The 138,300-nt window shown below is 40.0% G+C and overlaps 4 protein-coding genes across 5 annotated transcripts; 1 reads left to right on the forward strand and 3 right to left on the reverse strand.

Annotated features, from left to right (window-relative positions):
* Nucleotides 1-564: 564 nt before the first annotated feature.
* Nucleotides 565-21,868, reverse strand: mphosph8 (M-phase phosphoprotein 8). Of its 2 annotated transcripts, XM_080038369.1 has the most exons (14): nt 21,678-21,868; nt 20,544-20,705; nt 19,051-20,082; nt 18,675-18,780; nt 18,302-18,565; nt 17,644-17,766; nt 16,680-16,768; nt 6,769-6,909; nt 6,275-6,361; nt 5,486-5,640; nt 4,838-4,989; nt 4,305-4,429; nt 4,106-4,189; nt 565-2,996 (listed from the first exon to the last, which is right to left on the reverse strand). In XM_080038369.1, exons 1-14 carry the CDS (start codon nt 21,780-21,782, stop codon nt 2,955-2,957), a joined length of 2,667 nt encoding a protein of 888 aa, XP_079894495.1. In that variant the 5' UTR covers nt 21,783-21,868; the 3' UTR covers nt 565-2,954. The 2 variants fall into 2 exon arrangements, with proteins under 2 accessions (XP_079894495.1, XP_079894494.1); XM_080038368.1 differs by lacking the exons at nt 565-2,996; nt 4,106-4,189; nt 4,305-4,429; ... (2 more) ...; nt 6,275-6,361; nt 6,769-6,909 and adding exons at nt 7,212-10,904; nt 11,726-14,138.
* Nucleotides 21,869-22,786: 918 nt separating this feature from the next.
* ttf2 (transcription termination factor, RNA polymerase II) lies at nt 22,787-35,641 on the reverse strand. Its single transcript, XM_080038150.1, has 23 exons — nt 35,545-35,641; nt 35,204-35,309; nt 34,517-34,603; nt 34,281-34,350; nt 33,234-34,145; nt 32,849-32,969; nt 32,510-32,692; nt 32,098-32,255; nt 30,854-30,935; nt 30,518-30,628; nt 30,263-30,413; nt 30,012-30,117; nt 28,387-28,571; nt 28,078-28,231; nt 27,783-27,874; nt 27,363-27,448; nt 26,804-26,946; nt 25,694-25,873; nt 25,113-25,171; nt 24,490-24,643; nt 24,149-24,231; nt 23,821-23,895; nt 22,787-23,395 (listed from the first exon to the last, which is right to left on the reverse strand). Exons 1-23 carry the CDS (start codon nt 35,570-35,572, stop codon nt 23,251-23,253), a joined length of 3,471 nt encoding a protein of 1,156 aa, XP_079894276.1. The 5' UTR covers nt 35,573-35,641; the 3' UTR covers nt 22,787-23,250.
* A 1,136-nt stretch (nt 35,642-36,777) lies between these two features.
* Nucleotides 36,778-47,981, forward strand: cpap (centrosome assembly and centriole elongation protein; the record flags this gene model as incomplete). Its single annotated transcript, XM_080038501.1, has 18 exons — nt 36,778-37,167; nt 37,965-38,091; nt 38,539-38,766; nt 38,944-39,079; nt 39,266-39,371; nt 39,842-40,654; nt 41,184-42,015; nt 42,208-42,340; nt 42,632-42,797; nt 43,015-43,146; nt 45,083-45,214; nt 45,566-45,665; nt 45,871-46,022; nt 46,136-46,225; nt 46,635-46,775; nt 46,960-47,044; nt 47,449-47,569; nt 47,789-47,981. 18 exons carry the CDS (start codon nt 36,778-36,780, stop codon nt 47,979-47,981), a joined length of 4,077 nt encoding a protein of 1,358 aa, XP_079894627.1.
* Nucleotides 47,982-49,106: 1,125 nt separating this feature from the next.
* rnf17 (ring finger protein 17) lies at nt 49,107-77,783 on the reverse strand (the record flags this gene model as incomplete). Its single annotated transcript, XM_080038502.1, has 37 exons — nt 49,107-49,202; nt 49,301-49,487; nt 49,705-49,840; nt 55,962-56,085; nt 56,379-56,489; nt 56,713-56,769; nt 56,852-56,974; nt 57,239-57,319; nt 57,663-57,782; nt 59,775-59,938; nt 60,104-60,215; nt 60,654-60,834; nt 61,755-61,876; nt 62,112-62,202; nt 62,373-62,485; nt 64,079-64,229; nt 64,714-64,947; nt 69,639-69,756; nt 69,970-70,087; nt 70,459-70,574; nt 71,083-71,245; nt 71,499-71,628; nt 72,015-72,202; nt 72,359-72,500; nt 72,925-73,096; nt 73,302-73,460; nt 73,968-74,060; nt 74,186-74,475; nt 74,766-74,840; nt 75,011-75,087; nt 75,249-75,417; nt 75,592-75,695; nt 75,847-75,936; nt 76,187-76,274; nt 76,438-76,535; nt 76,934-77,046; nt 77,717-77,783. The coding sequence occupies 37 exons, from the start codon at nt 77,781-77,783 to the stop codon at nt 49,107-49,109; spliced, it is 4,773 nt and encodes a 1,590-aa protein (XP_079894628.1).
* Between the last annotated feature and the right edge of the window lie 60,517 nt (nt 77,784-138,300).

The raw sequence follows: 138,300 nt of genomic DNA on the forward strand, positions 1-138,300 counted from the left end.
GAGTTTAAATCACTAGAAATTATTTTCAAATACAATATGGTTATGGTGGTTGAATGTAACTAAATACATTTTTTAAAAGTAGGCCTAGTTGTAGAAGTTTGTATGAAAGTCAGACTGTTTGATATCTGTTGATTATTACTAAGCATTCTTCTGTTATGATAGCCACTAAAAGATTGTTAGGAAAAAACAAAGCTGAAATAACATCATAAATATTTAATGCCATAATAAAGAACACACATTGCAATCGTCCACACAGATCAGTAAGGAGGATATTAAAATAAGGAATGGGACAATGTTTATAAGTAAAAGTACTGCCAAAGATTGGTCTCATTAAATATAAATGTTTGTTATACCAGCTTTCTTGTTTTTTCTTAACAATTTTTTGGATTGGTGAAGGGTTAGAACATAACATCCAAATCTGTTCAGTACAACACAACTAAATAAATTAGCTATTTTTATGTATACCAACCCCAACTTGATACAAAAAAAAAAAAAAAAAACCTTCCCATGTGACAAACAAATACAGTCAGAGAAACCATTGTGGAAATATATGTACACTTTTTATTTTGACAGAGAAACAGCCTCAGAGTTAGCAGTAACTGGATTTTGTACAAACCACATTGGGATCACGCTTTCTCACACGTATTGCTTACGTCCAACTGCAGGAACATTCAATAGTTGTCAACAACCAAAAAGTCAAAGGTGAATATGGCGTGACAGGAGTAATAGGAGATTGGCAAAGATGTCAGAGAAACTATGAGGGTTTAAACTATCAGCACAAAAAAAAAAAAAAGACACGTCTTTATGAAACAGCTCCATCATATTGCTCTTAACGGACCACATTTTTCTCAAATTCACGGCCTATATATTGTGTATTACTGTTGGCAATCTTTGAATGCAGGCTTGAAAGTTAAAGATGTAGTCGATAGATCTTTCCTTAGTCCATATCTTCCACGTAGCCACTGACTTCTAATCATTTCCATGGATTGTGAAAATCATATCGCACCCTTTGGAATTGTTTGTGTAATCAATAAAAGTACACACCAGGTTAAATAATGGAGTGTTTTGTTAACATTTCTGTTATATTAGTTTTAGTATAGTTTTTACATTTTTCTTCAAGCATAAAAATGTAGTTGGTCTAAAGCTATTTTAAGCCCAGATCCATTTGAAAAGTCTCAATCATAATGACGGTTTAAAAAGAAACAGGAGTCAGATTTACAGGTGGGCTGGTTATGTTTTCTAACAGTCCAAAAAATAGTACAATTAGGTAAATTCCTCCTGTACTTTTTAGATTAGACAAAAATATGAAAGCGTGGATATTAAGGCAGTGCGGAAAGGACAAATCAATGTAACGGTTCCGACAGCAACAGTGGTTCATTACACACATTTACCCAGCATTGCTCCAACCTTTACAGACCTGAGCTGAGTTCATTGGCGATATCACACAGCTTCAACTATGTAGGGCGTGTTCTCACAAAATTTTTCTGGTAATAGAGGGGCTCCTTTATCTTTAACTACACTTTTTAAAATCCAGATAATAAGATTGCCAGAGAGTTTTGAAGTTTCTGCGAAACATATTGTCTGAATTCTACAGAGATCAGTAGGTGACTAACTCGAAACTTTTCAAATTAAAAGCCCTAAATCTTCTGCCCAAGCAGGGCAGCCAACCTATTGTGAGACATTTGAGCCCTTAAAAAGTAATTTAACAGAGCTGTTTATTGTACACACTTAATAATTTAACACACTCCTAGTGGCAAAAAAAAAGAAAACAACCAAACATTATCTTCCATCAGATGACTTTTTATAGCTCTATATGCATATTTATATAGCATGTGAATATGTACAGACCAGAAAATATAAACAGAAACTCTTATGAATGCAAAAATTACCTTTTCTTCATTCATTAAAAAGCTCAACATATTTGTTTTTAAATCACCTCATTCTCGAGTATTAACTTGTGGAAAAGTATTGTAAGGATGCACATATGTTGCCAAAAGAGTTGGGTCTTGCTTACCTTTCTTTCTCTCTTTCCGAAGTGCTGGGACTGACAAGTGAAATAAGTGACCAAATGAAAAAAACACAAAAAAATGGCTGATTGGAGTTTGTGAAAGCAGAAGATTCTATTAATCTAGGTGAACAAGCAAACACAATTTAAATCTCACACTGGGTGTAGAAATACACAATTTTTCCCCACCTCATTTGCTTTCAATGCCAGGTTCAAAACAAACTTTAATAACATATCCTTCATTTATGAGAGAGATTTCACTGACTTTTCCTACATGAGGACGACAATACAAATCTTGATGGGGTACCGGTACACATGTTAATACACTGAAGTAAGTCTTTTATAATGTGATCAGTTATCAGAAAAAAACAACTTCAGTGGGGTAGCATTTGTCCAAGAAAAATGCTAAAAAGAAGAGAAAGGTGATTGAAATTCCTTGTGTTCTTCAAATGCACCCTAAATTTGTCAATCTACACACACGCACACACAGGCTACGCATAACACACGTTTCTATCATATCCTCGGAGAAAGGCACAATAAACTAGGAGGGATTCTGTCTCAGAAGTTAGTAAGAGAGGAGGGAGTTTCTGACTGCCATATTCTACAAAGAAGCTTGTGTAGTGACTGTATCACCAGCGAATGGACGGGTTACTAAAAGTTTTAAATCGACCTCATAAAATCAACTGATTTCTGCTGAATATGTAGGCCAATGCGAGGCTTAGGTCATATTTCATCAATGAGCTTCAGTCTTTTGAGAATTTGCTATGACGTCATAGGGAGCCGGCTTTTTATTTTTGATTTACGACGTCGAGGATCCAACAAACTCTTCTCTTCTTAGAAGACAACGAGCTTGGCCAAGCGTTTCAGCTGCTGTTGCTTGGTATGTGTGGTTGTGTGTTTATTGGTGTGTTTTACTTTGTGGCCAGGCTCGGTATGACCTTTGACATGATCACTGCAGCTGGACTCTGTACGCACAGATGAGGAGCTTGACCTGGGGAAAAAAAGACAGAAAGGAGTTAGCACACCGTACATTTGTTATGTTATTAACGATCGGCCCAAGACGTTAAAATTGTTTTGCATTTGTTGAAAATGTTGCTATGTAAACGGTTCCTTAGGGATCAGTGCAACAGAAATGAAGGAGTAGGAAAGTAGGCGGGATAAAATACTTTGGGTTGAGTAATTTTTGTCTTTTCATGGGATTTTTTGACACAAAAGAGTATTTCTAAACTGGTGTATTGCTACTTTTACTTAAACTTTTACTTAAGATTTTAAGGACATTTCTTTTCAGACTGGAAGAGCTAGTCATAGCTCAACTGTTTTTTTCTATTTTAGGACACGTTTTATCACCGGAAGAAGGCTGTGAAACTGTGGCTTTAAAAGCAACTTGCAAGGTATGTTCAGGGTTCCCTACCCTTAAAAGGCCAAATTCCCTCAAATTCAAGGACCCTACACCGCATAGTTTGAGACACAGACCAAGGTTAATTACTGTTACGACACTGAGAATTCACATAATGAGATCTAACACCTTTACATAAACTCACGGTCACCATCATTCAACTTCACTACCTCATAGCTGCACAATACTTTCTCAATACAGGTGGCACCGTGAAACAAGGACGCAAAGATGGCGGGGGACATTATAATATTTGGTTTTCAAGCTAGCTGTCAGGATTGTAACTGTTACAACATTCGTTGTTATGGTAGTTTCAGAGTGGAAAAAGTCAGTGAATCAGTTTACCCCCTTGATTTCTCTGGTCTGTCTCAGTTTACCCCACAGCTGGGGTAAACTGAGACACAAGACAACTTTTTTTAAAACAATCATATTTTCACTGCCCTTTGTCATGAAAAAATTCTGCTAATGCCCTTTTCTAGGAAACATCCTGAATGAATGGGAAATGTGTAAATTTGACTGATAAATCATTTTAGCTCCCATAGAGGGAAGCAAAGTGTCTCACATTACCCCGTTCTCCCCTATATATAATATCACCATAACCCGACAAGATTTTCTCTAAACCTGCTGTCTGACAGATTTATTCTTCCTTTGAATGGCTCAATATTCTCAAATCCAAAAACATGTGTGTGTTACTGTGTTTGAGTGACCTTGGCTGTTGGTGCCTCTGCTAACCGAATGAAGAGTCTGTTGATGCCTGGAACCGGGCTGAAGGAGTAGATGAAGTGACTATCCTGAACATTTGAAAGACAAAGATACATTAAATGAATTAAGTGCTGTGTGATGAGAAGGTCTGTCTGCATTTCTTCAATTTATAATAATAATAAATAAATAAAATAAAGAACCAACCAGAAAGATGGGCAGCTGGAACTTGTCGTTGAGCACCACGGCGTGAACGCTGCAGGGGCCGCACAGTCTGGCTGTGATTTCATTCAGGAAGTTGGCGTGGAAGATGAAGAGGAGGATTCCAGAGCCTGCAATGGAAGGGAGGGACAGAGGTTTTGTGTGAGAGGAAGACGAAGATAAAAAGTTTTGATAGTGTTACAAGTCTTCTACCAAGTTGACTACATGTCGACAAAAGGAGCGATGACAACAGACAAACAAACCACATCTCTGAAGTTCTGTTGAATAAAGAAGTAGAACTTTATATATCAACAATTTCTGATTATCAGAACAGAAAGGCCATTAAGACTTCTTGAGTTTTTTTCAACAGTGCTAGCCATTCTTTGCTCACGGTTTTGGTATTTTCTTTATTATCCTGTTTAACTGTATTTCTCTTAAAAAAATATTTGAAGTTGTATGGGATGATTTAGCTCGGTATTTAGATAAGCAATGAGCTGTTAACAGAGTTGATGACCTCGACATTGAGAGTCTGTGTTTACCCTCTGGCTGTGGTTGTGCCTTGAAGCCAAACTCCATGGAGAAGTCCGGTCCCTCACAAAGCCTGTGGCAGGCAAGAGGGAAGACAGGCTCCAGCAGCACCAGACGAGACTCAAAGTACGCTCGGATGGTGTCCTCCGCCACACTGGAAAGCCTGAGAGACGGAGAGATGGGCAGAGAAAAACAATTACTTTATGAGCACAACGCATGTGAATACAAAACCAACACCAAAAAGCAGGGAGTTGATTTGTAGCCTCTGGAAATCTGGTCTAAAATAGTAAAAATATATATACAATGTCAAAGTTGGGTGTCTCAAAAACCTTTCTCAAAAATGTGATTAAAAACAAATGTCCATAAATATGATAAAACCAAGTTAAAAAAGCAGCTTTTTTACTAGAACGTTTGACAGGACTGTGTGGGCGTGGTTGTATTAAACGAGCTCCATGGCAATATTAATTAATTTGGATTGATAAATATGCTCTATCTCTTCAGATGCTTGCTATCATGCAACCAACTCCCCAAAGTACATAGAAGCATTTTGTGGATTTGGGTTTACCGGGTCTTTAAGACTCCAACCCAATGTACCTGTTGTTTACTAGTGTCTACTAGAAATACAGTGTTGTACAATAGTTGCAGTGGTTAGCACTCACATGCTGATGTGGTCCTTGATGAGGTCGCAAACCATCAGGTTGTTGCTGAGCTTGGCGAAGTATATGGCGGTGTTCTTGTGTTTGGACAGAGTGTTGCAGTCAGCTCCATACTCCAGCAGGAGGCGCACTACGTCAGTGTTCCCTCTTTTGCATGCCTGGAATGAGGGACAGGAGAGACATTAGCTACCAAAACAGCCTGTGTCTCAATATGTACAGATCCTATGACTGAAAATCACTCTAAATAAGAAGCCTGAAGGAAGATTGAGACAATGCCGTGATCTAGGATAATTATGTTTGCCATCAGAATAAATGTTTGCCATGAGGCCATTTACGAGGTCTTGTACCATGGATAACATTTAAACAAAAAACCCATCGAAATCAACTGAGCAATTGAACAAACACATGCTTTTTTGTGGATTAACAAATGTAATGAATACGTTTTCCTTCCTCATATAACATTTGCAAAAACTGATTTTCTTACAAGTTGGAATCCTCCGTTGTTCACATCTACATTTACTTGCAGTCTATATTTCTATGCCACATTTGCACAATATCAGTGGAATAGTGTGACTATTGGCAGGAAAGCGCATTGAATTTCCCGCATACGGTATAATGAAACTGACAACTATGAAAAATAGCCTTCATATAATGTGATATCATTTTATGGTTTCATGGAACTGCAGTTGAAAGAACAGATGAAGGGGTTAACCCATGTCTTGTATAAATGGTCAAACTCGATTCATTGTTCTGTGTCAAAACAAAGGGTTTGTGTGTGAAATGTGGACATACCTTCATCAGTGCCGTCTCTCCACCCATTGTCTGGGCATTGACATAAGAACCAGCCTCCAGCAGGATAGCAACAGTCGTTAAGAAATTCTGATGGATGCAAATTAAATTAAAAGGGGCTTAGAAAATACACACAAGTGGTGACTGTATGGATTTGAGCCTGAAACTGGAATAAAATGTATGTGTCCTGCAATTTGCGCGTATTTGTTAAAACTGCATGAGAATATGAAATGATCAGCTTATTCTGGAAATTAAATTATGGTGCACCTGCAGTGTTTTTAACTTTAAACCTGCATCAATTGACACAAGCATCTGTAAAAAAAAAAAAAAAACACAAAAAAAAATACACAAAAAAAACCGAATAAACTATTTTAAGTGCAACTACAGTACTTCGGAAGGAGATATCCTAGCTATTTATCCTAAATAAAATACAATGTACTGTATGTCATAGTAAAATCAAAGCCCCTGGTCTCATCTTGGGGGAGGGGCTGCATTACCTTTTCAGCAGCGTGCATTAGGGCTGTGGTGCCGTTCTTCTGTCGCCCGTTCATCTTAACCCCTTTCTTTATCAGCAACCTGAGAATGTCATCCTGCCCCCCTGCTGCTGCCAGCATGCTCAGGGACATACCACTGACATCCTGTGGACGGGACAGAGAGATACAAAGCTACAATGTCACACACATTAAAATAAGCAACTCCTCTCTGACCTCCTTAAAAATGAACAAAAAACTAAATGGTTTGCTGAAGATATCAATGTCTTTTACATTTGAAATTTTTAAAAGCCTGCAGGATATTTTGATCAAGTGTGTGTGTGTGTGTGTGTGTGTGTGTTAGTATTGATTATCAAATAAGAAAGCAAAAACAATTCAAATGTAAGCGTGTTAAAACAAATCCACAACCTCTTCAACATAATTAAAAGTTTTAAGCCAAGAAGCATTTATTGTACAAGCAGAAGTTACATGTTTCTTACAATACTTGATATGAAGCATTGACTGAAGGCAACTTAACAGGATGAAGAGTAACACGCACTGTGTGCATTTACAACAGCAATGAGAGAAAGCTATCTAATATACAGGAAATTTTTTTGTTCTGCAACACCAAAGAGCAATGGTAGTGTCTGAACGAGCATTAATCACTTGTAGACCTTTGAACATACCGTACTCATTTTCCAAACAACTGTGACTGGGGCGCAATTCCAACAACTGATTATACTGCTACAAAGATATACCTCCTTTCTGAAAGGAAAATCTGTATGCCGTTAAGAATGAATGAGTTAACATGAGTTGGATCACCAGGGTCTGCAACCCTGCTCACAGTCAGGGTTTTACATGTCTGACACTACTGGCTTTGGTATTAAAGGTAGAACAACACACCTCCACCCTTCATAGGATAACACAAAAGCCTTTTACTGTTACAAATAACAGGAGTGCTATCTGGAGCTTTGACCATAACTTCTGCTCCTTTTAAACAAAACAAAAAATAAACATGAAAATGACTGCAAATGCTAATAGACATGTACAGGTGTCTACTGACGCATCCAAGCGATAGATGGTCCAGACTCTTTGTTGAATATACAGTGTAAAATAAACAGTGCAGTCTTCTGAAAATAAAATCTGACACCTCACAAACACAAATAACACCCTGTGACAAGCAGTCTGCTATTAGTAATAAATGCAGTTAAGACCTTTGTTAAAATGTTTTTCAGTTTAAAAGCTAAAACAAGGTTTATGTGCAACAGAAACAAACCAAATACATAAAATGAAGTGTGTAATGTTCTAGTTATTACCTAAATGCTTTTCAGTTAAAAGCGATATAAGGAAAAATCTCAATTTAGTTACCTTCTTATCCACAAGGAAGTTAAGTAACATTTTCATTTTGTGAAGCTAACTGAGTCTATTGTGATATTGGGCTGTATAAATAAAAACTGATTTGATCCACTGTAATGTCTGGTACACTGCCAAATCTATGTAGCCTGGAAATCCAGACCCTGATACAGGCGCAGCAAATTTAATTTGCAAGTGCCTAGTGGCAGGTCTGGGAATGCCAGGCTAAAATCTATGCCCATCCCTTTAGATTAAATATATACATTTCTTATCAATTCTTGTCATGTATTCAACTTTTGTAGTTACATTTAACTTCCAACCTACTATTTTACTGGCCAAGGTGGTTATTCATGAATAACAGCTCACAAAATGTATCATGATTGTACTTACTATGCTGTGTGTTAGATGCAAACAAAATGAATATAAAAACAATGTTATCAAGCAAATAATCAGCATTATAAGGCAATCTGATACTGGCAACTGGATATTTATGTCACAAACATCCAAACGAGACCAATGCGGTGTTCTATACCTCAAATTTGAGTACACCAACTACAATTAAGTAATAAAAGCGTCTACACAGTTGCTGTAGAGTTTGACAAATACAACCAAACATTTCAGAGGAGTTTTAACTTGCATGATCAAACAAAGAAAAAAAAAAAAATTTAGATGAGGTATACATATCAAGCTCTTAATTCTCATCAGCAAGGAAGGTATACCAATACTGCATCAGGCTATCAGGGGCCATCTACAATATAGGCTACTGGATAAAGCAGAAATATAGCACACTTGGGCGAGGCATTTGGGAATTACGTAAGGCAAAACAAAACACATCTATCATGTACGAGGGACAGGCTGCGAAGATTTGTTGGTAGGTTTTGCTTTTTTTTAAATCATCAAAATACATAAAAATGCTACTGAAAACCATTCACTATAGACAGAAAGTTAGGTGTGAGTAAGTTTTGAAATAAAGAAAGGTAAACATCCCTCTAGAAATGTAGTCACTGAGGCTACCTTTGCTCAGTCTACAGTGGGAAACAACCCGTTTATAGTGGCTGGATATTGTGTTTGAAATTGTGAAAGCGTGTTTGGTGCCACAGTGGGTAAGCCAATGACTAGTGGCAGGTTGCAAATCCTGAAAAAAAAGGAGGTTCACATTTACGACATGATCATCCATCTAAATTAGAACACTGAAGATAACCTGTGATAACCAGACAATTTGACAGTGTTACATACATATATGCAATTAAACCATACTAAACATTAATATCAGCTTTTGATCCAAAGCTACAGCAAAAAACGTCCTTAGTTTCACCCTTTTTAGTGTATGTTCATGCAACAGTACAACAATAGCTTTGTCGCAGTAGACTTGACTCTGAATACTCCAGGAACTCCTTAAAAAGTGTGACTGACTGAAGTTCATTGACAGGACATTTAACAACAATTTCTGCTGATTTCTCAAGTCCGATAGAATGAGGTCAAAGCCACAACTCTCACACACATCTAAAATGTCAATAATCACTTATTGTTTGATAGCAAGTCCGTTGCAAATATTTACAGGGACAGATACACAGGGCCTTCCGACTCAATGTTTTGATTATGAGTCTCTGGTTCCTGTTCACCACTTTGTTTTGCTGCAACTGGATGCCCTCTTCTTTTCAGTGACTGAATTGAATTATGTACAAAATATTTGACTTCCCTCCATGTTCTGCTGTTCAAGGAAGGTTCAGCAGCTAAACATGCATCACATTCCTTTTTGCCTGGCACTTTCACCAGTTTACAGAAGTCTCCAAACTGTCGCCTCACTGCTGCCTGTTCCACCTCACTCCACAACCTCTTGTGTCTCTTTTGAGGCTTGTCAGCTGAAGTGCCTTGTTTTCCTGCAGTGGACATTGGAGTACTTCCCTGCACCATTGTTCTGTCAGCAACACTCTGTCTATGGATTGTTGGGACAACCTGTGCAGTTGTAGGTGGGTTTGTGGGGTAAACTGGTGTACTTGAATGGTTCAGAGGTGTGAAAGAAGAAACAATAGGCCTACTTCTGTCATTTAGTGGTTCGAATGCACTTGCTGTATTCAGAGGCGTGAATGAGGGGATCATTGAAGTACATGGTGAATTAAGGGTGCTAAAATTAGGAATCATTTGTGAGCTTGAAGTGTTCTGTGGCATATACACAGAAGGAGGTTGCATACTTGTGGCAGTCTGTGTATAGGTGGGAGACATTGGCATATTTAGGTTCTCTGATGTGTATGCAGGAGGCATTAGTGCATTTGTAGTGTTGTGTGGAGTAAATGTAGGAACCACTTGTGTATCAGTAGCATTCAATGGTGTGAAAGAAGAAATCAGTGGTTGACTCGTATGGACCAAGTTTGTACTAGTCGAACACAAGGACGCATAACTGGTTATCTCTTGGGAGAATGTTGTTGAGGATTCTCTCAAGTTGGTTGGTGATGCTATTGTCATACAACTTTCTCTCAGGTCATCTGTATTCACTGTTGTCAAACCACAGATAACAGTTGCATTTTCCAAATCTTCCTTTTTTATTTCGACTTCAGTTTTTGGACTCATAATCCCATCAGACCTTGGCTGGTTATTTCTCCTCCGCATTGTCTGTATTGTGTTGTGCACATAGTTTTTGACATCTGTCCAAGATCTTCCACTAAGATCTGGTTCGGCAGCTATGCAAGCATTACACTCCTTTTTGCCTGGAACCTTCAGCATTGTGATAAAATCACTCAAGTAACGTTTCACTGCAGTCTGCTCCCTTTCACTCCAGGGTTTTCTCTTCAAAGCAGGCTTCTCAGCAGTTCCTAAAGGAAATGAGTAGATAATCATGATTATTTAAGAGAAAAAAATCTTCACCCAATCAACAATGAAGTGATTTAACTTTGATCTGCTACTGTGATACAGTTGAAAATTAAGGAACAACTAAAGGCCAGGACACACCGGCCCGATAATCGCCGTCGGAGAGTCTGGAAGGGGCGGGGACACGAATCTGTTTGGTGTGTGCCGTGACGTCGGTCGTCGTCTGGCTTCTTTCAGTTGGAACAATTTGATTGGTGGAGGGCTAGCGAATCAGTGAAGCCCGAAAGTGAGGCGGTAGCACAAACAGCTAACAACAGTTAGCCATTGTTTTAATGTGTTTGTTTGTTTCGTTCATCAAGTACTCACATGCATCAACCCTTGTTGACTGCTCGACATCATGCTCAACACTCTCTGCTAAAAATGGTGCTCTTTATGGTCCATAAATATAAATACGTATTTCTATCTATGTTTATGGTCTAGAGAGCTGTCACATCATTTCCGGCTTCTGTATTTTTTTGGGCCACAATACAGATTAGCGCCGCATGCTGTTATGGAGACATTACGTCCCGCGCAAGCGCAGAGCGTACGGAAAGTCAGTAGTCGGCTCGGTGTGTTCTTGGCACTTTTTTGGCCGCGACGGGCAGACTGGAGCTGCCTGAAACGGCAGACTTCATTTTCGGGTAGTCGGACAAGTGTGTCCTGGCCTTAAGTGAACTTGGGAGTTGGGATTGTTTTGTAAAATTTGAACTATACTTTGAGGTCTTTGCTGTCTAACCTTTACAATCAAAGAACACATTGATGCAAAAAGGATACAAAGGGTACTCACCATCGTTTTCAGTGCTTGGTGGAGTGGATGGCACTGTTCGATTTATTTTAAGAAGCTGCTTGCTTACTTCCTCGAGCTCTGATGCATTTTTTGAGAGCATGCAACACTCCTGGCTGCTCCTTCCCACCAACATGGCCACTTGATCCAATTCTTGTTCACTGAGGCTCATAAGCTGCCAGCAGCTTGCAATTTGCTCTCTTAGTGATGAGTCCAGAAGTGCCTCTGGGTTTTTAACTCCACATTCCACTGCAGCCCTTCGTAAACAATCCAATCCTCTGATGAAGGATGGACCTTCAGTCCGTGCAAACAGGTATGGGTTAGCTTTTGAAACACCTGCTTGTTCTCGATTTTGAACGAGTAGGTCGATAGACAAAACCATCCTGTCCGTAAGCAGAACCAGCATGTTCCTTCCATATTGACCTTCTAGTTCCAATCTGGTGAAACTGGCACCAATGTCAAGCTCCAATTTTGTGCATCTTCTTAACTGATCTGGAGCAGGCATAAATGATGCCCTACTCTTTCGGTTGGTGTACGTTTCCAAGAGCAATCTACCAATATTTCCTATCCTTCCTCGGTTAAACAGACACACATCTGCTAGAGTTGCCTCACCAAGCTTTTTCCATGTTGACAAACTTGGACTTTCCTTCAGCTCCTTCCTGGCTTCATTTTCTTCCTCTGTGATAAACCTGTGGAGTTTGATCAAATCTTCTGTCACAGTTGATTTGTCTACTTCCACTTTCTTGACTTCTTGCTTCAGAGATAACGCAAGGGCTTTGCGAGAAAAGCACTGACTCCATTTTGTATCCATCAGTTGTATGAACTTTTTCACTTCAGTTTCAGTTTCCCTGTCCTCCGTCATGCGACTTTCCCCAAAAGCTATTTCAGCAGCTCGTTTCAAAGAGTAACCGACCTTTGAGACAAGGGAAACGGTTTTAAACTTAGTTGAACTGGGATCGAATCCACTAACCTTTTTGGCTCCTTCAACAGCCAATGCAAATTTGGAAGGTAGACATATTTCATGCAAGTACTTCACACTGTTGTCGACCTCATTAACAGCTAGAACAAATCTACCGAGTTCCCTCATCTTTTGTGCAATATAAGCAAACTGAGACTTGTCATGGTCATACTTGGCAGACAACGCAGTGCCGTATTTACAAATAAGTGGGTCATTTCTGATATGCTTTGAGATGTCATCTTGGTGCATGATGTTCATAATTTCCTCACACCCTCCTGTTAACAACTCTGACATTGGAGGCAGTTGGGAGGCAGCACTGTGGACTTTGCTTTTTGGGGTCTTTAGATAGAAATGCTGTTCGCCCTTTCTGGCCTTACATGACCTCTCATGTCTCCATAATTCAGTTTTGCGAAAAAAAGCAAAGCAGTGCTGGCAAGGCAGGAAGTCACGGACAGATGCGCTGGGATTATTGACCTGCGTCTTCGTCACAATTTCCCCCTGGCCACTTTTAAGAACTTGGCAGTTATGTTCATAATCACCTTTATATCGAATTTGGTCAAGCATAGACTGTCTGACTTTCGAACCTTTGGGAAAGTGTATGGCATGGGCAACATCTGTTTCCTCAGCATGTCTCCTTTCCAAGTGTTTTACAAGATGGGTAAACGCAAGTTTGCAATATAAACAGAAGTGTTTGTTGGATGGCTCTTTTATCTCATCATCTGATGTGCTAGGTATTGTTTCAAGGACTTTCTTACAGGTCCTTAAACTGGATCGTGTTGGTAGATTGTTTTCCATAGTTTTCCTGCGGCCCCGTGATTGCACTTTGGCAATCTCCTTTGTGCCTGCCTCAAGCAGAACTTTATCCGGACTGTCCGAGTGACCTGCCACCACATCGTCCGAGTGACCTGCCACCACATCGTCCGAGTGACCTGCTACCACATCCTCTTTCTCATCATTTGAGTCCTTGAGCAAACTTTGATCGTGATTCATGCACTTTTGTTCCGTTTCATCATCGACCCTTGTCAGGGTGCCTTCTGCATTACTGTTTGGATTTGAATGATCAAAGTTGAAACTTATTTTACTTGATAAATCACCTTCTTCTGACATTTTATCTTCCTGTGCCTGCTTTTGGTCTTCCTTTCCTTGACTTTCCTGCTTGGTAGCTGAATCACAACCAGTGTTTATGGGTTCAGTTATATCATTCCCACCTTCCTGAATATTTTCATGATCCTTTGCTGTCACTTGCTCAGAGTTTGTACTGGTATCGTAGCTTGGCATTTTTTCGCCATCTTTTGGATCAACCAAATCTTGTAGGATATTGTCTTTTAATCTTGGAGTACCCTCTTCATTTTCTCCACTGTCAAGGTAAGAAGTCAACCTAACAGCATTCCTCGAACTTCTCTCTTCAATCAAGCTCCCCTCTGCTTCAAATGACCTCGTCTCACCAATAGTACAACCCTGCAAAAGAACAAGTATATGTAAGTCTCATTGCCAAATAAGACCTTATGAATTATTTGATTGAATTTACTCAAAACAGAGACCTATTAGGGAAATTAATATAGGGGAGAGGGGCGATGCTACATTCCGGTTTGAATTTTGGTTGTTAGGTGGTGGTGATGATAAGTCCAGTAAAAGTTGTTGGGTATTTTTAAAATCCTATGCACATTTTTCAATTTCTATTTAATGCATCAGCACCTTGGCAATGCCCCACCAAGATCCAGGCTCATTCAAACAGAAGGCGATGTGATGGCCCAGATAACTTTTTTAGCCCAAAGTCAGTGTCAAAATCAGTTTGGCACCTCTCAAATCTCCAGTACAAAAACCACATGTGACCCATTCGAGAACAGTTAATGGCTTTATTGGATCAAGCAGCGTTTTGACATAGTAAATGTCTAACCAAGAATATGTAGTCATGGGTTGTTGGATGAAATGCTACATTGAGAGAACAGCACATGCAAAGACACCAAACCTAGATGATTCATGTCTTGCAATCAAAATAAATAAATGGTTACTTTCGAGGTGATTTACAAAATGTTATGGGTTAGCTTAACAGCGTTTTCACAGTAAAATCTGCTACCAAAACAAAAAACCTAACAGGAACAGGCCAGGTACAGATGCAAAACATGGAAAACTATCTGACATAAGGATTTTCTATTAAGATGTCATCTATGATTATAAAATGTTTAATTGCAAAACAATTAATAAATAAAAAGGTCCTGAATGCATGATATTTACTGCCGCATGTCGTCTGCACATGTTGTGGATGTGGATGTCATGGATGAGGATACATGTTCTAAAACCATATACAGTATGTACCTGCTTCTTAGGGTTCATCTTGATGTATTACTTCATGTTTTCAGTGTCTTCTTCCCGTCTTGTTCACTGCGAAAAAAAGATGACACCAAAGTCTCTAATGTGCACACATTATAAATATTTTATGGAGAATGAATATTATTACATACAAGTTAACAATAATCAAATACTAATTAATCAAAGGAAACATTAAAACAATTTATGGTTGATACAATAAACTACCTTAAGGTGAGATGCCAATAGCGATTAATTATTAGAGCAAAGAGCATTTTTTTTTTAACATATTCTGCCCACATAAGATCAATACATTTCCCTTTAATCGTAGGTATGATTTAACTTTAAAACCTACCAATTATCAAACAGTTGGTCCCTTAAAATAAAATACAACTGAATAAACGTTTTGATCAAACTTTATTAGTAAAATATAAAAAAATATCTACACTATTACAACATAGCTTTAAAATAAATATTTTACATTCCACAAAAAGAATAAGCCATTGAGGACACACTCTTACCTGAGTTTGTTGTAGAAGAAAAGGTGCTTTGGAGTTGAGGAAATGTCTTGAGGCGTTGAATTATTAGTAGACATGAAACAGTAATGTCTGAGGATGTACAGATCTTGAAGAGAGTTCCTTGGTGCACAGTTTTGAAAAAACTTAATATCTTTCATCTATGAGCGCTATATGGCTTAATTACTAAGATCCTTTTAATGTCAAGGATGGGAGTCATCTCTGCTGCATGTAGCCATCGGTAGCTATTGCCCTAATGTTTACGATTATGTATTTTCCATTGCTACTTTAACTTGTGTAACATGAAAATGTATCAGATATTGCAAAAAGGTTCCATAAGTCGCAAATAGGATCATGTCACAAAATTATTGTATCTGAGATAGAGCGTTTTTCTATAAACACCTATATGTCATCATTTGCACATTCCCTTAAAACATGGATTACAAACAATTAAACCTGCCATCATACTAAGTCATTGCATGCTGGCCCTGTGTGTTCTCATTTGCTTGGCTCTTTTCCTGTAATGTGACTTTAGGTTGCATGTTTGAACTGGATGTGTCGATTGTCTGCGGAACATTGCTATTTAATCGCCATTATATTCCAAGCTTTTTATACTGTTAATCCATTCATGTTTTGCATTTTTTATGTTTTCTTGTCTAATTTGACATCAGGCCAAAGGACAACGGTTGAAAATGAGTCTTTTGGCCAACACTGGCATATTTACAGTGATGTTTATCAATGAGCATTGTCCCCGAGAATTAAGTGATAAGCTTAACTAAATGCAAATATTTCCAACTATGTTGCTCCTTATTCCACAAAATTAAAGTGTACATTTACAAATGTCAGTTCATGCATTTGTAATGCAGTGGACCTAAATGAGTATACGGTATTCAACCATATTAGTGTCATTTCTGACCCCCACATCAATGTGTTATACTGCTCATCCACATAAATATAAGACTGCAAACCAACTCCAACACATATGGGACAACCAAGGTGCGAGCATTAAACTTGCAAAATGTGCTTTTGTCTTAAAATTAAGGGCTCTAAAAAATATTAACATTTATTATGTAAAACCCAAAATAAAATAAGGCACAACCCAGTTCACAAGAAACACATGGGTTGAATGAATGGTTTTAGAAATGTACCAAAACACTTCATAGTGGATAGAACATACCTCTTGGTCCAGATTGTAGTCCTCTTTGGAATTGAGTGCCAATTTTACAGCCATGTAATCTCCACTTTTCACCGCATCCCGCAACTCGCCTGATGGGAAGAGAGTAGAGCCAAATTAGGTTTAAAGAAAGATCTCACAATCAAATTTACTTTATAAAATATTGAAAAATTACCCCTCTTTACACAAACGATACAAACTTCCTTCCTTTGATACAAAATATTTAAAAAACTAAATACAAAACTAAACATTTTATTTAGAATGGACTGATCTGGTCTAAGGTTTCCAAGTAAAAAACCACCCAATAGATGACATTAGAACTTCTCATTATATTAACCACTCGCAAAATATATGTGAACTGAATGGCAGTGAGCTGACAGCAAGAGGGCCCTCCCAGTGGGACAACAATTCTTGATGGTAATTTGTCTATGCGTCTACATAAACAATCTGGGGTGTTAGCCTGTGTGGTGAAAGACAGGAACATTATGGATCTCTTTTGTTGTACCATTATAAATATATGTTTACACATTTTTATCCTGCATCCATTTGTTAATTGTTTAGTTGACTCAAATGTAGGTTAAACTAAAATCATTTCAGTTTCCATTTTAAAATATTTTCTTTATGCCATATTTTTGATGATTGTTGTTGCAGTATGATGCGAATATATACATTTTTCAAACCAAATACTAATTTATAATCCTGCCTATCATATAAAACCCGCATTGGATGGTTAGCTCATGCCGTCATGTTGCTAGTGAAGTAATATCATGGGTCAGTCCTATGTGTTTGGGTATGAGTATGTAACTAAACATTTGTATAAATTCAGAAAACAGCAGGGTTGTACTTTAATTTATCCATTCATCCGTGGTTTCCTCCAACACCTAGATTGCTTCTAGATAGCAGTGGTAGTCAGTCGGAGTTAAAAAGAGAAAGACAGCTGCTGTAAGGCGTAAATGGAAATACTTACTGGGTGATAACGGTGGACCTGACAGGATCTCATCCTCCCCGTTTAGATGTTTCTGGAAGTCGTCAAGAGTCATCCAGTCCAAGTTGAGGTCCATTCCTAGACTCAAAGTGGCCTGGCCCTTGTCTGTATAACACACAATGCAAATGGATACCTTATTAGTCGTCAGGCTGAAACCTTGCATACCAAATTTCAAATAACCTCTTAATTGCATGCAGGAATACAAAATATGACTGCTAGTAAAAATATCCATCTTGAAAAATTTGACAAGAGGACAGCTTTCCCTTTGCACTATGTAACTACAATTAATCTAGAAATTATTTAATAAATTGCCATTCACATGTGTACTAAAAACACACACACAAACATATTTATTAATTGATTCATGTGTGGAGGACCATGGCAACGTGTGAGCATAGCCCCAAAATCTTTTTAAATCAGGCCGCTACGTATCGATATCCTGCTCAAAGCAGTATAGAGGACAGCTCATCACATATTGCATTTTGCCTTGCCCGAATGTATTTCAGCTAATCTCAATGCATTTAATCGTTCACGTGTCTTGAAAACGATGACATTCTCACATTGCAGACTCTTATTGGCCAATCAAGTAGCCTGTCATAAACTTCTACTGGCCATTTGTTATGTCAAACCCTGAACATACCAGATTTGTCAGCAGCCTCTGTTGGGTCCTGGTTATCCTGGCTGTCGTCACAGGCCATGAAGAGTCTGGGTTCACTGTCGTCTCTCCTCTTCCTCCGCTCGTCTGTGGAGGTTCTCCTCTCCCAGCTGGGACCCCGAGGCTCCTCTGGTCTCTCCCTCCGGTCCCGGGCCTCCTCTCCGGGCCGGGCCTTCGCTGATGAATCCTCTCCTTCCCCCCTTTCCTCACTGTCCAGACTGAAGCCGTAACTCTGGCTCGGTCTCGCTGCTAAAGAGGGGAGCAGATAAGTCATTAATAATATCAAAGAATATTGATTATTAAATGTTGTTTATTTATTTATTTTTAAAACACTGGTCTGTCTGTGTTTTGTGCGTACCATCCGATTGCTTGGTCTGCTTTGTCTTCTCCGACTTCTCAGGATCTGATTTCTGAGCTGGAGACTCTCTGTTTGTCTTGGGGATCTTCTCAATCTTACCAATTAGCTAATGTTTGGAGAAAAAAAATACAATGTTAATAACACATTATAGTTTTGTGGGCAAACCACTTCACACAGGCTAATGTGTATCATAATATTTAATACAATTTCAAAACAATATGGATCAAATTTTGTGAACTTCAATTAGACAAACCAGAGACACATTTTACTTTTGGCAAGCTAAGTCAACATGTATGCCATTTACAACTTTAACGTTTTATGTCACATGATGTAAAACAGAAAAAAACTGTAAATATAGATACAAATAGAACTGTACCTTTGTTGGTTTGCTAATGGTCCTTTCTGGGGTGGGCTGATGCACCGGCTGCCTGCGGGGGGCGCGGTCTTTCGCCTCGCAGTTTAACAGGAACTTCTCAAACAGGTTAGTGGAACCCGGGGCGTCTTTTTGCCCCAACACTTCCTCCTTAGCCACATTCTCCTCCTCCTTCCCCTTGGTGCTGCTAGCGGCCGTGACAGACGACGAGGAAGACGAAGAGGACACAGATGAAGACGGGACTTTTGGTGCAACTGGTGGCGTGCTCTCCTGAGTTTTACTCTTTGCTTTCCTATGTAAGGTGGAGCTATCACTTGAGTCCGAGTGTCGAGCAGCGTCGTCCTTGCTTTTAGAGGTGAGGCTCTTTAGTTTTTGAAAGCTGCTTTCTTTCAGGGCGACTTCTGGCTTTTTGCTCTTTTTGTCAACGATAAGGTCCTTAATCCCCTGGAGCTTTACCTCCCATTTGCCCTTCTTTTGAATGGCCTTGTCGTCCAAAAGTGCCTTTTCCGCAGATTTGACCACATTATCTGTTGATGCAGTATCGTCCATCTGAGACTCTGACGGACTGTCGCTCATGTTGTCTTCCAGAGGAGCAGCCGCCTCATCTTCGGAGGTCTCAATCTTTCGTTCCTTCTTCCCTTTCTTTTTCTTCCCCTCTTCCGCCCATTCTTTCTTATGCTTCCCGCCATCTTTGCCCTTTTCCTTCTTGTGTTTTTTGATGGGAACAGGCTCATTGTCCTCCTCTTCAGAGTCAACCACACGCTTTTTGGAATCGGCCTTTTTCTCCTTGGCTGGAGAGGGAGATGGGAAAGGCGGAGGTCTCTCCTCTTCTTCGTCTGTTTCCGGTGCCGGTAGAGGCTTGAACTCCTCCTTCCGTTTGTCTTTCTTCTTCTTCTTTTTCTCCTTTGAAGGAGGTTCCTCCTCCTCTTCCCGGACCTTTAACTTTTTCTTCTTCTTGATAGGCGCCTCGTTGGGACGGTCTTTGTCGCTGTCGCTCGTTGATTCGGCATCAAACAGATCACTCTTTGTAGGAAGCTTCTGACAGGAAGGGAAACAACACTTTACCACAACATCTACAAACTTTCATTCTCAAAGCATTTACAGTAGTAGCCAAGAAAACTATTTTACTCAACTGGAAACTTAACTCACTAATTGGCTCTATCTATTATCTGACCATGCAAACCTACAACAGCTCACATCATCAATAAGAGATAACATGACTAAGGATGTGAACGACCCATTATATTGCATGTAGACATGTTGGAGGCATGAATCAACAAATGGACTGACTTACTTAATGTGCCTTTAAAAAAATGTTGCAGTTGTAATGCTGAAAAGAAAGTGCCAACTGCGCTTTCCTTCAAGCAACACATTTTTCGCTGTAATGTTCAGACTTCAGAATTTGCATCAAAGTCTTAATGATAATACAAATGAGATGCTTTATCTAAACTGCCGTCCATGCGTCAGTGGTGATCATAACTGTGACTTAGACGTACCACACTCTTTTTGGCCTCTGCCTCTTTCTTGGCCTTTGCTTCGAGTTTGGCCTTCTTATAAGCCAACAAGACCTCTCGACAGTCTTCCAAATGGGCCTCTGGTTCCCAAGTGTCATCATCGGAGCAGTAATTCTTCCAACGGACTCTGTAAAGGATTTCGCCCTGAAAACAGAGAAAAAAAATAATGAAATCCAGCTGAGCACAATCATGGCTTTAAAACAATGTTTCTCAAACATCTATTCGCCTATGTTAACTTCACATGATTCACTCACATGACGGGCAAGTTAATATTTAAATGTGGAACACACACCGACTCTGTAAACAGTACTGCCAAAAGATAAACACACCATTCAAAATAATTCACTGTGTACGTCAACTTACAATCAACCATGGAGGTGTACATTTGACCTCAAATGTTGAAAAGTATGTTTATTTGGTTTGTCATTTTAAAATCCTACCATATATCTATACTATTGCTAGATTGATTTAAGACATGTTATCACCATTTAATAAGGCCTTATTTTTTTCTAAATGAACAAATTTAATGCATTTTAAGACTTCTTATGCCTGTAGGAACCATGTAATTTTCATTAAGTGTGGCATTAATGCACAGAAAAGGTAAGAAAACACAAATTTACGTAACGTTAACAGGCGTTTCTGAATTCGAGTGGGAATTGCGCTAACCACCAATCTCATTTTCCGATCAGTTTTGTTTATTTCTACACATATATTTGTGCTCCCCCAGGATTTGATTATAAAGTGGCTATAATGCCAATGTGCTAGAGCTCCCATGTTGAAAAATATCTGCAAGCTTGCAAAGGGTCCGTCCTTGGCCCCAGCATGGGAGAGGCGAGCGGACATCATGGGAGAAGTTGTACCAAAAAAAACAACAACAGAAAGAAACACGATACTTTGTACGAGCCCCGAACATAAAGAGTAATTTCATATGACTTCAGTGACAGAATAAGAGTTCAATGCATCAAAATGCACTTGAAAATACATAGTAGATAAAAGGAGAGTGGCAGGGCATCGTTCTAGGAGGGCTATGCGTCGTGAGAGTAGAGTGAAAGCAGTGTCAGCCATGTTTGCCAACCTAGCCAGGCGGCTACGTTAGCAGTTAGCTTCTAGGTTTACCTCTTCCATTCGCATGTCTATGATCCTCTCCACTTCGTAAACAGCTTCGACATCGTCCTCCTGTTCGCTGTCCGCCGGCTCTACCTTGTCGGTTTCAGTCGCCATTGCTACGAGTTTGGTTACAAAAACGTAGCTTTTTCTCAATTTAGCAGCCGTGAAGGCCGCGCTAGCTGTGCGTTCACGGAGATGGGACGCCGACGATCGCGCACCTGGCTGCAAGAGCTCTGCAGACAGTTACCGCCCGCTCTCACAGCGCTGCGTTCAAATGCCGCTCATAATCTCGGAATTTACAGGGTTACTCCAAGTCGACTCGCAAATGGACTTTTTGGATGCCACTCAGAATTTCACAAAACCAAAAACGAAATCAGTTACTTTGGGATTAGGTTATTGTTTTGGTCTAGTAAAAAGGTAATGTGATCTAACCTTTGTTTGTGGTTAAGCTTGCAGCATTGATCATTTAGACTTTAGAGTATACGGCATAAGCGGTACAATCATTTACAGAAAAATAAAACATTGATAGATTGTTTTTTAGTTTTTATATCTTGGGCAGAATTATAACGTGTTCCCTGATGTGGATTCAAGCTGTAAAAAAAATCTGTGTGGAATCTTTCACTACTCTCTCAGACTGCGAAGCCCAAAATTCCGAGGTTTCCTAAATGCAGCATGGAGATAAAGCGACCCTCTGAATATACAGGAAGTGAATGAGCAATGAAAAAATGGCCGGCTGCACAAAGTAGCCTACACCATGGAGATAGCAGTAAATCTGTAAGACAAAAATATGACATATTTATAAATAAATGTAAACAATATGTTTTCATCACCCACACAGTCACCTCAAAATCAACAGTGTTTTGCTAAGTGACAATATATTAAACGATTTTATATTGCCAGAAAACCTTCAAATCCAAACCAAACATTATACATCTGGATTTATCTTCATAACATTTTGAATTGATATTTCATTTCAAATGACTTTGTACTTTATACAGAAAGTAGTCACATAAAGTTCCATAATCCGTATTTATTAAAACATCATTCAAAAAATACAAGAATAAAAACGTAAAATATAGAGAACAAAACTCCACTAGGAATACAGATAAATGCTTTAGGACAAACAAAAGAAAGGGAAGCCTCATTTGCACCAAAAAACAAGTAGTACCTGACCTTTTGGTCACATACAGCATTTGCACTCGGACACAGCCAATAAATACCACCGTGTTGTTGCATGATAGTGTGCATATTAAATTACTCAAATTGAGGATTTTGATTTCCAGCTTCAGCTCAAAAGCAGCATTTATAAGGTAACAGAAGTTATACATATTCTGAGTGAGCTGAACAGAGGTTTTCACTTTAATTAAGTTAAACTATATGTTGTGTAGCAGTTGTAGTTGTAGATAAGGCCCCACAAATAAATCATAACATGGAAAATAAACTCTAAAAATGTAGGTAATTTTTTCTTATTAGGCTTTTCATTCATCTCTGAATTTTGAATGTGTATGAATGAACAGCTCTCTGTTGTTACAGCTGTGGGTTTCATAATGTGGCACACAGCGTCCTTCAGTTCTCTCCGGTCTCAGACACCAAATATGATCCTGAGATCTGCCAGGGAGAGTTTGGTGAAGGTGCTTCCTGTTCCTGACAGCACGTTCTGGGCCAGCTCCTTCTTCTTCACCTGCAGGGTGGAAATCTTCTCCTCCACTGTGCCTTCACACACAAACCTAGAAATACATACAAGCAAAATACTGTTTATTAATAGACATAGGCAAAATTACAATATATTAACAAGGCACTTCAACAGCCTTCAGAAAAATGAACTAATAATGAAGATGCATGTAAATTAAAGTCTAGTTAAGATCCAGATGTCCATGAACGTTTTTATTCCGAACCACCACAGGAAAACATTACTAATGAATCCGTAAGTTAGATCTTTTGCTTATTTGTTGATCTGTTTTATGCAATTTTAACTGTATTTTTATGTAGCATTCTGTCACTTTGTAGCCATAGTTTGGTTCCATTTTTATTTCTTCTCTAGGATTCGCTGCATCTGTGGTATTTTGTAAGGCAACTTGTAACTCTGCTTCTGGCGCTATATTGAAAAAGTGTATTATAAAAAAAATAAAAATATATTATTATGCATACACACCGGTGAATGGTAACATCTTTAGTTTGTCCAACTCTGTAGATTCGGTCACAGGCCTGATCCTCCAAAGCTGGGTTCCTGTCAGAGAATACAGGGGTCTGGTCAGTGATTTGAAAACTTTCCTTTACTTATACTACTGAACATGTCAAATATTTTCTCACTTCATAAGTAGCATTACACATCCATCCATTTGTGATGATTAAAAACACCACAATAAATGGAATTAAAAAAAAGACTGTCATAAATAAATAAAAGACATACTGTATATCTGTATTTACAAACATCAGTAATGACACTCTTTTGTTTTTGTGCATGTCAGTGTGCATCTCACCAGTGCATGTCAATGAGAAAGAGGTGATTCCCACCAATGAGATTGAGTCCAACCCCTCCAGCACAAAGAGAAACTAGCATCACCTTTGGAAGGAAAACAGAAATATAAGTCAATGTTTTTTTTGTGTGTGTAACCCATTATTTTTTTTAAATGGAAACCTACTTTGACTTTAATTAAAGTTGTGTGAAACAATGCACTTAATTGCATATTTAATTTTTATAACCATACAAGTTAAAAAGTAATTTACTTTTAATTTGTTTAAATTGTTAAATAGTGTTCATACTTGTATAAGAAACACCTGCCGATTAATCTAAAAGTAGTAGTAGTAAGTTGAGCTGTACCTGTGGGCCTTTAGGGTTAGTGTTGAATTCTTCCACCAGGTCCATGCGGCGTTTGGGGTTGACTGTCCCGTCTATAACAGCGTACCTGAGGCCCATCTCCTTCAGGTGAACCGCAACAATCTGGAGCATGCTGGTCCACTGGGACACGATCACACTACACATTACAAGAGGACATACCATGTGGATTAAAATATGATGATATATATATTTTTTTAAGTTTTCAACAACCATTTAGCACACACAAATGGAAAAATAGCCATAACATACAACTAGACAACCTGGTTACTGCTGTGGTTAAGGATAATCTAAAGTGGGTCAGTTGCAGTGAACATTTACAGTTTAAGAAATATAAGTAGTTAATATGTTATTGAATGTATAATGCGTTCAAAAGATCCTATAGCTACAGGTACGTTTTAGAGAGGACTTCAACAAACAAACCACAAAGCTTCTGAGTGGAACTTGATTGAATTGTCAACTACAATACAACTATATTCACCCGATGTGTCTGTCTGCCAAAATAACTTTTTTTTTTGCTGAAAGGATGAATAAATAATTCAAAAGTCAGGCAGATTTTCAAGTAAAAGTGGATGAAAGCAGAGTCTGAGATGAGTGAAATGTTTTACCTTTTCTGATCATCACTCTTCTGTCTGATTGCCTTCAGCTCAGAGATAACGGCAGAAATCTGCAAGATTGAGGTGGAATTTAATTTGTTGTTAAATTTTGATAAAAAACAGCAACAAAAGTTACACAGGAAAAGTTGATAAAAAAGAGACCTATACCTAAATAACTAATATATGATCAGTCATTAACCTTTCAGGATGGGGCCATGGTTGAGAGAGTACATTGCACATATCCGACCAAGCAATAGAGATTCAAGATTCACAAACTTTATTTGTCACGTACACATGATGCAGGATGTGAATTGAACGAAAAAGTGGCTATTCTTCTAGGGTTGTGCAATAAAACAACACAATGAAATAGAGTAAATAAAGTAGACAGCAACTATAGAGGGACTGAGAAACTAAAATGGAAATAAAAAAAGAGGAACATCCCGATTTGCCACAATGCTGTAACAACACCTCTTGTTATTTTAATCCCTTGGCCTCCGGTGAACAAAAACAATTGTTATATTCTGAAAAGAGGGCGTGGTCTATGTTAATCCATCCATTAAGGACTCATTATCACCTAATCTAGGGTCACCTACCTTGGTGCTCTCACTGGTGTTCTCAAACAGCTGTGAGGCAAAGCGGGTGCCGTTCAGGGCCACAGTGTCTTTGAGGTCGGGGCCCGATGGTGAGGGGCTGGAGGAGAGGCACAGAGCGTTGAGCTGCTCCTCCAGAGACAGGACGATCCCGTCCCCCTGCAGCTCTGTGGAGTCCAGAGTCTGGCAAGAAGAAAATCCAACAAACAAGGTTATTTCATGCAGTTTGTCTTTGTGTATCAAATGCCAGAAACAATTCTAATTCTTGTGGTTTACTTATACATATTACTATGGACATTTATTTATTTAGTCATGAGCAAATATTATTTGACTCTCAACCCTCATTTCCAGACATTCTCCTTTGTAGGAGGGCTATGCATCATGAGAGTAGAGTGAAAGCAGTGTCAGCCATGTTTCCATTGTGGAATTTAAAGGTGCAGTGTGTAATATGACCTCATCAAGAAAGTTCTACAAAGTTCTAGAATGCAACGCTCCCTGGGTAACCCCACCCCTTTAGAATAATAACAGAAGCTACAGTGGCCTTCAAGGACAAGAAAAATTCTAAATTTTAAACAATGCACCTGATGACATTCCAACTATGACACTTTCAAGATGGCGGCACTAGGCCTTGGTCCAAAATATGCAGAAATATGGACATATATGAGACCCTTTCTAAGGGAACAAAAAATTATTAAATTAATTGTTTCAGCTATTATGCACTAAATTAAATGTACTTATGGATATTATAATTACTTTCTACAAAATCTGCTAGGAAATAAAACCCAAAATTCTACACACTGCAGGTTTAAGTAACTTAAAAGTAAACTCAAATCCTTTAGTCTGATTAATCATTTTAAAAAGCAAGATATTTAAAAACTGTTTTTGTGAATGTAATTGATGAGCTTCCTTGATCAGTTACTTTACTTTATCCTCTAGTTATTCTTATTCTATAATGAATTGACCCCTTTTGTAGTGTGATTTACTGTGTATCTGAGCATGTCTTTTTGATTGAGGACACAACTGTTAGTTCAAATAGTATGTATGTGTGTGTGTGTGTGTGTGTGTGTGTGTGTGTGTGTGTGTGTGTGTGTGTGTGTGTGTGTGTGTGTGTACCTTCTTAAGAAGTGACAGGTGACAGCAGCACTGTCGGAGGCGCAGCAGCAGAGACAGGATGTGGACAGTGCTGGACGCCTGTTGGGGCTGCTGGGAACTGGACATAGCCGGGTCTGACTGGGACATACCAAACTCTTGGGCCACTGAGGAGGGAAGAATGATTATTACTATCCAGGTTTGACTTAAAAGACTAGTCAGATTTTATTCACCCGAATGGAAAATTCATAAAATTCATAAAAAAAAAAAGCAGACAAACTTTGGGTTAAACAGATAAGTAAAACTAAGAAATGTGGGTAATAGCAAACAAATAATTTTAAAATTTGTATTTCATTGAGAACATAATAGATTTCTTCTTGATGAATTTTTTGTTCCGGCAATATCATCACACAAAGAATAATTTATGTGCCTTAAGAAAATATTTTTAAAAAGGGTAAGTAATCCTTGGACTGAGGCACAAACATACACAGGTAAATCCAACAATCACAATATCACAATTGGGGTGGTATTCCCAACCCACTCTGCTTCGCCACAATTATCAAACAAGCAGCTGACCGTTCACCTTTGTCAAAGGGATTGGATGTGGGAGTGCTTCCTTTGTTCACTTCCTTTCCTTCATGTCTCTTCAGGTAGTTCTGCAGAGTAGATCTATAGGCATAGAGTGGATAGACTAGTAAAATTAACATCCTACAGTCATATATTTATTTTTATTGATTTAACATTTTAAGCCCCAGTTATCTTGAGGATGGTAATTTTTTCTTCTCTACTTCTAAAAGTATTCCTGTGGTTGCTACGCCAAAATAGATACCAAAACAAGCAGTATCCTACAATTCCTTAGCATTTTCAGACTTAGGCTAGTTCATCTTAGCTGCTCAGTTTGAAACCTTCCTAACCGTAAAACGAAAGAGTGACTACTACACTGTAAAAGACTACAGAAGATGGGAGATGTTTACTCATATCATATCATTCCCAATCATGTTACCTGGACTGGGCAAAGACCACGTCATACACAGCCTGTTCGTCCTGGGACAGTTTGAGTTGATGCACCTCGCAGGTCCGATCAGGAAGAGACACCTGAAACATGTCAACATTTCACTGCAGTCAAGAGTGAGTGTTTCAATCAATCCACACCTCAGTTGTATCTTTCAAAGAGTCTGACCTGTTTGAGCAAACAAACCGGCAGCACTACCATTGCAGGACAATATAAAAGAGCAGGTTTGTGGACTTCATAATGAGTTTCCAGAACACAAGAATAGCAGTTGTGCGTCAGTCCGTACCAGAGGTTTTCCTGCGCTATCCTGCTGGTTTTTGGTTCGTCGGAGCAGCAGAGTCCTGGTCAGGATGTTGAGTCTCTCTCTGCCTCTATTGGAGCCGTTGTCCACCTGAGCTTTCCACAGTTTGTACTCGTCAAACGGAGAACAACGCAGGAACCTGAAAGGTAGACAGACACAGGGTGAGTGAGCTGAATCACATTCCGATTAAGTGTGGAAGAAACAATCGAAAAAAAGAAAAAAAATCTAATATACCTTGATTTCAAGCAGAAACACAAACATAGGAAGTAACTCTTGTATTTATTGTTGTCTTACTTCAGCAGTGAGTACATATCCAGCAGGTTGTTCTGGATGGGTGTACCAGTGACAGCCCAGCGAGCCCGAGCCCTCAGCTGACACACGGCCATGGAGGTCTGCACTTTGGGGTTTTTGATGTTGTGTCCTTCGTCCAGAACCACCCGGGCCCAGGTCACTCGCATGAGAGGAGCTGAGCCTGAAGGCTTGGTAAAAAAAGACAAGGGAATGACTTGCAAAAGTGTAAGTACTTGTCCGCTTTCACATCTTAGAGGCAGAATCTTAAGTTACATCATTGAAGCTTTTAAATAAATATACATACAGTATAAACACTCACCGGCCACTTTATTAGGTACACCTGTTCAATTGCTTATAAAAACAAAAAGCTAATCTTCCAATCACATGGCTGCAACTCAATGCATTTAGGCATGTAGACGTGGTCAAGACAACATGCTGAAGTTAAAACAGAGCATCAGAATGGAGAAGAAAGGGGATTTAAGCTACTTTTAACATGGCATGGTTGATGGTCCACGGCAGGATGGAGCCATGCTTTCATGTTGTTTACACCTAATTCTGACCCTACCATCTGACTTTCACAACTGAAATCGAGACTCATCAAACCAGGCAATACTTTTCCAATCTTTTATTGCCCAATTTTGGTGAGCATGTGCATATTGTAGCCTCAGTTTCCTGTTTTTAGCTGACAGGAGTAGCACCCAATGGGGACTTCTGCTGCTGTAGCCCATCTGCTTCAAGGTTGGTCGTGTTTTGCGTTCAGAGATGGTATTCTGCATACCCTGGTTGTAACGAGTGGTTATTTGAGTTACTCAGTGCGTTTCCATGGCACAACTAGATTGGATTAAGACATGTATCGAACTAGACACTCGAACGGACCGTGTCACTTGTCTGAGTATACATGGCCTTTCAGTAATCGGATAAATGTCCGATGCATGGCTGTCTCCACTATGCTTTCAACAGTCACGTCCGGTTCCTTTCCGGCCATAACCCATGGTGTAGCCTATAACGCGCAGGCACACAAGCACAGAACGAGAAGTCCGATATGCGATATCCGATCCCTGTATACATGCAGAGAGAATGACGACTATGAACGAGTTATCTAGGTGTTCTTATCCGACTTCTCTTGTCCGTTATTGTGCCGATTTGTGTGCGAAGTAGATCGGATAAATGTGTTTACATGCAGTTTGAAAGTCCTGTTGAAGTCTTATTCGTTTAGTTACCCGATTATGAGTCTGCATGTAAACGCACTGACTGTTGCCTTTCTATCATCTTGAACCAGTATGCCCATCCTCCTCTGACATCAACAAGGCATTTTCATCCACACAACTGCCGCTCACTGGATATTTTTTCTTTTTCGGGCCATTCTCTGTAAACCCTAAAGATGGTTTAGAGTGAAAATCCCAGTAGATCAGCAGTTTCTGAAATACTCAAGACCAGCCCTATTGGCACCATCAACATTGTCATGTATAAAGTCACTTAATCCCCCTTTCTTCCCCATTCTGTTGCTCGGTTTCAACCTCAATAAATTGTCCTGTCCATGTCTACATGCATTGAGTTGCTTTCATGTGATTGGCTGATAAGTTAACTGATGTACCTAATAAAGTGGCCGGTGAGTGTATATTACTTACCACAGAATCAGCATCTTTACTGGGTTTCTCAGCATCCTCCTTCTGGACTGGGATCTCCTTGGAGACCAGACTGTATGTGGTCACCACCACGTCATGACCTGCCAACCTGAGGGACAGAGACTGAAATCAGTCTGACTGTATGTTTTAACAGTCCAGTTCAATCCCTTAACATAGGAGCGTCAAGCTGGAGCTTCATTAATTAAACCAATTAGATCCTACAAGTGGTATGTATGTGTGCATGATTCTCTTACACTTTTGCACTTCTCTCGCGGTTGGGGCCGTGGTACACATAAACAGTCAGCTTCCCAGGCTTTATATGTCTCGCAATCTCCCTCTCCCAATGGTGGATGAGAGAGGCAGGACAGATGATCAGGGTGCCATTAGAAACCACCACGCTTGAGTCTAAATGAACAAACCAACAAAGACAGGATTCAAAACTGGCACACTTCAATGATTACATTTCTGTATTCTAACAGAACTGAAAGAGTGAAAAAAATTAGAATTACCAGTTTTGGAGATCCAGCCATCCTTCTTTTTATCTTCGTCTTTTGCCTTTTTCTTCTGGGCCAGAATGAGAGCAATCACAGTGAGGGTTTTCCCCAGACCCATGTCATCCGCTGAGAGACGATACAGACAATTACTATGTGAAAAAGTTACTTAAGAAATTACTTTTTGTTGTTAACAAAAACAAAGAAATGTCCATAATTAATGTCATTGTGCCCCATAGAGGGTTTGAGAAAAAATAGATTACTCACCGACTTGCTTTTACCTCTGACAAATTATTCTACCATCACCATTGTAACGTCTTTAATTAAGATCATGTCAAATTACAGTGAACATACCCAAAATTCCTCCACAGGGATTCTGGTTTTCCCTCCAAAGCAGCCAGGCCAACGCTCTCCTCTGATGGGCCAGGAGCGTCACCTGATCAACCAATCACAGAAGGACAAGGTTATTACTTACCAATCAAAAGAGAACATGGGGGCTCTGTGTCCTTACGGCCCCCACACACATCCTACCTCTACTGCGCGTCTACCTCGCGTCTGCGTCTGACTTTTTGTCACAGACTGTGAAATCAACGTAGAGCGAGCACACATCCAACCTCAGACGCACTGCTGAGGCGCGTCGGAGGCACGTCTGCAGCGACGCTCCCCTTCACCTCAGGAGGCTCGCCTATTTTTTTTCTGAGAGCAGCGCGTCTCTCTCGCGTCTCTGTGCTAACTGATAGAGAAATACTCTGCTGACAGTCATACCAGCAGCATTCACTCTAGTTACACGTTTACCCGGTGTGTTTATTTCAAAATAAAACATCCCTCAGTCGAATAATCCCTTTATTTCACGATTTAATTGTGCAATCAAAATCCGAGGGATTTAAAACCTAATTTTCAATTAGTTCCGGCATTTCATTTTTGAATAAATGACACATATAGAGATCCAATATAGTGAAGAAATAAAAAAGATCATGATGAGCGCAACAGTTTTCCGTTGCTCTATCTGTGTCTACGGCCTTCTTCTTCCCCGACCACACCCCCCCTCTCTCTCCCGTATAAATCAGTAAAGTGATTTTTGAAATACTCTGCTGAGAGTCACATTGACTTCATACTGGCAGCTTTCGCTGTAGTTTCACCATTTCCTGGTGTGTCCCCTTCAAAATAAAACTTCCAACAAGCGAAAATATGGCAAAAAAAAAGAAAAAAAATGGCAATGGGGCGCACGGATTACTGTCCAGACTCAATATAAATCATATGCATCATAGATGGCATGAAAGAACTTCATTTTAAATGGGAATTATCTATGAAAACTCTATGTAGAAAGATAGGGCTTTTAGAAGCAGCGCTGCAGCAGCAGCAGCTGCTGAGACGTTGCATGTGTGTCCGAGAAAAGTCAGAGAGAGGCAGCAGTAAGGTAAGGCGACGCGCTCCAGAGGTAGACGCAGGATGTGTGTGGGGCGCGTTAGCCAACAGGTGAACCATTTTTGTATTTTTAAACACGTAGGAACATATCAATAAATGCATCATTCTCTGAAGTCTTGACAAATCTCATGACTAGTGTCAGAAATTCTGAGTGAAGGAAAATGGTGTGTAACCTTGATGCCTTTTGGGTCTGGAACCTCTTCTTCAGGGCCGGGGCAGGACTCCAGGGATTTGTGGAGATGGTCGATGGCCTCAGAGGTGGCATTTTTCACCGCCAGCATACGGTTGTCAGTCATCCTGCCACCGTAAAAGGCCTGGGCCTGTGGGTTACCTGGACACAAGAAGGAATGAGAGTTAGGGGGTTTGCATGACTGTTAAACAGAAACCAACAAAGAAAAAATTAATTATGAGAGAAACAAAAATAGGGGACGGAGAAAGACCTGATGCTACAAATTGTTGTTGTAAGATAGATTGAAATACACAAGTTTTATTTCTTCAAATAAACAAGAGATGATAGTGGGCTGACAGAATTGTCTAAAAAAAGAAACCAAACAATCACAGACATTTTTTATCTGTTTATCTTACCTCCATATGTCTGGGTGTGTCCCTGGCTCATTTGGAGTCCAAGCGAGTTACCAGAGGCCTGGTGTTGGGACATGCCCGGGGCTGGGGGGGCGGGGAGCAGGATGGTGCCACCCTGCCGGCTGAATGGGTTAACATGGATGCTACCCGGACCACCATTACTGCTACTACTTCCATCCTGGGACTCTGAAAAGTGATACGTATAACGTACATTAATGATGCAATGGTGCTTAATCTCCTTTTCTTTACGAAATGGCAGTCATTATTCATCTATATTTAAAACATCATACATTTTTACATAGTAGACTATTCAAACATCATTTTGTACAGTGAGTGAGTTACCAGGCAGAGAAGCAGCAGTGAGGCTCAGAGAATCCAGCGCATCCTCCAGCTCTTTGACCTGAGTCTTCAACCTCTCTCCTTTATCTGGCAGAGCTGCTATGTTCACCACAGACAGAGTGGCCTTAACGAGAGAGGATAGACATACTGAGATAAATATGGACACATGGAAAAGATAACCGAACCCTACGGAGAACCTGGTTTGGTTTGCCAAGTCACACAACATATTTACCTAAATAAAAGTTCTTTACCTAAATTCTTTATTGATATTAGCCCTTAAAAACAGTATTGGTCCAACTCTTACACTTTATTATTAAAAGAGAATGTATGACATGGTTTGCTTTCAAAATCTGTCAACTGGACAATAAAGGCGTGCAAACTAACTCACCTTTTTCTGTTGGAGTTGAGCAGTGAGCAGGCTATGCAGCCCTCTGGGATCTTGCTGCAGACCGTTGACCTTAGAAGCTGGGTTGAACCCGGGGAAGGCCGTCAGGGTCTTTTGTACGGCAGACACAGGAGGAGTTTTCTGAGTGGCAGGTTTCACCGACACCACCACTACATCATCATCATCATCATCATCATCGTCATCATCATCATCATCACTATCGTCATCTTGGTGCTTTTTAGTTTGACTTGATTGTGTTGGTTTGCTAGATGTGGGGCTCCTTTTCTTATCACTGTTGTCTCTGTAAGAATGAGTGCTACTACTGGGTGCAGATTTAGAGACACTCTCTTTTACAGAAGGTTCAGTTTGCTTAACCAGACGAGGTTCGGCATCGGCTGGTGTCTTGGGCGAGTTCTTGTGAGGATCCCTTGAGCCTTGAATAGTTTTGTCAGGATGAACATCTTTGGTGATAGTGGTAGAAATAGTTTTTCTTGCTTCTCCTCGCTCTGTGTGGACCTCTTCAGTCTTTTCTTGCACCTTTTCAGAGATTTTTTCCGCACTGTTCGCTTTGGGACCGTTCTTCTCCTCATCTGAAAGTCTCTTCTTTACCTTCATCCCCGGTGGAAGTTGTTTACCTCGGTAAGAATCCGATGAATCCTCTTTGTCTTTTTCTACCACTCCTGCACCGCCGCTCTCCACATTTTCTTTCTGATAACTTTCTCTTCCCTTGGCCTTGGAACTTGCCTCACTGCCTCTCTCCTTGCCCCTGTTCTCGTCACCTTGAGCACACTGTTTGTTTCTCCACTCAGAATCCTTGTCCGTCTTGATGGGGGCCTTGAAGGGATTGCGGACAGGCGGCAGGCAGGACGGTGGACGCTGCGTGTCCGCGAGAGGGTTTCTATTTTCTTTCTCTGGCTGAAATGATGGAAAACAACAAGACATTTTTAAATGGTTCAAAGACCGTTTTTTTAGGAATGTGATTAAAGACACTCTCTCAGAGCTGGAGGTTACATAAAAAGGCGCAAATGGGGAAATCTGTGTCAGTCTTACTGCAGTCCAAGGCACGTTTCCACACCACCTCTGGCCTGCTTTTTTACCCATAATACACCGGTAAAACAACCTGGAAAAATAAAAACAAGACTTGAGTCAGGGGTCTATTGCAACCAACCTGAGACTTTGTAGTAGCAGTTGCAACAGGTCTAATCTTTTATTACTTCTATTCTAAGTTGTATAAGAAAATCATTCCTTTTTTGGACCAGAAAACCATCCAGCAGCAGCACACCCACCTGTGGCTCTGCTGTTGTAGATTGTAGGTGAGAGCTTGGAGTTCCACCATCGAATCTTCATGATTGAGACAGTGGGACGGTGGGATGCTGGAAGAGATGATAATGATAATGCAGATCAAAGAACAGGAACATAAATCTTACTTATATGATAATAGTTGACAAGGACAATGGTCAGACTCCGACCAAGTATGTATAAGGTCATGGCTGATATGAATGGGTATGTATACCAAAATAGAACGTTCCTAAAAAGGAAAATTAAATAATTGCCAAACAAAATGTATGAAACTGTATCTAATTAATTGTATTTACAGATGATTCAGATGTTTAGGTATAGGATAGTGAACTCATGCATCTCTGCCTGGATGTACTTGAATTTGGGACACTTGTGCACTTTTTAATGAACATTTGATCATGTTATCATTTTGCTTCTGGAACTATAGAATTTCCCTGATGCGATTAATAAATTAAAGAAAAGTATTTAGATCTGACCACAGTATTATTTACTAGAGCTACTTTATTGAGGGACTTGTAGATTTTCTCCTACAATATTATTGCAGGTTTATAATCCATGTAACTGCTGTAGAGGGAGCTAGCATACACCTTATCCTTTGCCATCCTTTTAAAATTGATCTGTCTTAGATAGAGGGGATCGTTGAGGAAATATCTGCCCCACGGTGATGTAAATACCTGGCCAACTGAGTGAAAGGACAGCCTTGCTTATCAACGCAGACGTAAAAGCTTTTGCCTTTACTTGGTCCATCTTTTACGCCCGTTTTTAGCATACACAGGCAGCCTGTGTGGAGACATAAAAAACAAATGATATACTTTCAACTCACTGCAAGTAAACGAGGGAAATGGTTGAGAAAAAAAACATAAAGGTTAGGAAATTTAGACAGACCATCGAAAGGAACTGCCTTGTCATGCACATTGTAAATGTAACAAAAACAAAACTTCTGGAAACACAACAAAATGTCTACCTTTCCATTTTATAACTAACAATTCACTATTGTTAACTAATTGCGACTTACCGTGGACATTACATAAAATCTTTTCCATTGTCCTGGCACGTTTAGGTTTAGTTCAGTCCAGTCTGGAAGTGGAACGATATAACGTGACAGACATTCAATATTTTCGTATGAACCAATCACAGCTGTCAGGAAACACTTCCGGTGTGTAACTATCAGTATAGAAGTTTACGCACAATAAAGTTAAACAAATTTCGCATATTTACAATATAAATGGAGATATAGTATTATATATAGTGATATTGCGTATCCTAAATAATAACACCGGTCTGAAAAATAAAACAATTAAGGATACTCCGGTTTGTATTGGCTCGATGACCTTTATTGTGAAATAGTTACATGCAGTGAGACCGGATATAGTTCGTCACTATTTTGCCCCAAACATTTTCTTTTTTCAAAACTTGTACACATTTTAACAACTATATTTGATTTACTTGTACACATTTTAACAGCTATATTTGATTTATAGGAAACCAAAAACAGATGTTATTAAAAATTGTGAATTCAAAATAACTTGCGTTTGTTAATACAGGTACACTACATTACCCACAATGCAACAACTGATTTGTAGTCATTTCTTACTCTCGCGGGCTTTGTTTTGTTATGGCGGCAGGCTTTGAAACTTCTGTTTATGTTTCTACAACGAACGCTTTAACTCTATTAACACCGCTTTTCGTCCATGTAACAGGTAAAACACATTTGTACTTAAACTTTTTTTAGTGTTGCGTTTTTCTCTGGCTTGTCAAAACAGTGTCAAACATGTTAAAAATAAACGTTTTGTATCTCACGTCAAACGTCGCCTTCTACAGTCGATTATCACCAAGCCTTTTAAAATAATGAATGTACATGTCAGTGCACCATTACACTTTTGGGACATAACCTACATGTTATGCATGTTGTCACGCTGTCAATGATTTAGCCATGTTGTCTTCATGAACAGCTGTGATTTAGTTCGCTGTTGCTAACCAAACAAACGCTAATTTAAACTGACACTGTGCTGTCGTCACGTGCGATGATGTACATTTTAACCTGGAAGCCAGACACTTATTAATATAGCGCATTACCTGTAATATAGCTAATTACCGGTTACTATTTATAGCTTTCTTGGATCTATGCGTCATCTAGCTAGAGCGAATTAAACGGTGTTCATTGATGTGATTAACCCCCTAACTTGTCACCGTAATCTGTTTTTCAAATCCAGGATTAGCGAGCCCTGTCTAAGACAGCGCCGTCATCATGTCATCTCCAGCCGGGCTCCAGTTCTCGCAGGCAGACTTCCTGGCCCGGTGGATGCCAAGTAGCACAAGAGCTGGGGTCATCCTCAACCCGTTCCCTGAGTTGGCTGGCACGATGCGAGGGATCTCTGCCACGGGATCCCCGCCGCCCCCTGGACCAGACGATTCATTCGCCTCTGATTTCGCACCTCTGCCCGAATCCGCAGATAGCAGCTGCCTGGGTGTGGATTCATTTGCCCGGTCAACTGGAGGAGAAAGGCATGTTACCGACAGGCCTGTGACTGGACTATCCTCTGTGCCTCAGAGAAACTCAAATGGAGAGTTGGACAGTTCGGATGAAATGGCAAGAACATCATCACAGGATCTGCCCCTAACGATTAAGTTGGAACAGGTAAATACAATACTGCATTTCAGGATCTGGTGTCTCATACAATTGATCAAGGGTTGAGAGACAAATATAACCTACCTGTCACTGATAATTTTGTGAGCTTTTTTAATATCCCCAATCTGGGTGTCAAAATGAACACTACAACACATTTTAGATAACATATTATCTGAAGTACCTGACCATGCTCTTACCACAACCATGTTATATTATTTATATGATTTAGGTTCCCCATTAGTTATTACTGTAGTAACAACTATTCTTCCTGGGATCCACACAAAACAAGACAAGACATTACATAAATGCTTCCACAATGTCAATAAAACAAAGAAATATGTGAAAGATATGGTATGTATTACTACTGTAACCTTCACATTTCCTTCTTAACAAATATTTGCGACAAGCAAACCATGGGCACGTCGTACCAGTGCAAATTAGTGTCCCTACTTAGGTAAACACCACACACACGCTATTATAAGGCTATTCATATTAAAAGGGCTCAGAGTTGGGGACGGTGTGGACCCATGTACGTCAGTTTTAATTTGTGAACTTCTCAGTATGTCTAGCCAAGTGTACAACTATGGAGAGAAGCCCAAAGTTTGCATTTCTCGAAATCTCTAAGGTGGGATAAGTGATTGCATAAGCTCACAGGTTAAATACAGTCACAGTGTGACTGGTGGGTTAATTACAAGTCGAGTTTCGTTGAAATGCCCCTAAGCCATCTGTAAAACCTTTGTGAGACACTGTGGATAAGAGCGTTAGCTAAAAAGCTTATTGGAATATAACATTGCGTGTTTGTGCAGTTGAGGAAATGGCAGCAGCACATGCAGGAGCAGCTAAAGGCCCATCAGCTGGAGGAACTGCTTCGCCTCCAGCAGGAGCAGCAGAAGCTTCTGGGAATGATTGACGGACCCCAGGACTGCACCGGAGGTAAAATGGACGCAAATGTGATCATGAGTGTTACTTGAGATATTAAATATGTAGTTTGGAAAATGATGTGTGTGCCTTGTATTCCCCTTTGCTTCCTCAACGCTGAGTCATAGCTTCTTCCTCTATGTATTTTCGATAGGCTTAATCAACTTTGTGTCAACAGTTTGGCGATGGCTTGAACGTAACCGACACTCGTTTGAAAAAGTTACACACTATGGCTTTAAAACTATGCGTTTGGAATTTAACACATTTCTCTGTTATTTTATCCTTATTCTTTTATCCTTATTTTTTTTCTATCTAGTTAAAATGCGTTATCATTGTTTATTTTCCTTGTTTATTTTGTTTATTGTGTGTTACCTATGTGTGTGTCTCCTTGACACACACACAGTTGAAATATAAGTTACTATTATTACACACTGAGTGACGTGATTATAATGTATCCTACAGATGACACAGAGAACTCAGGGCTGTGGGTAGCAGAACGGGGAGAGAACCTACGCCAGGGAGCCCAACAACATTATGCAGAGGCCCAATACACCACTACCGTAAACTGCCGTAGGGCCCCACAGAGCGCCACCTGTGGCCTCCGACAGGAACAAGAGCTCTCACCTGTAGGGAGACAGCAGCGGCTACCAACAGGTCAAGATCATGAGGAGGTGGATGATGAGGAAGAGGGTGAGACAAATGTTTTTTTAAGCTTAAGGTGGATACAGAATTTGTAAACTTAATTTACATCTGGGGTACAGTAGCCAGCACAGGCCTACCCCTGACTTTTGTTTTTCTAAATATTTGACATGATTGTGGAGATAAATCACTTCTGTGTGAAATTCTAACGGTGTGTGTTTTCTGCAGCTAAGTGGAAGTCCAGAGAAGACGATCAAGAACTGAATGACGACACTAGCATTTTTCAGGAGAATGATGACACGTTAGAAACAACTAATGGTGCGGATTTATCAAAAGACAACAGCGAAAAAGTCTTCCATGACAGGTAAATTTATATTCCAACGCTGTATTATTCAGTGTTAAAATGAGACTCTCGTGAAGAGATAAGCCAAGCCAGTCATGCAGCATATCAGTGTTTGTGGCTTGTGGTTTACTTTTGTATAATGTTGAGTGCATTGTTTGACAATCTTGTCTGTATTCATACCTGTGTCTGTGTGTGTGTTCTCTCCAGACCTATAAAGTCAGGAATCGGGAGTCAGAAGAAAACATTTGAGGAGATGTTGGAGGAGCAACTGCGGCTGGAGGAGCAGAGGCTGAAGTCTGCCCGGCAACAGCAGGTCAGAGAATATAACAAGGGTCTCCTTACGCATAGTCAAACGTAAATCGGCAGTCTGTCCTAGAACACAGAGGACTGTGTTTGTAAAAGCAGGAGAATGGAGAAAGTTCATTTAACTATAATCAATTGACATATAGCACACTGACAATCTCAGTCCAACCTGAATGTTCGACATATTTGTTACAAGTTTGATTTCATCCACATTGACTATGATTTTACAGCATATCCCGATTAAGGCCCATACCCTGGTTAAGACCATATTCCAAAAAAGGTTTTTACATGTGCATCAGCTACGGGATATTCACGTTTACATGTAAATCACCGAAGTACGCTAGTAGTAGAAGCATCATCAGTCATGGCGATGGCTTGTTCTTTTCCGGCAATAATTCCTGTCCCATCCAAGGAAAACATGTTCTGTTTTCATGGCAGTGTCTTAGTTGGTGTACTGATTGTGTCTCCTCATCCTTACAGAGTGAAGATCTAGCTGATGCTGGTCATGCGCCTCCTAAGAGAGCTTTTCTGAGGCGAGGCGAGGGCCTCTCAAGATTCACCAACACTCGCAATTCCTCGTTACCAAACATGGCGGTGCAGAAGGACCCCAAACCAATACTCCAGGCCAGAGCAATCACACGCAGCAACTCAGAGCCTACAGCTTTCCAGAGAGGCGGCACAAACGCCGTCCAGCGGGTTCCAGTCCAGCGAAAAACCGCCACGCTCAACAAGGAAAACAAACTCAGAGGAAACGGTTCTTCATCTCAGGAAATCAGAGGTGAAAGAGTTGAGAGCAAGGCGGCACGGACAAAGGTTTTGGGAAGTCATCAAAGACAGAACACAGCCGGACTGGAGTCTAATCAAACTGAACCAGTGGGTAGACAAACCAAACAACATCAACCGGGGCCAGTAAATAATAATAATAACAGGAGAGTGGGTCTGTCAGCTCAGTCCGCAAGGAGACATAGTCACAACAACCTGCTGCCAAACCCTGTAACCAAACAGGTGGGGACGTTAAGAGGGACGGAGAAGGCTGGGCACAATGTAGCGAGAGAGAATAGTAGCGGTGCAAAGGTGGAATCAGCAGAAGGAACATCTAAAGTAGTGGTAGTAGGAGGAAGAGGAGGGGGAGACGGACTTCCACAGGAGTCCTTTGAGGTGTCGTTCCAGGAGAAGCTCCAGCGGTGGGACTGTGACCTGCGGATGGAGAACATGGAGCTGGGAGAGTTTGAGCTGCTGGAGGAAGCGGCCGAGGAGCTTTCCTTCTCATCCAACTCCTCCTTTGTCATGAAGGTGCTTTCATTCACTCATCACTAGCGGTGCTGTGTTTAAAATAAGGAATATATTCTCAGTTTTATCCTGTTCGTACACTTTTTTGTTAATTCCAAATGTAGCCTGTTTGACACTATTCAAACGATATAAAATTCTTAGTTTCGAATGTGGGGATTGCAGAAAACAAGCACTTGGCTGCAAGAATGAATGCACATCTTCCAGTAGTTACAGACTTGATTGTGTGGACCTGCAACATACTATTACATTGGGTCTGTTGACTTTAAAGTTGTGTGATTTTAAAGACAATACATGATTATTAATTATTGGGTGTGGAGTAGGGATAGTATTAAATAAGTTTATAGTGTGAACTACTCCTTTTCAGACATTGTTAAATTGGTTTAGTATTTTCTTGATATTGTTTATCTATTTTGTCGATTCATTTACTTTGTTTTTATTTTTATCTTTATATAAAGATATATTTTATATAAATATTTGTTTCTATCACGTTTGGAAAAAAATTTAAAATAAATATTTTGTTCTGTATTTGCAGGTTCTTCAGCTGGACCAGCTGCGGATCTCCCGGGGGCTCAAGCCGAGACGTCTTTCCTCTACCCCGATCAAGTCCCCTCCCAAAGGGGCGCTGAGGAGGTGCAGTAGCGCTGGTGGTGGTTTGACTTGTACAAGCAGTTCCACAAACTCGGAAGCATTTGCGGTGAACATAAGAGACGATACACTCAAGAACAAAGTGAGCATTGACGATAAACGGGAACTGGACAGTGAGAGAGAAGACCTGCACGAAATCTCCAGTGTCTCATCTTGTGGTGGGTCTGAATTTGAAGACCAGGAAGTGGTGTTTAAACCGTCTTCGTTTCCAAGCAATGTTTGCTTCCCCACACAGTCTAACCCGCCGTACGACAAGCGCTCGTATCAGGACGAGGACAGTTGCAGGGATTCTGCTTCGGATGTGTCACCTGCTGACGATGAGGAGAGTGACAGCGTTCTGAGCAATGCTGACCAGTCCACTCTGATAGAAGACACAGGAGGACTGCAGATGGGGAGAGTTGTGTTTGACGACAATGACACTTGGAATGACCTGGAGGAAGACACTGCAGTGACCACAGCCAATCACAGTAGAGGAGTTTGTTTAGCCTCCAAAGCAACAGCCAATAGAATCTCACCACCGGAGCGGACTTTACAGAGGAAAGTGGCAGTGAGTAAAGTTGTGGAGCTGGATAAGGACACGGTCATTGGCTCAGATCCTCCTCCCGCGACGCAACTCATGACCAAGTTGTTCCCCTCGCTGAAGCCAAAGTCCCAGAATGCACCTCTCCCTCCTGCTGCTTCTGTTGCTCCTGAGTCCAATATGCCAGAGGGGGACACAGGTGAGATTAACATGTATTGGCGTTTAAACAATATTACTTGTGTCAGTATTTTTATTCTTAATTAAGAATCAGACAGGAAGCAGAAAAACATTTATTTTGATCCCTGAAGAAGTTAAATATTACATATTCAATTGGTGTGTACACAGTAGATATTATTTTAAGTTGTCTGTGTGTGTGTGTCCATGTCCCCAGGCCAGCAGGTCCAGTCTAGACAGCTGAGGGAGAGGCTGGTGGAGCTGGAGATTGAAATCGAGAGATTTAAGAAGGAGAATACCGCACTCGCCAAACTCAGACAGGAGAACGAGAAAAACCAGGAAAATCTCAGGTGATTATCCGTCTGCACTTGTTTTAATATAAATGATATCACCTCCACCCAAAAAAACTGAGCCACCTACTTATAGTTAAAAAGAAATGGGTAAAAAGTGGTAGCACAAAACTCTTAAATATTGTATAACAAACATCTGATTACTTGCACTTATCTCTTCAAATGTGTATCCACTTCTCTATTATCCTTACCATGTCCTTTTTTTGAGTGGAGACATTTTGATCACTTATGGGATTGCCTCTCCTTGCCTATGTGATTTATATGTACTGTACTTTGCTGTTGTTTCTGTAGGAAAGAGCGTCTGGAGTTTGAGCAGATGAAAGCAGAGGAGTCGGCCAGGTTTGAGGAGCACAAGAGAGAAGAGAACAGGAAGTTGCAGAAGGAGCGCAAACTGTTTGAGAAACATGCGTTAGTCGCCAGAGCTATTCCAGACAAGAAGGAACGAGAGGAAATCCAGGTGACGCATACACAAAACGTGCTTAAGGCAGAATGCTTGTGTATTTGCAACATTTACCTTTAAATCATTTGGGCCAACAGTGAGAGGTCATACTTGGGTTCAAGAGAATGTTCTACAATTTGCTGATCAAGAGAAGTCGTATTCAAAGTACTCGTGTTGATGTTGTGTTTCAAATAAAAATTCAGCCCATAATCCTGGTCTTCCTTGTCCCTGCCAGGTGTTGAAACAGCAGCTGGGCTCCCTACAGGAGGAGCTGAGGGGGAGAGAGAGTCGCTGGGCCGCCACACACAGCCGACAGAGGCAACAGATCGACTCCCTCAATCAGGAGAACACTTCACTACGGGACGAGGTAACACACCTCACCTCTGGAAAAACACTCGTTAATGCAATATTGTAAATGCATTAAAATGTCCGTTCAATTGCTTTTCCTTGACCTGGGACATGTAATTTAAATATTTATATCTGATCACAATGAGAGATAACGAGAATGCATTTTAATACAAGGTATTGAATGCAAATAGCCATGAATCATATGTGATAATCCAAAAATGTATAACGATCACATTTTAATAACAGGTGCAAATGCTGAATTTAGTACTTATTTGCTATTAGCAGCAGCCTTACATTTTTATACACAGTGGCTTGCAAAAGTATTCATAACCCTTGAAATTTTCCACATTTTGTCACATTACAACCACACACGTACATTTATTGTATTGGGATTTCATGTGATAGACCAAGACAAAGTGGTGCAACATTGTGAAGTGGAATGAAAATGAAACGTGGTTTAGATTTTTTTTTTATAAATAAAAAGCTGAAAAGTGTGGCGTTCAGAAGTATTCAGCCCCCTGAGTTAATGCTTTGTAGAATCACCTTTCGCTGCCATTACAGCTGCAAATCTATTGGAGTATTTCTCTACCAGCTTTGCACATCTACAGACTGATATATTTTGTCCATTCTTCTTTGCAAAATAGCTCAAGGTTCAGATTCAGCATCAGATTGGATGGAGAGTGTCTGTCAACAGCAATTTTCAAGTCTTTCTCAATATTCTCAATAGTTTTTAGGTCTGGACTTTGACTGGGCCATTCTAACACATGACTATACTTTGATTTAAACCATTCCATAGTAGATCTGGCTGTATGTTTAGGGTAGTTTTCCTTCTGGAAGGGGAACCTCTGCTCCAGTCTCAAGTCTTTTGCAGACTCTAACAGGTTTTCTGCCCTGTATTTGGCTCCATCTATCTTCCCATCAACTCTAACCAGCTTCCCTGTACCTGCTGAAGAAAAGCATCCCCGTAGCATGATGCTGCCACCACCATGTTTCACTGTGGTGATGGTGTGTATAGGGTGGTTTGTAGTGTTAGTTTCCGCCACACATTGCATTTTGCATTTAGGCCAAAAACTTCACGTTTGGTCTCTTCTGACTATGCATGGCTTTTGGCAAGGGTTGGAGGAAGGTGCTCTGTTCAGATGAGATCAAAATTGAAGTTTTTGGCCTTAATGCAAAATGCAATGTGTGGTGGAAAACCAACACTGCACATCACCCTATACACACCATCCCCACCGTGAAACATGGTGGTGGCAGCATCATGCTATGGGGGTCCTGTTCTTCAGCAGGGAAGGGGAAACTGGTTAGAGTTGATGGGAAGATGGATGGAGCCAAATACAGGGCATAAAACCTGTTAGAGTCCGCAAAAGACTTGAGACTGGGTGTAGGTTCACCTTCCAGAAGGACAACTACCATAAACAAACAGCCAGATTTACAATGGAATGGTTTAAATCAAAGAATAGGCATGTGTTAGAATGGCCCAGTCAAAGTCCAGACCTAAAAACAATTGAGAATATTGAGAAAGACTTGGAAATTGCTGTTGACAGACGCTCTCCATCCAATCTGATGCTGAATCTGTAGTTGGAGCTATTTTACAAAGAAGAATGGGCAATAAATATCAGTATGTATAGATGTGCAAAGCTGGTAGAGAAATACTCCAATCGATTTGCAGCTAATGGCAGCGATAGGTGGTTCTACAAAGCATTGACTCAGGGGGCTGAATACTTTTGCATGCCACATTTTTCAGTTTTTTATTTATAAAAAAATGTAAAACCACGTTTCATTTTCATTCCACTTCACAATGATGCACCATTTTGTGCTGGTGTATCACATAAAATCCCAATAAAATAAATGTACGTATGTTTTTGTAACGTGACAAAATGTAGAAAATTTAAAGGGGTATGAATACTTTTGCAAGCCACTGTATGTTTTGACTGACTTTTGTCTTTTCATTTTAGATCCGTATGTTGGAAAAGCTCCGTCTCAGTGCCTGGAAGAAAAGCCCTGTCAATGCAGAGAAAGACACAGAAACCAAAGACGCTCCCAAAACCTCTGAGAACACATGTGTCACCAAAGGAGTGAAGTTTGCTGTAAGCATGTTTTGTTTTGCACCATTTGATATTTTTTATATTCATGTTATCTGGATTGTAGTAACAGCACAAGTCTGTCTGTGGTTGGGATCGTATATTCTAATTTGAATGATCACAAAAGCTTTTCTCAGACTTTAATTTCTTTATTAGACTGAAATGTAATATTGTAAATTAGTTAGACCAGGACAATATGGGAGAAACAGTTGGTCCTTAATATTGATTTACTAGTTTATTTTATCTTCACGCATAAGATGATTAACTACCACACACATTGTCTATTTGACCAGATTCCATCTTCATTTGAGTCACTCATCTTGGCCCAACATGTAAATCTGTCTTGTTTGTTTCCAGAGCCCTCTTGCGTCCAGAGTAAGTGGCTGCAGTCCTCCACAAGGCGGCGCTGTTGCAGTCTCTAGAAGGAACTCCAAGGAGAGCGGTCACGGTTTCACAGGTACAGTGAAGAGCTGCCATTCACACAGATTTCTGTCATTGATCTCTTCAGATCATTGCAGACATGTACTTTCCTAAAGGTTTTTTTGTTTTAAGGATTAAGTCATTTAAGTATTGATTAACACACTTATGCTGCGGTTATCAATCTTGTTATATTTAAAAGAAATCACATGAAGACTTATATGTTCTCTGTTGATTGTCATCAGGCAGAAAGAGCAGCCTGAGGAGGCCTTCAGCACCAGCCAACTTCTCCTCCTCCTCGTTACTTGGAAGCATGAGGATAGAGGAGAGGCCTACGCCCACCAGCAAGAACCACGACAAACCACCAATCCAGGAACCTTCACACAGCTGCTCTATGGTAGGGGCATAGTTAATGATGTTCTCTCTCCTGCTATAATGAATCCTTAACAGAACACTGCAGGTTCTTTAAATAATTGGTTGTTGTTGTTATTTGACATCTTGTTATCATAGAAAACAGATCCTCTGCCAAAAGAACCAGAGTGCAGCGAGGCGGAGTGGTCGGAATCGACTCAGGAGGTTATCACACACTCTGATGGAAAGGTGAGAAAGATGTATCAGAATTTTTGTATCAGAATATGAAGTCCTCAATAACTAAACTGCTTCTTCATGGAAAACACTAATTGTTTTAAAATATACTGAGATTCCAATCAAAGAAATGCCTATCAGCAGATGGTTGGTTTAACCAGTCACAATTAAATCTACCTAACCTGCCACAATTAATCATAACAGAATGTAATGGATTACAAGACAAAGATATTAGCCTTATTACATCAATATAATGCAAGAGATGTGAAAACCTGTGTAGTTACAGGTCACTACCCCCAGACAACATAAGTTATATCAAAGTTGAAATGAAGAAGTGGTTTTGCAGTGAGTTTGCTTGTTGTCGTTATTTTTCACATGTTAATTGTATATGAGTTGCTGATGGAGCTGTCTTTGACCCTTACAGCTAGAGAAAGTTCTTGCCGGTGGCGATCGCCTTATCGAGTTTCCCAACGGAACCAAGAAGGAAGTTTCAGCAGACGGACAGACGGTCACTGTCACTTTCTTCAATAGAGACACCAAACAGATCACAGGCGACCAGAGAGTGGTGAGACCTTTAGTAAACTTCATCTAAACTTTTCTATTAATGTAAAATTATTGACATTTCTTTGATTGTATATATTAAGCTCACAGCTGAATAATTTTAGGAGTCTGCTCTATAAATAAGCTAATCATAAAAATACCTTTTGCCATGTTAAATATCTTATCACGGCTCTGCTCTTTACTCTCAGATCTATTTCTACGCTGACGCACAAACGACACACATCACGTACCCAGACGGCATGGAGGTCCTGCACTTCCCCAACAACCAGACTGGTGAGAGCAGATGATCAGGCACTAAAATGCCACGTTTGCCTTCTATTGTGAGAGTTTGAGGGAATTATTATGTGGATTAACATTACATTGAGAATTCATGACTAATATTGCGGAGGGTAAATATAGTGCAATAAATGGCAAATAGGGTTTTTCCAGTTGTGGAAAAAAGTACTACGCTTTTTAAATTGAGTAAAAAATAAACTTACTTTACTATGAATGTAGATCCATACATTCAAAGTTTTACTTAGGTAAAAGTAAATAATTATTAGCATAAAAATAAAGATTACATTAAGGTGACGCCCTAAAATGACACTCAATTTGTAAAATTATAAACCCACCACCAAACGGCACCAGTTGTGATTCATCTAGACTCCTCATGATACATTGTTTTTTTTCTGCTCCAGAAAAGCATTTCCCAGACGGCCGTAAGGAAATCACCTTCCCGGATCAGACTGTGAAGAACCTTTTCCCTAACGGCAGAGAGGAGAGCGTGCTGACTGACGGGACCATCATACAAGTCAACCCGTAAGTACAGATATCAGCTCCGGATTTGGTATTACCATTAAATGCTGCAGCTAGTTATTCTATTATTTTCTCTATAAATGTCAGAAACTGAAATAGTAGCTTTATAAATGATTAAAACACTTTTCTAACACTCTGAAAATGTTTAATAGGCATGTGCCTTTTTAATTTAAAATTCTCATCTACTTCCACCTTTAAATTAATGTGTGCTGCCTCTCTCAGGGACGGTACCAAGGAGATCCATTTCAACACGGGCCAGAAGGAAATCCACACAGCTGAATACAAGAAGAGGGAGTATCCGGACGGCACAGTGAAGACGGTCTATACCGACGGCAGGCAGGAGACGCGCTACCCAACCGGAAGGATACGGGTCAAAGATAAAGATGGGAACGTCATCCTCGACAACCGGGCGTAGTAACACCATCCCTGCGTTCCAATAGCCATACGTCAATACTTTTTAGCATGCCAGAAAAATATTTAGGATGTCCGATACATGCATTTCAAAAAGCAGTATGCCAAAATTGCCATTCCAATTGCATGTTGTACTGTGGGATTCAGCATGCTTTAGTATGGTATAAAGAAAATGTGATTTGGAAGGCAGGGAATGTCTCAAAGCAACCTGTGAACATCTGCTTCAAAGACTAATGCAAAGTCACACAACTCTTGTCTGTGCCCCCCCCTCCGCAACATTTCCTACTTTAGTCTGTCAATACAACCCTTTTGTTTATGTCAGGATATCTTGGTTTATGATCTACCACTACACATTTCAGTCTCCTAATTCTGAATATTTCTAAAAATAAATTGTATTTTTATTTATTTTTTGGTAAAGGCTTGGAAATAATGAAATGCTGTACAGGAACAAAGTGTCACGTCTGCAGCAGAACTGCTTCAGTGTGTGTGAAGTGTTTGTTTACTTTATTTTTATCTGTAGAAATGTTAAATACATATTTATTTTCATAGCTCACTGTATGTTTTGTAAAATAAATGTTTTTTTATTTATAATTTAGAATATTTTCCTAATTGTTGTGTAAGTAACTGCAGCAGGAAATATTGTTTCTCTCTGTCAAAGAACCACATCAGGACAGGTGGCCAACAATGGAAGACTTTAATTATTATTTTTTTTCCTCAGACAAGTATGTCTCACATGAGTCAAATGACTAGAAAACAAAGTGCTAAGTCAACGCAGCTCACTCAAACACAACAGTCAAACTAAAAATAAATCACTGCTCGGCAGTACATTTTCTGTAACATTAAAACTAAGAACAGTCAAAAAGCACAAACAGAAACAGATTTAACGAAACGTCCACGAATAAAACCTGAAGGAAGATGAAATAAAGAAGTTATTAACAACAGCTTAAACAACTGCAACCGATGTCTACCGTCTACAACATTTAAACTGAATATCAGAAAATAGTGAAAATGTCCATTACAATCTGAGCTTTACAAATCAGACTAAGTAAAATACTATCTATCTGAGTTCACAGATAAAATGAAGCCCCAAACTTACAGGAATGGCACCCAGTGGGGTGAGGAGGGCACCTCATTCAAGATCAGCCAGGCCACTTTTCACCAGAGGCAGATGGACCAACTTTCTGTCCTTGTTGTACAGAAGCACTGTGAGCTCTGGTTCACGAGCCTGAACAGACGAGACAATGAAGATAGTAAGATTTTGACTGAGAACAGAATAAGTCATATTTATAATTTTTTTAAATATTTAAGCTGTGTGTTTCTTACCACAACAGAGGCTGTGATTTTGCCGTGTAACAGGTCTATCATTTCCATTGCAGCCCTGACGCTCCACCCCGGGCTGTAGGGCAGCATGTCCTCCTGTCTGTTCACACTGGGGGCCTTGAAACCCGCCACTTTCACCTGCAGCGCCCGCAAAGGGAAACCCAGCAACTCGGCCGGCATCTGACGCAGCCTGACAGGAAGTGAATATAAAAACACATGGTGTATAAATAAAACCTGTACATCAGCAATTTCCATGGTGTTTTATGGAACAACCAAGCGCTCCAACTACGAGCATGTTTGTATAAAATGAAAATTTTCCTTACTTACTAGACTCCTAGCTGAACTAATCTTAACTTAATTATTATTTAAATGACGCTGTACAGCTGCAATGAGTATGAAGTTCGTACTTGCTGGGGGGCAGAGTGTCGTCAGAGCCAAAGTCGACATGTTGGACGAGGATCATGACGGGCTCGATGCTGGAGAACTTGACCAGTTTGGCCCGGTAGTATTTACCATCACTGTACTCTGCCAGACACGGACCACCTAGAAAAAAACACACACACACACACACACACGGTCTGTCTAACTGACTACAACACTGCACAGAAATGTCTGACACATAGCTCCTATGCTGTCGTTAAAGGAAAGTATCTAGCTGCACAGGTCTGAAATATAGTCATTGTTAATCCAATAACCACAACGACAGTTGTTCGAGTTTAGACTTTTACTGAACGTTAGCATATCACATGCACAACCATGGCCGTCGCCATTATTCACAGTCAGAGAACAGCAACTACCCTTGCCGCGCACGCGCAGTAGATAACATGCAACTTAACAATCTCCCCTTTTTCTTTAAAGAAAAACATTTTTTTCAAAACTAAGAACATTTCAGTGTAACACTTTCCAAGAAATAGAACATTAACATAGGTTATCTTTTAAACCTACAACAGCTAAACAGGTTTGATTAAATGACACTTTTAATGACCAAACTCTGTGATGGTAGTCTATTGTCAAGTTCATTTAGCCTTTAAGATGCAGTACACCTTCGCTGAGGGCCCTCAGCAGACTTAGTGCAGAAGTCCCTGTCTTCGTCAAGCAGTTAGCAAGCTGTTCCTTGGTAGGTGACCACATGATCTGCTGAACAGCTCCAGAGTGCATGAGCTCCTTAATACTGCTGATTTCGAGGCGGAGTCTCTTTTCCGTGACAGATTTTGTAGACTTGACAGCATCGAGAAGGGAATGATTATCCGTTACACACACAATGGGCAAGTTGCTGTGTGTGCAGTCCCCAGTAGTAAGCTCTGAGTAGATAGTAGCTAGAAAAACTGCACTGTCAATCCCATCTGCAAGTGCCAATGTCTCTCCTGCTAACGTACTCCGTACCACTCTCCTGATGCGTTTTGACTGCCAGCATATTGGTGAGAACTTCCCATCTTCTCCCATAAGCATAATAAAATGTCCACCCTGTGTTCCTCCATCCGCGAGGTTCCCCATTGAGGAATCACTGAACACGACTAGTTTGAGGGAACAGTTTTCTCCCAAGTACTGAAACCTCAAGGTCACCTCTTCTGATTTTAGTTTTCTGATGAGTTTGTTTGCACAGTGCAGGGTTTGGACACTGGCATGCTTTGTGTTAGATGCCAAGATGGATATGTCACACATAATGTCGGGTCTGCTCTGTCTTGCTACCCACAATATCTGGCCAATCTTTGATTTAAGCATGTCGAGCTCGATTTCTGTTAAAGGAGCCTCACGCTGTGTTGCTCTGGTGGGGTCCACAGGAATAGGTTGAAGACTTTTTATGTATGTACTTTGTTGGACTTGTATCTCATCCTTCAGGGAATGAACCTGCATTCCAATGTAGCTGAAGCTGTGGTGTTCTTCACGCCCAACTTGAAAAGCATCTTTCAATTGGGGGATGACAGCTGTGGAGAACGCATGTGAACCACCCCAGATAAAGTCATCCACATGAGCTGCAAGGACCCCCATTACATTACAGGAATCATCCAGCCAGTAGAATACTGCTGGATCAACTTTTGACACAGTAGCTCCCAACTGCTGCATAGTGTCTTTCACTCTATTGTACCAGTACAAAGAGGCATCTGTAAGGCCATAAACACACTTCTTTAACTTCCATACAGTTCCTTTGCTCTGTGCTTCTTGGGGTGGGCGAATGTGGACATTTCGGGTTAACTCTTTACCTTGTAAAAAGGCTGCTTTAATGTCCATGGAGTTCAGCTGCCATTTATTTTGACATATGACAGCCATGATCATCTTTAGAGATTCTGAAGCACATGTAGGCGAGTCTTTGGGAAGGTCTTGTGTGTTTCTTTCTTCAAAGCCTCTCGCAACTAGTCTGGCTTTAGGTACAATGCCATCAGGTGTTTCCTTGAGTGTGCACACCCATCTTGTTGAGATGCATTTCTGACCCTCATCTTTCACCTCTTCAAACACATCATTTTTTCTCCAGTTGCTGAGTTCATTGTGTTTGGCAGGTATAAAGGCGTCATCATCCACTATCAGTATGTCATCCTCAGTGTAATCAGTACATACCTTGGCATGCTCAGACTGAATAACATGAAGATCTTTCATTTGTCCTAAGTCAACTGACCTTGTTGTGCCTTCAGTTTCCTCGGGCTCACTGTACTGCACATTATAACAGTGTTTGTGTTTTCCAGTGGCCTTTCCTGCCCGGCTGAGAATTGTTCCAGTGTGGGTTTGGCCACTTTCATTGTCTGTGTATTGAACCAACTGTCCAGCTTTCAGCCTCAAGCCTTCACAAGTCGCGGTTGAGTTTATCCGCGACGTGACAGGTTGATCAAGATCACTCCCTCCAGGCTGTACTGATGCACGAGGGGGTTCAGTGTTATCCTCAGCATCAAGGTGTTCATCAATTGTAGGTGCCGCTTCCTGTAATTCATTGTCACTGTCATAGTTATGATCATTGAGTCCAACTGCTGGTGTCACTGTACGTTTTTCATTTTCAATTATTTGATCTCCCTTTTTATTTTCTTCCAGCTCTGGGTGATCCACTTTTCTGAGCCTAGACTGGTGCACTCGAATGTAGGTTCCCCCATGTCTGACGAAAATCACCACACCATCTTGGCCGATGACTACACCTGGACCTTTCCACTCGTTACAGTCTACTCTCTTATAGTATACTTTGTCCCCTGTTTCGTATCTGTCATCATTGGGCCGTAGTTGTTTGCGAAGGGCTCTTCGGATCCTCTCAGAGCTTTCAGCTTCTGTAAACGCTCTCCTCGTAGCATGTAATGTCGTGATGTGTTGGGCTACCCAAGTATTCAAACTTGTTTCCAGAGCTGGAGGCTTATCGGTAAGGATTGAAGGCAAATTTGGGTTCTGCCCAAACACTAGCTGGTAGGGGCTGTAACCATGTACATTGTGCATCGAGTTTTTTGCCATCAAGGCCCAATCTAGGGCTGTCTTCCAGTCACATTGGTTGTCTTTCTTCACCTTCAGCAAAATGTCAGTCAGAGTTTGATTATGCCTTTCCAGTAGGCCGTTGCTCCATGGGCTGTATGCTGCAGTGGTTTTCACTTCAATGTTAAATTTTTCAGCCATGTCCCTCATTTCTTCGTTGTTGAATTCACCTCCATTATCACTGAATAACCTGCGCGGAGGACCATGGATACTTATCCAGCAGTGAATAAATTGCTTCACTATTTCCCTGGGTTTTTTCGTGGTGATAACACTTCCTGCGCTGAAGCGTGTGAAGTGGTCGATAGCATGGAGATACCAAACTCCCGGTTCAAGCTCATGCAAGTCCACAGCAACAGTTTCATTGTAAGTTGAGGCCATTGGCAAACCCACCACTGGCTTGCGTTTTGGTTTACTGTACCTGATGCATGTTTCACAGTTTTTCACAATGTCTCTGAGTATTGTGTTGCTTTCCTCATCATTATTACCTGCACAGGCCAGTAGTTTTTGTAGTCTTTCAACTGAAGCATGTCCAAATTGTTTATGCAGTTTCACCAGGACTGTCTTTTTTTCCTTTGTTGTCATGTTTTCTGTCACAGTGAGAACTTCATCCTCATCTTTTTGGGTCTCACTTTCCTCTGCATCACTGTCATCTCTCAAGTTCACACAATAATGTCCTGAAGATGTCAGTTCAAGCTTAACGGGTTGTTCAAACATTGTCGCTTTGTCATGCGCAATGTCCAAAACGGCACTTGCTCTTTTCAACGAAGTCTTGCTTAAAAGCATGGGTATATCTGCAGGGACAACTTCTGTTTCAATTTTGCATTTAGTCTGTCCTATCTTCGCTGGAATAATCACTTTCCTCGTGGAGTGGACCACTTTCCCATCACCAAATCTGAAAGGTCTAGCACTCTGTTTGTCATTAACTTTTTGTAACTCACTCTGTGGCAGTTCACGGATGTAATCATCAAGCCATTTTTCTCCACATACAGTTCTTGTACAGGCTGTGTCAATCACAGCTGATCCCAACGCCTCCACCATGAAGACTTCTGTGTCAGACAAAACGTTTGAAAACAAAGTAATGTTGCATTCTTCAACATCATTTTTTATCCCTTCATCTGTTGTAAGTTTTACATGTTCCTTTTTGTTTGGACAATCCTTTGCCCAGTGATAAGTGCTCTGACATATTGCACATCTAGATCTCCTCCCATGTTTGTCGAGTGGGTTTGTGCCCTGAACCACCGTTTGTAACTGTTGCAAGTTTGACCTACTCTCCCGTCTGCCTGTGTATCTTGTGTAGTAGGCAGCATCACTAGAATCTTCACTCATTCGCAGCGCACTGCTGCCCTCTTGCGGTGGTGTAACGTTATCGCCAAAAATTCTCTTCAAGGCTGATTTCATGTCGACGTAAGAGACGCTTGGGCAAGCTGTAAGCGCTAACTGTTTGTCTTTCACATTAAGTCCCGCAGTATCCAGTAGCTTGAAGGCTAACACTGCATCTGGAAGCTCCATTTTAAACTTACGTAGCTTGTTGTAGCGATGTTCAAATTCAATGATGTAATCCACCATTGAAGTACTGCTTCCTCTAGCGATCCGGTCGAACTGTGTGTACGCCTCGTACTGCCGGTCCTTTTCTTCTTTCAAAAACACCGAGTCCAATTTAGTCAGAAGTGCAGTCATTCCCGTGTCGAAATTTAAGTCGCCAGCAGCAATTTCCAGAGCGCTAGCCTTGGCTCTCCCCTTTAGCGACAAGGTAACCGCCAAGGCTTGCTTCTTTTTATCCAGTTCGGTGACGAGTCTCCATATTTCGATCTCATTTTTCCAGCTTTCGTATGACGTCTTCTCGTCAAACGGTGGCGGAATTTTGTAATTCACAGCAGCGGCCATCCTCTGCTACCAATGTTAATCCAATAACCACAACGACAGTTGTTCGAGTTTAGACTTTTACTGAACGTTAGCATATCACATGCACAACCATGGCCGTCGCCATTATTCACAGTCAGAGAACAGCAACTACCCTTGCCGCGCACGCGCAGTAGATAACATGCAACTTAACAGTCATGACCTTCAAAACCTTCTCTCTTCCTTGTGATTTCCTTTCACAATATCTGTGACTTAATATTAATCTTTTAACTAAACAAATAACCTTTCTGGTTACATGTTTGTGCTTTTTTTCTTTATACATCCTACCTAATCTTAGTGACTACATAGAAAGGAGGAAACACTTATGTGTTTCAATGACTGTAGGATCTTCAGACCAAGCTAGCATTGGAACATTTAAATACATATACACTCAACAAAAATGTAAACGCAACACTTTTGTTTTTGCTCCCATTTTTCATGAGATGGACTTAAAGATCTAAAATTCATTCCAGATACACAATATTACCATTTCTCTCAAACACTGTTCACAAATCTGTCTAAATGTGTGATAGTGAGCACTTCTGCTTTGCTGATATAATCCATCCCACCTCACAGGTGTGCCACATCAAGATGCTGATCTGACATCATGATTAGTGCACAGGTGAGCCTTAGACTGTCCACAATAAACGGCCACTCTGAAATGTGCATTTTTTTTGCTTTATTGGGGGTCTGGGGACTCAGAACCAGTCAGTATCTGGTGTGACCACCATTTGCCTCATGCAGTGCAACACATCTTCTTCGCATAGAGTTTATCAGATTGTCAATTGTGGCCTGTGGAATGTTGGTCCACTCCTCTTCAATGGCTGTGCGAAGTTGCTGGAGACGGCTTATGGTGGAGAAATGAACATTCAATGCACGAGCAACAGATCTGGTTGACATTCCTGCTGTCAGCATGCCAATCGCTCCCTCAATGCTTGTGGCATCTGTGGCATTTTGCTGTGAGACAAAACTGCACATTTCAGGGTGGCCTTTTATTGTGGACAGTCTAAGGCACACCTGTGCACTAATCATGATGTCAGATCAGCATCTTGATTTGGCACACCTGTGAGGTGGGATGGATTATCTCAGCAAAGCAGAAGTGCTCACTATCACACATTTAGACAGATTTGTGAACAATGTTTGAGAGAAATGGTACAATTGTGTATCTGGAATGAATTTTAGATCTTTAAGTCCATCTCATGAAAAATGGGAGCAAAAACAAAAGTGTTGCGTTTATATTTTTGTTGAGTGTATATGTACAGACTGTTATGGAGTCCTACCTGTGCTTTGAAACACAGGCATTAAAAACAGTAAATGTTGTTACCAAGAGGGAAGCTGGACAGTCTTGACAGGCTGTTGATGTTTGCATTGATTCTGGTCAGAGCTTCATCCAGAGTCTCTCCATTCACCTCCGCATCATTTGTTCCCTCCAAAGGCCACAGGAACAGCTAGATAGCACGGCAAAGGCATTTATCAGTTCAAACATCTGTTTACCTTCATTTATTAGGGGTTAATGACTATAGAAAGCAGCATTAATGAATAATGACATGTAAAGTTGCAGTTGTAGGGCAGTGAGAAATGTGTTGATCTGATATTTAAATAACACGACAGGATACTGGCAGGCTCAAAATGAACTACGGATACAGTGAAGAACCAAATTGTTTTGTATATATCATTCATGCCCGAGTACTAAAATAAATAAATAAATAATAACAGTCATATGTCTGTGGTCAGCATTTACCTCGTTGGGGGTGCACAGGTGCTTCACTCTGACTGGGATTTGCGTGCCCTTCTCTGGCAGGTTCGGGTAGGTAAAGGGCCCCAGCACTGGTTCCTCTGGGCCTTTAAGACCCTGGAGACACAGAATTAACTTTAACTCATCCTGTAATGTGTACATGTCTGGTAAGGACAGCTTAAGACTTCATATCAATGGCAGCTGCAGCAAAGTCTTCCAAACTATTTGTTTTATAACTTCCTCTGGATAACCAATTGTTCATATGCAACCAATAATTTTATTTGCATAAACACAATTATATTTGATCATCGGTATAATCACTTCTTAAATGTTACGCTACCTCAGTGTTGAGGTCCTCATCATCCAGAAAGGGGGCATGAGAAATTACTGATTGTCCCTGCAGAGAAACACAGATATTATTGAGTAAGTAATGGCAGCACTGCTTCATTGTGGGGAAACAGGAACCATCCGACACAGACCTTCAGTGGAGAGAGAGTCCGGTCCATGGAGGCGTGTTCATGGTGACACAGGATCTTGCTGAGGCTCATTCCGTCTATGAAGAGCTCGACTGTGAGTGGTCCCCTCGGGTCAGTCGGCAGCTCCTACCACACACACACACACACACACACACACACACACACACACACACACACACACACACACACACACACACACACACACACAGAAGAGGTGACAAAATGTTTCACTAGTTCAGGGGTTGATAACTAAAACCACTCTTTAATGCTGTGGACACTAGTTGATGCTTGTATCCAACATTCAAACTTAATGTGTATAACACCAAGGACTGTATATATTTTTGTTTAAATTTGTCGGTAAAAATCACAAGGTATTGAGTGTAATTCTACCCTGACTTGCATGTCCACACAGCGGCTCAGCAACACCTCCCTCATCAAGTCCACGGCATCCCGCTGCCACTTACCACCAACCTGGAGAAACACAGAGAAGGATTGTTTGTGTGTGTGTGTGTGTGTGTGTGTGTGAGAGAGAGTGAGTGAGTGAGTAGACACTACTATGGTACTTTGACAATAAAATCATTTGACAAATATTTGTCATAATACTTAAATTGAACACCAAAAAAAAGAGAAACAGAACCAAGATATATTGTAAATAACAATGCATTATGCAATAAGACAAACATGTATTTATGTAATATCTATATTTAGAGAATATCAATATCATGTTTTGAAAAAGAGTAAGTGGACTTTTGAGTTGGGATGACTTTGGTCTATATACTCTCCTGTATATAATGACAAACTCATAAATCCTTACAGGGTTGATGCTGTGCAGCTGGCAGGGCATACACAGCTGAGGAACGTCAGCACACAGCAGCATGGGGTACACATGGACCACTGGGATGTTCTCCACCAGGCCGTAGTCCACATATTGTACCTGATAACACACAAACAACAGTCTCAAAATGACCTAACCATAAAACTATCCATGATGGAAGTAGACGAGGGAAATGGAACTACAGGACAGGGCGACCCATAATAGCGCGACTTGAAGCAGTTAGCTGAAGAAATTAACAAATGCATTAAACTTGGGTCTCACAAGTAAAGTATAAGACAAAAGTAGGCTCATATACAGGTCCTTCTCATATAATTAGCATATTGTGATAAAGTTCAATATTTTCTGTAATGTACTGATAAACATTAGACTTTCATATATTTTAGATTCATTACACACAACTGAAGTAGTTCAAGCCTTTTATTGTTTTAATATTGATGATTTTGGCAAAAAAGTAAAGAAAAACCAAAAATCCCTATCTCAAAAAATTTGCATATTTCATCTGACCAATAAAAGAAAAGTGTTTTTAATACAAAAAAGTCAACCTTCAAATAATTATGTTCAGTTATGCACTCAATACTTGGTCGGGAATATTTTCGCAGAAATGACTGCTTCAATGCGGCTTGGCATGGAGGCAATCAGCCTGTGGCACTGCTGAGGTGTTATGGAGGCCCAGGATGCTTTGATAGCGGCCTTAAGCTCATCCACAGTGTTGGGTCTGGTGTCTCTCAACTTCCTCTTCACAATATCCCACAGATTCTCTATGGGGTTCAGGTCAGAAGAGTTGTCTGGCCAATTGAGCACAGTAATACCATGGTCAGTAAACCATTTACCAGTGGTTTTGGCACTGTGAGCAGGTGCCAGGTCTTGTTGAAAAATGAAATCTTCATCTCCATAAAGCTTTTCAGCAGATGGAAGCATGAAGTGCTCCAAAATCTTCTGATAGCTAGCTGCATTGACCCTGCCTTTGATAAAACACAGTGGACCAACACCAGCAGCTGACATGGCACCCCAGACCATCACTGACTGTGGGTACTTGACACTGGACTTCAGGCATTTTGGCATTTCCTTCTCCCCAGTCTTCCTCCAGACTCTGGCACCTTGATTTCCAAATGACATGCAAAATTTGCTTTCATCCGAAAAAAGTACTTTGGACCACTGAGCAACAGTCCAGTGCTGCTTCTCTGTAGCCCAGGTCAGGCGCTTCTGCCGCTGTTTCTGGTTCAAAAGTGGCTTGACCTGGGGAATGCGGCACCTGTAGCCCATTTCCTGCACACGCCTGTGCACGGTGGCTCTGGATGTTTCTACTCCAGACTCAGTCCACTGCTTCCGCAGGTCCCCCAAGGTCTGGAATCGGCCCTTCTCCACAATCCTCCTCAGGGTCCGGTCACCTCTTCTGGTTGTACAGCGTTTTCTGCCACACTTTTTCCTTCCCACAGACTTCCCACTGAGGTGCCTTGATACAGCACTCTGGGAACAGCCTATTTGCTCAGAAATTTATTTCTGTGTCTTACCCTCTTGCTTGAAGGTGTCAATGATGGCCTTCTGGACAGCAGTCAGGTCGGCAGTCTTCCCCATGATTGCGGTTTTGAGTAATGAACCAGGCTGGGAGTTTTTAAAAGCCTCAGGAAGCTTTTGCAGGTGTTTAGAGTTAATTAGTTGATTCAGATGATTAGGTTAAGAGCTCGTTTAGAGTACCTTTTCATGATATGCTAATTTTTTGAGATAGGAATTTGGGGTTTTCATGAGCTGTATGTTAAAATCATCGGTATTAAAACAACAAAAGACCTGAAATATTTCAGTTGGTGTGCAATGAATCTAAAACATATGAAAGTTCAATTATTATCATTACATTATGGAAAATAATCAACTTTATCACAATATGCTAATTATATGAGAAGGACCTGTAGAAGTTAAGTGTGGGTAGAGGACAGGGACCGACAAAGAAGTGAATGAACCTTAACCCCCTTTAATAAAAAAATCTAAAATAAGAAATAGCATGAACCACAATTAACTGTTGGTTGTTGAATCTACTTTATTTTCTTCAAAATAACAAAGCAATGATTTTTGTGTGCGTTTATGCGTCTTCCTGACCTTAACATGACCTCCCTGTAACTCCAGCAGCTGTCCTCGATACCACAACATGTCGGGTCCGATGACAGCGCAGCCCAGGACTGACTTCCAGGTGTAGGGCTTTTGTCTGGGCAATGTCTTCATGCTCTGATGAATCTTGTCTCTGAGCAGCTCCAGCTGACACTCTGAAACACACACACATTTTATTTTCTGAATTGACACCATAGTCAAGATAATAAAAATACATTGCCACTGATTTAAGAGCACATACAAGGTTGTTAGGCCCACTTGCAATAAAATACAAAAAACTTGAATTGAAATGAGTCCTGGGGAAGTTTTCCAATGTGCACCTGCATTCTGCGTCTGGGTGTAAATTAGGCCGTCGTCTCCGATGGCAGAAACACTTATTTGGATATGACCAAGGCATGGCAGCTCTGGAGGTTGGTACAACTGAGTATTCACCTGTGTACACACAGACAGAATACAACCACAGCTATGGATAAAAACATGTAGACATGATCTTTTAGAAACTACATTTATTTGCATAAATTTTTGTTATTTAGATTTTTTTTTAATCTGTTCACGATGTCCTTCAAATACCCATCTTTCACAAGGCAAAGCAAGGAAAGTTGACTTGTATTGTATAGCAACTTAAAGAAAATCAAAGTTATTGAAAAATTACAAACATTAGGACAAGATATAAATAAACTGAAGGAAATATAAAGACACGTTAATTGGATATTAAAAAAAGAAGAATAAAGATTACATAAAGTCCTATATATAGTTTAATAAAAAAGGCAAAAAATCTTAAACCTTGATTTAATAGAACAGAGTTGGTGCGCAGGATACCGGTGGATAGAAATAGTTACTTGCCCAGACAGTGTTTGTGTGTGTGATCACCTTCTCAGCAGATATAATTGTGCGTTGGGCAGGTTTAGGAGGGATGGGAGTGGACAGGGGGAGTTTTGGAATAGAAGGAGCGGGATGAGCGTCTTTTTGGTCGCAATCAGAGGCATCAGTTTGTGTCTTGCTCACTGGAGACTCTGCATCATTTTCTTTTGGTTTTTCAACGATAGCATCCCTGAAGGAAAACAGAAGCACACAAAATCAGGGGCCTATTAAATAATGAATACAAAATTTAAATTAAGTATCAGCCACTGCCTAATGGCACAAAGTAGCGGTCCGGCTAATAACAATATAGTGATAAATTATATGGTTCTTAAATTTCATCAGACTTCTGACGGCAGATTCTGCTTGCAAAAATAGTCAAATTTTAATAAAGTAATCAAAAGTAAATATAATGAATTTAAGAAACTGTTTAATTGCATTCAGCTTCTGATATGTGGTAATGTTTACAAGAAGGAGAGTCAAAGAGCAATATACAGTAGGGATGGGACGATCCACTTTTTTTAGTTCCGATCCGATTCTGATACCTGGGGTTTGGATATCGGCCGATACCGATACTGACCGATACGATATCATAATTGTTATACATTTTTTCGTTGGTGGTGATGTTATGTATAGGAAGGCTTAAGCAATTCTAATTTAAAAGAGCAATAAATATACACAAATGCATATAGGTTTATCTTAAAGGCAGAAATCCTTCTCAATGATCACTTCTGCCCCACTAGAATATGTGGTGGTCTGTTTGTCTAAACAGTCTTTCTCTCTCTGGCTGTATTTTACATAGTAGAATTTGTCACAAGCCTCTCCACTTCCTTGACTTGGATTAGCTTTGGTTAGCTCACTGGCTAACAAACTCATATGTACTGTATGTCAAATTATAAAGTGATGTCCTCTCTCCCTCCACCGAACGTCGGCGCATGTTACATAGTATAAAAAAAAAAAAAAATCTAATTTTAATATCGGAGCTGTCAGTCCGATATCCGATACGCAGATTTCGGCCATATCGGACCCGATACCGATACTGGATCGGACCCATCCCTAACATACAGTAGAGAATAAAAATGTCACAGACTTCCATACATGTGGCGCACACACCTTGGTTTTCTTTCCCTGAGGGCGAGGCCCTCGTTTGCCAGAAAATCTGCAATGCTGACAAACTGTCCCATCTTGTTGGAGCAGAACAGAGTGACGGGTGCTGGACGCTCATCTGTCAACTCCTACAAAGAAAAGAGGCGCACAGCGCAGAGCAAAGGAAAAAATGTGTCTAATACTAATAATAATACATCTACTAATATTTACAAAAAATGGAGAGCACCTTTCAAGTAATTGACTGCAAGAAATTATTATTTTTTACAAACTGTTGTATGTAGATAAAGTAAACTTAAGCTTGAGCAAAAAACTTGAGCCAAGAGGAAAACAGGACAGACATGAGGAAGGGAAAGGAAAGAAGACCTTGATGGATAGAACTGCTGAGGCTCCGGTCAGGTAGTAGGAGATCAGGTCACATGCTGTAGCTGTCCAGGTGGACCGGCCTCCCGCTGGCCTGAGACAGACAGAGGACAGATTGAGGACCATGTCAAAAGGTATGAAAAAGACAAGCCTCGCTTGAGGGTGTGTGTCGGTGTATCCCCCTTTTATGGATTGATATATACTGTAAGTGTGTTTGTGCATGACAGTGCCATGTGTGAGTGAATGAGTGTGTGTGTATGTAACCTAATGTCCGTAAGAGTGCACATCAGTGCCAGAGAGCCCTTCAAGGAGGTTGGCAGCGGCCGCAGGTTGCTAACATGGATCTTCACCGTGTTGCCATGGTCACAGCGCATCACCTGGTACCAGCCAGCAGAAAGACAGGGAGAACAATTCAAAGAAGCTTTAAACCATATTAAGGTTAAATTAATGCTAAGCTCATGCCCTTTAGACTGCACTACGCACACTAATGTCAAGAATAAACTTAACAGGAGCACCAATATCAAAACACTAATTTATTATCATCCACCCAAAATGTCTTGTGTTGCAGTAAAATGACTAGGGGTGGGAATCTCTTGGCACCTCACGATTCGATTCAGAGGTCAACGATTCGATTCAAAATCGATTCTCAATGCATCTCGATGCATTTTTTTTTATTTTTATTTTCATGTGTGATTTTCAAAAATATATTTATATATACATCTGAGTTTGCTACTCAGAGTTTGCTTATAATGATAATTTAAGACAAACAGATGAATGACCTTCTCTAATATTGTATTAGAGAAAAAGTGTTTCTTGTCACAAATATGACTTTCTATGAACAGTGCAATAATCATCAATGCAGCTTGCATTTCAACTAGTGCTGTCAGTTTAACGCGTTATTAACAGCGTTAACGCAAACCCATTTTAATGGCGTTATTTTTTTTTATCGCGCTCTTTATGGTCTAGCAAACGTGGTTTTTTCTCATGCCGTTGCAGCAACTAGTAATGAAACACCACAAACTATGGTTGCGTTCCGAATCGCATACTTTCTACTATATAGTATGTAGAAAAAAGATTTAGGATGTCCCGATTCTTGTGGCCAGATTTAGGATGGTTAGAAGTACCCGGATGTCCTACTTCATGCGGCCAAGATTGTTAGTGTTGAAAAGGGCATCCTATTTGGGCGATTCTGACCCACAATCCAGTGCGCACGTGAAGTGACGTAACATCGACGAAGCCTCCATATGAAAACAAACGGGGATGCGACGGATATAAAAGCAAGAGGCAAGATCAAGGCGCAATGTTATAATGAAATAAGAGAGAAAAGTATGTCCCAATAGTATGCCTACTGCATCCTAACTAGATTCTTTTTATCGTCGGATGTAGTATGTAGAATAGAAAAAAGAAAGAGTATGCGATTCGGAACGCAACCTATACATATAGCTCTCAGGTAAGTTACTGTTACTTCAAACAGAACATGTCCTACAGCGTAATTTCACATTAAAATCATTTATCTGACAAAACGTCAAGTCAATTCTGACTTTTATTTTGAAGCAGAAACCGGAACCTAGCACTTCCTAGCTCAGCTGCGCGACCTTCACTAGTAGAGTCTTCCATGTGTGACTCTGGGACTTCGCGGAAAAAGAACAGTAAAGAAAGCTTGTCATTTGCAAAAGTCTTACTTATAACTCTGCGCACACACCAAAACCTCCATGAATGTTAGTGGCAGCCGGCAGTCATTAATTTTCACTTTGTTTTTCGCTACGAAGGGCAACTGCCTCGGCTGCAGCAGCGCCATGGCAACCACCTGGCACCCACCGGCTGTACGGCACACACACACGTAGTGTGTCCACTCCACACACAGTCTGAAATAAGCCGTGGATGAAAGACTCCCAAAACATTTAGGCCTACAACAACCAGTTTAATTTAGCCTAAATACTAATTTGTTTTATATAGCCTATGTTGTTTACCTCTGCGATGTCATTGGATGTGACATCAGAGCAGATCTGTCCTCTCTCCCAAACACCGTTGATGTGAGCAGCACAGTACATGTCTGCCTTCCACACCACTCCATCTTCTGGCTCCATATGCGCACACTCCTTCTTCACCAACTCACAGATCCTGTAGCAAGAGATTATATAACGATCAATATATGTTTGGACCATCAAATAACCAGCAGTACCTTCACTTGTTTGTTTATAGAGAAGTTCATTATTCAGGTGCGCCTTCCAAGTGGCATAATTAAAAGCAGCCACCGTACATTTAGTGCTACAGTATATTTGTAGATTAGACAAAACACACTAATTCTTGCTTGTAAAATACAAACAATAGCAAACCAAAATATAAGCCTTGCAAACCTAGCTTGTGTATAGCTTTGCATCACTTCCACTATCAATAATCTTACATAGCATTTGTGATGAAACTTTCAGTTAATACAATGTCAGAAAAATAGAGATTAATATATTGCTAAATGTGATTAATCCATAATCAAAATTGTTTGATTACAAAATACAAAAAATTGGTATTTATATAATTCAGTAAAAACTGGGTTGACCTTGACTAGAAGACAAGTTTTCGGTTTATTTCAAAGGATTTCAATGGTGACCTTTTGAGCTGGGAGTCGTACTGGGCAAACTGCACATAGAAGCAGCTCGGTGAGACGACGTGGCTGACTTTAACTTTCTTATCCTTAAAGGTGGTCGGGAGCTTGAGCTGAGGCTGGAAGTCCGACAGCTGCACATCTTCCTGGTTTTGGTCGGGGGCTTTAACACCAGAATCTAGTGGAGGGTCCCATATGGCTGAGTCATCAACAGGGGACCGGCCTCCTTTGGACTTCGGTCTGCAAGAGGAATTACAGGAGATAGGGATAGAAGAAAAATAGGTGAAATGGAGTGACAGCAAAATGCAAAAGGGGGAAAAGAATAAAGATGACAAAAACAGGGGTTGACACTAAGGTTTCAAATGCACTTTCCCATAGGGCAAGTACAGGTAATGTTTTACTTGCCCGAATGTTGTGTTCACTTGCCCAAAAAAAACAAAAAAACTGTTAACCTCTTAAGCTCTAGCCTATTTTTTAGGTTTCTGCTCGAAAATTACATACCCAAAATGAATAGAGTATATCTCTGCATCTACAAGGTCTATTTGAATAATTGTGGTGTCATTATGAAGGGAACACTTGTGAAATGTGTTCAGATGTGTAAGTATCAGTATTTATGTCACTGGCTCAGAGTCAATTAAGTTTGCACACAAGCATAAATGACTGATTTCATTTCCGCCTAAAAAAAATCACACTTTTACAATGAATATCTCTTTGAAATGATGCTGATGGGGCTAAAACTCTACATCTAAGCATAGCACAAGGTGTTACCATTATTCCTGCAAAGTTTGATCCTCATAAAGTGAAGCAGAGCAGAATTACAGAGGTTTTAGTACAGACTAGTCAGGCGGACTCTCCAAAATGGTCATTTTGGCACATTTTGGCACACTTTGGCACTAGCTGTGCCATTTGAAGTTTTTGATGTACTGAACTATATTTTTCACTTTTATGTCATTATCTGTGATCATCACATACATTTTCAAGAGTTTTTGACTTTTTTTTTTATTTTTGATTTTTTTTTTGCATAACCAACCTAAACTATATACAATTTTCAAAGAACCATAAAAAGCAACTGAAGTTTGAATCAAAATGAAACATATTTATTTATCAACAATAATAAACAAACTGTAAAAAAATAAATCACACAAAACTATTTACACTGACTGTGAAGTCCAAATAAAAACAATATATCAACAATAAGTCCAAACTAAAAACAGCCCCTCCTGAGTCTCCTTTTCCTCTCTACTTGTTGTCGTGCCAGAGCTGGAAACAGTTCTTTTTTGCAGTGAGACAGTGGTACCTGACATTTCCTGCAATACATGGATGTCTTCACCCTCGGGATCCCAGCAGATGGGCATGCGTGGGGGTAGAGGCAAGCGGTGGAGTAACTTCCTAGCTGCATCTGAGAAGGCAATGGCTCTGTCTGGGAAGATGAAGCTGCTCATCATCACTGCAACACCAATTGTGGAAGGAAACAAATATTATTTAGTGGCCTTATTTTGAAAGTGTAATACATTCACAATATATTCACAAAAGCTATCACAATAGATGTGTGATAATAACAATCTTGGAAGTAAAACACACACACAATACATGCATTCACATAAGCAATAGACATGTGATAATAATAATCTTGGAAGTAAACACAACATAAAAAACACACTCCCTCCCTCCCTCCCTGCCTGCCTCTCACACACACACACACACACACACACACACACACACACACACACACACACACACACACACACACACACACACACACACACACACACACACACACACACACACACACACACACACACACACACACACACACACACACACACACACACACACACAGGCACACACACGCATTTATCTAGCATAAAACTGATATTATATACATTATATACTGGTATATATGAACATCTCTTTGGGATGTCTCTCTAGTAACTAATTAATTGAATTGTACCTTTCCATAGGCGGCATGTAGTCACTGTCGCTGCCGAGGTCTCTGTCGTCTGAGCTGGAGTCCCGTGCAGAAAGTTCGTCAGCATTCTCAGCAGTTATCATTTCGATCAACTTATCCATACTGCACTTGGTTCGGCGATGTTCTGCCATTTTTGATAATAAATGACCAAAAAACAACAACAAACTATCTCAAAACTCCTCAGAAACCGTCTCACACCGTGCGCTCTGCGCACTCTGCGTAAACATGGCTACTGTTGCATGTAGCCTAAGATGGATACGCAGACCCATAACTCAGCCAATGATTGTTCGTTTCGGATGATTGACACCTTGTTTTAACCGTAAGAGCCAATAGATTTTAGGGGAGGTATCGAAATGTGTGCCAGACACATGATTGGCTAGCAGTAAGAAAGCAAAATGGTACCCGCGGTAAACCTTCTATGATGCATGGTGAACTAACGAGACTCCTTGAAAGTGAAAAATATGTCAGATTCACTTGGAAATGGTTGGAAACGAAAGGGGACATGTTGGATTTACTATAACAGGAGTTTTTTGCTCTAAAGTACAACTTTTCATCAAAATATCGCAAAGGTAAGAGCGAATTTATGTTGGTCTCTGTAAGTAAGTGATTGTTTACCTTTGTATTCTTTGGTCGCTGGTTCACTGAGTTTTTATCGTAGGGACATGACAGTGGTACTGTTGAACTCGTTATGGTCTTAGCTTTCATTGGAGATGATATTTGTGTGTATACAATGAAGTATCGGAGCGGTAGCAATGGAAATGTGGAGAGAGGGTTGACTTTCTGACGCTATTCGGATTTTGATATTTGATCATTAATATGCTTGGTGTTTGAGTTGTGTTTGGTGTGTGTAAAAATTACTTATATGTGCTTGTAGCTGAGTTTCTCATGTTTAATTTGATGTGCAGTATGACTATTTCTACATTGTTATGGAAGTGTTGTATGCCTTTTGCTGCGAGAGTGATCACAAAGTCCCCTAAATAGGGGACCCTAGAGTCTAAGAGGTTAAACAATGATATATACAGTATAGGCTAATTAAATTATACATTTTAGCGAACCGTATCTCTTAAATGCAAACACTGCTTACTAGTCTCATCCTGACCACATAAAACAAACAACAATTCATATAAGCCTATATATCATGACATCACACAACACCAAGCGCTTGGTCCTGCTGCAGCATCGTGAAAGGACCTCTTTTTGCCATGCACCTTGCCCAGGGTCTCAGAAAACTCAGTCTAGCTCAGAGTCAAGCTGAATGTTAGCTTCCACAGAATTTTTTTATTTATTTTACTTATTTAAAACGGTCACATTGTGCCAAAAAGTGATCGTGTGCCATAAAATGATTAAAGTCCACCATGTTAAAGCTATTGCCCAGTTACACTGTAAGTAGGGAGCAGGATCATTCATTTCCATTTTCATTGATACCATTATAAAGACTCCACAATCCAAATCTTTATCGATACTTTTCTATTATTTTGTTTAAAGAGAACTGGTATTATTGCTTTAATTGCTTATAAGATGAGCAGAGCTCAGGATAGGACTTTAAGCAGGTCATAATTCCATATTTAGGCCTACTATTTAGTTTATATTGCTGGGAAAACAAGTTTTTTACCCAAACTGTAGGCTATTATTCAAGTTTCCCGCGAAAAACTCAACTTTCTTATTTTCTTGATGTTACATTTGAACACATCATGATGTCATTTTATTGACCTTTGCCTAATAATCATTTTACTGAGCCGACCTGAACACATCACATTTGAACCGTTTACGATTTTTTTTTAGCTAACTAGGTCTTATACTGCAGATTTTAATATGGATTTAAAAACTATCCGATTTTCGAACTGCGGGACTTGCTACATAGTCTCTCGTTTGTTGATCACCGCTGCATTGAATGAATGATGAGACGGTGCCGAGCACGTCTGCAGCGGCTCAGCAGACAAGAGTTTTTTTTTTTTTTTTGGGAGACGGAGCGGGTTGAAGGAGTTTCTTCAAGACAGTCGAAGGTAGAACACTTTTACAGTCCATGATGCGGTCCAGTGATGGAATAATACGCTGAAGTAGGCCTAATTAGATGAAGATGACCCGACTCGATATTTAAAATTACATAATGTGACCTAGCCTACTGGACTAGCGGTATCCATAAGCTCAAACGTTATTGATTTCTGGGTTTTGAATATAGCGGAACCAGGTCCGTAGGATAGAGCCGGCTTTCGGAACGTAGACAGCGAAACTGCGCGCACACAGGCTGTGTGTGTGTGTGTGTGTGTGAGAGAGAGATAGAGAGATTGAGTGCGAAAGAGCGACCGTGATGCTGCTGGCTGCCGCGCGCAGCTGCTCAATTGCGAATATAGCCGATCTATTTTGTGTGAGTTAGCGAAAAAAATATTTTTTTTTCAGACTGTAAAACACATGAATACATAGCCTAGACTACAGACAAACCCTCTAAAATCCACTTGCCCGTTCGGGCAACCAAAAAGCAATCTCAACTTTCCCAAACATTATTTTCAGTTGCCCCGGGCAAGCGGGCAACCGTTAGTGTCAACCACTGCAAAAATATACAATAGAAGTACAAAGAGCACAAGATGAATTGAAGAAAACTGATCACGTAACCAATCAGATATTCATTTTAACCGTACTATTTTGACTTTCATTTCCCTCATATTAAATTGCATTTCATACTTTCATAGGGACAACTGGGTAAACAAAATTAACATGATCATGTTTTCAATGTCCTGTACACATATTTACGCATCTGTGGCTGTTTTAGCTGTAGAAAACATACAAGAAGTATCAATGTTGTTGTTATAAATAAAATGTGGTTCCTCACGTCTGATAACTTGGGTGTTGCGGCAACTATTTCTTCAATGGTGTAGAAAAATACATGATGTTTCATTCTTATACAACATAACTTATGGATGCTTTTTTTTGTTGAATAACAGATAACTCCTCAGATAAGTCTCACCTCTTTTTGAAGCAGGCCAGCTCCATTTTGACCAGCAGCTCAGCTATGTTGGCTAGTGGCCCGCCCAGGCCGCTCTCAAACAGTTTGACTGGGAGAGGCTCAGTTTTAGGCACTGAATCTGGAGGGGTACAGGAAGCAAAATTAAAAAGATTAAACACAGACCATAAAATGGGTTACAAGTGATTGCAGTATTCATAACATTAAAGCTTGGTATCTGACACACACACACAAAGAAATATGAAACACACAGGTAATTCTTGTAAGTAGTCCATTCTCCTGTTTTGTTCATTTTTAAAAATCTAAGTCACACACACAAGCACGCAAAAAGTACCTGTAGCCACAATAGTGACCAGTTTCCCGTGAGCTAGGTTGATGAATTTGCTAGTGCAGTCCTCACTCCAAGTCTCTCTATCCAGAGGAATAACTTCTGACAAACAGCAGTGGATTGCCTGGACAGCAGAAATAGACATATTCAGTGTGAGTGTAAAGTTTAAAAATGTTGATAAAATGTGTATATTATTTGCTATAGGACAATGTCAAAATGTTAGTGTAAAGTAATATTAGCAGGCTTTTTGAGGACCATTTTTAGGATATTTCATGTATATTTTCCAGTATGTAAACTGAAAAAATGAGATTGAAAATGGGTGTGGGATTATTAGCAAGGAGGGTCATTGCTGTAAATTGGCCGAAAAAAAATAAAATGCGACTTAAATGTTATTAGGGCCAATTAACAGCCTTCTGTAGTGAGTTGTTGTTTTTTTCGTATCACAAAAGGTAAAAAATAAATATCAGTTTCTCAATTAAAACTCTGTGATCTCACCATGGTAGGAAGAGCGAAGAACTCGTCTTTGATTTTTCTCAAGTCGCTGACTGACAAGATTTTCTTATTTCCAAAGTCAACGTACCGCACCTCCACTTTCCTGCCCCCTGGATGACCTACACCACACACACACACACACAACATCAAAGTGGCTACAGCAGTCACTCACTCACAGCACTCAAAGTTCAAATTCTAAAGTCAGTGCTTTAAGAATCAGATCACATTCACCGTGTTTCACAAGCTCATGCTAATACACGTCTGTGTGAATTGAACAATTAATTTAAAAAATAAATTATAATAAAAATAAAACAGTAAATACAACCAGTTCAACCACAGTCAGTTGGAAGAGCTTATAGCAAACGTACAGTTGATACACTGGCTGTGTTATCATGCTTTCCATACATATTCAAGTGACGAGAGCGAAAGATACACACCACTTCTGATGTCTGACATACGTGCAAGTAGCAGAGGACCATCTTATAAATCTTACATGAACTGGATATGGTTGAATCGCTATAACAATACATTATTAAACAATGCCCAAGGGTAAAACAAATATTTACTTAACTCTAACGTGCACTTAAACACACAAACATGCACGATTGCACGTGCACACACACTCACCTAGAACCTGAGCTCTGTACCACAGCTTGTCATCAAAGCGGGCTACGTAGGCCTGTTCTATCACAGGGCAGTAGACGTTGAGGTCATCTTCTCTAGCGACTGATGTCGCGTTATAACATTCCTGGAGCTTGGCTGAGAGCAACAACGACTCCATGTTATCAACCTGAAGGAAGGTTAACAAAGTCAAAAGATGAGGAAACAAAATAGCTAGTGACAATAATAGCTAAATGTTGGTGTAATAATTCCGTATGGGATGAGTTTACTTTACTACTTACATGTACATAAAATCAATCAATCGAGGTACACAAGGGTTTATTCTTTTAATCTAAATAAAATCTAAAATCCTGGGGCCTTGTTTGAGCATATTGTATATACTGTATACTTCAAGTATGTTTATTTGTGTGCATATTTAGTACCAGCCGGATGTAGAAGTCAGCAGGGTTGTTAATGTGGGACACCACAGCATTGAGCTCTTTGTTGATCTTAGGATAAGCGGGAGGGTAGTACGACAGAGGCCTCCTGTCCAATGTCACTGGAGAATAAAACCTATGAGCATGTTTGAAAGAGCACCGGCAAAGTTAGTCCACTTCAGTAGTAGGGATTGATATTCAGAAAGTCTGCATTTGATTTTGGAGTCAGCGATTCTAGAGAACACCTCTTGTCAATATTTTGTTTATATACCAGCTTACAGAGCCTAGGCTGTGTATTAACACCAGATATTTTCAGCACACACACAGTATGGACAAGAAGCGGATCTTGAGGAGATTTTTTTTTTGACAAAAATGTTATTATACAACAAGCATTCTCTAGAATCGCTGACTCCGCCTTTAAAACGATCGGACAGTTTTAATTATTAAATTACATCATATAAACACCAATTGGCTTATCAGAATCTTTCCTGATTATTTTCAAATCATCGAATGCACATTTACCTGGCCACTTCAATGAAAACCAGGTATTCTCTGATGGAGATGGGCACATCACTGGACTGGTCCATGGGAGCTTTCCTCAGGTCCACCAAGAAAGCCTCTCTGTCCAGACCCAAAGGTCGCATCTCCACAGCTGCAGAGCCAACCACGTTGCGGAACTCAAGCTGCGCCTCTTTACTCCAGCCCTTTGTCTGAACAAACACACACATCACAATAACAGTAAACACACATATTGCCAACAATAAAACATTATACTAGGTCTGTGCAATGAATTGAATTTTAAAAGAAAAGAAAAACATTGCACCATGAAAAATAAAACAAACATATTGGAATCTCAGTGGTCTTACCAGGTCGTAAGGCACCAGGTCCTTTAGTGAACATTTGATGGCCTGAGGGGAAAAGTTACCCAGCTCTCCATTCACAGCCTCCGTCACCTTCCTCAACTGGTTGTTCACAGCACTCAGTGAACACTCAGTGGTCCCCTCCTCACTGCAAAATGTGACAGAGAATAGTGGAGGATGTACTGGAAAACTTTGTTCAGCATTGTAATGAATAAATTAGAACAATGCTCCCCAATTAGTTTTCAAAATGAGTCATATCCACTCAATATGGGTCTGTTAAAAATGTATGTACAACATATTTATTTTATGAAAAAGACACCAACAAAAAGCGCAGTCAAAATACAAATACAAAATAAACTTGATATAATGATTTGCATCTTTAAGTCCTTCAGTACAGATGAAATTAAATGAAAAAATCCTGTTCTGGTGCAGGAAAATAGTCAAAAAATATGACAATTAGTGATGTATATCTTTTTTATTCAGTGTAGTTTACCTCTGCAAAAATAACAAAAATATATTTAACATGGAGACAGATATTTCTAAACCTTCTATCCATTTGTATGTGTGTGTACCTCTGTATGATGAGACCTTTGGTGAGGCCGTAGTCTAGGAAGAAGACGCGGATACTGGCCAGCTGTGTGACTGGACAGGTTTTCACAGCATCCACACAGCCCCTCTGAGACACCTCAACCACACTGGCCCGGCACCACATTCCCTCCTTCCACTTGAAAAAGATCAGGGAGCCTGGAGAGTAACAAGTTTGTTTCACCCTCCACTCCACAATCAGGAACAATTACATGAACATTGGTATTATTGTTTTTTTCAAGTCTCAAAGAGATTAAAAAATATATTTTACAAGAGATTTTATTCTATTAGAATAATAGATTTGAATTTAAAGGTTAAAATTACAATTCTACCAATGACTCCATTATATTTAGGACAAACATACCGGTCTCAACTGTGTCCCTGGAAGTGAAGCGACAAGTGTCTTCGCAGCAGAACTGGTTGATCTTCTTAGACAGGGTCTCGCTCTCCCTCTTCTCGGCCACGTAGCGCACGTAGAAGTGACTTGGATTCACAACATGGGTGACCACCACCCACTGGGTGACTAGAACACAGGAGCGGGACCAGGGGTATGAAGTGTTAAGGGAAGAGAGAAAAAATAAAGAAAAAGGATGGCAGGGAAGGTGCAAGGGAATAAAAAAATTAATGAAACATAAAGACCAGTTTGTTATCTAAATTGTTTCTACTAGTAGAGTACCTCAATTAAAAAATTGGGACAACTTCATTCTTTTTATCCGTTTTATTTTTTACATGTGAAAGCTCTTTTTAAATCGGATTCATCCGAAATGTTGTATCTTATACTGAGGGTTGTTTTAGGTTATGTGTATACAGTCTTAAATTGATTAGATAAAAATAAAAAATCCTTTGACTGATTTCCCTGACTTGTTTGTTTTGCTTGTTGATTTTGTAATTTTTATGTGCTTTAATTTTTTGTATATTCTGGACTTCATTGCATATGAGAGCTTGTTCTCAATGATCTATCAAGATAAAATAAAGCTTAAATGAATTAATATAACATCAATACATTTACAAGATTATTCATTGACCTTACCATTTCTCTTATTGCCAACACACGACTCAGTTTTCTTTCTTCTGTTAGTTCTCCACTTGTCATTAGCCAGCTCAGGCCCAGTGGGAGGGAGAGCTAAAGAGAGATACATTATAAAGAGCATTGAACCATATTCACCTCTTGATAAACATCAAAGATCACATTGGATCTGACTTTATTCATGTGAAATCAAAGTCAAACTGGAAGAAAGCCTTACACACCATTCTCTTGTCCCTCATCTATAAGCTCTTCAATAATTACGTCTGGAGTTTTCTGGCCTGATGCCGAGCTGTGGCTAGACTGGCGACGCGCTCTGGAGGTTGGGATAGGAGTGGAGCATCGTGACGAGGGTCTGCTAGCTCCAGGAGTCTCATGCTCCTGTTTCTGTGGGCTGGGGCACTTGTTTTGACTGGTTGGGATACAGTTGGTGTTCCTGCTCTCTGCTCGCTGCCAGGGAGACTTTCTGTTGAAGTTGTTGGGCTGGTGGCCTTTGGGTGGAGACTTGGACAACCTCAGAGGGAACAGAAAGAGGAAATGGCACCACTTGTAATTGGGCTTTTCTATGTTACAGCTAATAAATTAACCTAAAAATAAAAGTTGCAGATGTGGTACAAAATCAAGAGCATTCCTGAAACACAGGGTTGCTGGATTAGAAAACTATTGGGAAGAAATGTGATATTCTATGTGTATCAAAAAGAAATACTAAGAATGACATTCTTTGTTGAGATCTTTCAAAATCAGTTTTTATCCCAAGGAGCAAATCAATTCAAATGAAGTATGTGAAGATGTAAGAGGACTCACTGCTTTGGGATTCTGACTTCCATCTTCAGAGACAATGCCAGATTCTGGTTCAGACTTTCTGACTTGAAAACACAGCTAGAAAACACACACGTCATAATCAATTAGTGTCGCACAAAGCCTATCATTCATTTTAGTCTAATGCTCCCATGCTTTGTTTAGTTAAAGCTCAAACAGAATAAGAAATCAAGAGCGGCAAGTACATGTATATTTTAAATGTCTTCATCATCAGCCTTTAAGTGACTAACCTCATTCCAGATCCCATTGTGACGCATTTCAGGTCGAAGGAGTGTTCATGAACAGGAGCCTGTAATGTCTCCAAAACCTAAGTCGAACACGAACACACACACACACACACACTGAACTGTTTTGCATGATTTTTTTTTCTGTTGTTGGGGAAATTGTTCTTGCTAAACAATAATTTACTGAAATGTAGTTTAAAGTGTCTGTTGGTATGTAACATATCAATTGCATATTAATTAATACCTTATCCAGGGTGCAATACTGCTCCAGGATTGGCACACGTCGCACTTCCCTGGCCATCTGCATGGCAATCTCGAGGGCCTTTATCCTCTCCTGGACAGAGCACACCTCTGCTTGGCTGGTGGAGAACTCGGCCTCTAGTTTTGTCATCTGACTCAACTGCACATCTTTCCTGTTCGCAAAGAAATAATAGGCAACAAGACAACTGTAATAAAAAAAAATAAAACAGACTGTGTTTGATTTTTCAAGAGAATATCAATTAATATAACTTTTTTCCTAAACATATATAGATCATATTATACAGGTTGTACAATGCAAGTATAGTTTTGATAGTTTATAGCCATACCACTTGTGAACAGTATGTACAGCCTTGTCTGCAGCCTGCTTGACCTCCATCTCCAGCCGAGCTTTATCGCTATTCACTTGTTCTGCCAGACCAGTCGTCAGAGTCTGCACCAAATAAACAGACATGAGACAGTCACAAAAAAAAGATTTCTGGTTAACCTTTCCACGGTATAATACTAATGTCCCCCTCTAAGAAAATGAATAATGTCATGTTGTAAAAGGTGTGAGCAGGTTTGGCGTCTAGTGCAGTCCTCACCTCATGGATGTGTTCCAGAAGGGCCAAATTTTCTGCCGCACAAGCCAACGCCTCATCCACCACTTTCTCAATCTTCTCAATAGCAGCCGGCTGAATAAAACATAATCAGAATATGAATCTGTACTATTCATGTTCACTGTAAACTCTGAGCTACTAAATTCTCCCTTCCGATAAACTCAGTTGAAGTTAAAGAGAGAGGACACATTTATGCGGCAATGCAGAGGCTGAAAGTATAATTTGAGATTTAGTAACAACTTTCATCAGACATTTTGTAATACTGATACACTTTACTTAGCCATGGATTTTGTATATTCAGATACACTTTCAGTTTCATATATACCTGCTCTGTTTCTTCAGTCCTGGCTTTCATGTCTGGGGATGTCGATACCTTACCCTTTCTGCGATTCTTCAATTTTTCACACCGGAGGCTTCAGAAGATTACAAGAGCAAATAAATTATCAGAGTAAAGACAAATTACAAAACCTAAAATACAAAAATGATTTCAAAACAAGGAGGTTAAGGTTCAAAATATTTGTTAAAGCACGTGTGTCAGTAGTGTGGTTCGGATTAACTTTCAGAGTCGCAATTTACTTTTTCATCTTGTTCATTTTAGCCGTGTAGATGAGGCCAATGATTCTGCTTTCCTCCTGAAGCCCATTCACCCCACCTTCAGGAAGGGTCAACTCAACCTGTAGAGAGTTAGTTGTGTTGGTACAAAGTCAAAAAAGTAATACCGACCGTGATATAATACTGTCTGTCTTCGTCAAATACGTGAAGATACTGATATAAAATGTTTAGGTCATATCACCCAACCCCAAGACATCCTACCACTTGGCCATTAAAATCACACATTTGAGTAACACTTACACTATGAACACTAGGTCATATAATTGGTTGAGCAGTGTAAAAAAAACTTCTTTAAAAAAGGTATTTGGCCATTTTCTTATCTCTTAAGTTTAATAGCCAACAAATGTATGGTGAAAATCATCCTCACATTAGTATGAGAATGGGTCAAATGAAATCAGGCCCTGCTAACTTGAGTTATGTGACTCCGTAGTTGCAAGAGTAAAACAACTGGTCATTTTACCTCACAGTCTGGACATCTAATGACACTGTCACATTCAATGGACAGCAGGCAGGATGTACAGTATATGTGGCCGCATAACAGCACACGTGGGAGGTTGCCATCAACGTCATCCTCTGAAAAAGAAAAGAAAAACACAATAGAGAAGCAGGAATTATGCAATGTCTGTGTGAGATATTAATGAAAGTAGTACCAATTTTTTTGATGGGTCTGAATGTACAAACTGCGACTACTTTTTTACAGACTAGAAAATGTAGATCTTATATCAATAGACACAACAGTTGCGCAGTAGCAGAGATTAACCGGACAGCGGGAATGGGCGGTGTTCGTTTACCAGGTTTGACAATGTATGAACCTTTCACTTCTTAGTTCTGCTTACAAATGATAATGAATGTTTGAATAAGTGCCTTGACCCCCAATTTCTTATTTCACTTAACTTTTATGTAGGTAACCAAAATGGTTCATACGCGAAACATTTCTGACGTCGCGCGACATTTTAAGGCTAGTGAATCACTGCTAATCGATTTAGCTGTGTTTTTAACATAGCTTTTTATCAACAACCAACAACTTTTAGAGAACTTTAAACAACTCTTGGATAATGTGATTGTCTTAAAAACGTTAAAGTGCAAAGGTTTCAGATAATTATGCTAATTTTAGCACTTTCAAGGACAACACACCTGCACATTACATTAGGCTAGCTCAAGGACGAATTATCTTTTCGCTAACGATTTAAAAGACGGTATAACTCGGTGTTTAACGGTAATACATTTTAAATAAATATCCTACCAGGTAGAGTGAAAGCCTCTCCACAGAACCTGCATATCACAGCGCTTGGGTTGTCGCCTCTGTCCATCTTTAATGTCTTTATAATAATGCTTAATTTTTCATCGACTCGGGCGACCAGGTGCGGTAGGTCTGTCTGTCACGTGCCTCGTAGGTGCGTTCAGTGTCATTGGAGTTATCGATGAATATTGAAGAATATTGTGTTTTAGATGCTTTCATGTGGCTTTTCTGAGTTTATTATAACTTATTCTATAGTTTGATGTGTGTTATTCGCCCTGTAGATATAAAAATATAACTTACTTGACCAACCCTTTTCCCAGTCATGATAAAATCATGTCATTCTCACTGTTCAAATGCAATCTATTGTACCGAGGTTTGTTCAAAGTCCCATGTTAAATCATAGCCTATATGAATAATATGTTGTAGCCTACAACATGCAAAAAAAGCTGTTCAGAATGTCAGTGGTGACATTTTCATTCATAACGTTTTAGTTTAAGGTCAGTCAGGAGGACCATAGATAGTATATAAAAGGTCAGGACCAGAGCCTGTGTTGTGCCGAGTTGTGCATGCTTTCCATTCCGAGAACTGCATGCACCTCGCGGGAGCGCGCGCGCACAGCTCAGACGACACTTTGAGACGTTTTTATGATTTATTTCATGAGACTCTGATATATTCATACACTCGAGACATTAAGCATCATTAACATCATAAAAACGTCTCTTAACGTCTGAGCTGTGCGCGCGCGCTCTCGCGAGGTGCATGAAATTCTCGGAAAGCATGCATATCTCGGACAAACAGACAATAATTTCACAAGTCCTAATGATGTAGTTTCTTATGTGAACACTTGGGGGCTCCAAAGTCTAAGGCAGATACACAGGTTGCCTGTGGGATGGAGGGTTCACATAACAAAGGCCAGGTAGAAATGATGTAGAACTCTTCAAATGTGCAAATATTCTCTTGTAGGTCCTTATTTGATGAATACTGTGAGAGACATCATGGAATGGGTAAATGTGTATCTGTGGCATCACATTACGCTGTACTGAAAATTTCCACTTGTTGGAAATATCGGGGTTGACATTCCTTTGTCTTTGCTTCTCTGGGTTAAGGTGAAGGTGAATGGATATTTTGGAAGATCTTTATATTTGCAAGAAAAGCTGATTCAGTACTAATACCAACCGAAAAAGGATTTAGAATACCAATACCTTCTGAAAAGTATGTATATTCTAGATTCATTACGCTTCATGTGTACATCTAGAATACTTTATATGAAAATTTCCCCTTTTGATTAGATTAGATACAATTATAGAAATGTAGTATTTGTACTTTTTGTATGCTCTTTAATGTTTTATCATTTTAAATTTCTTGAATCTATCACAATATTCTTCTAAGTCTTGTTGTGTGATATATTCTTTTGTTTCCCTTTGAACCAATGGCCGCAGACCTGACTGAAGGCATGTTGGTCGTCTCTTCCATGTGAGCGCAGCTGCCAGCAGCGCCGCCGCCCGAGGACAATGGCCAGCCGCCCAGTGAAGCAACAGTAACCGGGACTGACAGCTAATGGAGCGCACAGGGGCACAGACATCCAGTGGTAAAGGTAAATCTTCTTGTATGCAACACTGCCAACGCTTTAACCTTCAGAGAGCGTTGATACAAATCCCTGCAGGGGGGTTTGAAAGTGCAGCCCGTCAAGGGGGTCTTTCCAAAAAAAAATTAAAGCTGGCATGGCAGGATGCTACCCCGAAGAGCAATTTGATACATGTGTTTGAACAGTACAACTCCCACCTCTGCACAAGTGTCCAAATAATTACAGCTCCTGCCATTGATCTTCCATTAAAGCCGACCACCTTGGTGTGAGGTGTGAAAACGCCTGCAGGTATAAAGTAGGCTACACCTGTCTGCTAATAAGGAGGTAGATAAAACATCCCAGATAAGTTAACACATTGGCCTCAGGTTGTTCAACACTGTACCTGAATATGACACACCCATTTCTTTGTTTGATAAAGACAGTAAAAATTACAGTATCTGTATATATGACCCTTATTGACTGTAACCAATAACTCATTAATAGATGCAACACATAAACAGTACAAATAAAATATCCTGTAAATGTCCTGTTTATTTATTTAATGTATACAAAATCCGAGCTTAAAACGGGTCGGGACATAAAAAATGAAGTATTCTTTTCCTGTTCAGCTCTGCAAAAATGTATTTTTAGAGACAAAAATTGTGCTTGATTAAGTTCACATCCAAATCACCATCTTCATTAATTAACTTCTATGTGTGATTGGAGGTTTGAAAGGCTTCCAGTCGCAGACCAAATGGATGGGTACGATAGCAAACGTGGCGTTATGGATGGTCAACCATGCATTTGCCAATAATGATGTATGTTATGTATGCTTTGTAGATGGCATTTGCAGATGGCATTTGCAATAAATGAGGTTTTGTTATACCTCACCTCTGTCTTCCATCTTTTAACCCGGTTTTTATTTACATTATTTATTAAGTTAAAATAATCGAATTATTAATTAATTAAAAAACAAACAATGTGTAAAAATTCGATTGATATTTGGTCAAACAAAAGAATATTTTCACAGTCCTGCGCTCTGAATTCCTTCAGATATGATAGTGTGGAGTTATGTATGAATGTGAAGGAATCCGGCCATTGGTCTTCACAAAGACAAGATGATCATAGACAGACTGGACGGGGGGCAGGGTGTGTATTGGTGTGTGTGTGTGTGTGTGTCCGGTGGGGGGTAGTAGACGTGTTTACTACGGATAATGAACCAATCAGCAAGCTGCCCACGGGGGGATGTCGGGGTGCCGACTAGGGGAATGGGGGTTGCCGTTGCGCCCCATCTTTCCTCTTCCCAAATGTGGGTCACTTCCCATCCTCGGGTGATTTCCCTCGTGTTTCCGTAGGAACAATAAACCCTCTTACGACCCCCCTCCTCCAAACCCTTATCAAATCATTTTCCTATTAATGATGCTCTTAATTAAGCTTTGATTCCTTGTTAGCTCTCTCCCGATGCCTCCGTACGCTTCATTGTTATTATCCGGCTATTTTCTGAGTCAATTGTTATGGGTCTTCTCTTGTGACAGGAGATGATGTGTATAGGAAGATTTCTATTTGTGTGAACCTCAAAGGTCTTATTAAAGATATACAGCCTCCCCCTATCCCCCCCCCCCACACACACACACACTCATTTGATTCCCCCCTGCAGAGTATAGGGTAGGTAGGAGTATTGATATCATTGGATTGACACCCGGGGTTCCTGAAGTAAAATATTTTCTGGAAACCTTCGGAATGCAATTCAATGAACATGGATATTGTCCATTGAGGAACCTCTTATCTTGCTATAGATCTTCGAAGAGGCCCCACTGACCCACTAGCTTTGTAAGCATGGTGTGGTAACAACCTCCTCCATGCTTTCAGGTCGGGATCTCCTGACTGTAAGAAAAAAAAAGCACAAGGAAAGGTAATGCATTGCCCAGGAGACCCATGGATTGGCTCTAAGTGGTGTGAGTGTGTTTGTGTGTGTGTGTGTGTCCTCTCACCCCCCCCCCCCCCCACACACACACACACACCCCAAGGCCAGTCGATAACAGCATGAAGAGAGCATAGCAGGGGGGCGATGGCAAATGTCAGTCGCTTTATACCTTTCCTTAATCTCTTTGTCTGGTCAACGATGACCTGCCATCACACAAAGAAGGGCCATACTCCCAATGTAATAAAAACTGATTGGTTTACCAGTCGATTGTAAGACTAGTCAATTTGATTAATATTATGTATTAATCAAATTGACTATAATATTTCGCACTTTCGTATGAATTTTCTATTTCACTCTACATCTCTATCAATGTCAGCTTTTGCTTTGTATTGGTGGATAACTGCCTGAGTGCAACGCTCATAATTAGATCCAGGTCAGCTGACACAAACAGACACAGGACTGCTCTTTTTTTATGTGACTACATCAATACCCCATGATGCACACATGATATTCATATTGGGGGTGGGGGATGTTTCATATTTCCTCACAATACATTCAAAAGGGAACCATTATATATAGGTTACAGATTTCCGATTGATAGCCTCGAGCCAAATGTTAAGGCTTGGGACATTTCCAATAACTACCTTTCAATGTCTTGGTCTGCCTAATTTACTGTAGCAACACACTTTTCTTGTCTTTCTTTTTCTGGATACAAACCCCGTTTTGTAATTATAATTTTTCTTCCCCTTGTTCAGCTCAGGAGCTTCAAATATACCTACAGTGAGAAAACAGAAAAATACTAAGCTCTCGAAGCTCTCTGAAATTAATACTACCTATCATCCTAAAAACTCCTAATGTTTCATTCACGATCGTTAGGTGGGGTAAACGAAGGTTTTGCACTTGCTTCATGTTGTCTTAGCAATCAGAACCCTGGAGTAAACAAGACTAACCTAAAACGACCCATTCCAGTTCTTGTAGTCCCCCATGTGTTATCGTGTAGTCACATTTTTGAGAAGGAGCATGTCAATTAATGTGTGGATACAGCAGCTGTGCGTAGGCTGCATAGCTGCAGTATGCTGTTATACGTATAAAAAAAAAATCACCCTACATTTGGAAGAGTTTGTAGAGTAAGATGTTGTATTTCCATGACCAGGATAATATATGCGATAAGCTTCACCATTCACCAGAGGTGGAATCACCAACAAGCAGGAGTCACTAGGGCAGCATCAGACGATCCCTTATTGGCTTCCCACTAACAAATCATGACGATAATGTAGATGCATTCACAGGAATAGAGGACTAGTTTGAAGAACATGCCCCCTGGAATCGCAGGTCCCTGATGTGGTGGAGGAACTGAACATCTGTGTCACCAGATGGTTGAAATCAAAGGAAGTACTGTATAAACACAAGTTGAGAAAAATTATGAATTCTGCAACAATAAAATCTGAGGAGTCGCTGAATGGTTTGAGGTTTGTATTCACCAGTTTCATTCAACTGGACACCTAAGGGAGATGTTGGACAATGAAGGATTTGACAGTTGAAGAAAAACAGATCTCACCAACACCTTCTTCATAATGAGAGAATATATTTTGCCAGTAGATATCTATAAACTGAGAGACTTGGCACCAAAGAGCATTGATGCTGCTCTGGAGGTGTTTTTTTTTAGGCCAAGCAGCACTTTACTAAGACACTTTTCCTTCAAATCAGACAATGTTCTAATATATATTGCCCAGCCTCCTTACACACACCAAAATGAGGTACGCTGGAAGTATATTTAACAGGACTTGCATTAAAACTATATATAGGATTTTCAGTTTTTCTGGTCACATCAAAGTCATAGTGTTAATCCTGTAACAAACCCGGTGTCATGGCGGCATACATTCCACCTTAAAAGAGGGCACCAGGCCACACCGGCTCCAACAAGCCCCTCATTAAAAATAACCCAAAGTCAGGGGTACTGCCTGTGAACCCTTTCTGCCCTCAGTTACCCTCCCACCCTCCCTCGCTCCCTCACTCCCGCTGCCTCCCTTCCCTTCTCACATCCACCCATATGCATATACACACATTCGACCACTCGCACTCATTCATACAAACATTTGGTCATGCTTTCTTGCACCCCTCAGGTTCAAAGAGGGGGCAGTAGTGGTGGAGGACAGATATCAGTTGTCTGTAGTAACCTCAAGAAAAGTCAGTGCATTTGTAAGACCAGCCTTAGTTCCAGACTTAGTTGCCGCCTCCGTGACCTAATACCCGTCGGACATCACACGGATCCACATCAAGGGGAATCAGGAGAGAGTGGGAGTTCAGACCAATAAGGCAGCTTGTTAGCCCGGCTCACTAATCGCTTCGTTGCTAAGCATTTCATGACCTGTCCATCCTAACAACGATTAGCTCACCAACACTGCTGCTGCATGGCCTTTTACACCAGATGCCGCTGCCCTTTGGAGAAGCTGGTTGTTTTGAATGTTCTGCGAGCAGAGAAAGGGTTGGCTCTAAAGCTGGGTGATTTTTTTGAGGGGGTTGAGGAGTATGGTTGAGGAGGGGGAGGGTGTTTTAATAGTAAGCCGAAAGCATGTCTCTGTTGCAATTATCTCACTTTGCTGCATTTTCAGAATGCTTGACCTGCTTCTCAGCATCGATATGGCACATTTCTCAGGGCGATTTTCGCGGGGGACGGCACATAGGATTTTGGCTTCATGTGGGAGTGTGTTGGTGAAACAGAGATGTGTATGTGAGAAAATACATGTACAAGTGTGATAGTGCATTTGCTTGCATGTGTGTGTTTTTAACCTGCCATCTGCCCTTTGGTGGGACTGAGGCCGTGAGAGTGCCGGTCTTCCTGGGTGGGCGATAGGAAGGGTGAAGAGGTTGGAGAGAAGGCGATGTTGGTGTTGCCTGATTTACCTTATCACAAGACCCAAATACAAGAAAGCACACCCCTTTCTTTTAAAAGTAGGCCAATGTACAAATTCATACTGTGAGAATATAAGCATATGGGATATTGAAACACATCTAAGATACCAAATTATGTTTAAGCTACTAAGAAGAAGTTTATAACCCTTTGTCCAGAAGTTTAAACATTCTTCGAGATCTCATATGACAAAACATGGACCAAGAAAACCCAAACTTCCTGCATATCTAGATATCACAAGGGGTGAGTAAAAAATAAAAAGTTTTTTGGACTTTGGCAGAAATTCCCATTTAAGTATCAGAGCAACGGAAAAAAAAATGCACGGGTCTTCCAAAGATCCTTTGATCTGCTGTGCCGACAGAGTTTAGCTCCCAAATCTACCAGACTTTTGTGATTGTGAAAAGGTACTTGTTGGAACTTGTGGTCATTTTGTTTTAATGAGAAAACAGAGATACCATTTGCAGAGCAGCAATTTATCTTACTTTCTTCGATGAATGCTAACAAATGAGATGCACTACACTTGCCATCAATGCAAAACTAAAATGTTAATATCCATTATTTGAGAAAAAAACAACATCAATGAGTCTACCATCTCTTTTCTGTATAACAAAGTCTCTATTCCCAGCATGGCACTGCCATCTGGATTATGGTACCGCTGACAGATATGTGTTTGTCAAGAGGTGACATCTGTCGGCAGACGAGATTCATCTATGACGCCTTCCACCATCAGGTCCTTGGCACACACACAAACACACACACACACACACACACACACACACACACACACACACACACACACTGAGGAACCCATCCTCATTATTCCTGCATGAATCAGATGGAGGAACAGCTGCTCCAGTGACTAAACTGGAATATAAAACAGGAAAAATGACGGCAATAGACAGAGCCAGACTGGGAGCTTCTTGTGTTAGCTGAAACCTCACAGTGTTTTATGTAGATGCCTTTCTGGGCCTCAAGAGGAGAAACTGTGGAACCTATTAGGAATCACCCATCTATTTTTGAATTCCATATAAATGTAGCCTGATTAAAACATATTCAAATCAAATAATTTAAAACAAGACTAGGTGACTGTATCAAGCTAAATAGATATGCTGGAAAATAACCCTCATACAAAAAATCTTATTGAGATATCTTGAGTAGTTCCCTTGTCTCCAGAGGACAATGAAATACATTCCTATTCACAGGTTTCAATTTGTGGCTCTAATTCGATTTGTCTAACTTAAGTTCTAAACTGTCCCAAGTTAACGTTGTTCCAAATATATTTTTAAGTTTATTTTTAGTGACATGAATGAGTACCAGATATTAAATGAATAACCTTCTTGTGCTGGAGCGGTTGTGGCCTTTGTTTAGCTGGAATTCAGAAATGGTGAATAAGTGGAGTGCTTTCACCATAACCACAGAACGTTTTAAACACAAAGGGTGAGGTCATTATCTTGAATCAACCACAAGTTCACCTGTCTTTCTTGGGAACTGGGGCAAGAAAGACACACCTGGGCTTGTAATCAGCAGTTACTATTCTCTGTAAAGGGGTTGAGTTGCTTCAAGGCATTTCTTGTAAATTCAAAAACGCGTGACAAGTTCACTAGAAGAGGCCGTTAAAACCGCTATTTGTCTATTAGCGCTGCGCTTTCTGGTGAAGCTTAAAAGCTCACAGACCCCTGTTATTAATCATCAAACTGTTGTTTTAAATAGCCTGGGATTTACAGTAAACACTTACACACATACTGTAAAGACACCTGGTCCAGAAGCAGCAGTGTGGCAGTTTTAACCAGGACTGAGGAGACAAATGAAAGGAAAGTTGGCATCGTATATGAGCAGCAAGTCCAAAGGTTCAAGAGGGATATTAAGGAGAGACACTGCAGGCACATTTTATTTTTTATTTTTTTTAAAGAGGAGACAGAGAGAGAGGGGGGAATGACCTGCAGTAAAGGTCCACCGCGACCACCTTTTTTTTATTTTTTTATTTGCATTGGTGCAAATTTTGTGAATTTTGAGATTTTTTGTCGGTTTTGCTTCCATAGATAAATCAAAAATCAAAAACTAACTCAAAGGTTTATTTTACTAAACCTTGTCTGTTTGTATTTGCATATTTCTCCTATACAAAAAATACTAGTGAAAAAATTATTTACCCAAGGAAGGGGATTAATACAGTATTTCTTTTTCATCTTCTTCTGGGTTAATCGTATTGGTAATTGTGTATACGGTGACATTCTGTATATATTTCCTCCAAAAATTATGAAACAGAAGTAATAGGTCTGCCCACAACCCTGGGACACACACACACACACACACACACACACACACACACACACACACACACACACACACACAGCACCTGCGCCTATTACATTACTGGAACTGTACTGTTGTTCTCCGTTGTCATCTCAAACATCCTTTTGTTTTTATCAGCTCTCCTCCCCTCTTCCGTTTGGCAGACGGTGAGTCTGTATTATCACCTTTCTTCATATCTCCGTCTGTGTGTGTCACCATAGACAGACAATGACAGCAACGCAATCAGCTGCCAAATTCACAGCCTTAATTACATCCCTAACATAGAGACGGACCGCCCTCTTGTCAGTCAGAGCCAATAAACCCAAACAGTGACCAATGGAGGAACACCTGGGTGGATGTCCCAGAGGTGATGAAAGACTAATTTAGTGGTGAAGTGTGGCGCCGCGGCACAAGCACTCTCATGGCCCTATAATCTGGAATGGAATCTGGAGGAAACCGAATGACATTGTGAAATGTAATATGTGCTGTTACACAATAATAAATAGTTTTGTCTCTGGGCCAACAAACTGTGTAAGACTTCTGTCTAGACTGTATGAAATTATTCAGGAAAGATTGTTTTGGAATTTAACAGATTTATTATATTGATGACAAAATGATTTTAAAAGGCCTTTAGTAATAGTATTGAGCTATATTGCAGTGGTAAATATGCCAAATGACTAAACGTAAGGGTTGAAAACTCAGTCAACTGCATAGCATTTCTTACATAGCAATATAGCAAAAGTTATGTAAAACCAGAAGAACTGCTTCTTGTAGTTACAATGGAATTTACTGCAAAGTCATAAATATAAAAGTCACAGGCTTGGTTCAGTCATTAGAACTTAACATGGCGGCTTGTTTTTCTTTATTTTCTGTCCTTTTTAAAAAATATATATTTTAAATTAATTGTCAGTCCAAGTTGCAAAGCTAAACAAACCGTTTTTTCTCTTCTGCCTGACACCATTATTTCATGAAAATAACTTGGTTAAACAGGTGGGATAAATCTGATTATTCAGAGGTCAAAAAGTTAGCGCAACCAACAATGTTGCTTCTAAAAAAAATTCCATGAGTTCACCAGCTATTGCAAGTGCATTAAAGTTGAACGAGGAAGATAATCTATAATATGTAGTCGAAGTTTACAACTTGCAATTTGTGTAATCATGTCACCATTTGATTCTTTCTTCAAGGAGGTAAAAAACCTGCCTGACTGACTTCTCGTGTTTCTGCTATTCTTAGCAGTTTTCCTGCGTTCCCAGAATACAGCAGTCACTTTGCTCAGTACAATTTAATCATTACTGATGGAACTAATGGCTAGAGCAACAACACTTAAACCCGAGCCATTTTAAACCATAGCCTAATTTGCTTAGAAAGGTCTCACTTAGATAAAGATCTGTTTTGCAAGAGGAACCTGAGAACATACTGTGTATATGGATATACTTTCTATAACTATTTTCCGGTAGTGAGGTGCAAATGACCCGAAATGGAAATGAGGAATTTTTTTTAAACAAACCTGTGCTGTGATATGCTATCCTGGGTTTTTAGCTTTCTGCTTCCTGTCAGCTTGGATATAGAGCTCTTATGTCTTGTAGCTGTCAGGGATGGCCTTCTGACCTTTTTCAAATAACTCCTTGCTTCAATGATGTTGCCAACAGTTAAAGTTATACTGCGTAATGTTTTCATATGAATGATATGATAGTTGACACAATGTTAAGCCTCCACAAAACTCTCTCTGTATTTGACAGCATTTACAAACTGGTGTCGCCCCCTGAAAAATCCCAAGAAGCGCTCACGTTTTTTTTTCAGTGGTTGTTTCTATTGCTAAGAAAAAACCTGGATGTATACAACAGCAGGTATAAAATCCATGCGCGATCACCTAAGGCTTACCTCATGTACTGTAGATGCATTGGCATTGTTGTAATTACTCAGAATTCCTCATGGGGGCAATAAAAGTTACTCACTATAGCTTCAAAAGCAATACAGATAGTGTAGTATTTAATATGGGGATTTAATAAGTAGTTATTCCTTTTGTCCCTGTTTCTCTCAGCCTTTTCCGGCTGCACGGTTCCCACGTTTAATAACCTCATTTCCATCTCAAGTGCTCTCTACTTCTTTTCTTTTCCATCTTTTCCTTTGCGTCTGATTTCTCCAGGCTCTCACTTGACCTTCCAGCCCCCTGTGTCCGTCTCTCTCTCCCCCTCCTAGAGCAGCTCTGTGCCAGTCAAGTTTCATATGTTTTCCATAAATGGGCCTTTCGTCATCACCCACCGGCACTGGCCTCATCGCCAACATGGCCAACATGACTCTACTAATAGACGTCCCCTCATGTTAAATTCAGAGAGCAGTTATTTGGTTGCCAAGCTTCAGGCTCTGCACTTGTTTTCTTGCGTTTGACATTAGCTGCATTAAGGCTGAGGAGGTTCACACACACACACACACACACACACACACACACACACACACATGCATGTATGTACTTGAACTTCTGTTTGACTCAGAGCGATGGTGTCAGCATAATGAAAAGATCAACACCTAGATACTCGTTGGAGTAAATAGACACTGCTGTCGGTTTGATAAAGTGCCTGAGAGTTTCACAGTCATTTCTTACTCATTGACAACATGATGACAGTGTTTTGCTTTACAGGAAATCGACATGTGAAAAAAGCATCAAACATCTAACAGAGTGTCCATAGAAACCTCCCTTACAACAACTGTTGCATTATCACTTTTTTGCTGGAGGCCTGTAGCTCTGAAGTCTATTCTAAATCCCTCAAATAATGCTGTGTAAAAGCTTCAATTTGTCACAAACACAGTTATCTAGTTAGTGCCTTTACCACATGCAACCAATGTACATTTGCTGATGCTGGTTGTGGCTGAACAAATGCCACATACTGTATGGAAGCAATAGATAAAGGACAATTTGGGCAAAAAAATGCTGCTGCTGCATTCACTCTTCCACTGCAAGTTTCTATAGTCTGTTTGTTCTTTCTATCATTTTTCTGTGCGCGAAAATAGGGCTTAATGCACAGCTTCTGTGTGTCGCTAGCATGTGACAATGATAAAGGAGTGATTCCTCTTTTTCCTGTAAACACATTCCTTTTCTTTGCTCATCAATGTCAAAGGCACCATTTGAATGGTGATCAAAGCCGTTTCCATTTCTTGCGGTAATCTAACACCTAAAGGCGAGGCTTACTGATGAGGCAATCCATCACTTACTGTAATAACTTCTATCTCAGCTTAATGAATCATGTCATGTTTCACAGGCCTACGTATAAACCTTTTAAAGAGAGAGAGATGGTTCATCAGAAAATAATCTGTAAGTCATTGGGCACAATGGTTTGTCGTTAGGTTCAATTGGAACACCATTTACTTAATTATAACTTGATTCTTGATGAATACAGTTGTTGAATTTCCCCCACACAATGGGGAAGCCCTGACAGCGGCACAGTGTTATTTTTGGAAGGATGGACTCGAGCGTGTGGAACCGGCTGGAAATTCTTGCATTAGTTAATCCATTATGAATTTTCCTTCATTTTCTTCCAGAGCCTTCACTGTGTATTAGCCTGAGAATAAGCATGAGACAGTTAGATCGGGCCCCCCCATAACCTCACTGTTTACACTGACACGCTACTGACTAGTCTCTTGCTCCGGCCGGGGTCACAGACAGACACACACACACACACACACACACACACACACACACACACACACACATGGAAGTTATTCTATCTGTGCACAAGACCTCCTACTGAATCGCTCAACCAGCATCATCCCGTAAAAACAATGTGTGTAACCAAGGTAACAGGTGGTGTTGGACACATTCATAATATCAGCCAGGAGCAGGAGTTGATTATAAGTGGCCAATCACTGACGAGAGAGTGCACGGGCCAAGGAGAGCTTTGGAGAAACACAGTAAGGGTGACATCAGTGTCCGCACGTGTGCAAGATCTAGAAATAGAGTCGCTGTGTTTGTCTTGGCCAGCCGATCTGTTGCTGCTATTGTTGGGGCCTATTTTTTTCAGAAGAGCTTGTGTCAAAAAATGTGAGATGTTGCAGATATCACCTTGCACAAGCCAGGAAAACTGTTTGGAGAAAGATTTAAAGCGCCTATTAGGTATTGATTCCTATCAAGGCGCTATAGTCTCAAACATGGCATATTAACATTACAACATCACTGGACTAGCTTAGTATATTTACCCAGCAAAGACAACAGAGGAGGAGAAAAAAAAAACCTTGGAAAAACACTGCGAGGTTGCTGTCATAAAATCTCCCTTAGCACTCTGTCAAGGCTGCCGCTGTTTGAATCACACTGTAAATATTTGAGCAAAGTGTGTGTGTTTTTTTTCCTGGTATGGCTTTACTCTGCTTTACTGTGTGGAACGAGGGGCCGCATGAGAATCCCGCTCGAACAGTGTAACGTCAGTTTTTTATGATACCGTCTCGCAACATTTAGGTCAGGGAGTTTTCCAAACCAACATAACACGTTTCTCAGTGAGTGTAGTAAAAATCATTTCGCCACCAATTGGTGCCTGTGTGACCACATTCCTTGTTGCAGGGGGCCTTCTCCTGAATGTGCTGTTTCAACCTCGAGATGACAATAAAAACCCAAGCTGTAATTCAACCATGCATGCTAGACATATTTAACATGCCTTTTCATATGTAAACAAAATGTTGCGTGACTTGTTCCTCCACACTTTATTGTTTGAAATGTAAATTTTTTACAGGGACAGTGCACTATTACCTAAACATTATTGCACAAGATTGATCAATTAGCTAATTTGCATCTGTACTCACTGGGCAGTCAGATATACTGACATCAATATTTCACAATCACTATAAAGCTATGTTGTATAAATCAATGCGTGTCTCAATAAAAAAAACAATATGTAAATATTATACTGCAATACAAATAATCCTAACACACCCTGTACAACTATTACATCTAATCTACTTTTTCCTACATCAGCTCCAGCAACCATTATTGTATATCTTAGTTGTGTGTGTTCAAAAATAATGCAATCATGACTAGCGCAGGCTGCACATTGAGGAATTTTACACACAAAGGGAATTGACTTTGGCTTTGAGCTCTGTTGATAACAAATGTTGAGAATTCAGTCTGACTGTTGTTAGCATGGGATAACGGCACACCTACCTGACCAACAGGAACACAATAAGCATTCCTGAGCTGACCCTCATGTGTGTTTAATGCTTAACTCTGCGGTGAATAGAAAGATATAGATCAGTTAGAAAGGGCAGTTCCGCCGAGTCATGGCACCGTGTCGGAGCAACAGCAGGGTCTTATGTGATGCTAGGGCAAGTTGACAGTATAGAAAAATGCCACAGGATGTACTGTAGAACTGGGGTAGAGGTGGACATAGATTACTGACATGGACGACTCATTCCGAAGGGTGGGTACAGTTGCCCAGACGTTTTGGGGGGAGATAGGATGTGTGTTTGTGGGTGGATGATGGATCAGTGGACCGGCACAGACTGCTCCCGGGCCTTTGCAGTGCCAGCGTCCAGACGGATGATGATAAACCGGGAATGACTGGTGCTGGCTGGAACCCACCTGAGATCAAATTAGGTCTCATCCAAAATAGAACATGGCTGCCTTATTCCTTCTCCTTCATATCTTTCTCTTCTCTTCCCTTTCTACCAATTTTCCTCTCATCTTATTCACAAGCCCCTCCATCTATCTTCGTCAGAAGGACACAGACCCAATTTCTTCCATAACAACCAAACACAAAACCCCTGCTGCTTTGCATGTAAACCAATCTTACAATTCCCAGTGTGGCTCTCTCTATGCTGTAACTCTCTCACCATGACTGCTGGCACCGTCCTGAGCCCAGCATTAAACAAAGCAAGGCGACTTCAATTGAGGGTGATTGAGGGCCATGTTAAGTGATTTACATAAGACTATAAGACAGCAACAACAGATCCAACAATTAATTTCCACTCTGTCTGATGGTATTGCCTAGGGGGAAAAAACAGACATGGAATGTTGTAAAAGGTTTAAACCCAGAATTGATATCTAGCACCTCCAAGGATCACAACCTGGGTGGACAACCTGGTCAACTACCTACTTGAAAGCTACATGGGTCGAAAATTGCAAATTAGATGGATTGCCATGAAATATTTACACATCCATGCATTCCTCAGGACGAATTGTAATTGCTAACAGTTCAGTTAGTAATTCACTAATTTGAGTACCCAGAAGCTTTGGCGGCAGCAAGCACCTCTGGGCAAGAGCCATGAGATTCGTGGTGCACCAATCAAAATGCGGTCAGGTTTTGACTGCAGAGGATGATAGGCCGACAGATATAGTGAGAATACGATTGGCCAGGAGCAGTTAGTGGGCGGGATAATCTCAATGCATCCCTTTGAAGCATCCACAACCCACCAAAATATGTTTAAGTTTGTTTTACATCAATTGTGGACTGCATTACCATTTCCTGTGATTTCCTTTTTGTAGGGGATTGATTTGCTACACTTTTTCCGGACTGGATGTTTATTAAAATGTTGTCCCAATTTATGTTTTCGGAATTCTATTTACATCCATACAGCAGCCCAGATTTACCTCCAGACTAGCAGCGAACTAACCTAAGAAGATGAACATGATAAAAACATAATACTTGCTATACCTGTTTACTCCTCGGCTCACGTGTTCTTTGCAGACCAGCAATGTTGAGAAAAAAAAGCAAGAAAGCAAACCTCTGATAATTGAAATGTATGCCGCCAGCACCTTCTTCTGATGACTGATGATGATTATGCATACCTGTAACTGTCATTAACCTGAGGGTAAAACATGACCCTGGGAAATGCACATGCACAGAACCAAACGTGAGGTTCTGTGGTGATTGTCAGGGGGAAGAAAATAGGTCACACATGGCTGAAGATGGTGTGACACGTCATTGATTTGACTTTTTTAGAACACGTGCAAAAAATAAATTTTATGTTTTCCCCAACAACTAATAGATGAGTTCTAGAAACACAATCATCACTGGAAAGATAACAGCCTAAATCAGTTTCTTTTTCCAAAGGCTGGTGGAATTGGCAATAAAGAGGCCTATCCAGCTTCTTCTTCTTTTTTTTAAATACTTTTAATGACCTTAATTTACTTAAATGTTTTTATTTCAAAACAGTAACCATTGAACATTTGAAGCAAAGCTTAGGCCTTAAAAAAGTTCAGTTTGAAAAATGACAACTTGGATTAAGCACCTTTGATGTATTATTATTAATATGAGACTTAATCTGTCAGATCTGACGATTTGTCCTATACACGCTGTTGAAGTCAAAATTGATAAAAACAAAGCTGGATATTATGGATTGGAAGTCATCATTCTGTAAATGTTATTTTCTAACTTCAAAGAGTCATGTGACATGGACAGTCTTGTAGAAACACCTGCAGTAATACTGTGGAGAATCCCTAAAGAAAAGACATCCTTTGTTTAACCCATTGATGACTATGGCAATCTAGGATGCATGTCCTTAATGCCTGAGGGTTTTCTGAAAAAATAGTACGAATTGTCAAGTCTACCAAAACCTTAATATCTAAGCCTGTGTAGCACATAGAAACATGAAATAAAATACATTTAAAAGTTAAGGTTCACAGGTTTTATTTAAACATGCTCCCTTAGCGCTTACAAACCAACAAATATTTCTAAAAATCGTCAAAATTAGATGAATTAGAAAATTATTAAATATTGTTAATAAATAGATGCAATGTGTTGTGTGATTTTCGTCAGTAGTCTATAGTAGACCTTGATTCTGCGCACCAAACGCCACTAACTGTTCTGTCGCCGACATAGCTGGCGTATTTTTATTATTATTTAGTTTTATTTTTTTATTTTTTATTTTTTTGATTGACATGATTTTCGGCAAACCACACAACTTTTGGGTGGTCACGTGGTCTTCAAAAAATCAACAAAACCCACCTCATGTGTATTTGAACCAATGACAGTGCATTCTATGCTGGGAATGCCATGAAAATTAGATAAAGTAATAATGCTGCGCGACGCAGCATCGGGCAGGAGAGCCAATGTGGCATCGCGCAGCAGCCGTCATCAATGGGTTAAGGGGGCTGACTTGTTTGATAAACACAGCGATGGCCTGTGTGTGGTGTCAACACATTCCCAAAGTATCCAGTCCAATCCGGTCAAAGTTTTATAAATGGTAAATTCCCCAGTTACCAAAGTTACTTACCCAATACTTACCCAACACCCATAGAGAGGGGCCGGAACATGATTGTTTTGGTTAACTCAGTTTCATAATACTTTATTTTTTCAATAATAGACCATTGGCACTTGCAGTATGTTTGACATTGTGAATTGTTTTATATTTAGGAAATGAAGTATCTCTTCTCAGCATGGGACAATGTGAAAATCTCATGTCCTGGAAGAAAATAAGTAAAATTCATGATATTATCCCAATTGATCCTGACGATTAAAGCTTATATCATTTCATTCGTTATATTTTCTTCCTCTGCGTACCTTATAAAATCATAAAATAATGAAAAGATAACTTAATGCCAAAGTAGCTTATCAGTGCAAAAAATACACAGATAAATCCATGGGTGGCTGTCTGATATGGTCAATTGGCAAAAGAAAACTATTATTTTCAAAAAATGTGTTTCACTTGGCAGGGCTTATTGGCCTCAATTTTGCTTTAGGGAGGTAGATTCTTGTCGATATTTCTTATCTTATTAAAATAATATTAAAAATGGAAAGTAACATTATGTCATAGTCAAAAGGCGGCCAGGTGTTCAGTGCTCCGGCCTCTTTCCAGCCTCTTCAAATCTTTCTGTTTGCAAAAAGTAAAAATAAAGTAATGGAAGTGGACACATTTTCATGAGCAAGAAATTAGTAATGTAATATGTAGTGCAATTTTAGGAACGAAAATTGACATATCTGATGTCAATCTGTCAATGTGAGCAAAGCCAAAAAAAATAATTTTTCTTCATGACTAATTATCATATGGTTGGCTGATTTTCATAATTCCTTGTACACAACCAAAATCCCTGCTCAATACCGGACAACAGAAAACAACACAGCTGGACCTTCTGCCATTTTCTACCCCCCTCCCTCCCTTTGAGTACACACACTCCAACACTGTTATCCAAAAAACAAGCTTTATCTCCGCATCCTCCACTTCTCTCCCTCTCTCCCTCCCTCCGTCCTAGCCGCCCCTCTGTGGTTACTGAATGAGTGTTTGGATGAGCTCATTGGAAAGGGATGTGCCAAAAGCTCCACATCGTCTTTCATCTTTCTGCCATGACAGAGACTTGGACAACACACACTGATGCTTTCGAACAAAACACATTGGAAGTGCTGAACGTCCACACAGCAGATTTCTGGGTCAGTTTTTGAAGCTTTTGTCTGAAACACACTTTGTTTAATTTTGTGAGTGTGGAAAACTGTAAATACTGCTCCAAGAGAGAAAATGTACAAAGAAAGTGCAATACAAAGTACCTCTCCCAGAACTGCAGCAACTTCATCTGCATATTATTTTACCACAGGCTGCCCTCTGGTCACCCAAATGTTGAATATTAGCTTCATCCTCATTCTAGTGCACTAGATAGTGTCCAACACTCAACGTACACCCAAATACAAATACCCCATAGTTGCTTTAAAAGTTGCAAAGTTGAATTAAACTGTTTCAAACTCTTCCCAGAATATAACTGCCCTTTTCAAAGAATGTAGTCTTCTACTTCTATCGATTGTAGTAAAGATATGGGGATATCTCTGACACATTTCTTCTGGTGCGGATTCCTTCTTGATTGCCAGCACATAACTGGAGTGTATTGTACGTGGACGACATGCCAAAAAAGGCTCTTCTGGCTGAGCAACCAACACACTAAAGTCCATCTGTTACTAGAGCAATGAGCCACCGAGCAACTAGGCTGCTACATGCATAAACTAAGATGGTAATGTGGAGCCTAAAGCAGTGATTCCCAAAATTCTTCTCTGTGAACATGTAGGTAATGTTAAGTATGTCAGTTTGTTTGCTTCTGTAGGTACAGTTGCACTAGTTCTCGAAATCAGACATCTTAAAACAGCCACATGCAATTTCTTGTTTAAATTAGTGGTTAAATTTAAAACCTGCTCCTTGGTGAAGAGCTCTCAGTGTCCCATGGGAGTCTGTCCTCGTACCCAGTTTGGAAATAGTAGTCAAAGAGGTTACAGAAAACGACCCTATGAGGATGGCAAATCCCAAAGACTGGCTGGGAAAATCTATGCAGAGAAAATACATCGGGAACAGTAGTTAAGTGGCAGATCAGTGGCAAATGAATGCTTGGTAATCATCAATATTTTATTCTTTAGAGAAGTACTTTAGTTTTCAGAGAAAAAAAACATTTGATTTATCATTAATTTATCAAATTGATTAAATCTACTGTCCTCACGCCGGAACAAATACAGTTTATTGAAGGTAATCTCATAATCATATAAATAGATATAAATTCTAGTCAGGCAAGGGTGTCGAGAGGAAAGACTCTTGAAGTCATAATTGTTTAAAATAAATAGGAATTTTGAAAAAGTATTGAGTGAGGTAGAAAAGCTACTTCACAGACAGGGTTGATGCTCTCTTTGAATCTGAGACACGTGCCTTTTAGGGTCAAAATATTCAATTTCTTCCCTTGACATTTCTGTCACTTGTCAAGCCTTTGAACATGTGAAGCTGGCTACTTATTACCTCCAGGGCTTTGCTGTAAAACACTTTTCTCATTTTCTCCCTCTTTGTAATAGTTGTAACATGTACTGTACTGTATGGCCAGAAGGCAATTTGAGGCCCACTCAATGTATATATTCTGCTTATTAGAGTAAATCATGAAATGTATCCCTGTAATTACACGCAGTATTAAAGTTGAACTGTGAAACGTGTACCTACAATTACCCGCAAGATTTAGGTTAAAACATGAGATGTAGCCTCGCTGTTTACCATAGTATTTAGGTCACACTCTGAAACATATCCCCTGTAATTAACTTTGAATTAAATGAAGGGGCAAACGTGCTTCATATCCTGCCCTGCAGCCTCTGTGTCAAATCGGAATGCATCAACCCTTATGAAGGTGAGTCTTACAGTAAGCACAGGCACGTGAACTCCTCTTAAAAACAGCCCTCTTTGCAGACTGATGTGTGTAATCATTGGTTTTTAGTCTGTCATTGTACCGCCAGCAACAATACAGCCTTGTACTAAAGTGTGTAAAGACAAGCGTCTTAAAGAAAAAAAAAGGGCGGACAGGGGGAAGACTTTGGGAGTGAATGAATGGAGGGATGAAGATTGAGGATGGCAATATGTATATAAAGGTGCGGTGAGAGAGAAGGAAAGTGCTTGCAAAGGTGAGCACAACCGAACATTTTTTTTTCATAAGACGTTGTGGGCCAGGTTTTTTTTAACGTGCGTGTGTGTGTGCTATAAACACATCTCTTATAATGTATAATTATTTGTTCATCCCTGGAGTTCTAGCTTCACCTTCACTACTTCCAAAAGCAAGTCCAACTCTACGTTTTACCTTGTGAAGACCAGATTTTTGTATGTAAAAACTCTCATACACCCAGCTCTATTCATAATAACCTGTGCATGAAACACACTGCATAAAATTTTATGTTGTCTTTGCCCAAAAAAAATCTCATATTTATACGAGCTGTACTGCTGTATTTACTGCATTATATTGTGCAGTCCTTTGTACTTTGTTCATGTCTCATGCTTTTGTTATTGTTGCATCCTTAAAGGAACTACGGTACACAACATGTTGTGCTTATATGTTTTGACAATAAACATCTACTTGACTTGATGAATCCTGACATACTGCAGCCTCCAAATCAAAGTGCAATGTGCTGATGAAGCTGAGCACGCCTGTGAAGACGAAAACACAGAGTGGCATAGTATAGACTCTGGCTCCAGGGGAATGTTTCGCGCCGTCTAGATGTTGGAAACTGAGAAACGACATTTGTAACAAGCTGAACGGACAGAGTGAGAAAAAATACACAGAAGGAGAAGGAGATAAAGAGGGCAAGGATTACGTGGTATTAGTATGATCTGATTGCAGGTCACTTTATGCTGCAAATCTATCTATCTATCTATCTATCTATCTATCTATCTATCTATCTATCTATCTATCTATCTATCTATCTATCTATCTATCTATCTATCTATCTATCTATCTATCTATCTATCTATCTATCTATCTATCTATCTATCTATCTATCTATCTATCTATCTATCTATCTATCTATCTATCTATCTATCTATCTATCTATCTATCTATCTATCTATCAATCTATCTAATTGCTTCCTGAGCCCCAAGGTGAGCTGTTACGAAATGTTGCTAATTGTATAAGAATCATGTGACTGCATCAGAGCATCTCATGACCGTTGGTGAGGAGAGGTCGGATGTGTCAGGTGGGCTGCTTTGTTTTGGGATGAGACTGTCCTGACCCTCAAAACCACGGTTGTTAAATAAGGAAAACCTGGAAAAAGGTCGAGGGGTTGGCTTTGCAACCTCCGCTTCCTATAATCTCCGGATCTAAAGCTATTTCTAAACCTTGTAACGCTTATACGGAAGAGTAATCTTTATCTCCATGTACAAACACATAAGGAGCTTATGTGGGATTTAGCATTGTTTTTCTATTGAGAATATGTTACTAATTTGTACAAATATAGCAATCGCCTGTCTGTATGGTAAATATTGCTTCACTAAACACAATTTCTTGTCTCTTAACACTTCTTGCATTCTTGCGAAGAGAACTGTAGATGTATTCCTTGTGGTAGGGCTGCAACTAATAAAGGTTTTGTTCATTGATTAGATCTGAGAGAAGCAGCCAATTCTTTGCACTTGAGAAGCTGGAACCAGAGAGCCTTTGGCTATTTTGCCTGATCATATACTCAAATGAGTAATCAATTGCTAATTCATCACAAAATTCTTTTAGTCTTTCACTACAAAAATAAAACCAATTTTGACCATTGTAAAGCTGAAACAGGCACATGTTTGTGTGTTTGTTTGTATTTGTTTGTCTGCAAAGGCACAGGAAGGGCATGTGTGTTTCTACAAAGGTGAGAGTATTCCATGTTTGTTTATACAAAACATGCCCCAATTAATTGTTCAATAATTAGTGGCCTGTTTCTGCTTTCACTGTATTTGTACAGTACGTGTCATGCCCTGGATGACCAGTCAGCACAACCAGCATAAACAAGAGAGAACAACAACATGTCTGTCTTAGAGAGAGAGAGAGAGAGCGTGCGTGCGTGCGTACCTGTTTGAGTTAATAGGTTATTTTACAGCATTTTCTTTTCAAACATACAGTATACAGTATGTAATGTTTCTACTAACAAAATAGACGATAAATAAGATATAATAAATACACATAGTGTATAAACTCTATAGTAGCACTGACACACAGTGCATCAACCCCCCTCCCTTACATAATAATAGTGATAATACAATTATGAAATGAATACTCATAGCAAAAACATGGACATGTCAATAATATATACAAATGTGTATTGTGTTAATCTCTCCATCTATATACATATACACAGTTATACAATACAAATATAACATTCATATACAGTATACATTTGGGTGCATCTTCACACAACACAAAAAAACATGTAAAAATCCATGTAAACAATCAGATCAGTTCATCAGTATATCCATCACTTTGTATGTTTTCATTATTTTACAGCATTTTAAAGACACATATACAGTATTTGTCAAACTTAGGCCTACATGCTCAGTACAGTCTATGGGAACTGGACCAATTAAACAGTATCTTCATTCACTCCTACTGAAGCAGAACGCTTTTTGTTGTATGTTGGGTTACTGGAGTTATGTAACATGAACATCACATACGGCATGTGTTAGACAAGGGCCAGGGTTAAACTCATTCATTCCAGTGGTAATGTCCCAAGTGATTCATAAAAACTTTTCTGAAAGCTGAATCTATTTTGTGCCAATATTTCCATCTTTAAAGGATTAGATCATCCTAATACAGAAAATATATCTTTCCTCTTTATTCTTGCAGCAGTAGTTTTGGTTTATTTGCAATTAGTGCATCTCAATTGTTGGCTTCCAATAAATGTGTCCAGTCTTAATTGAATGGGATGCATTTGGTAACAACCCAATAAGGATGCTTTTTCAGGAAAAAGACAAAAACAGAATACAATCAAAATTGCATTTGAAACTAAAGTTTTAGATGTGAACAAATCTTAGAAACCATCACCACAAACTCTTGTGAATGGTCAAATATGCTGTTTAGCAATCAGAACATCTTTAAATGTGAGGTTGAAATGCTAAAATGGGATGAGTGTTTTCCCCCACACATTATCCTCTGACACACAAACTAACTAAACGCTAACAAAATTAAAGGAATGTACTGTTTTTTTCTTTAACCCAATTCACTTTGCATGATAGAAGGATATGACACACACACACACACACACACACACCACACACACACGCGCGCAGACGCACGCACGCAGCTTAAAAATTATTTGTTAGCTTATTAAACTATCAGAAACAGCTCAGTATATTTTCTCACATTTTGATTTAATTCTTTAAGCAATTAATGACAACATTTTCTTTGCACAGTGATTCATTGGGTGGGGTCTAATTTTGAACAGATTTCTCAATTCTTTCTGCTCAAGCGATTGGTCACTGAGGTTTCTGTCTGTGCAGCATTTAGCAAAAGTGAAACATCATTGACCTAAATAGATGCCACATCCAGCATCTGGTTACAGACCCAACTAACATAAACAGCAAGAAACTGCAAAGTCATCCCTTTGTCACACTTTCCATTCTTCTCCCTCAGCTCTCAGTTTGCTTCTGATTTGTGAATTCACTGCAAAAGTGTGAAAACAAAAAGGATTATTACTTATGCAATGCAGATGCTGCTTAATTCGCCAAAATATATTTTTTTTATGGGATTGTGTGTGAGAGACAAAAGAGCGGTTAATGTGATTACATCTTATTGGTTGAAATCTAAAAAACTATCTATTTAAAACTGTAAAAAAAAGTTTTTTAAAGTTATTCATGGTCCAGAAAGATCTACTGTTTAAAAAAAACCCCTGAACAGCAATGTGTCGTATTGTAACTGTTTGGTGAGAGTATTATGTCTTCAATGTTTGGAAATTATCTTTTCCATTTAGGCCCAACACAGTTCAGATCAGATCAGGAAAAGTCTCTTTGAGATTCAAAATCTCTTTTACAGTACTAGAAAGTCCTGGCAAAGACAGAGAACAGCACAGTTAACAAAACATATTCACACGATCACAAAACATCAGTATACAAAGCATGTACAGACAGCGGTGCCTGCTTCTAATTAATTAAGAAGCACTTTAAATCTGTTTAGAGAGTCTAAAGTCTCAGCTCATTTTGCAGCTGGTTTCAGGCAAAGGGAGCAACATAACTGAACATTATTTTCCCCAGTTCAGTACAGACTTCTGGGACACTGAGTATAGGAACAAGTCCTCAGTTGAAGGACAACATGTTCGAGAACAGGTAGTGGGCGGTAGTGTGAGGTACGAGTCGTTCTATTAGTTGCATCAAAGCTAAAAATACATGAAGAAAAACTGGATTAAAGAAAACGGACTGATTACTTGCGTTGTCATAAGAGCCAATACACATAGCAACCATAAGAGCTGCCTCGCGTTAAAGCAGCCACTATTTTGCGTGCGTCCAGGTGAGGCTATTTTAGGTTTATTTGGCAACTTGTTTTCAGGTCAAGTGAAGACAACCTGCAGCGCTCACCTGCACCATTAGGAATGCATGCAAACACACACTCTCAAACAAGCACCTTTATCACGCTCTGTTGGCACTGAGGCTTTGTAAACAAACTTTTTGTATCGTTCTGTGCAAGCGCCATGCAGGTATAGTGTGAGTGTGTTGCTTGGGGTTCCTCTTGACCTGACATGAGATGAATGTGTTCCTCACTTACTGTGTATACGTCAGCATATCTTTTTTTCAGGGTAGTTTTTTTCTAACCTATGTGGCTTTATGACTACAGCCTTTGTGAAAGGCATATTAAATGAAAAACCTGAATAATGACCAATGGAACAATATGAATGCAGTTACGGTTTTTTGCAGGGCAGGAGAGGTCACTAAATGGTCTGATGTGTATGGAAATCATCTTATCAATCCCGATGTCCGTGTTGCTAAGCTAAAGTTGCACCTTTAAAACTTAAAAAGTGTCATTTACTTGAAAATACTGTTGTGTATAAATAGGTTGCTAGGAAACTACTGTAACACCATCATCAAATATAATTAACAGGTTATAGCTTTAGCATCATGAGCTAGAACATCACTTGGAGCGAGGTATTAAACTTAACTGCCAATCATTTGTAAATGTAGATGTTATTGTGTTTTATTTATATCTGCGCACATTGAGAATATGTATAGTTCATACAGTTTAGAAATAATGTTGTGATGATGCCTATAGTTAGTTTCCTAGCTGCATAGCTTCATTCCCAAGCCTGATATTTACACATTAACTCTACAGCAATTTTACCCTATACCTCTAACCCTACACCTTTTTCAAATGTCCTGTTCTTTTTGTTCCAGTCTCTCTCTCTCTCTTAAAGACATACACGATGAAGTCTTCCATCCATTGTAAATCAGTGAATAGTGAAGCAGATCAATATAACAGGAATGTGGCCTAACACTCTCCTCCACGGGTTGCATGAACCCAAGGAAATCTTTTTGTTTGCCGTCCACAAAGCTTTGATATCTACATTACATGAGAAACACAGTAGGCTACACATGCATTTTTCGTGGACACTTTTATCCACAATGCCTTGCAGTTCTGTGAATGGATATATGTTTTTAATATGTGCTGCCCCGGAGGGAATTAAATTCAACACTAGTGATGTTATTACATCAAGTGACTGATCGCTATAACCTCCAAATAACTTGAACTCAAACACATTAGAGCCACTGGGCTGTACGTGAAATCCATGTTTGATCCAAAAGACCTTCTCTGTTGTGAAACAGCCACTTTGCTGGCAAGTGATGCCATTTCAAATTGCATTCTGTGATCTCTAGTGTTAGTTATGTACCAAGGGCATGAAGCAGTGTGTTGCATCATAGGGCAGAAACACATCTTTGTAAAAGTGAAGGTCTAAGTACTGTTTTATTAGCCTGAATAAAGAAATAATGTTTTAGTTTCAGCTTGGAATTTTCACTTCACCTTAATGTCTTCAAAGGATACTTTAAAAAGTTATTCTGGAAATTTGGACATATCTCTTAATACATGAAGGGTTGTTTAGGGGATGCTTGGAGATGTGGGATATAGGATTCTAAGTGCTTCTAAGCCCCGGGCCTTCAAAATCATTTAGCTTGAGGAAAGAAGAGTATATCTTGATATGTCTGATTCTAACCGAGGGCTCTTCTCTGCTGACTCCTGCCAAGCTGGAACCGTTATGTAATGGCAGGATGTAAGTCTGAGTGCGATCGTTGTTCGGCCAAGTTATGGTAGGGTTTCTGTGAGGGCACGACGTTTTATGTAAGTGGGATGAGAAAGAGGGCATGGGAGGAAACTGTGTCTTCCTGTCACCAGTGTCTATCTTTGGCTGTGGATGTTGAGTTCTGGTCGAGTATGTGCACGTACTACAGATGATTTATATACTAGGGAACCTCTGCGGAACACTGTCCAGCAGTGCTCAATGGGAAAGAGACAGCATGGTTGGCGGTGGCGGTAACTGTTTCTGTGTACAATCATAATGCAGACCAAGTGGATGTGGCTCGTCAAATGTGATGTTCACTGTGATTAAAAAAACTAATTAAAAGTGCAAGCTAACGGGGGAAAAATAGTTGAACATTAGCAAGTGGTGTTGATTGCAGAATCCAGGCTGTGACAAAAGCCTGGTTTACATGGATTTGTATAGGCTACACACTGTCAATGGTCATGTAAGACTCAAATGCAGAATCACAGACTGGAGGCAGGAATCAGTTAGAAGCTATAAAAACACAATAAACAATCTGGCAAACAACGGAGGGTAGCTAACTGGTATATATACTCAGGAATCTGATGGGGGAAACAGGCAACAGGTGTGTGGCAGAACAGACAGGCAGGTAAAGTAGTTGATTGGATAGTGAGCTGATCGGCAGATGAAACATTTATGTAATAAGTCATCAATAAAAAAAACTTATTTTGTGGTAACAAAACACATTGTGGTATTATGATCAAATGAATAGCATTAATAGATACATTGACGTACTACTGTAGAATAGCTGCAACTCAAACCCTCAAATCATCAAATAAATGAACAGACAGAGATATGTAGACCAAGTACTTCAACTTGCAGTGTAAACAAAAGGGAACAGAACAGCCTTCTTTCAGCTGCGTCCTCTGTTGGCCTTCTACACACACACACACACACACACACACACACACACACACACACACACACACACACACACACACACACACACACACACACACACACACACACACATACTCACGGCTATAAAAATGCTTGCAGGAATGCTTGAACGTCATAGCTTTGCTAATGTTATGTTATATTTACTAAGTATAGGCAGAAGGAACATCTGTGGCACGGTGGAAGAGCGGACAGTTTTTAGTAGTGAACGCCCTGAACAAGTTTCTCTTATAAATCACTACAGAAACACAAACATAACAAAACAGAAAATAATGTGTTTATGGCACATAATGAGACAGCATGTAGAGTTCTCCTAGGCACTGCTCGGGAATTTAAAGGTGACGTCGCATTTGTTGTTGATAGGTTGTAAAATAGCTTATAAGAAAAAAACAGGTGATTGACTTGGTGAGTCTTCTTACTGATAGGATGCGGCTTATTTTAATTCAATACATGGTTTGGCTTTTAGTGACATAATTTAAATTGTTTTGTCAGTTCTTGACAATTTTCAATACATTCGCAAATCCAAGAAGTCTTACTTGACAAATATCATTCTTGTTCTTTTGGAGGTTGATCACCTGCAGACTCCATTTATAAAACTATAATAACTACTACAAATGATCTACATTTTGAGCAGTGCACTTAAAAAGGTTTGTGTCATCAATTAGTTCACTGTAGTAGGAAAATTACATAATTAAAGGTGGAGTTATCGATTCTGGAGAACGCTTGTTGTCCAAATCTCTTTTTGTCAAAATCAGTGAATTTTGGACACATAATCTGTTGCTGTGAGATTCATAAAAAATGTGTACGTCATGTTTTAAATGTTTTCCAATAATGTTATCTAGAAGAAAGCTATTTCTCCCCTTTAAAACATATCTTCTTTCTAACAATATTAAGGTTATTTTTATGCACTTATGACCAATCAGAGCTCTCTCTCTCTCTCTCTCTTTCTGCAGTGACCGCATGCGAGGTTTTACTGGAGCAGTCTGGGATTGTGGTTATGTTGATTAGTGGCTTAGGGACGTATGTGACTCTATATATATATAGACCTAGGAAACACACCCAAAATACAGACTATTCAGGAAAAGCAGTGAGTGTGTTTGTATGGGTGGGGTGGGTGTGGAGAGGGAGGAAAATATAGAAAAAAGGAAGAGAGGAGAGTAAGAGCATCAGAGGGAGAGGGTTAAGTATGCAGAATGCCACAGATGTATCTGCAAATAATTTGATCCACGGGAGACTGACATAAAAACGATACCTTATGTGATATTGTCCTTTGCTGCCAAAGAACAGAACAGCCTCAGACCATAAACATCTTGTATCTTCTAGTGGTGCTGGTGTTCACTTTTGAAATTCTGTAATTGATGCAAAATACTTAAATATAAGTTAATGTGTGTCTCTCTCAAGCCCCAACCACAGCGAGTTCTACCAGCATCCAATGCGGAAGTGACAAAAAATGCAGTTCACCGAGTGGCCACTAAGGGCAGGTATCAAAACAGAGCAATTTCTCATTGACTCCCATGTCAAATAGGCCGCTTTCATTATTAAAACTATTTAAGGCCTGGTACAAAAAAAACATTCTAGTCTGTATGTTTAGGTCATATCTCCATGACAGCACTGAGGGGGTGATTGTTTTTGTACCAGGCTAGTTTTTATTCTATTGGAGCTTAAAATGTATGAATAATTAGGGGCTCAGCCTCTTGAATGAAACTTAGCCGCTGGCCCTCACTTCGCCTCGGAGGTATATGTCAGTTAGATGGGCGTATCTCCCTCCCCCCAACGTTACATCAATGCCCTTTTTTGGTAAGAGGAAATGAGGCGGAGTCAAAATCTGACAAGATTGCGACGCGCATAGGCCAGGACGATTGGATGCAGTTGGCATAACTGAGATAAGCCTGGATGCTACATCCATTTTATATGGATGAGGTTTTTTGTTTCTTGTTGACTTTATTTGCTCTGACTGGTTTGAATCACCAAAATCGGCAACAATGGAAACACAGCATGATGTGTGTGTTTTGAAATACGGGAGAGCATTCATTGTATTCATATTTGAACCAAAACAACAAGCACATTAAAAATGTAGAATTGAATGACTAAGATTTTCTTTTCTGGAAAAAACACAAATAATTTCCACCATATTTGCGAATGTTGCATTTTTCTAAATACAATGAGATCGGACAGGCAATGTAAATAGCCACCTCCGTGTTCACGTCAAAGGGGAAACTAACACCAGGTGAAAGACGCAGCGACAAACGGAAAAATATTTCTCAAAGATGATGATGAACAATGCTCCTCAGTTTTGTTGTGGGATCGAATCCCCTAAGGGGTCGTTTCTAAGCATATCAGAAATGTGTTAGTCATCTTTGCAGTAATTTTGTTATTATTTTCTCAGAGCTGAACACTTCAACAGAAACCAGCCTGAAATCAAAACCATATGGCTGTATTTTTCCATCAGTATTTTTTCAAAGGGGATCAACAACTCTCTCAGTAAATGGAGGGAGGAAGAGGGAAAATAATGACTATGGGCGAATATTGATTATTTAAATTAAATCACACTTTTTGTTATTTTTTCTGAAACTACTTAGTTATGGCTTAGCTAGTTTATTGTGTAGGCTAGGGTGCTGCCTGTTATGGCCGCTGTGTTAAAACAAAAAAGAAAGCCAATAATACAACAAGAACCAGGATTAAATGCAAAAATCCCTAACTAAACAATAAAGAAAGGTAGGATGGGCTGGCAAAAAGAAAAGTAAAGGTCGCTCTGGCAGACCACGCAATGAGCTGTAGGACCAGAGACTCTCAGCTGCCTTAAGTAACTAAACCTTTAAATAACACCGTGAAAACAGGGTTGCCAGTCCCATCCTTCCTAAGCATCAAAAAACACTAACAGAATTAAAACTACATGAGGCCAGACCCAAAACAAAAGAACACGCAGGCTGCTGCCACCAGTCTGGATGAAGGACTGGAGAATTGTGTGTCGACAGCCCTTTTGCATGCTGAGGTTAGCCGGCATCGTTAAGCCAACAAGGTGCAGCTTGGGTTGGGAACCTCCAGTCAGTCAATCAGGGCAGGACAGGGTCAGCCAGGCAGCAGGCAGTACTGATGAATGTGAAGAAAGAAGCCACACACCAGCAGAGCGCATAACACCGCACACTGATGACACTCTGACCAATCAGTGGTTTGCAGTGTTTTATATCACTATTTAGGACCTGGTACCTGGAACCTCAGCGGAGTAGGTAGGTACCAAAAACAAGTAGCCACCAGGTTACAGGTACAGTGTACTTTTACATAGTGGAAACCCCCAAAAAGTGAGTAGAGTAGAGTAAAAACTTGTACCATTTAGGGGAAAAGCACCATTAGCTAGGTGTGCCTAATAAACTGGCCCTGAGCTGAAACATTTGACTAGCACAGCTATGGTTAGACTTTTGCATTACCCTTCAATACTGGTCAATCGAACCTCATTAACTTACAGCATCTATTGCTGACTCCTCTCTACTGTATCAATGAAGCTTCATCTTTCATTTTTATCATACATTTCGTTATCTAGACTCCCTTCCTTCCAGTCAGCTGGATTCCCTCTGCTCTATTTCCTTGTTATAGGATCAACTCCTGCCCCCACAGTTTTTGACATCCGTGACCTCATGTCTGTGGCCTTCTTGGAGCTGAAGTGATGAAACTGTGTTTACCTTCAGCGCGTGTGAAGAAGGAGGAGGTCAAACAACCTGACGCAGCTGGCGGACATCTTTCCCCTCTGAGTCACTCGCTGAATAACGTTGGTTTTCTCTGGGAGCCTAATCTCAAGATGCCTGAACGACCCCTCATAAATGTCACGTTAACCTGATGTCTCTCCACTTGTAAAATATACAACGCCGCCCTTCACGCACCTTTACAAATCATTACAATTCAGGTCACGCACAATGTCAGTTCCCCTTCAGTCTCAACTTCACAGAACATTTTTCTTTCATGGCAGTAAGAGCAATTGTAGTATGTTATCTGTTTGTTACCTTTTCTGATGCCAACCAAAAAAATATAAAACATTTATCTTGCCTGGTGCTTGGTGAATGCTAACCCCACCTGTTTTTTCCCCCTGATGGTCTAGTTTTATTGCAAAACCAGACTGCAAAATTCAACATGTTTGTGGTCTGAGCAGAGGTGTGTTATCCTCCATTGGAATGAATGCCTTCTAGTCTTTGCTAATCCTTTGGCTAAAGGGAACACAATGTAGCTGATTAATAAAAAAATAAGATATTTGCACAATGGATTTGACACCACAATGGATGGCTCTCACAGTTGTCTAAACTTGACACTAAACATTTACCGTACAAAGGTCACCTAAAGGATCAGGTCAATGCTGATGAACTAAGCATAAACTAACAGTTCATTAACGTACCCTTATTGTAAAGTGTTACCGTTGCATTTAACTTCAAGTGTAGTTCAGCTCACTGTGAAAGCTTTCAAGGTCAGTTGGAAAGCCTCATAGTGCGGGCGTGACTGATACCAGAGCATTTTTTTGTTTATGGAATTTTCTTTGAGGAGGACAAGCGGCTCAGTGCCACCGGGGGCTCTGTGCCAGTCCCCCCCAGGGTTTGAGTTTGCCGAGTTGGGATTGTCTGTGGTGCTGCCTCTGCCAACCAGCTCTGCCCTATATTCCCCATAACTCCCTCCAGATCTGAGACTTCTGCTTCTCATTGCCTGTGTGTGGGGTTTGCCCTCCGGTCGCCCACAGTGAAGCAATAGTAGGCCTATCCCCCCTTCTTAATCTGGGCTTTGTATGTGCGCAGTTTTATTTTATACCATTCATTTGTTTGAAGAACTACATCCTTTAGTATACTGTATATCAATGCACATGTGTTTATGTGTATATGTGGGGATGTCAAACTGCGGTCTGTGTGTGTGTGTGTGTGTGTGTGTGTGTGTGTTTGCTTGTGGTTGTGTGCAAAATGTATGAGAGAAAGAGCAGGGATCAGACTACTCCAGTTGAGATTTAATGGTCCTTACTGTATAAAAAGGATTTTGGGAGTGTTTCAACAAAGTGCATATTCGTTATTTCTGCAGACTTAAAGGTATACAGAATAGGGATATACTGTATAATGCCTAAACGCATATATATATATGTCATCACTTATCATAATGACAGAAGAGCAAGGTGATATTTTATGACCGTATTTGGTTTAGTACGACTCCTTCTCTTCCAATAAAACAGATTTTAAGTGGTCTGGCCGCAGCTGCATTGTCTTCGTCACTTGGGGTGCGGAGTTATCCGACAGCTCTCCCACCAAGTTCTCCACAGGAATGTGGCTTGTTTATCAGTTTTTATAATACCACGTTTTTACAATTGACAATTCCAATAACGTCAGGAATGTGGGGACAAATGTAAATGTTCATAGTTCGATTCATATAGGTCAGCTCCAGTGCAGCAGCGGGCGATGGCTCTGCGACTGGTGGCGTTAATTTAAAGTCATGCTCAAGGGCATTTGAGCAAAGGGGAAGCAAGTCTTTGTACAACCTGGAGGTCAGAGGCTAACTGCAAACAAATCTTGTTGACTGTGTTCTTTTCTAATGAAAACAGCAAGAAAACCACAATTTCCAGCTCGTATTTTTGCAAACATCACTTTCAATTATTTGTTACTGCTGCATCATTCCTTACAGATGCTCTCGGAGGAAGATGTTGGCAGAAGTTCGATTGATTTTAAAAGCTGATTCTAAACTATAACAAATGCTGCGTTGGTTTGGCCAGACGGGGTTCCTGTGAAGTTTGAGATCAAAGTTTAAAAATGTAGTCAGTGAGTCAAAGTTTCACCAAATTAGATTTTATTGCATCATAAGACCAACGTCAATAACTGTGCCTCACTAGTTTAATCTTCGTGGGTCTGAGTCACTGCATAGAACTCAAAATCTCTCTAAATTAATTTAAAGCCACTACGAGTAACATTGCACGTTGGCGGCCCCTTTGGACAAAAGCGGTAGTATTTTTACGACGGCCGCTGTCGCAAAGCTGTTTTCTAGCTCGTGCCAGGCGTGCGAGTGTGAACTGAGAAGGGCGCAATATAGTGCATGTCCGTGTGTTGAAAGTGTGAGGACTCTTTTCGGCTCCCTGAGAGTGGTTTTGACACTGCATCAACTAATGCCAGTCAGTGCTACACACACCTGATTGCAATGAGTTGATGCAGCAGTGCCACCTAACTACTCTCTCTCACGGAGCTGAAAGATTACGTGTCCTCACAGAAAGCGAATGAACGAGAGACGGCAGTTAGTATGGATCACGATGAGGTAATGTGTTTGTGTTGTTGATGAAAATAATGACTATTTCAGATAATGGTTATCTGATGATGGTGAAGCAAAGCAAACTTTGTGTAAACACTGCAGTCTAGTTTGCTCTCGTGGAATTGTATACACGTTGCTTGGCAACGTCCTCGTCCCGCCCGTAGCCTATATCACTCTCCCTTTTAGCTTTTCTTCATTGCATTCTCTTTTTTTTCTTTGATGGTTCAGCCCCGTTATCAGTCATTATGACGACAAACAACTGTCTCAAACAAGGCTCCCGCTCCCCTTCCCTCACCTGGAGGGATAGGCTTCTCAAATCGCGTTGCTGCGCCTCACTGAAATCTGCGACCAATACGGATATGTGACCATAGAGCATGCACGCGTGAACCGAAAATCGGACTGGGTGTGCGACCAGACCAAACGCAGTAATAAAAAATATAAAAACGTGTTTCTTTGCACTGATGGTCTCGTTTGCTGTTAAAGGTAATTTATGATTATGAGAGGAAACATGAGGCTGTTTAAAAGATATTTAAATGTTACTCGGAGCTGCTTTAAAGGTGGGGTCAGCGATTCTGGAGTATGCTCACTTTCTAACCTTTTATTTATACAGGTAAATCCCATTTAGACTGGAGCCTTTTTTTTCAAGGGAGATCTGTTCCCATGTTTCTATTCACACACACATTCATACACCGATAGCGGGCTAATTATCGGGGGCAATTTAGGGTTTAGTATCTTGCTCAGGGACACTTCAACATGTGGCGGGGGGATGGGGGATCGAACCACCGACCCCGTAGTTAAGGGTCGACCACCCTATCCACAGCCACAGCCGCCCACAGAATTTTCGTCAAAATTGTTGAGGATCTTATCAGGTTCAGCTACTTGTCAGAATTGTGCGTGCACTGAAAAAAAAGCAGGCATTCTCAAGAATCACTTTTAAGTTCTAGTTAATGATACATCATGGAGGGACAAATCATCATCATTGATTTTGGATATGAGGTCTGTTTCTGAATGCAGTACTATCACTGGATATAACACAGAGCTCTCTGTATCGCTTTTCTTCTGAATTGCAAAAGTTCACGTGTTTTGGGAGAGCTGAAGCCAAAAAATGAATACCTCTGACCTATTTAAATTGAATCCTTTGCGGTGAAAGCTGGAGGCCTCCCTCGACACGTGCCGTGCTCGAAGCGAACCAGCCTGTTTTGACTGATATCAGCTCCAAAATCCATCTGTTGACTCAGATAAGATCTCAGGGAAGTATTGCTTTACCACCTCTTGGGGAAACATTCTCTGGGGCAGTATTTCACCGTGTGTGACACGCTGTGGCCTGTCAACAAGATTTACGAGCAGTGGGGCTCTTACGGTCAAATTCAATAGTTTGAAACAGAATTTAATTTAGTGTCCAAATGCTGCTTACGTACTTTACCGGGCAGCTTACGTCTGTATGAAGCAAATGGATGTCGCAGTTCCAGTGACAAAACTGGTGATTCACCCAATTTGGGATAACAGAGATGAATGGTGTTTTGTAATACGATGGACCTCTGTGGCAAGTTGTGTATTCGAGGTGGGGATTACAGACGTATGTAGTTGTAAGTGACACACACACACACACACACACACACACACACACACACACACACACACACATTCCTGCGTGGCCAACGGAGTGGAGAGATGAGAGGAAGAGAGAAGAACGTAAATAATATGAAGTGGATACTTACTGACAGTCGCAGCTCCACAAGACATGAGTCATTCACTTCTTGCTCGATTATGTGCTGTTGTGTCCTTGATCGTAAACACACACACACACACACACACACACACACACACACACACACACACACAGATATGTACAAACACACAACCGCAAATATGCACACACACACACACACACACACACACACACACACACACACACACACACACACACACACACACACACACACACACACAAACCTGCACTTGGTCTGCTAAAGGCGAACTTGGATCCAGGTGTGGGAGTGTGAGGTCAGAACATACATCAGATTCCATCTCCTCCTTCTATGCATTTAATCAAAAGCTTCACTTTCGCAGCCTCAGGTCCACGCTCCCCTCTTTGGTTAGTTTTAATAAGACTGTGGACATGTGTGGACGTTGGACATGTCTCAATGAGATGGCCGAGGCTACTCTATAGTTTTTGTGATGATCTAGAAGGTGAAATGTGTGTAATTAGAGACGCAAACGTATCATGGGAAACAAAAATGTCTCCTTATGTGGGGCAGGGGTCTAGATTTTTTTTTTCTTATCATTCAATATGCATTTTAGCTTGAGTTGGATTTAAACCAGGCCAGGAAAACTGCTCTGCACGAGCGTATGATGTTCTATCTGATTACGTCTAATGAACTTAGTACCATATTGTGCTTTATATGCATGTAAGAAAGCCCACATTCAGACAAAACTATTCAGAAATGACAACTATCTTTTACAGCAAGAGTGTGTTCACAATGTTTAAAGTAATGTAGAAGATTTATGTTAAAAAAGGGGAACAGAATGTTAGAAAAGATTTAGTCTTCAGTGGAAATATATATTTTTTTAGATTATTTATTGTGCTCTCCAACTCAATCCTGGGATCAGATCTTCAAACCTGTAACTCCTCTTGGATAGAGTCCTATATTGAAAGATAAACAAGTCTTGTGGAGACATTTTGAGGTCGAATATATGTTCAAAAAGTGGAAACTATGTCCTATAAACATAAGATTTACACTCTGATAAAAAAAAAACCCTGTCACAGTGGAAATGATAAAGTGAAATATATTTTATTTTATTGCAAATCTTAAAAACTCTAATATAGTAGAAGCACACATTTTCTAGTCTGTATGAGGTTTCTTGGTGAAACTTTGTGGGACTATAATTAAGTGAAAAAAGGTGTCCAGAATACGTCATATGGAGAGCATGTCCAACTTTTCGGAAACATGCACACACACTGTATAAAAATGACTAAATAAAAAACAACATTTTAAAGAAACAAAATGAAGTCATTGGAGAGAAAGGTCTGTTTAATTCATTTAACTCTGTTCAGTGGAGTTATTCCTCTCTTCGTACTCTTTATCAACTACAGATGCTTCATTCCAATACACTGGATTGGTGTCAGGCCTGATAGTGACCTTATTAAAACAGATGGAGCCCCCCCACACCCACCCACACACACCCACCCACCCACCCACACACACACACACACACACACACACACACACACACACACACACACACACACACACACACACACACACACACACACACACAGAAATGCTTCACATTAAATACTGTGTCTTATCTTGATCATGTAACATTGTCTTGAATTTTCTTTTTATATTCTCTTGTGTGCATCAGCTACTGTACCTTTATGCATCAGATAAGTTTAACAAACCCACTGAGCTTGAATAAGCAGGAATGGAGAGAGAGACATTTTCTGACCCATTTACTTTGACACATTAATGGACATAGCTCAATGATAAACCAGCTGTTTATTACACTGAGGGGCCGATATGAGCGGATTGTTGCAGCGCCGCCAAAAACAACCGCAGCGCCTCCCAGCTGCTAAACAGAGCCTAACTCTGACATTAGCCTCTTGTTATTTTTTACATTCTTAGTGCTTTTCATTGTTGATTTTAATTCAGTTGTGCTTCTTACTGTCAGCTCAGGGTTAAGATCGGTATAATTGAATACTTTCACAGAATTACCTCATGATATCTGGGGAGGCTGCTCACCAACCCTCATTGTCTCACACACAAACACTGTTAGAAAATGTTACAGGTGATGAAAAAGAGAAAACCTTTTCATAGCTTCTTTCTTCAAAATAATTCACTTTTTAATAACAATATTGGCCTAACAGGATTAACAATTTTTTTAATCAATTAATCCGTTCATTATCTTTACCATCATGGTGCTGGGCCTTGAGAGTACATCACTTGCATATAGAGTGAAAAATTAGCCCAAAGTGAGTAAAAATGTTTCAAAATCTAAAAACGCTCATAAATGGCCTATAGACACAATAAAAATAAATAAAAATAAGCCTGAATCTGTGAATGCTTCAATTTGTTTTAAGTATACGTGAAATACTCGCTTCTAGCACTATACTTTTAAGAGCATTCCTGCATCACGGTAATGTATGCATTGACCTAATCTCTTGTACCATCTCGATTTGATTCACACTGTCAAACTTTTCAGTCCTAAACCTTCCTCTTACTAAAATTCTGACCCTTGATATCAATAAATAGTAAATCCAGATGATCCAGCTTCTCGGGCTGATCTTCAGTAGCTTTGCACCGTGGACACTGAGTGTTATTGAACACTATGTTTGGCATGTCTCCCTTGCAGAGAAAAATGGGCTTCATTAGCACTCTGAGCTAACACGGATTGCTAATACTCCATTGGCAGTGAACCAGCGAGCCTGCTAACGCTCACACAGTGCGAGGCCACAGTTAATTTGCAGGGTGATGACGGCCGTAGTAAATTAGATTAATGAGACCCTAGATCATCCCCGTCAGCCCCATAGCGCCCGGTATCCAAAATATATGAATCTGCTGCTCTTGAAATTAGGTCAGAAACACTGTCTGTAACAAGACACTGTACAGACCGATACTAATAAAAGTGTCTTGTAAAGCCAACATGGCTTTATTATAATGGAAACTGGGAGAGAAATATGAAGGTAGACCTTAGTGGATTATGTCTTGATGTATTTGTAAGAGCGAGGATCTTTTTTATGACCACTGCTGTAAAGATCATGGATGTTTTCCAACAAGAGGTGAAACTGCATTTTAACCTGTTTAAGAGCAGAGCACCCGAGGGTGGGAGGAGAGAAAAAGAGACAAAGAAATACAAATTAAAATTAAAATGTATAGCTGAATGTAATTAACATACATAACTTGTTATACCCGCTTCCCCCTTTAAAGAAAAAGTATTTAATCTTTTTTATAATTTGTTGTTGCTTGTTCAGTTTAAAACATGGTTTGTCAATGCTTTACTTATTCAGCCTACTATATATATATATATATATATTATTCCATTATTATTATATATTCTTTAGCTCATCTTTTGCACAATTGGAGAGAGTCTGAGTATAATTTAATTGCCAACGACTGCCGATTTGAGAGTTTTGAATTTAGCTCAGTAAAAGGTGCCATAACATCTTGGCAGCTGCCTCATCTACTTTGCATGTTACTTCTTCAGTATCTTCATAAAACAAGACTATATGCGATTTCTGGAACAGTCAACTTTTTTTTCACTCAGTTTTCATAGACGATCGAGAGCTGGTGACTGTGTGTCGCCCCCCCTCAATCCCTCAGAAGTAACATGCTCAAAGTGCAGAAGATGTATAGCCTACATTAGACTCCTTTGGAGTAGAAAACAAGGATCATGCAAGCATTGCTTATGAGATTAACAGCTAGGAAAACGACCAGCAGTGACAGAGTTATCCCATCATGACTGCTTCAGCTGCTTTCGCTGCTTTTCAAAAAGCTTTTTAAGTAGGGAAGTAATGCATTTTGTGTCATGGTTGAGCCAACAGCAGTTGTATGTTGCTAAGAAAGGAACCTCCCCTGTTAAAAGCTACTGATTTGGTCAGTGGAATCTGTGGTTTCGATCACAGATCCTGTGCTAAAAAGTTTGTTGAAAATAATTTTTAGTTTTTCTAAAATATCTAATTTTCCCTGAATTCCATCCTAGTAAGACAGCGACTGGTTGGCCCATCTCTCAAAGTTTTGGACAGCTATAAAGAAAAATTTGGACCATGCGAGGGGCCGGGAGACCAATAAACAACATTATATGTTCATTCATTTATTTTCCCCAAATAATAAATAACACAAATGATTGATGAAGAGGAGGGGAACATGTGTGAGGGGCCAGCTGATGTCACCAGGGCAATGGCATGTACAGATTCAATATTGAACAGAGGTTTCATACCACGTTATTGTAATTTTTTCTGTCTTGGGTGCTTTTGTCAATAAAAACATCTGAAATGCAAAAAACAAAAACTAATTTGTGAGCCTTTCACCACTCTTATCTGCGAAAGAAGTCACATTATTGAAGTATCCAAGTTACTAAATATTTTGTTACTGTCCGGCACTTTGTCGCTTTGCAGCTGTCCAAAAAAACTCTAAAAAAATTAATTCCAGATGATGATATTTTCTATTGATTACAATCATCTGTTGAATGCTATTCAATAACAATGGAACAATGGTCGTCATGTTTTCTGAGCAGTTCCCTTCGAGCTGCCTGTGGAAAGTCTGACTGACTGACTTTGGCAATTTCTTTTTTTATTTTCTTCCATCTTTCCACCTTGTTTTATTTTCTGGTTCCTGACACCAACTACCAAGAGCAGTAAAACTTTCAGGGTGAGAAGAGTTGTGCACTTTTCCCTCAACACGATAGGAGAATTTAATTCTATAAATCAAGTAGCACAGCCTTGAGCCTTACTTTACTGCGTTTATCCTACATCTGTCTTGTCTCAAATCCTCACTCGACTGTTTCAAAGTACTCACTATGTAACAATCAACTCAAGGATTCCCTATAAACTAAATCCAGACAGCAGAAGGTGGAAGATGCAACCAGAAAAATGTTAGCATTACGGTACGAAGCGTTTATTAACTCCTGCACAACTAAGAGATTTCTTCAAGAGGAGGCAGAGGGGTTCGGAAGTAGTTCAAGTTCAAATCTCACCTCAAACTGGATCGCTAAAGGTTTTACTTTATTTATAGGAAATAGAAATGTTGGGGACAGAAAAAATACATGGTTTGCATCCAGCATCAGATGTTTGCTTCTTAACTCACACATCTCACCCACCCATATACAGTGAAATTTGATCTCATGTAGCAGTTATGGAGGATGTATTCAGATCCTTTACTGATTTAAAAGTAGTAATATAACACTTTAAAATACTCCATTACAAGTAAAAGTCATGTATAGGAAATTCTACGTAAATAAAAGTATCTGAAAGTATAGAAGTATATGATGAAAGTGACAAAGTGGCAAGAAAAAAATCAGATTTGTTGTTAGATATATAGTATTGAGTAAATTTGACTAAGTTACATTCCAGCACTGGAGGTGAGCAGCACATATATAATCAAATTATTTGACTGTTTAAATAAGGACCATGTTTCATATTTCCCCCTGAGTGCTCACTCTTATTTTAAAGCTCCCCTGAGATGGAATAACTTCAACTTCTTTATCTCAACAATAAATATCAAGGGATTAGAGATATAGGGGGTGAGATACAGGTCTTTGGGCCAATGTGCACGTGTGGGGTTTTTTAAGTGACATGATTGCTTGCAGGTAAGCTATGTCAACACCAGTAATTTTGAATAGTAAATAAGGAAACTTGGCAATGTCTCTTTTCTCCCTCAAGTTAAGATTCTGAGGGTAAGATTAATCTAAGATGCTAAGATAATACTGTGTACAGCCCGATGTGAGCTCATGCAAACCTCACTCACTTCCAAGATCAACATTGACTTTCCAGTTTTTTTTTTTCAGAAATCCGATCATGTGCTGATAAGACGTGGGGTATTTCTGAAACACACACAGGATCGTTCCTATCTGCATCAATTATCGCTGTGTCAACACTGCCACGGGTGGTGCGTCAGTTGTATGGATGAACAAGGCAGAACACAGTAAGACGGTGGGGGTTCAACTCTGCTGGCTTTATTATCCAGAAATATCAGTGTTATATTCCTGCATTTGGAGAACAGCACTGTGTATTAACCGCAACATTCTAATACAAATTCCAGCATGATAACATTTTTGACCAATTTTCTGTCTCATGAAACCCTACATTTCTCAACTCCAGAGGGGTACGAATCACATCACGGCCAATTCATTCACATAAATTAATTTGATATATTTTTTTTTTGTTGCCATTTTTAGAAATATTAATAATTTGAATTGTTCTGAATCTAATCAATTTCAAAATTGTAGTGTTCCTGGACCACCATGATCATTGAAACAGGGCCCATACATATAATGCAAAGACATACCAAAAAAAAAAACTAAGCCTAACTCTAAGATATGGCCCAGGTCAACCACTTGAGTGAAAGAGAAACAGTCTGCCAAAACTCTGTCACATCCATTCTGTAGCTTTCACCTTAACTTTTGATACGATCAGACTAAGGCCCCCGGGGGACGTATATCTGTCTGATTGACAGGATACATACTTGACTGGATGAATGGCCCCTTGACTTACTGCAACCCTCTCCCTTTACGAACGTACCCCCCCCCCCCACACACACACACACAAACCCAACAAATATGTAAAAACACACAGCTCAGGAACCTGCTGGGTTGTCTCGATCTTGACAATCTGTATCCTCCACTCCACAGAGTCCAGGGTCAGACTCAGAGTTCACCTCTAAAAATCTTTCACATTGATTCGGACAAAATAACTCAGGAGTCTGCATTCTTGAAGACATGCCTGTTTCTGCCCTATAGTATCCCCTCGGACCAACATCATCTTTCCCTGCATGTGCCTTGGTCAAGTCAAGTACATTTTGTTCATACAGCCAAATATCCCATGTTACTACACTGAATACAAATATAAATGCAACACTTTTGTTTTTGCTCACATTTTTCATGCGATATAACTTTTTCTATATACACAAAATCACCATCCCTCTCAAATATTGGATTAACAAATCTGTCTAATTCTGTGTTAGTGACCACTTCTCTTTTGCCGAGATAATCCATCCCACCTCACAGGTGTGGCATATCAAGATGCTGATTAGACAGCATGAATATTGCACAGGTGTGCGTTAGGCTGGCCACAATGGCCAACGAAAAAACAACAGATTCACAAATGACACGGTATTTTATTTGAAGAATGTAAATCCTGAAGGACACTGAACCGCTTCAGGTGTTGACAATTAGGTAAAACCAGAGCCAAATGACCACCTCCCTGCCATAGAGAGCTGTTAGGACAGACCACACAACCACAGAAGCATTCACACACAGAGGGAGAGAGAGAGACAGGATGACATGCAAACTAGGGAGAGAGGAGAAAGGAAGAGTGGTTGAATGTCCAGGGGGGCCTAGAGAAAGAGAAACAAGATTGGTGATTCAGCACAAAAAGCCAGAGTGAAAAGAGTTAGACAAGGAGGCTAGAACTTAAGAGAGAGAGAGAGACAAGGTTTGAGACATGCTTAGCTTGGCGGCTAGTGGTCCACAAAGACACCCCTCCGTCCGCTTTCGAGGCCTGGTGCACCACGAAGTCGGCCAAACAGATCCACACCCAAACAATGACAAATATTTAGCTTCCTCTTCAATTGCTGCCAACCAGAGCATCCTATCAAAAAAGGAAAAAAATAACTGCAGGGCGACTGAAGCCCGTAGGAGTGCACTGATGGAATTAAACCACAATGACATCAGACAACAATAGAAGTGAATACCAAACAGGTTCTTGAAAGATATCAGGTATCTTTAAGACCTGCAGAAAGAAATGTAGGCTATCAGTAGCCAGGGTTTCCATCTTAAAGTGAAGCTTTTGAAATTTCAGAATAAAAAAAAAAAAAAAAAATCCCCCATCTAGTCATTGGATCACTAGTTTCATTTGGAAGATGGGAGTATATGTAATTTTGACATAATATCCACAAATCCTATTGCTTCAAGTGGGTAAAAAAGGGGGAATAAAGCTGCGTTATAATATTTGGAACGCAGGCCAAATACACAATGTTTCCTCCTCTCCTGTGCACAGTGAATGTGCTGTGGTCGTACAATAGGTCGGCATGTCCTCTCATCCCTCTGACTCACGCACACAAACAATTGATTACCTCTGAGCCATCTGCAATTCTCTCTGTGCTGCCGTCATCCTCTCTCTCTGTTGTGACTCACTTTTGACCTTTTTTGTCCTTCTCCTAACAACCCGCTAATATGACAGTCAGTGACTCATCTGTAACAGCACAGTCCACAATCAACACACGTTTCCCAGCACGAGACAATTATCATCCGGAATTCCGTTCACACACAGATCCTAACAGAGCCATTTGTCACTGACTAACTACAGTAATAATGTGTTTTAAAGGCTAAAAGGCTAACATTAGCCTGTCACTTCTATTATGTGAGTGAGGCATCTTAAACAGTATAGGTGAAAAAAATTAGATGGGCGTGAGATCAGTGGGCAGATGCAGTGTCATAAGCCCCTTACAAGATGCGTTATGACTGAATTTATCTAGAGTGTTCCCGAGTGAGCTGTATGTGTGAACACAAATGTCCTGATGATTCAAACTGGACTTTATCCTGACTTTACCCTTTGGCGGTGCCCTAGAATAAAGACGAAAAACAATATTGAGAAAAAAGAAAAAAAGTAAAGTAAAAAAAGTGAGAGGAGGAAGTTTATTTTATTTTATTATGCACAAATTCAATATTGAGGGAAAAAATGTCAACATTTTTCAGACTACATCAAACAGCTCATACAAAATGCCTTGTGTAGATGAATTGGTATAACTGCACTCCAAGCCTAGCTGTCAGTCACTTTTTTTTTCACTTTTTCACTTTTTTCTTGAAATTACATTTCTACACTTTTCTCGAAATTTCGACGGGTTGGCATATTGATGACGTAAATATCAATGTGTTGTGTATACCATGGGACGAAGAAAATACAAATGTCCAAGACTGAAGGAGGAGAGTCATTTCAAACAACAACAACGAAAAATGTCTGCAAACTGTGGGGATTGAAGGGACCAAAGAGAGATTTATTTTCTTTAACCTGCAAATATGCTTTGTGAGACATTTACCAGAAAAAAACTCCTTGTTACATTTGGAATGAGATCTCACTTTTTTTTGTTGTTGGTGTGAATGACCTAATTCCATGCACTGTGAGCTTAAAAATAACACGGATGTTTATTTCTTGGAATGGAGGTAAGAATCTTAAGGGAGTATCTTCTGTTCATTGCATCTGTATCCGTGGGTGGGTTGCTGTCACGTCAGGTTACTTCAGAAAGAGTTGGTTCAACACTCAAACTCGATATTTCTTCTAAATTGACATTATTCTGAACTGTCTATGAAGTGTAATGTGAGGTCAGCCGACAGAAAGCTCCCCTCCCTGCAGCAAGCAAAATCCCACAGGGAGATATTTATGATTCACAATTCTTATTAGTGAGGACATAAAATATTGCAGATGGGTAAACACTCTTAGTGGAGGAGACAGGGGTGAAAAAAAAGATTCATCCCCGCCTTCATACGAGCCATACGGGGAAAGAGAGAGAGTGAGAAAGAGAGACAGAGAGAGAGAAAGCGAGAGAGAGAGAGAGAGAGAGAGAGAGAGAGAGAGAGAGAGAGAGAGAGAGAGAGAGAGAGAGAGAGAGAGAGATGAAGAGGATAGGACACTGAATACAAGGACAAATCACAGCCCAGAGGCCTGGTGCCAGATGTCCCATCACTCACTGAAGTCTTCTTTTACAGAGCCCACAGCTCACTAACTAACTTAAAGGTGGTGAAGACATCAATTGTCATTCAGTGCTGTCTCTTCAGCACGCTTATCAGTGTTGGAGAGTAGTGAACTACATGTAATTAAACTACTGGGTAAACTTCATTTTGGAGTAGCTTGCTGGTAGTTAAATTACATTCATATTAGCTTAGTGATTCATAGTTCAATTCCTTTTATTTGTTGAGATTTTTGTGTGTAGTAAACTGCTGAAACTGCAAACATTTCTGGGCCATACATTTTTTTTTTTTTTTATGTGAGCATGGCTTCTCTAATTGAACCCCCATTGACAGTCCAGAAATGTGACTATTAGTATTATATTTTGTTATCATTTTATATCACATGGAAATTGTCAATTTGATTATTTTTTACAAACTAGTTCGAACCATTTTTTCTAAGTAGCTTTAGTAAACCAAATAAAGTTCCTCAATAAGGTAGCTCAACTTCTTCCAGTGTTGAGTCATTGGTAGTTTGCAAAGCTATGCTTTCAAAGTAGCTTCCACCAACACTTCTTAGGACAAATAAAGACTTATCGTTTGAAGATCCTTTCCTTATAAGGGCGTAGCATTCTGTTTGATAAGGAGATGAGCTACGCCGCTATTTGGTCCAAATTCAATAAGAAAGGGTGGTGACGGGTAGGGAGGCTGATGAATCTTCTCACATTTTTCCTGTGATTTTATGCTCAAATTATTGACGCCAACAAGAGGGAAGAGAACGTAGCTGTGATGCACTTAATATGGAAATATTGCTAAAACAACATTCACAGTTTAACCATCAACCTTATGTCTGAAGAGAGCTGAGTATATACTACTTCTACTGCTGATGCCCTTACTCCTTCTATCATAGAGAGAAGAGATTGGGCACCAGGGAATTGGAAACGGTAATACAGTAAGGATGGTAGTGACAACTTGCCAATAAACACATCTTTGTCTGGAATAACCTCACTCAGATAACTGTTCAGGTCAGGTCATGCTCATGCATTAGCAAATGTTCTGTAGTTTGGAGACATTCATGTGTTATGTACTATACTATATACAGTGGCTTGCAAAAGTATTCATACCCCTTGACATTTTCTACATTTTGTCACGTTACAACCACATACGTACATTTATTTTATTGGGATTTTATGTGATACACCAACACAAAGTGGCGCATAATTGTGAAGTGGAATGAAAATGAAACGTGGTTTTAATTTTCTTTCATAAATAAAAAACTGAAAAGTGTGGCGTGCAAAAGTATTCAGCCCCCTGAGTCAATGCTTTGTAGAACCACCTATCGCTGCCATTAGCTGCAAATATATTGGAGTATTTCTCTACCAGCTTTGCACATCTACAGACTGATATTTATTGCCCATTCTTCTTTGCAAAATAGCTTGAACTACAGATTCAGCATCAGATTGGATGAAGAGCGTCTTGTCAACAGCAATTTTCAAGTCTTTCTCAATATTCTCAATTGTTTTTAGGTCTGGACTTTGACTGGGCCATTCTAACACATGCCTATGCTTTGATTTAAACCATTCCATTGTAAATCTTGCTGTATGTTTAGGGTAGTTGTCCTTATGGAAGGTGAACCTACCAAAAACTTCAATTTTGATCTAATCTGAACAGAGCACCTTCCTCCAACCCTTGCCAAAAGCCATGCATAGTCAGATGAGACCAAATGTGAAGTTTTTGTCCTGAATGCAAAATGCAATGTGTGGCGGAAACTAACACTACAAACCACCCTATACACACCATCCCTACAGTGAAACATGGTGGTGACAGCATCATGCTATGGGGATGCTTTTCTTCAGCAGGTACAGGGAAGCTCGTTAGAGTTGATGGGAAGATAGATGGAGCCAAATACAGGGCTGAAAACCTGTTAGGGTCTGCAAACAACTTGGGACTGGGGTGGAGGTTGACCTTCCAGAAGGAAAACTACCCTAAACATACAACCAGATCTACTATGAAATGGTTTAAATCAAAGCATAGTCATGTGTTAGTATGTGGTTGTAACGTGACAAAATGTGGAAAATTTCAAGGGGTATGAATACTTTTGCAAGCCACTGTAGGCCTATATAAGTTTCAATATATCTGTTGCATTTTGTAGGTGTTCTAATCGGCTCCTCTGCGAGCCTCTGCAGTCCTTGATTATTACCCATGAAGCTGTCCTCTACCACAACTGGGCACAGATATTTACTTGTATTTTCCGGGAACTATCATTTCAGTGTTAATCATGACAGTTGGTACAGATTAAGGAAAAAAACGCAGCTGCAACTGTCCAATTCTCTTAGTTGAAAGATTTCATCGATTTAGCAACTCTCAGCTTGCTGTCCTAGACATTTTGTTCATATTGGACAATTTTGCATCTCATCATATGTGTCTAATGCCAGAAGCCATTGTCCTGCATTATATGGTGTAAGGTAAGGAAAGGGATGTTGGGGCTGTGGACAGGCGTACAAAAGACCATGGAGTCTACATCCCATCACCGTCTGCAATTAGCCTCTTATTAATTGTAATCATGATTTTTTCCAAACCTTAACCAAGTCTGCTTTAAATTATCCCCTAACTCTGATCGTACCTTAACCGTAGTTTGTTTGGTGATAACCAAAATCTTCCATTCTTCACCAAGATTATTATTTTTGTTTTAACTACCGCCTCAGTTCTTCCTAAAAATTCGAATTAATTTTAGGAAAAGAGGATTTTACAAAAGAAGTTGGCATAGGATGTAAAATAAATAACCTCCTTGTCTGGTATATCTGTTGGAACACCTTGTAATGTCAATCATTTTCTTTGACAATGCAAGTCTCAGATTCCTTTTCAAAGTGATGTGTGTCGACCACTTGGGGCAGCGAACACGCTTTGGGCAGCTACACTGTAAGACTACAACAGATGAAGAAGAAGAAGAATGGTCTCCTCTGTTTACAAACAAACTGAGGGCTGTTGTGAATCATCACATCACATTGTTCCAATTAAAAAGACTGAAGAAGACTGTAAACAATAGAATCTGACACAGTTACACTCAACTCACCACTGAGTGTTGTCTTCTGCATGATTTAAAATGTATGTGTGCACGCAATTATGACAACAATAATATAAAGGTTTAACATTTGATCCTGATCTGAGGTATCTTAAAATCAAAGTATCTCATGAAGTTCTTACTGAGAAAGGGGTTCATCCCAGATTATTTCATTCAGATGGATTAAATGAAGGCATTGATCAGAGGACACTAATTAGACATCTTGGGCCTCTACAAAGTAGTCAAATCTCCTAACCTTTAAGCCTCCTTTCCTATGCCTTAACCCCAGAAGTCATCGGGGTTAAGGAGAGATGAAAAGGTGCTTCTTATCGAACATAGGAAAAGACTGCCCTGTTTCAAATTAATTCGACTCCACGGGCCTCTCCGAATAGTCCAATCTCCTAACCTATAAGCCTCCTTTCCTATACCTTAACCCCTAAACGTCATCAGGGTTAAGGAGAGATGAAAGGTGCTTCCTATCGAACATAGGAAAAGACAGCACTGTTTCAAATGAATTCGACTCCACTTTTCCTAACCGACGTCATTGCGTGACGGCGAGTAGTGCTGACGTGAGTCTCTAGCGTGAAACTACACTATTTTCCGAAAATGGACTACAACAAGCGCTCGTTTGATCCATGCGCTCTTTTCATATTGATTTTAATCAGGTTGTCGCCAACAGAGTGAGAATCACTTAGATCGGACTTGGCCGAGGGGAATATGTAGGCCACTTGAATCCCAATTCACATGTGGAATAAAAAGAGGCTACACGTATGTTGATGTTGAAATGAACTTCCCCCAGTAATCTTCATTAAATGTGAAGTTGGCATTTTATTTTCTTATGGTGTAAATTATGTGCTACGAAAATAACTACTATGATGTTGGTCTTTTATGAGTTATTTATTATTTTTATGGGGGCGGGGGTATTTTGTTTTAGCCGAGTTAAATCTTCCTCTCTTCTCTTCTCCTCTCTTCTGTTTTACCTCTCGTTCGTATTTGTGTAGTCGGTAAACTCCGTCGGTGGCTTTTTGCTTTAAATATTGCCGCCGTAAAGGATTATAGGATACCACTATCTCCTTTCCTTTCGCATAGGTTGGTCCGGAGTAACCTATGCTAAAGGAGGGTTAAAGGATGCATCGAGGCTCCTTTCCTAAGCATTTTGAGAATTCGAATCACCTATCCGCCGAGTACTTCCAGGTCATCTCGATAGGAAAGGAAATTTCCTATGCAAAAAAGAGAATCCGTAGAGGCCCCCAGTATTGCTCTGTCTACATATAACTATGTAGGTTTGAAAAGCCTGTTTGGCATTATTGTAGCAAGAATGAGCTATGATCCAATTAGTCAAATTCAGACCATGACCAAAGGTTGGCCACTTGCCTTATTTGTTGGGTGTATGTGAGATTGTCTCCTTTTGAATAGAATCGGACAGCGAAGCAGAACCAGCAACATTGTGATTCCATAATCCAGCTCCAGGCTTTCAAATGCATTCTGGGTATAATTATGTATGATCCTGAAGTGTATGACTCATTCATGTTTAGTGGGCACACACAGTGAACATGTGTATGCATCTGAAGAGGGATCACGACTCATTTCATCAGCCTAATTTTCCATGCATGTGATTGCATTTCAGGCACCGTTTAATTTTGAGATTTTTGGGCTATTTTGCTTCCATACCAAGTCTACTTTCATTCGAGTTAATAAAAGATCCAATATGTATACATTTAAGTGTTCATTTTATTAAACCTTGTGTCTGTATATTTTTCAACCATCTTTAACGGCCATTATCTCAAACATAAAATTATTTGTTCATATGTTATTAATTGTCTTTTTTAGGATAATTTTCTTATGATACATTTTCCTTTATGTAAGTGATCAACTGGCAAAGTTTCATAATGAGGATGATGATACCTGCAGATTACCTGCAGTGTATCGACTTCATTTTGACGATTATTCCCATTGCGATTTTGGCATTTTGGGACAACAGACTTTAAACTGTATTTACATTACATTACATTTTACAGTAAGCGTCCGTGCAGGTTTAAAAGATACGTCAGTCTTTTAGCATGACTACAGCAAGGGAATAATCCTTACATATACATGCACATTTGCTTCTATAAACGGCTGAAACTGAAGTATGAAGCAAACCTAAACAGATGGGAAGAGAGAGTCCAGAGAAAGGCAGTCCAAACAAGCCATCACATGCTGTCAAAACATCTTGTCTTATCTTAATGCCTGATTCTTGCAGTTCGCAACTCGTCAGAACAAGTGGAATGATTTTGGTGGAGTAGGAGGGCCATGGGGTCATCACGGGATTAATGTAATGACATGAAATCATTTTTTTTCTAGTAAAGAAATCTCACAGCTGAAAAGATGCACCTGTTGGTTATGTACATCTTGGGTCTATTTCATTTTGGATCACCTTTTCGCCAAGTGGTGCATTTTGATCAGTGATAAACTAAGGTATATTCCACAATTTTTGTTTCAAGGTTCAATTATGCTGCTAACCATACCCCATAATCACTGATCCTTCAGTATAATACATTATTGTGCATTACTGTATTATTCACAAATCTGCTACGCCCGGCAAGGATGGACACTTCACATGACACTATCAACTATCAAGTTTCATAGCAGTCCATCAAGGTCAACAATGTCTCCATGGCGCTGTAGTGGAAAAGTTTAATTTAGCAACAACAATTCCTACACTGAGGTAACCAAACACCTTTCTCCCTATTCAAATGTGTGTGTGTGTGTGTGTGTGTGTGTGTGTGTGTTCCCTCCACACAATGCCACCTATTCTCACATTAGCACAGTGCATTTGAATAGGGAAGGCCACTGGGGCAGCAGTGGGTTGAGGAGAACAATGCCAATGTGGCACAGTATCCGTACGCAGGAAGAGCACTGGGTGACGCAGACAACACACACACACACACACACACACACACACACACACACACACACACACACACACACACACACACACACACACACACACACACACACACACACACACACTTGTACTTTTTTGCTGATTTGATTTATCTCTCTCTCAATCTCTCTCTATGTTGTTAGTTTTTTTCCTTTCATTCTAGTTTGACATGTTTTAAGCTAAAAGTCCCCCCCCCTCAGATCCCCCTTTGTTCTGTTCTAGTCTCAGAAGCTTAGGGTGATCCGCTGTGGCTGGAGCCTCTGCCTCCTCTCTTGTTGACCCCTCGACCTTAGGACTGTACAGAGGAGGAGGTTATGAAAATGAACTCTATTGGATGAGAGACATAGAGAGAGATAGAGAGAGAGAGAGAATTCAGTGTAAAATCAATTTTTCAACTGTGAAACCCTGCAAACTGTAGAAATTCCCACTTTTTTCTCTCTTACACACGCACGCACGCACGCACGCACGCACGCACGCACGCACGCACGCACGCACGCACGCACGCACGCACACACACACACACACACACGACCCCATACCACAGATGAACATAACATTCGATCAGTATCACCCCCTCCTTTTTCCCGCCCTCTGTGACAGTTTGGAGGACGCTGTCAACCCCCCCTCAAAACACCCATGTCCCTACACCTCCTCCTCCTCCTCCTTCGTTTGGCCTCAGCCCCTCCCCGTGCTTGCCCCCTTCCACCTGACTAGCCAATGGGAGCAGGCGGGCTCGTCTGGGTATGGGATGACTGGGGGGAGGGGGGGGGGGTGTCGGGGGGAGACCGGCTGGACCAAACACCTTGCATGCCAGCCAGACTAGCAGACAGGCAAGAGGCTGAGAGAGCATGAGCTGAGTTTTTGAGAAAATCTTTGCTTTTTTTCTTGCTTGTCAATGGGACATTTTGTTTCAGAGTGAATAAAATGTCTCCACCTGTTGCTCCCTCTCAATGGATCTTTATATATACAGGTGTGTAGGACGAAAAGGAGGATTGTGTATTAGGTTGTGAACCTGAGACCCTGATAGAAAGACCAGAAGAAGAAGAAGTTAAGAAAAGAAGGAAGGAAGACACTTAAGTTAAAGAGACACACACATATCCACAGCCTTTTGCACCATGCCGTCAGGAGGACGGAGGTTTTCAGACGTGGAGATGTCAGTGGGGATGGAGGACAAGCGAGGGGACAAAGCCCGGGCCAGGGCTGGGAGCTGTGTGGAGTTTGACGGCCTCAAAGTAAGTTTGGTTGCTCATTTGCTTTTTATAAAGCATCCATTCAAACTTTGAGGCAATTTGGAAAATTTGTGGAGAATGTATGTTTGCCATGGGAAGTCGGAGAATTGTTAGGGAATCGCAGGATATCACTACACAGGGATACACACCAAGAATGTGTTGTGCCACACTTGTTGCATTTCTGAATGGAACAGTCACTAAAGCGGTGATGAACCTGTGTGGAGTTTCATAGACTCGGTGTTCCTGTTTGCTCTATTGCTATTTATAAAGTTGATACTGTATATCACAGATGGGAAGAAAGGGATGGAAATCCTTTTTTAGGCTCATTCAAATTTCACATCAGAGCCAACTGTGGGAACATGCTTGATGTGTGACAGTACGGATAGCAGGTGAGTGTGTGAATTTAAGGCATGCAATGACGATTGTGTGACTTTTGAGTACAACTTCAGTTGCAGGACATATAGATTATATGGAGGGCTGGAGGATATAGCGCTGGTGAAATATTCTAATAATAATAAGAATATTTTTTAGATTTAGATATGCATCACAATATGTTGCACATTACACCAGTCAAAAAACAACATACTCAATAAATCCTTATTTTGAACAAACAATTTGGTTAAAAAATTACAATAGTTAAATCATGTTGTAATCATACGATTCTACTGAATGCAACAATTTTGATTTAATACCCTAATATAAAAAGCATGACAAACGAGCAACAAAAGCTTATTAACATAATACATTTCAAGCATAGGTTACAACTTGCCCTACAAGAGTAAGACAAATATACTACACAGCATACCGTGGACCATATGTTGAAAATACAGTGCAAAATGTGTGTTTAAGCTTTGTTTCATAACCATTGTTTTTTTTCTAACGCTTATACAAATCTCTACAACAATAAAGTACACATAAAGTCAGACGTATTTAGAAGGATAAGTTCAAGCATTATTACAACCACTTCTCTGTGCCTCCGTGAAAGCCAGCAGACCAGAACAGATTTGTGTGTGATTGCAAAGAGCTGAGCTGTTTGAGGAGGGTCTGGGCTGTGGGTTGCCAGATGCTCAAACTTCTGGAGTAGTGGAAGGCCGCAACTGAACCTAAAGTTTTTTTTTCTCAAAACTGGTCCATGCTTTTGATAGAGGGGGAATTCTGTACCTTTGTAACTCATCTTGTTTTAATGCAGCATGATTTGTGGATCTTTATGGAAGTTTTACATATATTAGAAGGAATCCACATAGGAAATTGACATTTAGTTCTGATGCAGTTTCCACTGACATTTGAAATGTAAAGCAATGGCCTTTGTTCACCAAGGACATTATTCTCATCTAATAATCTATTAGAATTATAAGCACAATAAAAAAATAAACACAACCTCATATTTAACCTTTTTTGTAAACGCACCATTTTACCATGAAACACCTACTTCTCTGTCAGAGGCCTTCTTACTTTGTGTTTGGTCATTTTGTCTTCAGGGTTTGGTTGTGAAAGAAAGAGCTTGTTGCAAAAAAACAGTGTTTTGGACACAAGTAGAGGAATGTTACTTTATATGAAGCTGTTGAAGGTCAAGCAAAAGGCTGGAAAACAGTGAAGGTATATGCATTAAATGGTCACTATTATGCTGATTATTTGATAATTTCCTGACACTTTGGCTATTGGAAAAACTTCATGACAGTCACCTGATGCATTCCTGAAGCTTTTCATTATTACAAGAGCGTACAGTGGACTCTCAAAGTTAAGTGATTCATGATTTTTTGGCAAGCTATAGGGGAGAATGGAAGATATGTTGAATTAATTTCAGCTGCTTATGAAGAGATCTGTTTATGATCACTTCTGGCAGCCGCTAAGCAACTTCTACTAAGACCAGCTAGGCAACCATCCAACTTTATATCATTTGTCAATCTGAATCCATTTAGAAAAGAAACACCAGCTTAGCTATCATAATGTTTGTATTTGATCATAGCATTGAACTGGTAATTATGTCTGTGCCTTACCTTTTGATAAATGAAAAACACAAAATACCTCAAAGGAGGATGGCTAACTTTCGCTAATCTCTACCTGACCTATACTCTTCATTTTGTTGCCATACATTGAATAGCCTGTCGGTTTAAGAAGGGTCATGTGCGTGCAATGTTAAAACAGCCGTGAAATGTTTCCGTGAAATGTGTGTGTCTTTTTTTTTCTCTTTTTCCCTTCCTTTTTCTCACACACATTTGTAAACTTGGTTTTACAGAGGTGTAAGTGTGAGTCAGTGTGTGTACAGGAGGTCAGGTGGCATCACATGCAATGGTCCACAGACTGCATAGACGCAGAGGAATGCTGTTTTTGTATGGAGGGGAGACTGCTTTTTGGCTCTTTGTTCAAAAGATCTGGCTACTGAGAGGATACTGTTGTACTCTACATCCCTCTGAGGCTAAAAGCACCGGTATTACTTAACAGATTAAAGAAATGTCTGAATTTTGTCTCACAAATACAAAATGAAGTATCGACAAGTTCTTGAAATAATGCCTGAAAAGTGTTTAATCTGTATAGAAAAGACTCGACTAGTTATAGTGAAATATTTATTACAGTATGATTCTGACAGACTCACATTGACTGAAACATCAGTGCATCTTTGGGGGCATTTTTGGTAGCAGTGCTTGCAGCTTGAGTAAGCACTTACAGGCCAAAGTCATAAACATCATAAAAACAATGTTACTCTTGTTTTAGTTGTGAAGCGTTTCCAGTGCAATATGAAAAACAATTGAAACAAATGAAACTTACATCTTCTGAGTTTTGTAAACCATTGCAGTAAATATCCAGTCCACATTTTGTCAACCCTATACGCTTATTTTAAAGGAACAAAGTGCAGCCTTTTCAAATGAAATTGAATTAGCATACAACAGCATTGTAACAGTGACAAAAGAGGACCACAGATTCAATGTTTATTGTGATTTGAGTCTACTAATTGATTTTTTAAACAATGTGTAGAAAGTATTAAAAACAAATGCTGCCTGTACCTACAATACACATACACAAAATGCAATGCAAAACAATGCGGGATGCATTCAAAAATGGTCAGAAAAAAGGAATAGTATACACCATTTTTAGTAATGGAGCCAACATTTTCAAAGACTTGCTCCTCTGAGAGGGGGGTTACAAATGATGCTTAGTTCAAAACATCAACATACATTTTTTAAAGCAGGTAGAGTCAGAGGTCAAAGTGTGTGCGTGATGAATGACGCTCTGTTTGTGTTCAACACAGCCCTGTGATACTATGAGCCTCAGGGCTGATGCTCTATCAGATATACAGCCATCAACATGTGCACACACACACACACACACACACACACACACACACACACACACACACACACACACACACACACACACACACACACACACACACACACACACACCGAGTTTGAAGTTCAGAAGCCATGACGCTCAGTGTTATTAAAGTTATCTCCTGACTGTTCCAGGTATATTATTACTTCCACAAAGTCATAACAAATCAAGCCATACTGATGCAGTGTATATGTATTTAGACATGTATGGTGCCTGTGTATATATTCAGCCCTGTGTGTGTGCGTGTGTGTGTGTGTGTGTGTGTGTGTGAGAGAGAGGGATCAGTAGGGTTAATGATCATGCTTTATGAAGGTATGCAATAGCTCTCATGTGACAAATTCAACCAGTACAGTATGTGAGTGTGTGTGTGTGTGTGTGTGTGTGTGTGTGTGTGTGTGTGTGTGTGTGTGTGTGTGTTTGGTGTGTGTGTGTGTTTGTGTGTGTGTGTGTGTGTGTGTGTGTGTGTGTGTGTGTGTGTGTGTGTGTGTGTGTGTGTGTGTGTGAAAGATTCCTGTTTGGATTTGGTTCCGTTTTTGTCACTGGGTCCTTGTTTAAACAAGATTCTCACCAAAGGAACCTTGAGACTTAACAAATTGAAAGATCAAGTCACATCTTTGCACACTTATTGGGAATAGATGGAGTTGGGTGGGAATACGTTTGATCTACGGACTTTACGTGTTTTTTTTTACATCAATGCTGTAGTAGCTGTAGGGTTGAATGGGAGTGTGTTTACCAAAGCTGCTGACTTACAAGTAAGACCAGAGACTTAATTTGAAGTCATGAAAAAATTAGCACTTGAGACTTAGACTTGTACCTAACTGCTGTAAGACTTAACCATCACGACTGCTGTTACTGCAAAAACATTCAACTGTTACGATTTTGACTTGGGAAAATCTAAACAAAAATCAATAAAACAGCTGGTGGCTGGTGTGACATTCGCCTCAGTTATCAAAGAATAACATTTCATAACATCTCGGACCCAGGAAATCTGTTTCCAAACCAACTGGTACTTTTGATTGAATTCCCTGCCTCCCCCGGCTCATGGGTGGCCATTTTGGCTCAGTGAGGCCTGCCTAACATGTCATCATCAGAACTGTGCAAAGGATTCAATGTCCGGCTGCATTATGTCTCCTCGGCTTCAGACGCTGGTCATGACAGGGCAGGTTGTGAAGTCTGAGACGTTGGGGTGGCGGCAGAAGGTATTAGGCCACCTGTAAGAGGAGGGATTAAAGCCCCCCTGACCCAGGCATTCCCAGGTTAGAGAGACAGAAAGAGAGGGAAGAGGAGGAGGAGGAGAAAAAAGGGTTGTTAGTTAGGATGGAAGGAAAGGATTAAGGATGGAAGGAAGGAAGGAAGGATAGGTTACGAGGAGAAAAAACGGATAAAGTTTTTGATGAGATGGCATCTGGCAGGGTCTTAGCCGCCCCTCAGGTCAATAACTTTTTTCAAACTACAGTGAGAGAGGTAGCTCCCTCTGCTGCTGCCTCTATGAATCAACTGACCAGAATAGGTGGACGGCACCTTTAATTCCTGTGGAGTGACCTCTTTAACATATGATAAAAATTGTATTGGATGGTGGACAATAGATGTGGGTCACAGAACTGTAACTTTACAGTATGGAATGTGGTAAATATAAATGTTTTAAAGAGATCTTAACAAAAACAAGATGGTAAATATCAAATAGTATACCGCAAAGGGCATTGCAATGCATGAGGTGCACAACTGAAGTACCCAAACTTTTCAAATAACTTCAGTGTATACAGTATACCATTGCTTTGATAAGGAAGCGTGTAGCAAATAAATAACTTTTTCTCCAACAATACAAAAATGCAAAAAAATTAGGTAGCCCTTTAATTACATGGTAAATAACAAGTAATGCATAATGTATGTTGGAGGTGTAATTCTTCTGATCTGACAAGTCAATATCTTGAAAACAAAAACCTTGAAACAGACACAGGGTTTTTTCTTAACTTATTCAAAAATTTCTGAATTGAGTGCTAAGAAGAGACCTATATCTTGGATACACGCATGAAGGAACAACCGATGCGACTTATAACAAGAAGTCTAATTTTGCCTGCATTCTACAAAATAAAAAATAAAACACACCTTGGCCTATTTACTTAAGGGGCTTAGAGCCGGTGCTATGTTAATGTGACTACCTGTCCCGCACTTTCCAGGTTCAAACAGTTGTAAAAACACCAGCGATGCTAAGGACTGGATAGTGACTTAGGAGCGTGTACATGTGGCCAGAAAAACATGTCAATCATTGGGTTTCTATAGCAACACCACCAAACACAACAGTGTATCCTATCCATTGATCTTCTGAGAGAGAGAGAGAGAAAGCGAGAGAGTGAGAGATGGAGAGAGAGAGAGAAGGATTCTGGGAGCGCTGCAGCGGATGAGCTCGCACAGATTGTTTCCAGAGCGCTTAGAGGAGATGGAAGACTAGATTGGCACTCCTGCTTTGTTTTTGTAGTGTGTGAGTTATTGTGTGTGTTTGTGTGTGTGTGTGTCTGTGTGTGTGTGTGTGTGTGTGTGTGTGTGTGTGTGTGTGTCTCTGTGTGTGTGTGTGTGTGTGTGTGTGTGTGTGTGTGTGTGTGTGTGTGTGCGTATGTGTGTGCACTCCCAAGCCATCCGTGAAGTCATTTGGTCATTAGGCTGGGTTATTATAATGGGTTTCTGAGAGTGACCTAGTGTAAAAACAACATGCACTGGCCTATTTTCATCCGTGCCTTTTGAAGTCCACACACATATACAGTATATAAACATAGTGTGTGTGTGTGTGTGTGTGTGTGTGTGTGTGTGTGTGTGTGTGTGTGTGTGTGTGTGTGTGTGTGTGTGTGTGTGTGTGTGTGATGGTGTTGGTTGTTTCCAACAGTGTTCTCCATGGGAACCAGGAAAGAGTTTACTACTACGGAGATGGAAACAGGAGGGAGATGTGGATGGGGTGACAAAAACAGATGGAAAAATAACAAGGAAGCGAAGGATTTGTTGCACATTTGAGTGATTCATCGGGAAGCCTTTACAAGATATGGACCTAGGAAGTCTCAGGGATGGATTACGATTGAGATAAAAAAGGAGAAAAATTCAAGAGGGTATCAGTGGATGACATATTTTATTGCACGTAGGAAAATGCATCGGTATGCATTTTTTTCTAAAGCTGAGAAAGCTTCTGGTCATATGCTCCCGGACAAAACAGCAGCACAGCAAGGTTTAGGAAACTTCTAAACATAGTGTACGGATGTGGTTGTTTCCCCACTGTTAACAAACTGTAATGGATTTGTAATGTTCACAAGACAATCAGCTGGAAACATTTGTGTAAATAAGTAACGAGTGAGTGTGTTCAGTATTGTAAAAAAATCGAGAAGATTATGTCAAGCTTTATTTTCTTATCAGGTAAATCAATACTATCTTTTTAACGGTTACCTGGCCAGTGCGATGACATTTTTGGCTTCTAGATTGCACTTTCTAGTCCCTTCAAATCAAACAATAAATGTGATATAGTTTCAGTAGTGTAGGAAAGGGATTTATTACCTCTCTCAACAGATGTTTTGGTTGGAGATATAACTTCTCCTCTTGTTTGTGAGAACTGTCAACTTTTAAAAAAATTACAAAAGGTTCACTATAGGACAAAACTCTACAAGCACGTGTCATCAATTGCTCAAGCGCTTCAAACATCACCACATTACAGTGATATCGCTTACAGCTTCCTGCGTCAAAGCTGTCTCATATTGGTTTGATGAAACCAAATGGCTACCACCACTAATCATTGTTGTATCAGCTGAAGGTGGTCCAGGAGACGCTCTCTCTGTCTCGATCAGACAGATAACTGTTCTATTTTATTGCTCCCTATAGTGCTTAAGGCTGAGAACACTGGCTGCTGATATGAGCTGTGCTTGATGGTTAGCGACTTTACTTGTAGATACAATCTCGTGGTTAATTGTTCTGCTGACAGGAAAGCTTTAGAGAGATCACTGATAGCTTTTGCAAAATGTGCAATATTGCTCATGATGAAATGACAAAAGGGAACAAAGATTTGAAGGTTTGTTTGTACCACCTTCGGAACTTCCTCTATCTCACTCTCTTTTACTTACCGGTATCAAATCTATAGTGCCTGATTTCTGTTGTCCCCATGAGGAATTCTGAGTAATTACACTGGTGGTGCACCTACATGAGGTAAGCCTTCGGTAATCGTGAATGGATTTCATGCGTTCTTCTCTTCGTCCAGTTTTTTCACCTGCAGTAGAATCAACTGCAACATTTGAGAGAGTTTTGTGGAGTTGATAGGCTTAATCAACTTTGTCTCAACTCGTTTAGCGATTGGCTTGATTGTGAAGGGCATACGTTTATATGAAAAAAATACGCACGCTAGCTTAAACCCTTCCACACAACGTTTCCCAGTGCCAACACTGAGACATGGGTTGCTTCAGGGTGCAATAAGTGTAGTCCTCGACGGCAAATGTGTCTCATTTCACTCAGAGATTAGAATGCAGATTATAGTTCGTATCAATCAATACCACTCGCTGAAATGACTAGAAAAAGATAAGCCCTTTTGTCTCCCAATTTTACAACCACACTTTCATATGAGTTTATATTCATCTTTCTCTTTCAATTCCCTTTAAGCCGCCATCTTCGAAAACAAGTACAATTGTATGCGATTTTTTTTACATGTCAAGAAAAAAGGGAAATTTTTTATTAAATGTACATCTGTCAGCCATGTTGAAATGAACACGTCCGTGAAGAAAATGTCTGTATGCTTCCTGGCTGTTGCGCTGTCAAGTCCAGTTATCATCATTTCAATCTCACCACAAAACACGTTTAGCTGTGTTGGTCACATGTTTCATCCACGCTAAATGTTGCAAAAATGTTTGCAAACTGTGACATTGTTTAATCAATCACACATGCATCGAATGTCACAAATCCCATATCGTTACTTTTATCCAATCTGGGGAGATTTGAGTGAAGTCTATTTTGCAGAGCCCTTCTTGGCAGATAAGGTTTTCAGAGGTGAAGACGGAGTGAGAGAAGATAGCTGTGGCTCTCCACATGTCGATTGAGAGATGAAGGGTTCGAAGGAGGCATAGAAAGAATTAGAAAGAGACAGAGAGAGAGTGAGGGAAAGATAGAGAGAGAGAAAGAGGGGGATGAAAACAGAGAGAATGATAAGCTGCTCGGTTCTTCTGAGCTATTTTCAGTCTCGGGCGAGCCTTATACGATGCCACTGTGTCTCATCCACAGTAGCTGCTGGAGCTCTGCTATGGCAACACAGGCTCTAATGACTTATGTTAATGCTTACATTTGCCCTTGAGTATGAGTGTGTGTATGTGTGTGTGTGTGTGTGTGTGTGTGTGTGTGT

Source organism: Ammodytes marinus (genome assembly GCF_949987685.1).
Source record: "Ammodytes marinus genome assembly, chromosome: 12".
Classification (NCBI taxonomy): Eukaryota; Metazoa; Chordata; class Actinopteri; order Uranoscopiformes; family Ammodytidae; genus Ammodytes; species Ammodytes marinus.

What these genes read in the sequence shown, in the direction of transcription:
- mphosph8 (XM_080038368.1), bottom strand. Translation starts at nt 21,782, where the DNA reads ATGGCGACTGAAACCGACAAGGTAGAGCCGGCGGACAGCGAACAGGAG. An exon ending in CAGAGGCCAAAAAGAGTGTG is followed by an intron (nt 20,083 to 20,543) that starts GTACGTCTAAGT and finishes TCCTGTCAGAAG; the next exon opens with CTTCCTACAAAGAGTGATCT. An exon ending in CCATTAGCAAACCAACAAAG is followed by an intron (nt 18,781 to 19,050) that starts GTACAGTTCTAT and finishes TCCAAACATTAG; the next exon opens with CTAATTGGTAAGATTGAGAA.
- ttf2 (XM_080038150.1), bottom strand. Translation starts at nt 35,572, where the DNA reads ATGGAAAAGATTTTATGTAATGTCCACG. An exon ending in TCCCTGTGGAGGAATTTTGG is followed by an intron (nt 30,629 to 30,853) that starts GTATGTTCACTG and finishes ATCGTCTCTCAG; the next exon opens with CGGATGACATGGGTCTGGGG. An exon ending in GTGGTCTTTGCCCAGTCCAG is followed by an intron (nt 27,449 to 27,782) that starts GTAACATGATTG and finishes CTATGCCTATAG; the next exon opens with ATCTACTCTGCAGAACTACC.